Below are 121,896 nucleotides of genomic sequence, written 5' to 3' on the forward strand. Positions count from 1 at the left end.
CAAAAAGAAATCCGCTCAAATTAAGAGGCTTGGTTCTTGATTTAAGCAAAAATCCGATTGAATCGAGAGTATTTTTTCTTGTCGATGTTTTTAAGAGTCTGGACCCTAGATCCAATGTGTGTTTTTTTTTCCAGAGTTAGATTTCTTGGTGGCCTGCCTGCGCCGGGGATAAAAAATTTGAAGCCGGTGAAACATACTTTTTCGGAAGAATGGAAACTATAGCTACCTGTGCGACAGGGCGGGGGGCGGAGGACGATTCAGCGGCGAATGGAGCGAAGCCAGGCCTGTGAAGTTTACCCCAGAGATTTAGCTGTCAGCGTGAATCTGGCTTGGGCAAATAATGGCAATTACTGTCAGTTACCGGAGCCAATCACGACGACGGATCCGCCGATCGGTGGGCCTGGCCGCCTCATTCCGTATTCATGGTTAGGGACGCGCAGTGCCCCCCCCCCCCCCCAAACAAGTGCCTATCACGACGATTTGTAAGCTCACGCCCGGACACTGTTGCCGCTTTGCTTTGTGGAAACATGGAGTTGAAATTGGCCCGCGTTAAACAGAAAGGAACCAAGCCACATCAGCTGTTGCCAACATCAATTCGGCAATTTAATTGTTTACACGAAAACGGTAGTGCAGATTTTCGTGCAAAGAGCGACGCCAAAAACGACCGTTTTTTGGCACAATTTGGGCCAGAAGGGATTTTTCTGAAACCGGGCCCAAACGATACCTTATGATACCCTAAAACTCTGGTAAAAATTTTAGCTCGAGTATACGCACCGTTTTTGAGAAATGGGGGGGGGGGGGGGCAAAGTTGCCAAATCGCCATCATTCTGGACAGCATTTTTACAGCAAAAAGACGGGAAAAATGGACGAAAAAGTTACACTATTGATGGGTTTGGGCTGTAAATGTTCTTAATGAGCCCCCGTGCATGTAACTGTGTTCAGTTTCAAAAATTTTGGACGTACAGTGGTCCAAAATGGGGAGAAATCGTGGACAGATAAGGATTCTTTGTAAAACTTTTTAAAAATGGAAGTAAAATTGTTGGTCTCCTGCAGAGATCATGTGGAACAATGTTCTTATCGGTCTTCAATGCATTCAATTGAGTTCAGTTTATCAAATTTTCATCGCACAAAGGTCCAAAATGGGAAATCAGTGGACAAATTAAGATCTTCTGCCTAACTTTTTAAAAATGATGTACGACTATTGGTCCCCTGCAGAGATCATGGGGAACAGTGTTCTTATCAATGCATTCAATTGGGTTCAGTTTATTAAATTTTCATCGCACAATGGTCCAAAATGGAAAATTAGTGGACAAATTAAGATCTTCTGTTGAAATCTAACCTAACCTAACCTAACCTTTCCTAAATCCTTAGAAAGGATTTATTGTAAAGTATTATTCTAACTACAATCATTCTCTGACAACTAACTAGGATAAAAACCACCCAGTTAGCCGGATTTTAAGGATCCAAGAGCTAAGTTCCTCCTGAATTACCGTTTCCAGACCTCATTTGTTCAGTTCAAAACAGTGAAAATGGATAGCTTTTATTGGCTACGAACTTATTTTGAATTTACACCTTTCGAATCTAGTGAAAAACCTCATAGTTTCATGTTATTTTTCAAAAATTTCAACAGAAGATCTTAATTTGTCCACTAATTTCCCATTTTGGACCATTGTGCGATGAAAATTTAATAAACTGAACCCAATTGAATGCATTGATAAGAACATTGTTCCCCATGATCTCTGCAGGGGACCAATAGTCGTACATCATTTTTAAAAAGTTAGGCAGAAGATCTTAATTTGTCCACTGATTTCCCATTTTGGACCTTTGTGCGATGAAAATTTGATAAACTGAACTCAATTGAATGCATTGAAGACCGATAAGAACATTGTTCCACATGATCTCTGCAGGAGACCAACAATTTTACTTCCATTTTTAAAAAGTTTTACAAAGAATCCTTATCTGTCCACGATTTCTCCCCATTTTGGACCACTGTACGTCCAAAATTTTTGAAACTGAACACAGTTACATGCACGGGGGCTCATTAAGAACATTTACAGCCCAAACCCATCAATAGTGTAACTTTTTCGTCCATTTTTCCCGTCTTTTTGCTGTAAAAATGCTGTCCAGAATGATGGCGATTTGGCAACTTTGCCCCCCCCCCCCATTTCTCAAAAACGGTGCGTATACTCAAGCTAAAATTTTTACCAGAGTTTTAGGGTATCATAAGGTATCGTTTGGGCCCGGTTTCAGAAACATGCCTTCTGGCCCAAATTGTGCCATTCTTGGCGTCGCTCTTTCGGTGAATTCTTTCCATAGTACCAAGCTAATTCCTTAAAATTTTCAAAGAAATCCACACAAACTTCCTCTCGTAAAAAATTAAATTGCCCGATTAAAATTTGGCAATGGCAGATTTGGCTTGGTTCCTCTCTGTTGGACGCGGTCCGATTAGAACGCGTCCGACCCAAATTTTAAATTTCAACGTTGCGCGTAAATTCAGGCTCGGGAATTTTTCGTGGTTGAGCTGGTCCGTGTTCGAGGACTGAAGTCTTTCGATGCTCAGATCCCGGCCACCACCATGTAGGGCTCAGGTTTTTCATCGTTCTTTTTTTTAAAACATTTTTTATTGTTTCCGACTGAAAATGACTCAGTTGAAACGTCTGGGGTTTTATTAGTTGTGTATTTTCAACCTTGTATCCCGTTTTTCCTCCTTGTTTTTTTCCACTGTTTCGATGCAAAGTCGATGCTGTGCTTGTTGGAGATGCTGCTATTGTCTCTGGATCAGTCTGAAAGGAATGATCTTGCCGAAAATAATCTTCCAAATGCTTGAGAATAAGGGTGTTTACGCTTGAGGAGGAAAGAGGCGTAAAAAGTTGAAGAATTCCAGAAGCCATCACCTCGATCACCGATTCATCTGAGGTTTTCGCACAACTTTCGATCTTCCCGTCTTCATAATTTGAATTCGAATTTGATCTCCCTATCCATATCATTTTCCGTGAGTATTTCAATTTTCCCCCTTTTAACATCTTTATTGAGGCTGTATGTGTTTCTTTTATGAACTGTTTGTGTGTGTTAGCTTCAATCAGGTAATTCTAAGACCTCGGTTACATATGAGCAATGAAGTGAAGATGGTGAAATCTCGGTTATAGTTTTTGAGTCACTCTCCCTCCGTTTCCCTGCAAATGTGTGCAATTTGTACTTTGTTTTTATTAATTATGTCGATGAATTCTACTCCTTCAAGAATGAGCAGAACATAAGTATTTTTTGTCACGTGTCAACCATTGGAGCTCACGCACTGTCAAAGGTACCTCCTACTCTTATCATATTTGCCATCATACTGTCAAAGACGAAAAAAAAAAAAGAATAAATAAGCGTAGGATTCCTGGTACTTACTGTCCTGCTAGAATGATTGTCAAGACAGACCAAGATGGTAAATGTGATGTAAAATACATTAAAGATCACAGCCATGAAATTAATGCTGCATTTTCCGGTACAATCGTTACTCAAAAGATATGTTAGATTGTGTTACATGTGATAATTGAAGGTGTTAGTCCGCGCAAGATTAAATTGGAGGTAACAAAATGATACTAAAAAGGGGAATGTCCTATAAAAAATAGCCTTTTAGATTTGCGAGGGATCAGAAGTTCGTCATTTTCCATTATCCCCGTTGGAATTGAAATCATCCGACTGTATTCAGAATAAGTTCCTCTAGGCTCCTAAATTAACAGAGAGAGGAAAAAAAAACTACAAACAAACAAGCGCTAGAAACCAACTGAGATGTCTCTTTAAAGGAGAAACTCGGCATTGGAATAATCCAAAACGGTGAAAGAAAAGTCTAACTTGGGTTCGAACCCAACATATACAACTATTTTAACTCCGCGGTAGGCCCGGTTGCATACGTTCGATTTTGCGGGCGAAAATTGAGTTCCCTTTGCCTACGGCTTTCGTGATAGGGCTCGGGTGCAATTAGTAATTCCCTCGAAAGAGAGACGTCTAGTTCGGTCCACTACTCGGACGCTCCTGTAGAACAGATTTGTAACACAACTAACTGAGATACTTTCCGAAAACGAATTAGTCATTTGAATAATACACTAAGTGTGAAATAGAACAATGGAAGAAAACATGTGCGAAGGTTAATCTATACAACATACAGCTTGAATTTCCTGGTGGGCCGACGAGCATACGCTGGAGAAAAACACTGATCGCACTTGTGCCCATGACATAAAGCAAATGCCAACTTGCAATTCGAATGAGGGATACAAATGAAATATATGAATACTGTAGATTAAGATTCACTGTCTTATTTTGAACGTTATATAACTTAAATAAATCCAATTTAATGTAAGGGAAGAGAGTTAGAGGCAAGAGAGAAAGACGAATTGCCATCAATACTGCCCATGGAAATTTTGTCTGTGATGCAGCTTCTTACGCTCAATTATCCTCCATTTAAGAGAGTAGGCATTATGCGCTCTCAAGAGTTTGAATAGTGGTATTAAAACTTCGGTCTTGTTTATAAGTGTTACCAGTGTTTTTACCCTTCCTCTTGCAGTAAGTATACAGAAGAGGATGTACTAGAGAAATTTCCTATGCGTTTTGGGCCCTTTTATTCTTTCTCTTCTTCTTTATATTCAATTCATTTTATTCCTTTCTTTACTCTCTTCTTACTCCTCTACTTTTCATCTTCCTTCATTCCTTATTTCGTCTGCATTTAAAGTGTTGAGAGTGCATTACGCCAAACCTTGGGATCCCCCATAATCTGTTTATGGTTACGAATTCAAAGCCGAAGTCGTCATATTTAAACCAGGGATCTAGACCCCTGACCAGGCTGAGAAGTCAGCGAGACGTGACTCGAGCGTCAAAGTGGGAAGCATACATAACACACATTTGACGCAACGTCCGCATCTAGTCCCGTCCGGTCGAGGCTAGAGATGAACTCTACGGCTGAGAAATAGAAGCCGCTCCGGGGCGACTAATTAGAATCGCATCCGCGTAAAATATGGTTCTATTAATTAACTGCACTGTGACGAGATGAGATGAGCACCTATCGAGCGGCATTTGATCGTTCGTTGACCAACGTTGCCGCACTGAAAAAAAATACATTGGATCTAGAGTCCAGACTCTTAAAAACATCGACAAGAAAAAATACTCTTGATTCAATCAGATTTAAGCTAAATCAAGAACCAAGCCTCTTAATTTGAGCGGATTTCCTATTGATTTAAGCTTAAATCTGATTGAATTAAGAGTCATTTTCTTGTCAATGTTTTCAAGAGTCTGGGCTCTAAATCCTATGTGTTTTTTTATTTCCAGTGCGCCTGAGCACGGACTCACGTGTTTAAGTCGATGGAGAACACAAACACTTTAACTGTGCGGTGCAATTATTATTTATCTTTAGATACACTTTCTACTCATCTTTTGGTAAAGGCAAAAGCAATGTCTGAAGTTCTATTTTCACTGATTCGGAGATCACGGGAACACCCAAAGATGCAAAATGAAATTTCATGAAATATATTTTAAGAAATTTCAATTTGCTGATATATTTTATGAAATTTTCTTTTACAAGGTTTCATTAAATTTTGCATCTCTGCGTATCTGACGCTGATTAAAAAAGCAAGCTCTTCTCTAAGTTTCTCGCAGAAAAGATCGGATAGATCCTCTAAAAACTTCTCATCTCATTCCGTTTTATCTCACCCAATCACTGATTTTTCAAAGGAGACAACCCCTCAAAATAATGAGCTTCTATTCACTTTTCTTTTAAAAGTTATTTTATTAATTTTTTACTTTGAGAGACCGGTAACTGTTAGACTTTTTCCAATCATTTAAGTAATACATGGTAATCATTACTTCTCAAGTGCAAGCTAGGTACTTATTTGGGGATGGATTTGTAACCGGAAAAGCCGAGTTTTTTGATTCATCTCAAGTTTTATAATACGGACAAACTTGGCAACACAGCTCCATTGGAATGAGAAGGAAATAATTATCAACAAACAGAGGATTAAAGCAGGCGAGAAGAGAAAGTAAAGCTGTAAACAGCTCAGATTTCAAACCGATATAGTAGCATTAGAATAATATTCTCATTCTCATAGTATATATTCAGGGTTTAAAGATATGAAAATCAGGACAAAAGATGTGACTGAGCTTGGGCGGCTGGGCGCAATACACATGACACCACAGAACTTCTGGTCATGACAACACTACTCCTGATCACAACGGATAATTATAATTGAAACAAAATATAGACGTTAAAGATCACGGATTGCACTGTAAATGGGGTTTGAATTAAAAAATGCCTAGTCTACTCAATCTAGCTCTAAAACTAAATGATCTGAAAAAGCCAATTTATAAAAGTAAACTGTTTCTATGCTAAAAAATTTTGCAGTGGACAGCAAGCAACAATCAAACAACAAAATATCAAAAGCACACCGAAATCGCATGTCTGCAACGATTGCCATCTTGAAAAAACGGAACCGGAGGGAGGACGAGGGGAAAATAGCCAATCGGCAACAGATTTTATACATAATTAAACCTAAATAAATGTAATACTACCGGAAAATTGCATTAATACTTTGAAAGAAAAAAAAAAAAAAAAAACCTAACAAAAAGGACTAAATTTTTTATGGATCAAGGTTTTCAACGAGTCAAAGCTACTGCTTTTGAAAAATAAAGAAGGATAAAAGAAATGAACGCCCGGAAACAAATAAAATCACACATTAGAAAAAGTTAGTTACCTAATCGTTCGTTTACTTAGGGTTAGTTCTTTCTTCCTCCTCTGCCTGTGCAAACCTGGTCGGCAGTGACTGAGAAAAACTCCCCACACACGTAGGAAACTTAAAAATATAGCAGGTTACAAACTACGCAGTTTGCGCACTAGGGAGCGAATATCAGACTTTTATGATGTGCTCATCGTAAATTTCGAGCGACTTTACTCTGAATAAGTGTATTCAGTTACCTGTATCTCTTGCGTGCAACAGACCAATTGTTCCAAACTTTTCAGAGCCTGGCATGAATAATGATAACATTTTGAAAATATATACCTGCCTCTCTAATTGGAGTCTTGGAAAATAATTGGGTGATAAGGTGGACTATCAATTAAAAGTTCAGGTAGCTTGAAAAGATACTTTAGTATCCATAATCTTCGCATTGTTTGATTTCCGCTTTTTACAGTTGCTAAGCACCCCATACATTATAAGCCTTCGAGGGAAATTTGAGAGCATTTAAGACACTTTGATTCATTCTGCGAGGCAATTGCTTATCAGAAGAAAGTAACATACCATTTAAACAGTAATTCTTCGATTTTTACACGCTGTAAAACATTTTGCGGCAATGTGCGCACCCCACGAATTTCGGCAGCTGGAGCCGAGAATTGCGATCCAGCTAACAAAATTCGGCAAAAGTGCCGAATACTCGGTAAAAGACGCCGAGCTTTCGGCAATTCTTCCGAATCTTGGCAGCCGGGTCTGCAAATCTCGGCTCCAGCTGCTGAAATTTTCTGGGTGCGGATACTGCCGCAAAATTATCTACCGTGCACGTTTAAGATTCTACTGAAATCAAGAACACCGTATATTTCGGACAAATACTGAGAGGAAGTCAAACTATTCAGGAGACAGGTGTTAGGTATTTGCAGGACTCGCGTGGTTGGGGCAAGATATTCGAGCTGCGCGAAACCACCCCGCGGGACAGCGACGTGGATGGCGGTAATCTGCCGGATGGGGCCACGGGGCCTCAAGGGCGGTGCTGAGGTCAACTTATCCGGCTAATTCTGCCAAACGCTTCCACTTTGCGTCCTCCTGTCATCCAGTCGCGGGCATAAAATGCAAATTAGGCAAATCCTATTACGATACTCAGCGGATGAAACCCTCACCTGGTCCGCCTGCGTGTGTGCTGTCTCGTATTAATTAATGGTCACAGGTAATTACGGCAATAACCGTGATGGCTCCGATCTGAAAGAACAATTCAAGTGACAGCAATCGAGGTCTCCGTTTGTGCCACGTTCTACGAAAAACACGGATTCTTTAAAGTCGATGCAGGTTTAGTTACTCAGATTCGCATCCGGTCTGAGGCTGTTTTTAGCAAATGATCAACTGTGTCGGTGTGTCCGTAAAATTTAAAACTCTGGTATTCTTTGTGCTCTGGCTGCGAAAGAATTTATGAACACCCTAACTGCGAAAAAAATTGCTACGAAAGCTAAGGAGAGTGCGATTCGAATCCTTCTTAATATTCGTAGAGGAAATTTGTTGTTGCCGAAGGAAGAGGAACAAAATGTAAATTTCAACAGACCATTTTTAGAAGGGCTTTTTCCTGTGATAAACCCCAAAGCCAAACTCTGTTCGTCTTAAGGAATTCCTCACGAGCCTAATATCAAAGTGCAGGACTTTAAACTCTTAAAACGTAAATTACGTAAATTATCCTAACTGCTTCACTTCCATAAAAATTCCTCTGGGAGCAAAGAGAGTTCAGTAGTTCAGCAGAAATCAGTATCAGGAAGTATTTTGTACGAAATGTATCGTTACCAAAGGAAAAGAGCAAATGCCACTTGGATTGCATTTTGCAAAAAGGAACCACTAGCATTGCAATGTTGCTACGATTGTGCAACTTCTTTTGTCTTGGCGGAAAAACCCGATTATCCATTAATAGTCTCCATTTTACTCGCTCAAAACTGTAAATTTAAGACAAAAATTACCATCTAAATTCCATAGTTTTTCACGATTTCCGCAATTTTATTGCAAAAGATGAAGTTGCACAATCTTAGCGTCATTGCAACGCTAGTGGTTCCTTTTTGCAAAATGCAATCCACTTAAGTTTCAGGAACTTGAATGAAAATTGCCTTGGAAAAAATTGATTGATCCATAGACTTACACAAGCATCTAAAAATTTAAAAAAAATTCAACATCCTCTATCAACACAGATCATTCATTACATTGTTCAGTAAAAGCTAGGTATTGTTACAATATTTCCGTGGACGGCCCGCCGCAGCGCGACGGCAACGATGCGTGAGTGCGGTAAAATAGAGGAAGCAGCGCATAATTAGGCGGATGGGGTAATTAGCCAAATCCATAACGGCGATGTCGCATTGCCACGGGTTCGATCTCAGTGCGTTTAAAACGCGCAAGCGTATGCGCATTCACGTCAAATATTCAATTACACGGAGCATCGTGACAAAATAATTGTCGCTTGATGAAGACGGTCTGTCACTCACAAGTCCCCAACCCGCCCCGGCTACGCGAGCTCACCTTGCACGCCAACCTGCGGTCGCGCTTTTTCGAAAATTAGCTCGGTTCATCCGAGCTTGCGTTGACGAATATCCTCCCCGCTTGGTCGAGGAAAATAAAAAAGCCAGCGGAAAGTACAAGCAATGCGATTCCGAAAAAAAATATAGAATTTTGATCTTTGCTCTCGACGAAGTTGAAGCCAATTAGCAGTGTCATGCTCTTCAAGGCTTTCAACTATTTTTAATACTCTAACTTTTATAACTATTTTAAAACTCTTTGCAGTAAACTACATGTGAATTCACATGGATCTGAGTTGAACTCGAGTCAAGTACCTCATGTTGTCTTTCCCTGAAGTAGGCCAGAGCAATACGTCCGTCGCACCAAAGCTCGACATGATGTCCGAGTCAAGACCAGATGTCTTATATTGCCTTCAATTTGGATGATACTTCAAGCACATCCATAAAGCACGAATAGTGGTATCATAGGGCCGTGCGAGTTCTCAAGCCTTGTTCCGATGACACCTCAACGGTATTTTTTCGGAAGTGTCTTGGATCAATGGTGTCATAGGATACTTGGCTTTCTAAGCGGATTCGACGGCCATTTTGAAATCCTAGAATAGGCGTTTGGCTTTTTACGTATTTCTGAAATCTTGCGGGATTGCGTGTTTTGACGTTGTAATTTTTGTTCTATTGGTTGATCTGGACTTGATTAATTTATATCGAGTATATTAGTTTATATTTTCGTCTATAAAATGTACATTTCACATTTATAACTCATCGCTGGTTGGATCGAAGTTAAATTATTGTATGTCGTTACTTGGAGAAGCAAATGGAAAAGAGATTAGGGCGTTTCGAAAAGGGCAAAACTCAGCCATGAGGTATATATTAGGATGTGAAAGGGACATAATATTTTGAAAATGTATATTAATGGTTTCAAGAAAATGGTGGTTATGGAGATCGTTAGGTTTCAGGAAGCTACTTGGGGTAATGAGGAGTTGTTGCCCAAGTGGTATAGGTGGAAGGAATTTGGATTGAAAAATAGGTTAGGGCAAATAAGGAAGGTAGGCTGGAATTGAATGGGATTAGCCCTTGAGAGCTATTTGAAGTGTCCAAAAAAAAAAGAAGAAAAAAAGTGATTGAGAAAAACTTGGATCAAGTCTGTTCAAAAGTCGGGGATATCTGTTTCGGTTTGTTCGGAAAAAACCGTTCTTAAGCGCACCAATAAGTCTGAGTCGAGACCAGATGTCTCATTCCGCCTTCAATTTTGATGATACTTTAACCACATCCATTATCCATTATACAAGTATCCGATTTTTTCAGTAAGAGAATGCAAGCGCTCTGCCCTCTTTTTCAAGCAATGGCGTCTTGAGACCTAGCCAGAAGTCACAACTACAAATGTTAACAGGTGACGTCTTCGATATAAATGACGGCTTTTACGACGCTCTTATTTACGAAGGAGCGGCCCTTAATCACAATGTGCCACCAATTCTCCGACAAATTTTAAGGATTATTGTAGTGTCTTGTATGTATTGAAATGTTGTATTGTATGTATTGAAATGTTGTATTATATGTATTGAAATGTTGTTTTGTATGCATGAAAATTTGAATTAACTACACGCATTAAGAACGATATGGAAGGATTCAAGCCTCTAAGAATTCACTTTTCCTGGGATCCCTTTGCGGAAAATAGTTTGAAGAAGTTCGTTAGAGTTCAACAAGGCTCTGGTTTGCGACGCAAAGTGAGCGGAAAGAATCCATTATCTAAAAATTGGCATGGGTTCCTTAAATGCAATGAAAACAAAAGCGAACTTTTCAGATTTTTAGGAAACTATTTACTTAAAAACTTCAGTTCCTTAGTTTATGTTGTCACCGAAATTGATGGAGTAGGAGTAATTCATTACTCGCATAAAGATAAAAGCTCTATTCATGGGATCAAATGCCGCATCGAAGAGGCCGATGGCAGAATTTTTATACATGTGAAGGACAGCATTGATAAACTTCAGTTCCTCAGTTCATGTTGTTACCGAAATTGATGGAGTAACTCATTCCTCGCATAAAGATAAAAGCTATATTCATGGGATCAAATGCCGCATCGAAGAGGCCGATGGCAGAATATTTTAACATGTGAAGGACAGCATTGAACATAGCCTAAATAGTTCCTCTTTACACTACTGACTGAAGTCGACTGCTCCTTGTAGTGTTCAATGCCAGGTTCCTCCTCATGGAACTGCTACCTCTATTATTAAATTATTATTACAACAAGGGCAAGGAACTTGTGGCTCGGAGCCTATATTGGCAAGGCAAATGGACAAGGTACCATATCCTTCTCTAGAGTATCAAGACAAATAGTTTCAGCACTAAAAAGCGGTTTTTTGGTGGGACACTCCCTTTCTACATCAGGAGAGTTTGTACTATCAGACACTGATCGTCTTATAACTGTTAATCTAGCATCCGAGTCTGAGTTTGGTGCAGTGCTAGAAGTAGAGAAGGGTGCAAGAAATCAAGTCATTCGAGAGAAAAAATCGATTTTCCCGCGTCCTTAAAACTTATTTCAACTCAAAAATTGCCCAGAACAATTAGAAATCTTTTTTCCAAAAATTAAAAAAATATGCGACAAATGTAGATATTTCTGACAAGAGCACAATCTTGATTGTCATAGCTTTCAAATGAAACCAAAACCATGAAAATCGGACGAGCAGTTTCTGAGATATGGCTTGCTAAAAAAGCGTCTAGCCGCCATCTTAGTTCCTGCACGGACTCTAAAGTGCTTCCCCTTCTAAAAAGCCTTCTGTATGACCATGAGAGTGATCGCTGAAAGCGCCAATTTCCAATCAGTGCAAAAAGTGCACGGTTTTGGCCAATGTTCAATCGTACCCCGTCAACTATTTGCAGCTGGAAGATGACAGGGAGAATAGATTAACTTTGGGAAAACTCGAATGTTACGATATTTCAACGACTACGACAACAGTATTCAATCGGGAATGAAGATAAAACGTCGCGTATTAGCAGTAGCAACCAAGCGACCCAGCCATATCGTAGGCTAAAAAGCGACATCACGTATCTCTATTTCGGTGTTTCAAAATCTCTGCTTCTACCTTATTTTTCGAAGAGGAGCAGGTCAGCCCCATAGCTTGACATTTATAGAAGTAGATTATTATTATCTACACAATTATTATATTTGGGATTATTCTAATGATGACAAAGGAGTACAAGTTTTCGACAAATTACGTTGATTAGTTTTCCGCGGGAAAAATAGAGTATGTCCGGAAGTCTACAACGTCGCAAACGAAGATACGTGGTCTCCCACTTTGGCCATCGATATACGTCGTTGTTTTCTACAGGGAATGGCGGGCGGTCGACCCTCGATAAACCATAAAGTCCATGGAGAGAAATGTCCAGCGGGGTAGCTCGTGGATACGCAGAGCGGAAATAGCCGAAAAACGCGATTAGCCAGGAAACCGAGGAAACGATCAAGTTAACGGTCGAACGAGACTGTGATTCCCAGCTCTCGGCACGCAATCCCCCTGCTCTGCCCCTCGTCCCGAACTGCACGCAGCAGTGTGCGCATGCGTGGGACAGAGACAGAGCCGAGGAAAGCACAAACACACAAAGCCCTAATTATACGACAATTAACGCAGTTAGATCAACTGCCGAGTTACGATTTAGCGCAGCCCTGCCGAGTGGCCATTAAAAACATCGTTTTACATGGGAGAGTGATTCCACGAAACGTGAGGGCCGACAACGTCGGTCGAATGTGATATAATGTAGCATTAGCCAACCACACACACTGAGAAAAAACTATGGTTTATAAACCTATTAGAGGTAAATATGGAACACCTATAATAGTCGTAAATAAACTAATGATTCTCGGTCTGTGAACCATACTAAGGTCTCTGTACCTAATTAAGGTACCCCGTACCATAACTAAGGTATATGTGCTATTATTATATATAGAGGTACTACTATTAGTGGTGTTCCATATTTACCTCTAATAGGTTTATAAGCCATAGTTTTTTCTCAGTGCAGGCAAAACCACCAGGCTGTGGAAAAACGTTCCATGGGCCTTCGAGCGTTTGCAAGTTACCTTTGAAAAAATCCGACTTTCGGAAGAAACTTTTGAATATTTTTCTTTCGCCACTTACCACACATTCGTTCACAACTTTATCGAAAATATCTGAAAATTCCGATTAAAACGATTGGCAGCTTCCCGCGAAACTGACTTGTTTATCGGGGGAATTTTGGGGACCCTTGAATGTTCATACGGCGGTTTTCTTTAGTGCAGCAGGATTGCAGTGCCGGATTAAGAGGGTGGCCACATGGGCCGCGACCCATGGCGGCAAATCTAGGAGGCGGCAAATTTTGCAAATTTTTTAAATTTAGGTATACAAAAAAAAATCGGATTTAGAAAAAAAAAAATTACAAACGAGAGGAGGCTACAAAATCTCTCATTTCCTGAGAGTAAAGTAATTTCTAATTTTGTCGTCTTTCAGTGATACAAGAGACAGAACCTTTAATTAGTCGAGTTAAGAGAGAAACCGAACACACAATTTGACTTGGAACTGCGCGACTTAGAGAGAAATAATGACGAGGACTTGAGATGAAAAGGAGAAGCCCTCGGCGCAGCAATCCGCATGTAACACATATTAGCGCCTACAAGACTGCACGAATACTTCACGCATTGCATCAAACACAGTGCGGTTATTATGGTCAGCGCGAAACGGATAGCGCCTACAAGAATGCATGAATACTTCACGCATTGCGCCAAACACAGTGCGGTCAGCGTGAAACGCATAGCGCCTACAAGACTGCGTGAATACTTCACGCATTGCGCTAGACACGGTGCGATCGGCGCGGCGGCGGAAGTTAAAATCATTAAATCAAATTTTGTGTTCGTTCTTTCATAATTTTCCCGTTCATTTCTTGTGAATGGAAGGCTTTGTCCATTAGAGATAGGTTTACGAAACTTGACTTTCGCGCAAAGTTCCGTGACCTTTTGCTAGTAGTGTTGACAGGGCTTTCCCAACTTGTGTAGAACAGACCCCTCACAGTTCAATTTACACCATGGTTAGCGATTAGGTGGGTGAGAGGTCTCCAGGATATCTCTCCTCTGTGCGCCCCGCACAGGTTGAGGATGTCCGGCAGTTAAGGCCGAAATGTCATTTAAACGCACCAAAGTGCAGTCCTAATTGCAGCCGTTATTACGATCAGATGCGATTGCTATCGCGCTTTTTTGTCGACAGGCGGCGCTGCTGCAGTTGCTCCGATCGGGAGTCGAGTGGCTGTTGGTGGTAGCTATTTTCACACGCCTCGCGCATCTGATAAGCACCGCTAATTACCGGCCTGTGCTCGCTGTTGCCGAAATTAGAAAATTACGATCGACCTGAAATGCATGGCTCCGTTTAAAACGATAAAGGTGGAACAATTCTGCCGTGCTAAGGAAAAACGCCGTATGAACCTTCAGGCGTTGCCACCTTTCTTTCAGTAAATCCCGAAATTTCGGGAAAATTTGTAAACATTTTTCTTCCAATTTATCGGATGATTTTGTTCGCAATTTCGCCTAAAGTTCTTGCAATTCTCACGGAATAATGTCCATAGCTTTTCTCACACAAAAACATTTTATCGAAGGCAATTTTGCATCTCTCGAATGTTCATACGGCGTTTTTCCTATGTACGGCAGAATTATTCCGCCGCCAGTCATTTCGGGGTGTAAAGCAAATAATAGCTCTGCATATTGTAAAGGGTTGAAAGGAATGCATGAGTAGGTTCCCCAGGAAAGTACTTCAATATGAAGGAGAAGCCATAATAGCGAAGCGAATACACAAAGGTGGACGCATTTGTACTCTCTTCTGCCACGATAGCGAAGAGAACCATAAGTTCAAAAATGAAGTTTCGAGAAAAAAAATGGGCGCAGTAGCGTCTGAGCGTAAAATTTCATTGAGAAGCCTCTAGTCTTTGTCAAATTGCCACCAATCAGGACCTTCAGGATAGAATCGTTTGGATACTCAAAAATCGACAAATAATTTCAACTATATAAGAAAGGTATTTTAAATTGTCATGTTAAACTAGACAGCCGTAAGTGCTATCCTTTGATTCATTTTGTGGTTACACTTTGGGCACACTAAACTAATTTTCAGGTAAGAAATTATTAGAAAAAGGCACAATTTTGCTCAAAATACTGTTCTCGTTAGCTCTCTGGTGGAATCATACTCATGAAGGCTGTTTCGTCTAAAACAACGTCAATTTTTACGTACATGATGTGCCTTCTTTATCTGTTTCGTTTTCAAAGGTACAAAACGAATTGTGCTGTTTTGGCTATTTCAGTGATATCGCACCTGGAAGAGATTAGACGCATTTTGAAAGATTCTCAATTTCTAAAATTTGACAGTTACAGCTCTTTTCGGTGACACGCCGCAGTCTTTACGTCACATGGCATTAGACACATGGGAAAAACTGTAAATTGAAATCGCTTTGTAAAGCCTGTACCCTCTACTCATCACACCAAATTCGTTAACTGTAATTAGTAATCAATTTCAGTCAGGTAAGAGTAAAAACTGTGATACAGGCATTGGAAAAGATAAAATTTTTGAGGAAGAAAGAACTTTGGAACTTAACAATTTGTCCGGCAGTTCTTTTAGGAGTATTTCACTACTCCTGAGGAAGAGCACACTGCACTTTGTCGTTCCTTGGGCGTAACGTAACTTCATTCCAAGGTTGCAAAATTGGTTCAAACAGTTCAATTTTTTTTACAAACATGTACATACGCGATTTGGTCCAAAATTGTTCTGATTTTTGTGTAAGGTTAAAGAGAAAAATCTGTGAAATTTTTGGTTCGAAATGCCCAAGATCTTCCGGGTAAAGATGAAATATGCGAGGGGAAATTTGGCAACATTGAAAAGTAGTTACGTTCATTCGCGAGGGGAAAGACGACTTGTGCACCCTGGAGAGCTCGCCCCGCCCCCGCGCGTCGAAGCTTTGACTTGGAATACTTGTGGCTTGTTGTCTCCTCGAAAACACATAGTGAATAACAGGGATGCATTACCGTCGAGACCACAAGGTAAATCCATTAATGTCGTCTCTTTAAATAATTCAGCTCTTTTAACTACCCCAGCGCGACGCCTTCTAGCGGGCGAAAGTAATTGCGCCCGATTACGGGTTTCAAAAACTAGAGAATCGTTTCTTGTAAGTATCAATGAATGAATGGGCGTTTTCGGCAGAGGTTAATGAAGCACCGAAAAAAGGTCTTCAAAGCCCCCGAGCCACAAAAATACGCGATCGGATCAACAGAGTTGCCAATTCAACAAGAACCATGCAGTTCAGAAATGCGGGGATTAAGAAATCGAGAATGATGGCATGGTGGTTACCAGTGATTAATTTAGTTTGGGAATGATATTTTTGTCTGTTAATGAAGAAACTTAAATGATATTTTTTCCGTAAGACATAGTAAGTTGGAATTTTACAGGTAACGTGGGTTAAAAATCCAGAAAACTGGAAGTCAATACAGAGGGAAAAGCTCATATGAGCACAATTTTCCCTCGAAGAGATACGCTGTTTGGCACAACACTAGTTACGACCAGTTTGCACCAAGCAGCGTATCTCTTCGAGGGAAAATTGTGCTCATATGAGCTTTTCGCTCTGTATACAGAGGGAAAAACTCAATATATTAAGTGTCAACATATTGAGACTTCAAGTTTTCTGGATTTTCAACGCACGTGGACTAACAAATTTCAACTTACTGTCGTACGACCCGTGTGTCCACCGCAATCAGTTAGTATATCCCCCCCCCCCCCCCAATTTTTTGTAAGATAGAGTTGGAAATGCATTCAAATTAACTCATGAACTCTCAACCGAAAGAAGTCATCTAGTTTTCTGTTAAATGAAAAAAAAAAAAGAAACACAATTTCAATTTACCATAGAAGTATCAACAAGTGACATAAAAATCAAAAATAAAAAAATATAGAAGTACACACCCGTGCGTAAAACAGAAAGAGAGCAGGGGATGAGTTGAATCGCCGCTCTTATTACACAAAGTAAACGTATAAACTAAAATAAAAATCGAGATATGCCCAGGGAGAAGAACGAAAAATTTCAAATTAAACTTTTCAGGGACGAGGCAAATTGTGTGGATGATCTTGAAGCAGATATCTATAAATTTTTTTATGTTGTATTTTCGTATCAATTCAAATCGGAAGTAATGACTTCCTAGAAAATTGTTGTGAGCAGGTACTATGGGGGATGTACCGAGTACAAAGGTCTGATGCAGTGCAAGAAATGTCTCTCATGAGTATGAAACATTTTCTGATCATTTGCAAACTGATTACTGAAATGATTTCAATATAATACTGTGTGAATGCCACATCGAAAGATCTCTGTTCGATGATCTCTGCTTGAGTTAATCATGAAATGATAGACAAAAGTGGTTTGGCAACCTCAACTATCACGACCCATATTATCCTTCAGTGATCCTGAATGGGCCTGTAAGTCAAAATAGCACCTTAGCCGCTCTGAATTAATTTCGGGGCGCATTTTGGACATTATTTTTTGTTTTGTGAATGAAATCGTGTGCCACACGTCTCATTATTTTGAGATATAACCGTCCCTTCTCCGGCTTGGCCTGTAATTTCGAGCGGCCTGACCTGATCGAATCTCGGGTTGCTTTTAATTTGCTAGGAGTACGTGGGTCATCTTCTTTCGGCACACGAGGCAGTGTTGGGCAGAGTCATGTCACCCGAGCCAGAATGCATTTTCCCAGTTTCCTCGACGACCTAATTGTTGGCTTCTACTTCAAATGTTCGTCTTGGGGGATTTGGTAGCAAGACCGCAACAACCCTTTTTCTTAGGAGGGTATTAAGACTAGCTCAACCCATCCAGACAGAAGGTATTCGTATTTAATGACGACTGTCGCAGTACATAAGTGAGCGGTTCAGCGTACTAAGGACCACGGCCATGTTACCACTCATAATGCATATTTTACAAACCACAAAATGACATTTAGAGCTCGGGAGAAAACGTGGCTTGAGACTATTGAGCTTGCGAGTGTCGTACGTTGTTCAATTATTTTTTGTCAAACATTTGAATCCTTAACTAACCGATATGTTTTAGATCGTCGAATTTTAGAATCTGTTGGACTATCATGACGTTTATTCTATTAATATTTTTAGCCTTTCCTTTAATTCAATTTCTCTGATTCGAGTAAGATAGCGAACGCGTCCGATAAATTCTCATGATTGATTAGTAATTACGTGTTTATTTCCTCTTCTAACCTAACGACGAATGAATAAAACTCGGAACGGCAATAGTTCATTAGAAAAATCAACAATTATACAGAAACATGGGTAAAAGGGAGTTTTCTTGACACAGCAGTAAAACGAGTGCCGATGACGTGAAAAAAAAAAAAAAAAAAAAAAAAAAAATCAAGAACATTTGTTTTGTTGGAATGACCTTTTTAAAACTGACCACCGCAACTGCTGAAAATTGCAATCATGAAATTTTTGATACGTACAAAGCACGATGTCGACTTATGAGCTAACGAAAAGTGCTCTCAGTTGAAGCAAGAAAAGGCAAAACGAATTATTCAGTAGTTAAAGTTGTGCACACGTAATTGTTTGTGTTGAATGTAGAAAAAAGTTGAGAGACAGAAAAACAAAGATAAACTTGAATGTAGTTTATGATTAGAAATTTACTGTTTCCATTCTGATTCTGAAATAAATACGTTTCAATTATAAAGTTTGTTGTTTTTCTTTGTTGTTACTTGTGGTTTTAAATTGGATTACAGACCATATGGATCAGCTATCCATATTACTACGGCCCTGAAGGGTGTAATTAATTGCATGTCTGCAGCAAATGACAATCTTGGTGCTTTGCAAGCAGCAGCTGCACTCCTCACTTCAAATCACACTGAAAAAAACACATTGGATCTAGAGTCCAAATCTTGAACACATTGACAAGAAAAAGGACTCTTGATTCAATCAGATTTAAGCTTAAATCAAAAGGAAATCCGCTCAAAGTAAGAGGCTTGGTTCTTGATTTAAGCTTGAATCTGATTGAATCAAGAGTATTTTTTCTTGTCGATGTTTTCAAGAGTCTGGACTCTAGATGCAATGTGTTTTTTTTTCCAGTGCATCATGCTTCACTTGCTACATTCGGCTATTCTGTCATTTCATTCATACTGTCACTAAAAAGGTCATCTAATTAAACAGAAAATACTAGAAAATGTACAGTAGGGAAGAGCTAAGCGGGGGAAGTGAGTAAAAAAATTTTGTTTAAAAAGAGGCTGCATATCCGACACAATGGCCGTAAGTGGTCGAAAGTTTGTCGTAAGTGGGTGTCTTATTTTCGTTTTTTTTTTTTTTTTTTTCCCTTCCATTTCATTAGACTTCCTGAATATTTGAACTGAAACGAAAATTAGGTGAGTTGGAACACATTGCTTCGATGGAACTGTGTTTATGTAGCCTCTGCATGTGATGTAAACGCCTTAATGCAATGATGAAATAACTTACACGTCTTCAGCACCGTTCATTTTCTTCAATCCTGTGAAATAAATCAGGTTAAGAAAATGCCGAATGGACAGGTCATTCTGCTGGTCTTACGGTCCGGGAAAAGGGGCAGCTGGGCCTTTGACGAGAACTGCATGGTAGAGCGAAGCACGGCCGCGCTCGGTTATCCGACATCACTGTCTGGCGAGTCGGGTCCCGTCAACAGCCTCCTACACCCCCTGTTATTACCTGCGGTAATGACGAAAACACTCTTTTAAGTAACTTACACAAGGTATTCCACATGGACATCCACATCCACCTTTACGATTGTTAATCTAATCACAATCATTACAATGGCGTATTAGCCGGAACGCGGATGGCCGGCTACTCCTTCGGTCTTTATCATTTTTATATCATTTCATTTCACTTCAGTCCGTTTCGTCTCCAGCTGTTATTGGTCGTAATTACGCTTAATGCCATATATTTCAGCCGCCGCACCGTCGCAGCCGCGGCTACACCTATGCTTCGCCGAGGCGGATCGGGGACGAATGCAGATCCCGATCCCAGCTGCCAGATTGTCTCACGAAAAAGGGGAAACCTATAGACCGAATAAGAGATCTAAGAGCTTTACACTAGTATGAAAATTAACAATGAAGTTCGGTCGAGATGGAGGAAAATGGGAAAATAGTGCTGAGTCCGCACCATTTTGCAGGGAAAACAAGGCCAGAAAGCTCTAAAATTTCAATTGGAGACACAAATTTTGGACCATAATGGGTGCCGTGCAAGACTGAGGGAGGGGAGTGTTCAGCTTTAGCGGCCCCCCTCAGTCTATTATACTGCACTGGAAAAAAAACACATTAGATTTAGAGTCCAGACTCTTAAAAACATCGACAAGAAAAAATACTCTTGATTCAATCGGATTTTTGCTTAAATCAAGAACCAACCCTCATAATTTGAGCGGATTTCCTTTTGATTTAAGCAAAAATCTGATCGAATCAAGAGTATTTTTTCTTGTCAATGTTTTCAAGAGTCTGGACTCTAGATCTAATGTGTTTTTTTTTTTTTTTTCCAGTGTGGTACTCATTATAGCTCAACATATTTGAACTTTCAGGCTTTGTTTTTCCGCAAAATGGTGTGGACCCAGCATCATTTTACCACCTTGTTACGTCCAGTTCGAGCCGCGTTTCTTGGCGTTTTTTGAACTCGTCCAAGGAAAAAGAGATTCGAAGTTACCCAAGCGTTCGGTCGATCCTGAAGTTTCACGTTTTTCAATTGGTTTATGTTCTGAATTCATCGGAACCCTCTCGGACCATTCTCTCCCCCCCCCCCACCCTCGTACCCCCTCGGCTGACGGTATGACCTTTATGGGTACTCCCAGCACGTCTGTTTCATCTCCGTCTAATACTTAATTTTAAGGTTAATATAGTAATCTTTGTCTCTTGTTTGTAAGAGAAGTTAGACCACTTTGCCTTTTCTTAATCTTTTTGTCCTTGTGTTTAAATCGTACATCGTGATGCTATTATCTTTCATATCTTATAGTCAGGACTCAAATGAATGATAAGAAAAAACAAATCAGGGAAACTGAACCGAAATCAGTTTAGATTGGTTTGCCTTTTGCTTCCTATATCCACCGAAAGTAACACAAGAGCACAGACATTTGTCTGGGTGTGCCAAAGGACAAAATCTCGCGGTTAAATGGGCGATAATACCTTCAGGCGAGGGACCAAAACGAGATTCACTGCGAGTGATGTCTCTCATTGCCTACAGCATGTATCATACTCCTGAATTTAGAATTCACAAAATCCTATAGGCTGAAGTAAAAAAGAATTTTCACCTATCAAGTTGTATATAAATGCTTGCTGCGGATTTACGGATCAGAGGTAACCATGCATCGCTGCAGTCTCCCACTCACCTTTTTGGGGCGTTAATAACCAAGGGAGCCAGCTGTTCAGAATTCTTTAAATTTTGGGTTGTATGTAGGGATAACTGCACAAAGTTGTCCCTCGCCCAAAATTCGCACCATAAGTAATGCTTGTCCTATCAACTTTTTAACTAACACTACTATCATTACATGAGCTAAGTATGTAATTTTGTGTAATAATCAAGGAATTTTGAAAAAAAAACGGTGGCTGTGAAATGTGAATGATGACAGCGGATGGACAAGATTCCTAGATAAATAAGCACAACTTGACAACCGTCATCCCAAGTCGTGTCCGTGTGCTATGAATTGCCGAGTTCATAACCAACTATTTGCTGCACAGCGAGATTTCTCCGTGACGCTTGCGCCAGGGACGCAAAAGTCTTCGAGAAAATAAATTGTTCAAAAGCGAAGATAACATCAACAGTATTGCTACAACCGCTTCTTAAAATTGTACCAGTTTCATGAGCGTCTTGAATGACTGACCGTGTGAATTCCTCATTCTATGTTAGTAAGATATCAAAGACAACAATAAATTAAGACAACGTTCGCGAACGAGTCGTCAACCACCACCCCCCCCCTCCCAATAAAAAAAAGGCATTTAAATAACACATTTTAATACTCTTATGGATCCATGAATACTTTGGCACACCAGAAAATAAAATGAAAATGCGGACTGAACACCATCTTCCTAACGGATCTAACGGTGGAATTTGATATTCTAAACTGATCCGACTTAGTAAAAATCGTAAGCTCGTCACTGCTGCCCCTTTCTTACGGCGTCTTGCAGGCGAGAGGATGCGGCTTATCATTGCGGGCAAGGAAAATCAGTCCGCCTTAATCTTTACGAATATGCAACATGGACGTCCCGCGAACACTAATAGTTGCATCTACAGGATTTAATCTATCATCTGTCGACTTCGCGTCGCATTCGACGTCGGCTTCGCGCACCAACTACTCGGTTGAGCTTCAAACCGCACTGGATAAAACGGATGGTATTTTATAGTTTCCTCAATCAAACTATCTATTCTTTCGGGAAGAGGGATGATTTCGTGGAAATATTACTCCTTCATGGTGCTTGAATGGACCCAAGAAATGGTGAACATCAGGATATTCTATTCAGCTGCGCCAAAGATAGCAAAGTAAAAATCATGAAGATTCTTGTTGAGGGTGGTGTCGACGTGCAAACTTACTGCGCTGGCAAAACATACTTTGGTTTTTGATTTTAACGTGGAGTATAGGGAGAGTTCACTTATAAAGCAGGAAAAAAATAATCGACGAACAACGAATCACATCAAGTTGGAGTCGTGTTAACGGTTCAGCAAACTCGTGGGCTAGAAGCGATGATTCTGTGGTCCACGGCCGGCGATCGAAGCATAAAACCAATCAAATCGGAAATCACCTATGAACACTATGCACATGTAGCGAAGGCATGATTCCGCGTTGCAGCAAACTGCATTTTCTCCTTATGGCCTCCGTAACGGGTGCCTTAGAAAGTTCGTTCCGTTTCCTGAGAATCCAATGATTCTTTTGGCAATCGTAAGCAACAATATCAAGATCAAGCATAACATGATCAATTTTTTTTAGATCCATTGAGGGGCTTGAAAGACAAGGCGCGTATGTGCAACGTTAGCTACTTCGAGAAAAACGTGTCCGCGGTTTCGAAATTACACGGATTCTGTGGCGGAAAAAAGTTCGAACGGACTTTTGGATGCTTCAAAATTGGTCGAGTTAGAGAGCGAATTTTTCACAGAATTTGCATTAAGATTAGTTACATACTTTGAATAATTAATACATACATTTTTTCAAAAACTGCAATCAAGCCCCTCAAATAAGTATAAATACACCCACAGTAATGGACATTATGGATGTGTGAGGAATTTGCGATTTGACTATTGATTCTTATGTAAAAGTTCGCGAGAAACAAGATGGTGCCACTGGTTTTCTCTGAAATCGACTCCATACTTTAAAAGTCGGTTGGAGGTCCATACTTTAAAGGTCGGGGTTTGTGTCAAAAATGTGAAATTTGTTCGTCGGTAGCAGAAAGTATGGAAAATTTTAACTTATTATATCGACACTATGAAATCCAAAATCGATCCATCCGCGTCCGAAATACTGACCTCTAAAGGCAGTTGATCGAGCCTTTTTTCAAAACATGCAAGTTCGCAAAATTGAAGAGGAAGCCCAGAAAAAAGAAAAAAAAAAAAAAATCGTGGGTATTCAACCCCAAGGAATCCGAATTTGACGGGTTTTTTCGTCCCTAGAGGCTCCTCTGATGAGATACAGGATAGACCCTGAACTTGTAAATTCAATCAGAGTGGGATGATGCCCTCTGCACCCCAGTGGAGAAGCCTCTGGAGACGATATAATCCTAAAATTCGGATTTCTTGGGCTCGATCACCTACAAAAATATCGGCGGAAAGAATGGAGCATTTCCAAAGTAAAATGTAGGATACATTTCTGGGCACCCGATAGCAAGAGCTCCATCGATGAACCATTACTGTAATCTTAGCGCTTCGATCGGCGTTCGCTAATCAGCACTGACGACTGATTTGTGTAAGTATGGGCAGCTTGTTTTCTCGGGCTCCAAAGCGCAGCGCTTTACGTACGTGATCCCTGGATGATTATAATCGCGGGCGCTGGCCGCTGTCCGAGCCGTGATTGGTCCGTTCTGTCGGTGATCGTGCACCGGCCACCATTGGGAACCCACGCCGAGGCTCCTATTACCCTGTGTTGTCAGACGCCCGGGAATAAAACAATAATTACTCGTAGGGGGAACCTAAACCTTGGCATAAACCCGCATCGTCGGATACTTATTAAAATTATCGAAGGTACATAAAGAGATGATGACATTTTTCAAAAAATCTTTCGGGTATGCCAAATTTCTTTTACTTCGGAACAACGGGGGTCATCTTAAATTTTCCCTCGAGCAATGATTTGCAACGTAGATAGAATCGTTGTTGAAATAAAAAATATCATCCCTTGTGCAGAATTTGTCATATTGAAGTAGATCATTGATTGCGGTCGTAAACATTGCCCTCGATAGATCCTCACTTCTGTGAGGTACATTTGCACCATGAGATGGATCTTCGTAATCGGTCCCGAAAATCAAGTAAAACCAAGAGCTCCGAGCTCCCTCCTCTGTGGTTCTATGATACGCCCAATTTTCAGGGTTCAACTTTTCATCCAACTTTTTCTCCAACCCTACGAAATAGAATTGTTTCCTTTTTGAATTACATAGTAAACATTGTCATCCAATGAAATTGGAAGAAAAGTTGATCCGTGTGTCTGGGCGTTTCAGTGTAGGACGAAGTTTCCCCTAAGAGCTAGCCGCCTATGGACTTAACCCTTAGGCCTGGGGGCCTTAGGCTTAAACTCAAGCGAGGGTCAATTCATGTTGGCAGACTTGATGGGCGAAATAAAGGGAGATTATAAACCTGATTTAAGAACTGTGAAAAATGAGTTGATGAAAAATTATGGAGGTGACACTATTACATCAAAATCTTGGAAATGGTCCCCTGTAGTTTCTTTCAGAAATACTGGTTTTCAAGTCCTTTCGAACACATTTTTCTCAAATAAATCTAGCGATGAACACGAGGAACGAAAGCTATTTGTACAGTCGAAGCCATCTATGTCCGTGAAGTTCTTCTGATAAAAACAATTGAATATCAACCCCCCATCCATCCCTGTCGAAATACCGCGGTGCGTCAATCCGGTTTTCCTCCATATTGCCTGAGCTTTTTCTTTATTATGTTACCATCTTCTTGCTGTTTACATGTACTAATTTTAATTGTTTTCTTTTCGACTATGATATTGTTTAATGTATTCAACCTATCAGTTGTATCAGTTGCATTGAGCATTCCTAGTGAATTTCTTTCTCGTAAATTTCATATGGTCTTTTGAGGAAATGAATAATAATTTTAAAAAAAATAATTACTCAAGATATTCGCTCCAAAATCTACGAAAAATCGACATCCCATCCATAATTTCCTAATGAATGTTCGATCGGAAGTCCTTGAAAGTCTTCAAACATTTTTGAAGACTGTCATTGTGAAACACAAAAAAGGAGATAAGGTTCTAGGAGGGAAAAATTTTAAGTTTCGCTCATTGCATCATATCGACGGCACGGCCGAAATCATTTATATCTGCCATTAAACTTGGGGTTCTCTCATTTATTTTTTAAAAAATTTAGTTCTCGCGATGATTGACACGCTTGAGTCACTAGGAATATGCGCGTCGTATCAAAGGACGGTGAGTTTGAAGAGACTAATGGATCCATCTCTTGCAATACAAGCAAATTCTTTTTCGCAGAATTGAAAAGAAAGAAAACTACTCTCTAGGTTACATATTATGTTCTCGCAGCTATAGCGCTTGCAATAAGGTGAGAAGGTTGGGAGTTTTTCTGGAAGTTCATTGGTTTATATTCTTGGAACCTTTCTTCACTTAGGGAAAGAAAAGCTGCAGTAGCACGATTTGTTTTGATTCTTTAAAATGCATTGCAGAATATTGCGGACAGACGGAATATTTTTAAATTTAACCCGTAGGTGATTGAACAGTGTCTGCATTCTTGTCAATTCAACCTTGCTCCAGCTGTCGAAGGAACCAGTCTGCTCAAGTCTCATCATGATCTGGTTTTCAATTAATTAATTTAGTGCGTTTGTTTACTGAAGAATTTCCTTTGAATGCTGAATTTTTCTTGATGTGCGAGAATTTGTGAGCGGTAGAGGTGTAACTTTGCCGAGCAAGATACAGTTACTTTATCGGACAAATAAAGATTGTTTTTTTGAAATATTGGACACTGAGTGTTTTGAATACTTGTGAGTCCACAGGGACCTAAATTGCACATTGGTGAGCTCCGCTTTATTTGTAGCATTAGTGGATCAATACTCCACTTACACTATTTCTCACTGGTTCAAACCAGTTCGCCTTCAATATTTCGATAGGCAATATGAGCGGCTTGGGAGCAGTAATAGTTGCTCGAAGCATTTCGGCCGCACTCAAATGGTTTATTCATAGCTGCAGCGGCTTAATACTTCACTCACTTTTTTTCTAACTTGTTCCGACGCAAAAAATAAAGTGATCGAAAAATTTAAATCGGCGAGGAATAAATTACAGATGGAAACGTATTTTATTTATCGTCGTACTGATATTGCACACAAACATAAATGGAAACGAACAAATATTTCATGGAAAACACGACCAAATACCCGTCCAGCATACAATTTTCAAACTATCATACCTATGCTGCCGTTTTTTTTTTTTTTTTTCCTATTTTTGAGTCCCAAATACTCAGGCTGATATACAATTTGACACACATTTGCAGAATTCTGCAAGAGGAAAGAATTAAAGCAAATGATAAAAGTAATGGTGACAACGTGCGGAACATTTGGTCATAAAAAGTTACAAAAGTTAGTAAGCTCCAACAAGACACATAATGACTATGATACAGCAAATCGTCATTGGGACCGTTTCAAAAGGAATTTTTCACTCTCATTTCAACTAATTTCGCAAGAATACAAACATGTTAACAACCTAAATGTTAAAGCTTTTCTCCGAGTAATTATCCAGGTATTGAGTTCAGTACATCAACGCATATAAATGATTAAAACATTATGAAAAAAACGAGGCTGGTCATCTGCAGAAAAAAGAAAGAAAAAGAGGGAGTACCAGTGAAAATGCGCGGAAAAAATGTATTTTCTTTTTTCCGGATAACATTCCTTTACATACACTTCAAAAGCAGTCTTGAAATTAACATTGGGAAGGAATTCGTGGATTGGTATTCCTGAGAGAGAATCAACTTGGACGGAGATTTACACTATTGCAGTTCGAAATTATGTTTCAGAAGTATCTCAGTCGAGATATGCGGGATTGAAAGGGTTGATATTGCCGACCATCCTTTGGAAAAAATAAAATTTGCAATATCGGAAATTCGGATACGCGTTTCTCAAATAACAGGATCAAAATGCACATGCAGGCTGGAAATGGGGATATTTTATAGTAAAACCAGCCCTTGAAACGATATTGCATTGACGGTCCATTCGCGAAGCAACACGACCGTGGCAAGAGCGAGGGGAGAAAAAAAGGTGTAAAAATGTTAAAACAGTTAAGAGCGCACTTGAACCAAACCAACAGCCAATCAAGAGGAGGGAGAGGGGGTGAGAACAAGTTCAAAATGAGTTTAGAGCCGGGAGATAAAGTAAATACAAAGTGGCCGGGTTTGATTCTGATCGGGCTTAAAGAGGGACGAGAAAGGAATCGCTTAACAATCGGGGCCGAGTGTGATTGGCCTGGGCCGACGGATTCGGCGCTCGGATTGGTCCCCGGGGCGGGGGGCGGGCCGCGGCCATGGCGGGAGGTGCGTTTTTTGCGGGCGCTTCCCGCGCGCTCCGCCGCGACCGGGGCCCCTCAGTCAGTGCGACGCTATTGTTGGTCCTCGACACAGCCGGCTACTCTACCCATCGGTTACTCCAATTGATTTCTTTTCTTCTCAGCAACACGTTCGCATTGTGCCGTCGCTTTTCCGGCTTTTCAGATTTTCGATCTCGTTTTAAAGTGGTCACCGACTTTTCCGCTTTGAGTTCCTCGGTTCTGTGTCATTTGTGTGATAGAATAAAATAAAAAAAATTATAAGAAACTAAGTTTTATAAAAAGCCTTTCTCCGGGTCTTCACGTTCGCGAATTGTTTTTTTTTAAACTGTGTTGGTGTGCTTAATAGTCATCCGCAACAGCCGAAAAGTTGCAAGCTAATTGGATATCAGTGAATGGAAGTGAAACTGTGATAAACGAACAGGAGGAAGACAAACAGAGAAAAACGTAAAGGATAATGAATGATTACTCGTGAATAAAGCCTACTTCAGTGATTTCAGCCGCCGAGGGATTATTCAGTGTTGATGTGGCCTGCGCTTAACTGATCGCGACTGGTGAAAACTGCAGAATTCTGACTCTGATTTGTAGTGATACTCGTTGAAATCGAAGAATTGACAAATTATTTGCATTACCTAAAAAATTTAACCCAATTAAAAGTTGCGTGAATTTGTTGTACTTAATTTCAAATGGTTAACTCGGAAACAAGGATTAATATCCGAAAACTGGTGGTAGCAACCGTGCATCAATTATACACCTCGCAGCGGACTGTTTCGTAAGTTTCAAGTGCGTCGCGGAGAATCTTTAAGCCACCTAATTCCGCGATTTTTTTAAAGAAATACGTATATAAAAATAAGGTAGAAACCTGAGAAGGTGACAGTGAACAATTACTGTAAGACTTGAAAGTTTCTCGAAGGGTCTAAGCTCGCCTTCAAAATTTTAGTCGAGCGCGTGGAGAGTTTTCCGCGTGAACTTTCGTGGAGCCTTCTGGTCGGCGAGCCGCCGAAAATTGTGGCCAAACTAGCCGGTGCTGTGGGGGCGGTGGGCCCGGACGAGCGGGGTCTCATGACGGTGCACGCGATTTCGGGGGGCACGGGGCCCGGAACGGGGACCCCCGGCGGGATGCCCCGGTCGCAATCCCTGGCGCACCGCTCGCGCTTCATGATCACCGATATCCTGGCCAACCCGCCCTCCCCCTCGCCCACCTCGGATGGGCCCAGGGACCTGTCCCTCCACTGCCGCACCGACTCCGAGCTCAGCGACGACCACGAATCCGGCACGGATTCCGGACTCCCCGGCGAAACCTCCTCTGTCTGCTCCAACGGTGAGTCCATAATCAAATATTCTTGAGGTCTCGATAGACGATCAAATTCCCGAACCAATTACCATCAAAGTGTCGGGAGTCATCAGTCTTTATCTCATTAATTTGCTTAGTTATAAAATGAAAACTTGGCAGAAATGTTTCCTGAGGCAGCAAATGATGAATGGTGGCACTCCATTCTGATCTTACTTTGAACAAAATAGTGCGGCCCGTCGAAATTTGATGGTAGATTGTGACCATCAGTCATCGGCATGTCTACTTTGATCGGCATTGCTTCGGAAATTTGATCGTCTATCCGGGGCTTTAGAGCTTTCCACATTTCCGGATTTACAGAAAAACTGGGAGCACTGGAAAAAAAAAAACTTATTGGATCTACAGTCCAGACTCTTAAAAAAAAAACGATAAGAAAAAGTACTCTTGATTCAATCAGATTTAAGCTTAAATCAAGAACCAAGCCTCCTAATTTGAGCGGATTTCCTTTTGATTTAAGCTTAAATCTGATCGAATCAAGAGTCCTTTTTTTATCAATGTTTCCAAGAGTCTGGACTCTAGATCCAATGTGTGTTTTTTTTTCCAGTGAGGAATTCGTTACCTTCCGGCCAAAGTATCACAAGCGCCATGCGACGTTTCAATATCTCCGCCGCCATTCTATTTTGATACAGAGAAATTGTTGGTTGAACCTGATTGAAAATTCCACTGAATTTTATCAGCAACACGGAGAAAATTCAATGAAATTTTCGGACAGCTCAATTGAACGATTTCTCTGCAAAAAATTAATTATACGCGGAAATTTTGAAACGTTGCAACGCGCTTGTGATAATTTGGCCAGATGGTGACAAATTGTCCTGAACAATTTCCTTGGCTCGAGTATGATGATTATTAGACTGGACGCGAAGATTTTTCGTTCTCGATCTTAATTTAAGGTGAATATTTGCAGAATCAAGGCAGAATGCTTCGGCTGGGCAAAAAAGTAGATTAAAATAAGTAGGATCATACTCGATTCCAGAAAATATATTCCTTCGCGATGAATCCAAGAAGTTTTCTCTTCTGTGCTCAAGAGGGCGGGATTGTCGAAATTTGGACAGAAATAATTGAAAATCCATCTCTTGAAGGAATAATATTGAAATGTTGCACTAGAGAAAAAGTAACGTGATTTAAGCAGTAATATAACGAAGTAGGAGGATTATATTACAGCGTTGATTGCTATAAAAAATTGAAACTATTTTTTAAAAATGTACTTGAATTTGATGCCGAAAATGAATTATCGTGAATCCAGCAGAAAAGATGCAGATGCTTTTATGAAAATTATCTTACATCCAGCAGACATGAGCACGACTCAAGAAAATTCGTTTTTGGTTCAAGAGGAAATATTCGCAAGGGCGATTTCATGTAAATATTGTTCCTGAAGTGAAGAATCAATCCCTTTTGAGGGTTTGTTTGCCGCAAATGAAAGCACTAAAAAAAAAAAAAAAAAAAAAAAAAAAAAAACCTGGTTTTCGGGTACACCGGATAAAAGAGGATACTTCATTTCTGAGAAAAAGTGATCGAATCAACCTAAAATTTCGACGTATTTAGTTGGCATTAAGATTAAATATAGGGTGGTTTTATCAGTATTTCTTTTAATTCAAGTGGAATGTATCCCTGCGGAAGCTATTTGTTATTTAATGTCTTTCTCATTTAGCATTATCATATCCTCTATCTAACGGTAGAAAAAACTCAGACGATTACACAGGGAATAATATTATTGGAAGAGGGGGAAAAAATCATAGGGAATCTTTCTTAAAACGCGAAAATCGCCCTATGAGTGTCAGACTACTAAAAAAAACCGCGAAAAAAAAAACATAAAACAAATACTGTAATACAATACTAACAGAAAACAACTCATTCACGTCAAGGATAGGTTGCATTTACGGAAACACTGCTCATTTGCAATACAAACTCTATATTGATGCACTTATTCATCATTGATCTTTCGATCTGATCATTTCATTGAAAGGGACAACCATTATTCAAAACCAACTATTCCATTCAGAGTCAAAAGAAGAAAGAATAATTAAATAAAAAGTTGAGAAATCTATATTTAGAAAAATAGGGCTTTAAAAAGTTATGGGCACATTATTTTAACGTGATCTTTGTGAGGTAAGAAAAACTACGTTATTTGCGATCATAATCAATGAAAAAAACCAGACCGGAATGGGAGATGAATGAAGGTAACTTTAAAACCGACAGGATAAAAATAAAACTATTGTGAAACGGGAGAAAACTTCATGCTAAAGTAATAATTTAATGATATACATTAGAAATTATAATTTGTAATTAAATAATACATAAATACATATTATAATATCATCAATTAATGCAATAGACTGATTGTTATAACTCTTTATTATTTCAATGATTTTGTTACGGTAAAGAGCTTTACTTTAACATTTTTGCAGATTTATTTATCTGCCCTGTAGATTTTTAAATACTTATGGATTTTTCTGCCTGGAAAAATTTTGTTCCTCGTTATTTCTATTCTTGTTGTATTAGCCGAAAAAAGACCGAACCATGATTTCTCGATTGATAGTCATTTAGTCTTTTATCATTTTTGCAAAAATAAAAAAATAAGTACTATAAAAAATAAATAAACCATTAAATGGTACTTTCTGAGGTAAAGCGTAAATGGGTGAAGGAAATACAGTTTGTGCACCCTGCGAGGTTCGAATAGAAATAAAGGGAGGTAATCGCCCTTTTAATGCTCATAATCGGCCACGAAAGGCGAATCTAAAACATAACCTTTAAGGATGCAAAAAGCTTAACGACACGGGGGTTAATTACTCACGTTAAACGGGCAGTTAAATAAAAATAAGGCAAAACGGGAGAATTATTGATCCAAGGTTGTTGCCAGACGAACCTCTCTAACAATTCAACTGCGAAGCAGAAAGCGTCGACGTGCGATCTATTTCAAGGAGATAATAATTGAGGTCGCAGACACACAAGCAATTACGTGAGAGACACAAGAAAACTTTTTAAACGGGACATTTTTCCTAGAAACCAGCGGTAATCGGCGTGCGAATTTTTTTACGCTATTCAAAACTTGCTCATTTCGCAGAAAAAGGCGAGACTAAATTGGTCCAGTGCGACAGGTTTGCGAAGTTAAACGGTTTTTTCATTCCAACCTTTGTACACTATTTTCCCTGTGATTTTAAATCTGCTACTGCAATTCTAAAACGTACAGCTACTCTTCCGAGAAATACGCTAGCTGTGTGCTAGAAACCAATTTTAACCGTAATGGAGAGAAAACCTTGAACCTACATGACCATTTATAGATCCAAAATTATGTGCGAGATTACATTTTACATTGTGAGTTTTTTTTTGTTTTTTTTTGCTGAAAAGAAAAAAAATCGAATGAGATTCGAGATGGAGAGATAGGCTCTGCTTTAGAGGACGGGAGAAAATGAGTAAAAGAGAATCAGTTATTTATTTCACGTACGCCAAAATGTTCCTTGAAGAAGACCAAAAATTCATCTCTCTTATAGGTGATGAAATATAAATGGGCTTCAATCAAATTGATTCATTCATAATAATTTTGCTAAAAATTCACCCTAAAATTTGATCGACAAACGATCTTCATCGATGCGATGAGATTTTTATCTTCATTTTGAATCTGAAACATCAAGAGAGCTTAAATGCGGCATGAGCTGAGAGAAGAATGAAATACAAGCTTCGCCATTTCTCCAAATCTAATGACGATAGAACTAGAATTTCATGTCAGTTGCGCGAAAGAATTTCGTAATCGAAAAATAAAAAAGTTCCTTTTGCGCCCTGATGAGAGGAATTGTAAAATGTTTAGTTAAGTTATCAACGATCATTTAAAACCAACGCCGGATCAAAAATGGACAGTATTTTAGGATATTAATGTTTTTATATTTTAAATAAATAAATAATAAATACAATTTAATAAGAACACATTAAAAACAAATAATTTAGGGACATTGACCTACTGCGGTAAGAGGAGCGATTCTATCTTAATTTCCAAGAGAATACGAAAATAATGACAATGAGTGTCTAGCGGCGGACAGTATTTATTACAATAGAGGAGCTTTCCCGAAAAAGGGCACATAGCAAAATATAGTGTTTGAGAAAAATGCATGTTAAGGTTCCATCATTAATTCTGGCCACTGATGGTACCTTTCATCGCAGCTTGGACTACCGATTTCGAACGCGAGTCACTGTTAGCGGCCATAGAGTAATGATCAAAACTTCAAATTCATTTTTTTCAAACGCAATTTTTTTGCTATGTGCCCTTTTTCCGGAAAGCTCCTCAATTGCTGTTAAGAGCATGTTAGAGTGCACAGCGAGTCGCGCGCTGAGATCAGTACAATGAGCGTCGTAGTATGAACACTCAAAACTCTTCTTACCGGAGAACACAGGCTCTAAAATTCTAGATGCGAGATACAGCTCGGCCATGCGAGGATGCAAAATAACAAAACGATTGAAAATCCAGCTTCCATTTGACCAGCAACGATGATGGTCTCTCCACCAAGCTGACTTGTATCCGTTTTTCAAGCTTAGTAAAAAGTTCCTGAATCATTCGCAGGATGACAGAAAAATCTAGATAGGCTATTTGCGAGATTTTACTCCTGCCGAGGCGAAATTTACATCGACGACCAGAAGGTAATTTTGATGCGTGACGAGGAAAAACCTGCGGAATTTCAGAGCCTATCCCCGAAGTAAAAACGATGTAAAGCGGGAGGGGGGAAGGGCTGGAAAAAATCTAAATGGGATAAAAAGCTAACGACCGACTGCGGAAACAATAGTTATGGCTCGTGATAAAAATTTCCATTAGTCAAACAGTCACAGTTGAACAGATATTCTTCCAGTTCCTACATATTTTTCCGCTTTAAAGTGCGTCAATTTCAGGCTTTTAGGGTTAAAAATCTAGGGAAAAAAGCTTCAACTGACGGGAATTTCGATCGTCATTTCGTTCAGTGATGGTTGAAAATTCTCTCTGAAAGCTGAAAAGTTCCGTGTCACGAAGCAAAATGAGGTATCACGCATATTTGAGATTGAAATCGTACTTCCAATCTCGAAAACAGTGAATCACTCGAAAAATATGATCACTAAATCATGATCATATCAAGTTATTAATGAGATCAAAATGATATATTTACTGACGTAAAATATCAAGATAGAAAAACACTTTGATTTCACTTCCCATTAGAAATGTCGGGATACCTTAGGTAAATCGTGAACTTCTCAAAATAGTTTAATAAAAAGAATAAACAATAACACATGAAGTAAAACAATATACCTAGATTTTCTACGCAATTTATAGAGATTAAACATTCCCTGGTGTGATATATTCATAGGCATACATCATTTTAGAGAAAATTATCAAAGACCTTTCTCGTTGTTTAAATACACTTCCTTTTCAGTCTTTGGTCCTGATAAACTAACCATGAATCCATTCAACTTTCTCATTTGCTTAAAAAATCATCAAATTATAGGTTCAGCATTAAAATACTTTCAGAATCTTGAAAATAGATCGGTTTCAGGAAAAGAAATATCACGCTGACTAATTATGGAACTAAGAAACGCGGCTTATAAGTTGGAGAGATGCAGGCAAAATAAATATGAAATCTTTCAGACTTAAAACATTATCCATAACAGCTGCCTGATTATTGAAATAGATAGACAAAGAAGACATAGGAAGAGCGATCCTATTGGTTAAAATAAGTGGTTCGTTTAGACTAAGGGGTTAAATGATGGATTAAACTGTACGGTTTATTGTGGGTTGCATTAGTCAGTCTATTAACCACCTCCTATGTCCACTGCAATCACCCGCTTCCACCTTAGTGTCGTGCTAAGGAAAAACGCCGTATGAGCCTTCAGGCGTTGCCAAATTTCTCCTAGCCAATCACTAATTTTCAAGAAATTTGCTTAATATTTGTCTATCAATTTCTCAGACAATTTTGCACGCAATTTGATCTGAACCCTCTGAAAATTTCAAGGAAGAACAATCATAATTTTCCTCAAAAATAAACATTTTATCGGAGGAAATTTGGCAACTCTCGAATGTTTATACGGCGTTCTTCCATAGCACGGCAGAATAGGATCCCTCCATATCCTTTTTGTCTATAGCTTTGCCTATCGATTTCAACGACGGAGAAAACTGGGATTTCCTCCCCATGCCCGGCAACAATGCAAAGGACCTGAGCAGCGTTTGCGTGCGCGCGACGGCCAGAGCGAAATGCGGGGTCCACTAATAAAGACTCTGAGCTGGGCAGCAAAAGGTGCAGCTTATAATTCCACTAGGAAACAATTCATCACTGATAAGGGAGCAAAGTACACATGAAAGCCTAGATTCAAGTGTATTATGTTAAAGCCGCGACGGCTCGCTGCAGGACCCCGCCAGGACTCCACCGTCGCCACCACCGTCGGCCGACTGGGTAATTAGCCGCCGGAAATTTCATTTAGAGCCGTTTACACCTGCACAAAAACATGCTCCGGGCATTTTTTCCCCTCCAGCTCGGCCTGTTTGTTTTCGTTTGTCCGGACTTAATTGGTCGGGGAAATCCGGGCTCTTCTTAGGCTTGAGGTCGTTCCATGAGTCATGCAAGTATTACCTACTGTCTCAAACACAAACAAAAAAAAAAAAAAAAAAAAAAAAAAAAAAAAAAAAAAAAAATAAGAAAACTGTTGCAACTAATTTTACGCTTGAAAAAATCTGTCCCTTCACAGAGAGAAATTTCTCCACTAAAGTTTGGTTACCACGGGAAGTTAAACACAAAATAACCCTAGCCTTTAATTGACAATTTAAAGAGAAAATGCCAGCTAGTTTTCATGAAGAACTTTCATAAATGGACGTATTTCTGCCAAACGGAACTATGTGCATTTAGACATGAGCCCTCAGACGCCATAATAATATGTGCATAACAGGGCTCACATCATAATGCAGATAGTTCCGTTTGATAGAAATACGTCCGAATAACGAGTGGTGAATATATCAACGTCGGAATCGGAGGAAAGCGTTTTTCCAGTAACTAAATTGTTTTCTGCGCTAAATTCACCGCAAACTGCACCAAAATCAACACAAAATTGCGTTGGTTTGTGTTTCACTTCCCATATTAACCAAAAGTAACACAAGAACACAAATATTTTCATCAGGGTTGGCTAGCATGTCGTGTGTTTCATTCCGTTTGACTACATTAAACCAGAGTTTAATCCTTGGGATTTCATCGGTGATCGGGATTTCCTCTTAGTTCGGATATCAGGAACTTTATAGTTAAAAAAAGTGACCTAAGTTCTCAACGAAACAAATATCATCTGCCGTAAGAGTTTGTAATCCCTGCGACTACGATAGTTTTATTTATCATGGCGTTCTATGAATTTTACTGTAAACAAAGTATTATGTGTATTTTCGTTAGTTTAACGTAGTGGGTTTTCAAACGAAGTCTTCGACCTGTGAGGAACGGTGAAGTTCAAATTCTCAATATCTTATTGAATTCTAACAGAAATGTTTATTTACAACAGGATAGCGACGACATTTATCACGATGGATTTCTCACTTTTCAAAAGTAATTTTTCGTAATAGCTAATTCATTGTTTGACCATCACACAGCAGCAGGATATACTAGCACGGCAGAAAGAGGTCGACCGCGGAATTAGATTGTTTTTTCTTGGAAGAGAGAATAAAGTTATCCCACATAAAAACACCAAATTTTCAATTTTAAGGCACACTGGTGTAAAGTGTGCTGTGTATTTTCGCAGAACTCCGATGGTCGGGCGATAATCGTGCTTGAAAAACGCGCGATTATCATTACGATCGGGCCCGAATAATCTGAGTTCGTATCTCATAATTCATAATCCGTTGTTTCGCAAAAATGACCACCGCTCTCCTCACGGGAGCCCAGCGGGGCCGGGCGCGGCAGGGGGGAGAAAATTCTCCTCGGTCTGGCAGGCTAAAACTGCGGGCATGAACCGATTTCCTCTTTCACGGTGCGCGGAGCTACAGTTAGCGTGCAGGGTTGGGTGTTCGAAGTGTAATGTGTATTACGGCTAAGTATATGTAACTGCGCTCGAATCGTTTAAGGAAATACATGCGATAATTAAACGGGCATAATCGTTGCATATTCAACACCGATTATTCCGCCCCTCTCCCCGGAGCCCCGCTGCGTCTCGTTTTCGCGGTATTCAACACTGAGGTGCCGAGTTCAGCGTGGAAACTGGGATTTAGAACTATGATACTTGACCACAAAGAAAAAATTCAAAAATCATGATTTATATCAAGCAGTGCTAGGGAAAATTTCTAGCTCTAGTAAGGGGCACTTTTCCATTTGCTCATTATACCGTATTTCTTCATATTTCTTCTTGCCTGAATTCGGCGATGCCAACTAAAATTTGGTTATCCCGAAATAAAAAAAAGACTTTTGAAGAGGGCCCTGAGAATTCTCTTCACCGGTGTCAGAGACTTTCCACGGTATGTCTAGTTTTTATCATCTGCTCTAAGATTGGACCCCTTTCTATACACCCTCATCTTTTCAGTTTCAATTTAGATTTGAGGGAAGGTTTTTCTCGTTTCTATCACAAGTTTCACTTCACTGCATTGAACAAAATTGATTCCGATCCCAGAAAGAATAATACCGCTGGAAAAGCTTCTCCGTACGAAGAAGAAAAAAAACAACCAAGGCATCGATTTAGTATACCTAAATGCTCTTGAATAAGACGGAGGAAACACAGGTATACCATACCTGGCAACGTTAAATGCAGGACGATCTCAGCTGAATAATTATGTACTAAATGGAAATTTATGTAGTTATGTAACTCGACTCTGAGCCAGTTGCAAGCGTGGCAGGGGTAACACATCTGTCGACCGTTTTCCGCAAGTTTTGAGCCCTTAATTACCCCTGGTCGTCGTATTTGCATTCGGTAATGATTAGTCCCACCGGTGCCACATTGTTATTCATGACACCGATGAGGCGTCCATCCGCGACTCAGTGTCTGGCGATCTGCGTTAGTTTATAGAAAAAAACGACGGAAAAAAACCAGATTAGCCATTATTACTCTTAATCATGAAAAAAAATTGTCAATGAGTTAACGCCCCGAAATTCTGAAAGGGTAATGCGTCCATTTTTGAAGGGTTTAGACCTCTATTGTGAATTCTTTGACTACCACCACATAGGAACCCAACTTGTCTGTGACTTTTAAACAAGTGTTTTTTGTCATTAAAGGCATTATTGGAACCTGTTCTATACCAATCTATTAGAGAACTAGAGGCCCCCGCGAAGTCCTAAGTCAGACTAAAACCGTTTCCAAATTAATTGATGAGTTTGGAGGTGTTAAGCTCATGAGCTAATACTTATCATCTAAAGTGAATCGTAAAAATTAACTTCATAACAATAGACTTCACGAGATTCTTTGCGTTCCTCACCTATCTTTTAAAGCTAGGGTTACAAAGTCAAAATTGAATGCACTTTAACTGTTGCTGAGAGTGGATCGAAAATATGCATACGAGTGGTTTGCGAGTCATGCCAACACATGAACTGACCCCCACTCATCCAAGACGCGGAAGTTCAAAGTTGTAAACATGGATGCGGCCAAGTTTGAGGTCGAAAAGAGAGTCATGTGGGAGGAACATATTTGATATTCATCATTCGACAAAAGATGCTTTATTGCGTGAAGGGAGCCTGGTTGCCTCCAGCTAATGGTCTGCGCTCCCAAGTCCATTATTCAAATGTATACACTCGGCGCCTGACCGCGGGCGCGGGGTCTATCACAAATGGTGCAATTTAATTCGCTACTCCATCTACTCCACCGATTTATTGGGTTATGCATTCAGCGCCACGCCGCCCCCCCCCCCCTCCCGCTCCGGTGAACCAGACATGGAATTTACAACGGTTTAAGTGCGAGATTTGGCGATAGCTGATATAACTCGGTCCGAATACAATCACAGGTCTCCGAAATCAGTGGACCGAGCATCAAAGCAAATAGATCAAATGGATGCGTCACAAAATTCAACATCCGGCGCGAGCCTCTTATATATAGGGTGATCCAGGGTTAAACGGCCAGACTGCGGAAGCCGAAACACCCCCGAATCCCTCTTTAAATTGAGATTTCGATTTTTTTAGATCGTTGATGAATTTACGGCATAAAATTACAGGGTGAAACAAATTTCCATGAGATTTAGTTCACAACCGTTGCCAAAATTTAGGAGAAACTATCTGCTTTCCGAAATAATTTTTTTGGAGGGGGCGGGGGGGGCATAGCTCCGACTGGGGAAACTTTTGGAGGAAACTTTATGCAGCAAAAAAAAAAAATCTTATTTCGGCCCATAGAATGCGCTCCTGCAGTCTGACCGTTTAATGCTGGATCACCTTATATAGGTACCTGTGAAAAGTGCGATATCTTCCGCTGTGTTATGAGGTCCGCACCAACAAAGAATGGGAAAGTTAAAGCAACTGATGAACATCAGCCAGACCTTCTCTAAGATGAAAATGTATTTTAATGTATCGTAGGCATAATATCTCCAGGTTTTGGTCAATGGGCCTGTTGCAAACTTTTGCTAGAGCAAAACTAAGAGTTGTTTCCTACAGATAATGCCTCAAAAATCACGATGAGCGCATCGGCAAAGTCTGAAATGCACTCATAACTTCACAATCTGCGTAAGAAATTTGCGGTTTTTTGAGCTTCCCGCTTCGAAAACGATACTACGGTACAGGTGAACATTTTGTTAGAGGAGTCGTTCCATTGACGACAATACTCATCATGGCCGACGCCAGTCCGCCAAAACACGTGTGATGGGACGAGATAACACTTGAACAGGATTAAACCATATAACAATCGGCGTGTTTACGTTCATATTTTCCTCGCCCGCCTTAATTGACCTTGAACTCTCCTCGAATTACGCGAGGAACTGCGCAAGCGTCGGCCATGATGAATATTGCCGACGATGGAGCGACTCCTCTAACAAAATGTTCACCTGTGCAGTAGTATCGTTTTTGAAGCGGGAAGCTCAAAATAACGCAGATTTCTTACGCAGATTGTGAAGTTATGAGTGCATTTCAGACTTTGCCGATGCGCTCATCGTGATTTTTGAGGCATTATCTATAGGAAACAACTCTTCATTCTGCTCCAGCAAAAGTTTGCAACAGGCCCATTTTGATCTCTCACTGACCCTCGGGTTCGCCAAGGAAATGACTTGAGGGGAGTTAGAGGTAAGCCCTTCCGGGCAAGGGGTTTCTTATGCGTCAATATTATGGATTAGCCTTCGTCATTCGAGCGTGTAGTAAACATTCCTACCTCTGTCAAGACTATTCTCTCACACTTGACACTTCGTCAACGAAGATTTTCGACTCTGCTTTCAAGGGTCCGTGAATACAAAATGTTTTGAATTGGCGATATAGATTGTCAAATTAAAACGTCAACCACTGCGTGACTGATTCTAATCTTCTCGTCATAATAATATGACTTTTGTTAACGGTCTGAGACCATCGGGTTTACTACGAGCGTTACGATAGAGCATTTGATAATGGGCTTGTTCCAGAACTTTGTATCACTATATGTATACATTTAAAATACAAATCGCTGGGTAAAGGCTTTTTTCTGAAAACATGGTCTGCTAGAAATCTTAGAAACGGTGGGAAATGTAGCTAAGTAAGGAAATCAGATCAACCTAGCCTTGAACGATAAACTTTGTCATTTCCCGGACGAAGGCACGTAACTCCATTTCAAGGTTTCAGAATTAACTCAATCAATTCAATTTTTTAAAATATACGTGTACCATTTTCGTCGAAAATTTTTGTGAATTTTTTATAGAAGCAGAGGAAAAATCAGTGAGATAATCAGTTAAAAAGGCCCAAGATTCTCCTGATAAAAACGAAATTTGCGAAGGGAAATTAGGGAACATTGAAATTTAGTTACGTTTTTTTGTAAGGGAAACAACAACTTGTCCAGTACCGTTTCCGCTTGAGCTAGATAAGAGGGTTATACAAAATCGGCGATTTTACCCCCCTCTTGGATTTTGCCCGGAGTTGGATATGTTGTTCCCTATCACAAGACACGCCTTTTTCCGGCATTGGCAAGTTCACCCGAAATTTTTCCCGCGCGCTACAGCGTTGCCAAGTTGAAAACAGGCAAATTCCGTAAGTGGCGTTAAAATTGAGCTATGAAGTTGCGGTTTTAACGAAAATTCTCTAAAAATTGCGCACTTTTAGGAAATTACCATCAATTTAATGTCGCATTAATTTTAACATGCATTGTTGCCAATTTTTCGATTTTTTAATTCGACTAATTTTACAAATCCGCAAATACCCAAAAAAGCTATCTTCAAATTTGAATAAAAAGTTGTCTAATCGATAGTTCGTTTGATTTCGCATCCATCGATATATTATAGCTCGCTGGGAAACTTTTGGTTTGCGAGATATCATCATTTTTGTAAACAGCTTTATGGAGCGACGACGCTTTTTGAGTCCGGGCGGATAGAAATTTTAGCCTCCAAAAACACAGGTCAGCATTAATTCCATGGATTCCTATGTAATTTTGGACGCTGAATCCGAATTTGACCATTTCATAACAAAATTGTCACCAAAAAGTTGCCAAATTTGGCAAAAATTGCCTAAAATCGGCCTTTTTGGCGGATTATGGCCAGTGACTTGTCAGGAGTTGATCAGACGACAAAATTGGTTATTTCCACAGTTAAAACTCGTTAAACTTTCTACAGGCTGAGTCAAATTCTTTTTGCTCACGGCAAAATTAAACGCGCGACAAGCAGCAAACTGAAAAAAGACACCAAAATCGGCGCTTTTTGCGGTTTTTGTCCCAAGTTTCTTGTTTCCAGATTAAGAGAATGTTTCTTGACTAAACTAATGAACAACATGAGCAGAATTCAATAAAAATGAACAATAAAATAAAATCGAACATAATCCGATGTTGCCAAGCTTAAACAAAATACTTGAATTTTCGCTGGTTTTTTCGATATTTGTCCTATATTCTTCGTTCACTTCTTATTATTAAATTATTTAATAGTATCTCTCGTGAAAAATAATACACTTTTGTAGAATAATTTAATTTTCAACTTAGATATAAACTAATTACTAGGGTATTTATTCCAGAGAGGAAAAATTCATAAAACAGTGAGTTTTGTCGAATCGTGTCAGTAAATCACATTTTGAGACAGTAATGGAAAACTTTCTGCTAAAAATTAATGGACAAAATGTACTCCTCAGACTGACTTCATTAAAAGAAGACGAGACGCATTGCAAGATTGCCAAAATTACGTACAATCGTTGAATTTTGGCGGTATTTGACCGTTATTATTCATCGCCCTATATTCAGTATACAATTTTATTTTATAATCCTGAGAAAATGGGGTTTAATAGAAAAAAGTAACAATACCAAAGTGAAGAAGCCGCCCAGGAAAGGGCAATAAGGGGCTCAAAAAGGAACAAAGGCGCTCCAAATTACTGAGGACCTGTGGGAGGACAAGGAACTATGGCGGTTAGGCGTTGCGGGGCGCGAGAGACCACTGTTAAAGCAGCTCCTATCTATGTATGTAACAATACAATAGTTTGTCGTTACACTCTGTGTAATTCAGATTTTACTAAGAAATTTTCATTCAGTCGGAAAACAAGAAACTTGGGACAAAAACCGCAAAAAGCGCCGATTTTGGTGTCTTTTTTCAGTTTGCTGCTTGTCGCGCGTTTAATTTTGCCGTGAGCAAAAAGAATTTGACTCAGCCTGTAGAAAGTTTAACGAGTTTTAACTGTGGAAATAACCAATTTTGTCGTCTGATCAACTCCTGACAAGTCACTGGCCATAATCCGCCAAAAAGGCCGATTTTAGGCAATTTTTGCCAAATTTGGCAACTTTTTGGTGACAATTTTGTTATGAAATGGTCAAATTCGGATTCAGCGTCCAAAATTACATAGGAATCCATGGAATTAATGCTGACCTGTGTTTTTGGAGGCTAAAATTTCTATCCGCCCGGACTCAAAAAGCGTCGTCGCTCCATAAAGCTGTTTACAAAAATGATGATATCTCGCAAACCAAAAGTTTCCCAGCGAGCTATAATATATCGATGGATGCGGAATCAAACGAACTATCGATTAGACAACTTTTTATTCAAATTTGAAGATAGCTTTTTTGGGTATTTGCGGATTTGTAAAATTAGTCGAATTAAAAAATCGAAAAATTGGCAACAATGCATGTTAAAATTAACGCGACATTAAATTGATGGTAATTTCCTAAAAGTGCGCAATTTTTAGAGAATTTTCGTTAAAACCGCAACTTCATAGCTCAATTTTAACGCCACTTACGGAATTTGCCTGTTTTCAACTTGGCAACGCTGTAGCGCGCGGGAAAAATTTCGGGTGAACTTGCCAATGCCGGAAAAAGGCGTGTCTTGTGATAGGGAACAACATATCCAACTCCGGGCAAAATCCAAGAGGGGGGTAAAATCGCCGATTTTGTATAACCCTCTTTGAATGTTTATCAGTTCTGAAATAAGCCTTTGATAGAGCTTTGATATCGGCTTTAGGCATGGTTTAAAAGCGCATTATTGTAGTTGTTGCGATGATGGCACTGTTCTAGTAAAATGCCTAATCCAAGAGGCCATTATGAGGGGTACTTGCATTTAATGAGATTCACAGTTGAAAATTATTAGAGGAGTCAAAGAGCATCCAAGTAAAGCCTTTGTCAAAAGCTATGTTCTGTGGAGGTATGCAGCAAACGTGATTCCAAAAAATGATCATTGAAAAATGTCTACTTTTTATGGGATGTACGACGAAATTCGCTGATGACGCTCGGATCTTTTGTCTCTCTAAAGAACTGTAACGTGAAATTTTTAGCGGTCTGAAGGAAAAGTTTAAAAAAAAAATTGCTGTCTGCTGCGTAACCTTTTATCTTTTTTTCATCTTTTTCCTTTCGAAGCCTGGTATTAAATCTAGCTCTTTTTATCGAGAGCTATGAAAATGAATTAAACTAAAATTTTTAAAAAGAACTCTCGCGGAAAAAAGAACTCATATTTTGAAATTTCGATCGCAATGAGCAGGAAAATCGTTCGAATCATTCAGAAGTTTCCGTGCTTCTCAGAAAGTACACAGAATGATAATGCGCCAGCAGTTTGTCAATTTTTTTCTCTCTCTGAAACCAGTGCCTCCATCATAAAAACACTTAATTCTGTTTGTCACCATCGCTTTAAATAGGAGTAAATTTCCACTTTGACGCACAAAACTCAAGCCGAAGACGACAGGGAAATTTCCACGCACGTGAATAGCATCCTGATCCTCTCCCCCTCTCCCGAGGAAAAATCACAAGCGTGTTGGTTTCAGCGATGTGTTTTTAAAAACGGGTAATTATCATCACCCTAGCGGTGCGTTAGACCGATCGTGCACGAGGAAAAGTATGGCACAATCTCAAATCCGATGTAAAAGCTTGACAAATGCCAAAAGAAAGACAAAAAAATCCGAGCTGTATAGCTACATCAAAATGTGGTCACATGTCACGGAGCTGATTCAGCTTCGTGGAACGCAGTTACGTTAATGACGAAAGGTCACGTTTGACACCCCTGAGCTTCGTGCATACGTGCAAAAATCAGTGGAGTTTGTGCACGGCTATTCCGTCGATTGAGTTGGTCAGAGGAAGAAAGAGTTCGTCGCTTCAGCGGAGGGTTTAGAGAGAATATGTAGACCAGTGGCGTGGCACGAATAATCGATTATCGATATCTCGCCATTTGAAGCTATGGTAAAGAATCGATTACTAAGGTGTTCGCTGCGAACACCCTGATAATCGATCTTTTTCCATAGGTTTAAATGGCATAACAATCGATATATCGTCACCTTCCAGGCAAAGTATCACAAGCGCCATGCGACGTTTAAAAATTTCCGCCGCCATTTTATTTTTTTACAGAGAAATTGTTCAACGAAGCTGTCCGAAAATTTCACTGAATTTTCTTTGTGCTGCCGATAAAATTTAGTGAAATTTCCAAACAGATTCAACCAACAATTTCTCAGCAAAGAAATAAAATGGCGGCGGAAATTTTTAAACGTCGCATGGCGCTTGTGATACTTTGCCTGGAAGGTGACGATATCGCAATTCACGCCACGCCACTGATGTAGACACACAATAAATTTGGAGGAGAGACCGGTGTTTGGATCGATTTCACACTGTTAAAGATCAAGGAGTTTAATTCGTATTGTATTTAGACTTGAGATGGCTTATTTTGTTCCCAAAAAACTAGAGTCATTCATACGACTCTAAACAAAGAAATTGAACGTAATAAAGGCGTGGTTTTTTTCGAGAAAAAATATAGCATTCTATACCGATATCGAAACTGCACTCGAATGCGATATTCGTCCTCTAAAAAAACAACGACTTTCTTCCGTTGAATTGGTACATGAATTCTTTAGTCTCATGACAACAGAGGTGCGATCTCAAAATTAAAAAAAAAATGACAAGTAGCTGAAATTGTGGAACGAACCAATGGGATATGTCGCGCGTCGCTCCGACACAAAGAATGGCGTCTTTCGAATCATCTTAAATTTCGTGAAAGTAAACATTTTAAAAATCTTAGCACATGTAATAAACGCAACTTAACGCTATTAATCAGCGCAGATACTTGAACCGGTCGATTGGAAGCGAGCGCTGTGAGAAAAATGCAGATCTAACGACGTGGACGATTAGAAGTATTACGTTGTCACCACCCTCACACCTGAGAAAGTATCAATGGGACGTATTTCTGTCAAACAGAACTATGTGCATTAATACATGAGCCCTGAGACTCATGAGACTATATGCATAACAGGGCTCACGTCATAATGCACATAGTTCCGTTTGACAGAAATACGTTCAATGGGCGTCCGAACACAGGCCACTTAGTGCCACAAATCGAGTTAATCTCCGATAATCTGCGCCTCGTCTTCCTCGCGTCTTCCCCAGGACGGATTTCCTGGGCTCTAGTGAGGTATCAATTCGGTGTTTTGATCCCATCTCAATCCCCGACTTAAGAGCTGAAAAGGTTCCGCGGTGTTTGTTTAGCGGGTGACGAAAGAAGTTACTCACGACTTTCTCTCGACGCGCCGCACAGTGGCTCAGTTCGGACTGGAAAAAAAAAAAAAATGCTTGACTCGAGTATGATGATTCTTGATTTGGCCGTCAAGATTTTTTATCCATCCTGATTTAACCTGAAACTCTCTGGGCACGAGATAAAATTGCTTGAGTTACGCAAGAGAGATATATATTAATTTGAACGGCATCATTCTTCATTCAAGAAAAAAAATTCTTGGCAGCAGATTTTAGATTTTTTTCCCCTCAGTCTTTTCTCCAATTCGGAACCTTTTCAAGTTTGGTGAGAGAAAAAACAACCAGAGCTAAGAATCAAAGGATTGCTCAGTCATTTCGGAGCATTAGAAAAAATGGTACTTGCGTAGTCTCGAATCCTTTTAGCGTAATGATTTGTGACTCTCGTTACTGCGGATCGTTGCACAAGCCACTGACTGAAACTTTTTTTTCGGTTCATTTTTTTCTCCTCAGTGAAACCCTTCTCAATTTTTTTATTCGGCAAAAATTCAATACACCAAAATAGAAATCGTGAAACATACTCCGGGCCACTGATGTCGGTATGCGGAGTTTGCCCTCACAACGGACGAGGTGTGATTTTACAGACTACACCACATTTGAAATATTACACATGTTACATGCAATTGCAATTCAATTGGGAAAATGATGCTTGAAAAATAACATTTCAAAATCAACTCCTACCTTAAATAGAATAGATTGCGATTAGCTGTTGAAGAAAGGGTGAAAATCTAATGACAAAGCATTTACCACCGTTTGTACGATGTTAATTGCAATCGCTCATTTATCACTTTTCCACGCTTTTTGTGGAGCTCATCATTTTCTACGTAAAGTTATGGGGAACACGCAACATGATAAAACTAGTTATTAATACGCAAAATGTTATTTCTTGGTGATAATTGTCATTACGTTCCATTATTTTCAAAACTCGATAGTTCCAAAATGGATGTATACTTTGAGAAATCAGTGTCATATTTTGTGCCCGTCAGATTTGCGTATATCCGATAATAATGGCATCTTACATGCGAATTTTATGGTGGGTTTAAGGGCCACCAAAGTGAGGCGATTTCTTTTTTACTTATCAAAGATGTCATTTAATGGAACAAATTGAAGAGAATAAAATTTAAACTAAAACTCTGAAGTAAAAACTCGAGGAAATCTCGATAGAAATTCGTCTAATACGATGAAAAGGTTGAAACATTTGACGAAATGTATTCTTTATATTAGGGCGTTTTCGTTAGACATTTTGAAACCATCTAGTGCGACGAAAACTCAATCAAAGAATAAAGATTATTGAAAATTAAAATTAATTTTCATCAAACTTCTCCTTCGACTAACGACTGATAGACTGATTGGTCTGCAAGTTAGAACAAGCCGAGGATTTGAAATTACATTCGAATTAACTTCTGATTTACTTGCGGCTCTCTTAGAGCCTATGAGTTACAATTAATTACGATGCCATGTGAAAGCTCGGATGGAGAGTTATATAGGTGGTAAGACTTGATCTTAGTAACATTCGGTAGAATACACTCATTCCTGGTGAGCTTTCACCGGGCTCACTGTGCGTAAAGTGGCTCCTTATTGAGGGGCAGTGACTGGCAGAAACCCCAAAGCCGGGGCCCATTCAGAGGCCGCTTGCTTTTTGATGTCTTTATCCCACCGCGTCTCCCCTTCATCGCCCCCAACCCTCGAGAGGAGCCGAGATTAGCTCCTTCTCTTCACCCTTGAACTTATCATCCGTTCAAACTCCTCCTGTAAATCGTGTTGACTCTGCCTCCACGCGTAACAGCCTTTAAACTGGTTATGAAAGCAGGCGGAAATTCGTTTTACACCCTTTACAATTCATCCCGTTTAGCTGCAGATGCCTTTCCAAACGATCTTATGAGCCCTCTGGAGAGAATTAAACTCCACTCCAGATTTGTAACAAGTTAAAGCGGAAAACATTTACACACAGACGGAAAAACAAACAAAGCATACTGATGCATGAATTGTTTTGTGTGAATGATATTTGTGCATTGCGTTACGGAAGAGGGGAGTCTCTAATTAATTGTTACATGATGAAAAACAAATAGGGATTAATTGCTCTGATTTTATCGACTTATCAATAGCTGGATTAAGGGTTTTGTACTCACTTTTTCTTCCCGATGGAGAGAGTACAAAGTGAGTACAAAACCCTTATCAATCAAGCCCGATAAAATGACCAACCAAAATTTCAAATAGCTGGATTGATTGTGCGTAATCTTTTTCTTGAACGTCCCTTGGTAGCTTTCGTTCCTAAAAAAGATCACCTTTATGAGGCAACATACAATTTTGGCTGAGCCAAAAGAAAGGAAGAAAAAAGGAATTTCATATTTCAGATGTACCCATTCTTCCCTTCCGGTTTCTTATTCTCAAAAAAATAAAGACGCGAAAAGGACCCTATTATGGTGGTTCGGTTTCCTAAAATGTATTCCAATTTGTTACGTGAAGTTTTTGTTGATTTTCGACCGGTATCTGTTTGTCCACGTGTTTCCTTAGAAATTATGCAGGTGTCTTGAGCGGTATCTATTATCAAAAATAAATTTTAGGGTATCAGGCAGTTTTTTGGGTCTCATGATACAGATTAACTGACAGTTAATGAAGGTTCCGAATTTAATGTATATCAAATCGGGACCTTAAGAAAGAGTGCATTTATCTGTAACTTGAGAACCACAAATTTCATTGCACGAGAATAAAGGCGCAGATAAATGATTCCTCGCACGTAAAACCATTCTGAGAACTTACTTTTTGGCACACCATTAGCAATAATGGTGTTTAACACCATAACCAAATAAGTAACATCAGCAATGATGAGTTCTTGTTACTCCAGAGGGAACGTCTTTTGTATAAGTCAAGCTATGTTGTACCATTAGAATACAAACAATGAAATATTTAAGGGAGATCGTTTGCAAATTTGAACTAAATCGACTATTGTAGCCAGTCAAAAACCCTGACCTTAGATTGGAGGAAAAAACAAAGGTTTGGTACCATCTGTAAAACATAAGTTTTTCACTCAGTTTTATCATCGAACAAAAATGAGCATTCGAAGGGTGAAAATATTTCAAACGACACTTTACAAGAGCAAAAAGATCTATTTAACCGGAGTTGGTCTTATAGTTGCTTGTGGATGGAAACCAAAAGAACCATGACATCGCTTTCAAAAGGTGTCACGGAATTTTACTCAAAAATTCGTCCTGACGCAAATAAAATTTGACGAAAAAATGTTCGCCAGAAATAATCGCACTCAAGGGCGTTCAATGATAGGCCGATAATTTAGGCCTTAAAAATGCCATTATTAAAAGGCACGTAATCCTTCAAACCATGCGCCAAGAACGTGATCCTCACATTAAAAGTACTCTGTGACGTCTCAAAACAGAAAAAATGCGCTGAGGAAAAAACGAACAGCTGAAAGGAAAAGCTATAAAAACAGATCACGCGTAAATAAAAAAATTTAAAGAAAAAATAAAGTAAGAAAAAAAGAGAGAAATAAAAAGCTAAACGGTTTAATGGGGAATCCTCCGTGACGTAGACGAAATGCTGTGTGAGTGATGTGCTTTTCATCCGTAATCCCGTTTGGAAAGGATGAAAAAAAGTTCCAAAAAATTGCGCAAAAACAGCCTCGGGATTATAATGTAGACCCGGCACGACATTGCAAATAGATTTTTTTGGTTCCTGTTGCTAACAGCTTGTTTAATAGAGAAAATTCAGAGAACGCACTTAGTGCTGTTGCCAACTAATGCATAAACATTAAAAAGACTCTTTCAATTAGGCGACAACTTGTCATTAATGGGCATCGTTCAATATTAAAGGTTTCACGAGAATTTCCTCGATCTGATTAAAAATACTAGGAAAATAACTGGAACTTGGAAAAAACTAAACACCCATATTTTTCCGTGTGGAATTTTCTCCGAAAGGACAGCTCGTACATGAAACGTCGATCACTGCACAAGTATAATATCGGTATAGATATCGAAAATACTAGCAACTTTGATTGGCACACAATGTTTAAAAAAAAAAAAAAAAAAAAAAAACTAGACAAAAAACCCGCTTCCACGTGGTGCTGGGAATGATCTTTGAACAATCGACGATGATCATCACACACTCAATAACTAATTGAATAGACAAGAGCTAATGCATTGGTGGATCATATTTAATGGTCGATGTGTCGAACTATATACAACATACGGATATAGTTGGATGGTTAGACAAGAAAAACCAAGAATTTGGCCCGAAATGAATTAGTTTAGACACCTTGTTAAATCGTTAGTTCTTATCGTTCAGAGACATAAAAAACAAGCCAGATTCCGTATAAAAACACTGAAAAAAATGAGTTAGCGTCAGATGACTAAAAATGGTTTCTATACACTAACTCAAATTGTGTGATTTGGACACACATGATTTTTGGTTTCTGTACACTAACCACTATTAGTGCTGGAAACTAATTCCGCTACTCTAATTCGCATTCGGTAGGGTTGGGTCAACCTAACCTCAAAACTGAGAGAGGAGAAAACGGCTTAGCGAATGATAACTGGACAATACTTTCAGGAAAATAAGATTTCTTAAAAGATGAGAGGTAAAAATAAACTGACCGGTTCCAGATGAACGACAGAGGAAAGGAATATCCCATAGGTACGTGCAAGTAGACAGAATTGTCCTTTAGAGAGACACACACTCACACATGAAACGGTAGCGAATGTTCACACTGAATAAACATATCTCGTCCGAACACTTGAGATATTCTTTTGAAATTACGGGAGAACGCGAACTATAGAAGTAAGCAGTAAGTTCACAGATTTTTGTAAAATATAAACTGAACGCGGAACGCTTTAATCGCAATTTAATACAGAAGATTGACGACTCCAACGAATATCATGCTTGTTTACTTTTTGAATCGAACAGACGATTTCTAACCTTAACAGGTTTATTTATGTTGCTTTCGAGCGTTTTCAAGAAAGAGAGGACACTATAAATCATACCGGGAGTATTTACATTGTCAAACGAGCCCGAAATTTCACATTTTAATTGATTTTCACGAGCTGACGCGATTGAGGCTGTTGTACCGACGCCACTTTTTCGAAACTAAATAAATGTAACGGACAATGTGGCAGTTAGCGTTGAGGGCGAATTAGTTTGACCCGAAGGTGAATTTGTCTTACCACAGCGCTAATTTTACAGCTAGTGCTGTTTTCCAATTCTGGTTCGCGCTCTAGTAAAGTGAAGTCAGCGTATGAAGCGAATTGATTGGTGCTTCAGTACAATAAATTAGTTCTGAAGCCTAATTTTGATTCTACTTGGCGAGAACTTACCAAATTAGTGCTCAACGCTAACTACTTTTTTTTCAGTGAATGTTTTAGACATCTCATACAGCAAAAATATGAAATTTAAATACGGCGAGTTTAACTTCAGCTCTTTTACTCTACATATATTTATACATATTTACGTTGAAAAGAAAGCAAGAAAGTGCCGATTGATAATCAAGGCGCCTTAGGATATTCTCTGGTGCTAGCCACACTTTGACATAATATGAACTGATGTATCTGGAGGTTTACAGGCTTTTTGAATGGATTTTATCTTCTATCACCTTTCCATGTTATAAAGTCATTTCACGATGCAATTAGCTATTACTCTGGGTGAAAAAGAAGAAAAAGAAAAAAATCATTGTAAATTCTCTAAAGCCAAAACGCGAACCATCTGATTTCCAGATGGCATACTTACAATTTAAAAGCTTCTTTGTTTTGAGTCTGTTAAAGTGGGAGCCAAATCAGGAAGAGAAAAATTATCTTAAACACTAAAGAAATGAGCTGGTTTATTTGGATGTATACCTTCGCAGGTTCGAACAAAGAGCGAGAAAAAAACCCATTTCTTTTGAAAGAAAAGGAGGCGTTCCCACTTTGCCGAAAAAGAGAGAAACTAAAGACGCGATGGACCATTCAGGCGGAAAACAGTTGAGCGGCGCGGCGGTCGGGCCCTTTTTCATGCTAGAAACAATTAAGTAAACAATCGAAGTGATGCTGTTCTCATCGCTTTGTGGTCAAGACAGTGGTAATTTTGAGTGGCATCATTAATATTCTCGATGAAAACTTAAAGAGACCCTGGCGTCAGCCGCCAACAGGACTCTGGGAATTTGGCAATTCGATCGATCGAAAAAATCGACTCCCTCATTGATCCACGTAGAAGGTGTGAGTGATCAGAAAAAAGTTTAATAGATAATAAGTGAAAACGGTACAGTGCGACAGATATAAATGCAAAACATGCAACGATAATTTAAAAAAACCGAGTTGCCATACCCTGTAAACAGATCAACTTTTTTTATTAATTTATTGATACTTTAACTTGAAGGAATGAAAAGAGCTAAAACGATTTTTACAAGTGGGTTTAAAGGATTGTTTTCAGCCTGGCTTGCCCATTTCATTGTGTTTTCTTTGTTCGTTAAATTATTCGGGCTATAATAATTGTGCATTTCTTTCATAACTGAGAGTCTACCTGATTTTATAGCCAGGTTGACTTTTGAGTGAAGATAATAAAAATTCTGAAATTATTTACCATATGACAAATATAATCGAAGCTCAATCGAAGGTAAGCTTAAAGCTTACCTTCACCCTTAAGCTTACCAAGCGTGTAGATTTGAAGAAACTTGAGAAAAATAAACTTTTAATTCTACGTGGCCGGTTCAAAGTGTCAGCTACTATTGATTTACACAAAATTTCAGGGAATAGAAATAAGTAATTTCATCTACTTGGACTGTAATAGCAAGATAGAAGACAAAAATGTTTGTTGCAGACGAAAATGGTAAATGATCTAAGTGCAGAGGAGGTATCATTTAATTCTATTTTTTAAGAAAAAGAGGGCAATTTGAGGAACTTTAACCCCTTAAAACAACCTTAGAGGATATCTCAAATTTTGAGAAGAAGAAGTACACAGCAAAAGTAGACCTGACGGGTCTTTGATCTTTTTAACTATGGATGGTGAGGATGGTTATCTCACCTAGAATCGACTATTTTACGAACAGTTAAATGAAGAAATAACGATGTTGCCAACTCGCGCAGATCCCCATCATCGAGACGTAGGGTGACGGTGTGAGTGACACGGCTCTCCCTCCCACATCTTATGTTCTCTAGGTCAAAACACGAATTTCGTCTCGGAAAACGTTTGTCGGTTTTTTTTTCTTAAATCATTGGAGCATCCGCCGTCTAATTGATCGACCGGGATCGCAGGTTATTGATCATTTATCACGGCGACTAAACTAACCGATGCTTCTCTACCTGCTCCTTTGCGTGAGTCACCTTACCAGTTTAGTTACCACCCGCAGCACTTGACCTCTTCCACTGCCGAACTCTCTCGTTCGGGGGCTGATGTTTAGCGATAAACGCCTTTCTGAAATCCGCAGTCGTTGACGCAACACTGGAAAAAAAACACATTGAATCTAGAGTCCGGACTCTTGAACATTGACAAGAAAAAATACTCTTGATTCCATCGGATTTTTGTTCGAATCAAAATGGAATCCGCTTAAATTAAGAGGCGTGGTTCTTGATTTAAGCTAGATTATGATTGAATCAAGAGTACTTTTTCTAGTCGATGTTTTCAAGAGTCTGGACTCTAGATCAAATGTGCTTTTTTTTCCAGTGGATAACATGGAGGGGGGAGAAGCTTATAGAATAATGCTGTGTGCGTTCCGACGTCTTATATTTATCTCTAAAATCAAATGACGAATTTACCGCCACGTTGTTTAAAATATTTTCACCCTAAACTAATCGATTTTTTATCTACATTCATGAGGCTGATTAACACTTGTGTGGGCGCAATTCTACGCTCATGTTTTACCTCTTGTTCAAGAATTCAAGTTCTTTTTGAGCAAATAGAAAGTACATATTTTGGAGATAGACCGTCGATTTCGAAAATCTGTAATTCCGGTATTATAGTCGAACATCTAAAATCCGGGCGCGCTTCACAAAACTAGAAAAAGTACATTGGAATGATTTCAATACCACCCTTTGGCGACTGACTTTTAGTAATTATCGACTGGCAGAAAGTCCTAAACCTTTGCGTTTTCTCTATCGCAGTATATCAAGAACCACTTAAAATAAAAGCAAAAAAAAAAAACTGTTCGGGATTAGGGGGAAATTTCAAATCAACTTCAACGAGTTTGACTAGTTGAACACGCAGTTTAGGCCACGCACTTCGTAACTTGTGGAATTTTCTATTTAAAAAGTTTCCACTGCGAATTTCCCCGTTCTGCATGCAGGTATTTTTAGGAAAGCGAAGAAAAAAGAAAAAAAGCAATTGCGGAAGGTTAGCGAACATACGTTGGTGGTTTAAAGTTTAATGGAGCACGAATGACGGGCGTCAGTGCGTTGGTGCGTGCGCAAGCAACTCTTTCCCCTGTTGCCGGAAAAGATCATTCCAAAAGAGCACTTTACACTGACAGTTGTTTGTCAATTGATAAAAGCTCATCCGCTGCTCGTTAGCGACGAGGAAAAGAAGCGGGGGAATAGTTCACTCGCATCAGCAAAGCCATAGCTTTAATAGCCATGATATTGCTCCCGGTGACGGTTGAATTTTTGGCTAAAACTGTCGGGAATACTTCGGAATCCTGATCAAATGTGCGGGATCCACTCACACTTAATGGAGATCACAAAATTTGGGTATCGTGACGCCGGAAATGATGGAAAATGCGACAGCCCTCGAATTTGAGTTAATTCGCGACTTACCGGACCATTTGACACTGCGTCATTCTCATTCGCTTAAAAGCTTTCCGTGCGCAATTCGAACGTGGTAGATTCGTTTGAAAAAACTATGGCGGTGGCATTCAATGGAAAGCGCGGAGGGGTCGTGCTGTACTTCTCGTAATGGTCGACCTCGGAGAGAGAAAGTACTTGTCAATTAGACTTGATTTTTTTACTGGTGAGCACCGGTGCAAAGGCCTGAGAGAAGCTTTGCGCAAAAGAGTGGATAGCCCATGAAAATGGTGACTTACAATTGTTTTGATAAGAAACTACATTGACTCAAATTAATTCAGCATAAATAAGTTAGCGCAATTCGTCATTTGAACAAATACAATAACTGCGAAGAAATTTTTGATGTCGTTGCAGGGTGGCGTTGGGCTGGTTCAATTGTGCTCCGACGATTAATTTAAATATTTTTAAAAGTATTTTAAATCCTGCTGAACTTTTGTGCTGCTGCGACTGGAGAGAGAATTTTCCATTAACCTTTTCTACGGGTCCGGATATTTCCTTGAGATTTTATGACCATCTTGTGCAAAACGAACCAAAAGAAAGAAAGAAAGAGAAAAAGGCAACAGTTCAAAACCATTTGGCAGCGAAATAAAAAATTGCCCTAAAACTGTTCGTGACTTGGGTTTTTTTTGACTCGAAAAACTTTAATTTTTTGTACCCTACAGCTACAACGAATGCTCATATTTTAGGACATGAGATTGATTTTTCCCGCAGGCTCATGCAGAAAAACTGCGACATTATATTTTCACTATAAATTTCCACTAAATTGACACTCGTAGCACGCACGTGTTTCCAAGCTTTTTCCCTCTATTTATAGGATGTTATTATTTCCGATCCACAATACACCAATCAAAAACCGTATGAAAAAACTGTATGAAAAAACTGTAAGGTACAACAAAGAATTCATTACCATCCTATTCAAATTTGATCAATTTTGTAGGCGTAGTAGTTGATAATCGTGATAAGCATCACCATTTCTCTGCCGCTTTCGAGGAAACACACGACATTAGGTCGAAACCCCGAAATCAATATCAAGAACACTTGGGCACTCAGTACACGTGCTGTTGCCGAGTGTAATGAGTGATCGAGTGTTCAAGTCAATTTTGGCTTCGCTTCGAAACTTGCTTGAGCGAAATTACAACGTTTCAATTCAACACTATCCTAATAAATCTCTCAGTTTGATCACAACAAAGTATTACGATACACCTGCTTGACCTGAACAGTTCTGAAGCCAGAATCACACACTGAATTTGGGGAGCTGAATGAGGGGGTCATCGGTCCATTGTTCAGTGGTGCCCTGAATTTTGCGAATTCAGGGCAACAAAGAGGATCGGGACTCAGGATTTGTCAGTTTTCTGAACTATTTGAATAAGTTTAGTACAATTAATTTGCATGAAAAAATACGTAAAATTACGAAAATTCGACTGCTGAGCAACGGAATTCAGCTCATGTGATTCCGGCTTGTCTTACACTGAGACTCATCGGAGTTAATTTTTCAAATCTAACGTATTTACGGATTTCTTGTTTGCACAGAATAGCATAAACGCATCACGTATCAGTTACACTTGTCATAGAATCGTGTTTTGATGCTTGATTCTTGTAGATAAGAAAGTTAGAAATAAAAATATGAGTCCAAATAACAACTTTCAACGTTCAATATTAACCGAGAAATCGCCTTTGGAAAAATCGTGTTTTTGACGTCATCCGCCGCAGGAGTGTGACACCTTTGGTTTTTATCCTAGTTCCACGTTGAGTAACCAGTGCAAATGCACGTCACTCTGACTGATGAGAGCAAAGTGGAGGAAACCGAGGGTGTCACAACTGCAGTGGATGACGTCAAAGACCGAATTTTCCAAAGCGCGATACCTCACAATTACTATCGGACGTTGAAAGACAAATCTTAGTATGCTTTGCTAGTCCGAATCAAGCATCAAAGCACGATTTTGTGCGACCAGTGCAACCGACCAATTAGGCGAAAAAGCCTGGTGCGGGTACCCGAAAGTAACTTGGAGCCGACAATGTGTGTTTTCATCTGTATCCCCGAAAAAAGCGCTGCCGTGCTGAGGAGAAACGCCTTATGAACATTCGAGAGTCGCGAATTTCCTCTCAGAAAATAGCTAATTTGGAAGAAAGTTATGAATATTTTTCCTTGTAATTTTCAGAAACTTTAGGCGAAATTGCGAACAAAATTATCTGAAAAATTGGAGGAAAAATATTTACAAATTTTTCCGAAAATTTGTGATTTACCAAATGAAATTTAGCAAAGCCTGAAAGTTCATACGGCGTTGACAGAGCGAACAGGAAGGGCCAAAAGCGACAACGGAGCCGAGATGGCGGAATCAGGTTGAACCCGCGACCGCGGTAATCGAGCAGTGAGCGCCGGGTGACAATTCGTCTCTCGCGTCGTCGGTTACGGGATAACACTCAGCAGCCGCGCAGCACAATGCGGACCCAAAACGATCAATAGATCACCGCATTCACGACCGCCGCCGGTGACGAATTTAGTGGCAAACACTTCATTTGAAAGTGTTGGGGGGGGGGGGGGAGGGGCGCGCCCACAATGCCGCCCCGTTCAGCGCTGCTATCACCCTATTAACGAAACAAAAACACGCTCTGCCTGTTCGGAGCCGCTGGAACACGCATACTGTCATTCTCACTTCCGCGTACCTCCGCGCTAAGGGCCGCAGGAACGCAACTGCTCCTCGTCATTGAAGTTTTCAGAGCTTTATCCGGCCGACGGCATTTGTTAGTGTAAATTAGTGGTGATGTCACATTTTAATGCTACTTAATATGCAATTTTAACGGTGCAGGCAAAAATGCAATCGTACGGAAAAAAAGAAAAATTTCTTAATTTGGTTGTCGGTGACGTACTAAAGTAAGTGATTAAAGCAATATCTTCTTTGCTAGCAGATTTTTATTTTTTTTTTATTTTTTATTTTTTTTTTATTTTTTTTTATTTTTTATTTTTTTTTTATTTTTTTTTATTTTTTATTTTTTTTTTATTTTTTATTTTTTATTTTTTTTTTATTTTTTATTTTTTTTTATTTTTTTTTTTATTTTTATTTTTTTTTTATTTTTTATTTTTTTTTTATTTTTTATTTTTTTTTTTATTTTTATTTTTTTTTTTAAATATTTGGAGCAAACCTATTCGTACATTGCCACGAAACGTTTTTCATCCATTCACACTTTGTTCTTGAGAACATTACGCATACATAAAATGCTGGTCTATGAGTTCAAAATGTTTGTGCATTCTGCATACAGGGTGTCCCAAAAGTCCCTTCCACCCCCTCTAAAATTTTACCTAATTAATATTTTGAAACGAAACTTTGGGGATGTTCATCGATCAATGTTAGCTACTTTTGGGGGGCCCCAAAAGTAGCTACCATTGATCGATGAACATCCCCAAAGTTTCGTTTCAAAATATTAATTAGGTAAAATTTTAGAGGGGGTGGAAGGGACTTTTGGGACACCCTGTATGACTCCAGTATGCCTCCAGTATGGAAGCTAGTCGGTGACACTAGTGAATGACGCGCTGCACGCTTGGTCATCCTCATGAACACGGATTGACAAGTACTTCTTCCTATTCTGCCGTGCTAAGGAGGAACGCCGTACGAACATTCCAAAGTTGCCAAATCTCCTTCAATAAAATGTTTATTTTCGAGGAAAATTGTGATTATTTCCCCTTGAAATTTTCAGACTCTTTAGATAAAATTACAAACAAAATTATCTGAGAAAGTGGCAGAAAAATATTCAAAAATTTTCCTGAAAATGAGTGTTTTACCAGAGGGAATTTGGTAACGCATGAAGGTTCACACGGCGTTTTTCCTTAGCATGTCAGTATGACCCCACAGTGTCCAGGCGACGCATTCACGAACATAATTCCGATAGTGAGTGAATGAGCGCGCGGGTTGCGTCGACTTCCGTGCCGGCGAATCGGGCATATCTCACGGTCTAACAGCCCCGAATTAAACGTTCAATTAACGCCGGTCTCGGGAGCATCCGGAGGTCGAGACGCCCAGGCATCGCGGCCTCCGCGAAAAAAAGACGAAAAAAAAAACCATAATTGTAAACATAGGCGTCGGATGCATGACGCGGCAGAAACCGAGCGGCGCAGCAAGGGGTTCACACATGCGACGGCGGCGGTGTGGCCAGGCTGGAGCGTGGAACAATGGCCCGTAAGAAGTGGCATGAAATGCCCGTGAGCAGTGTCAATTATGCCGCATTTTCCGCTACAAAACACCTCGTTCCTCAGAGCGGACTGCCGTTTTCTGATCCGCCGCTCGCGCCGACGCCAATTTTTGCAACCTTGTTTTACTTTAGCTACACTAAGAACTTCTAGCTAACAAGTTCTAGCGAAGTAAGAAAAAAACACTAAGTAATGACCTGGATACTGTATGTAACAAGGTGGAGAAATGGTGCTAGGTCCACACCATTTTGCGGGGAAAACAAAGCCAAGAAGTTCCAAAAATTGTGATTAGAATCACAAATAAATTTTTTAACTCTGATGAGTACAAGTACAAACACTGGTAAAAAAAACCTCTTGGACCAATGCCGCGGTGCATCGACTTAAGAGTGCAGTTTCTTGTCGCCGGATTTAAGAGTCTTGAACTCTTGTTTCAAGCGGATTTTGCATTGAAACAAGAGTCCATACTCTTAAATCCGGCGACAAGAAACTGCACTCTTGAACCAAGAGGTTTTTTTTACCAGTGAAACTCGGTCCCCACCATTTCTTGACCATATTATTCTTAAAACGATGATCAAAAAATTAGTTTCGTGCTTGATAAAAGAGAGTTCCTTTCTTGGCACATGTGCCTCTTTTTTTCTGGATGGCAAAATCAAGAATGCTTAGGTCAAATCGACTTTTTTCCAGTGTTCTCGTGGGTTGTTAAATTTTATCAACTTTAGAGTTGAGATGTCGAAAGTTCTGTAGTGCATACATGGTGTACTATGTATGTGTGTTCTGTGGTACTAATTGTATTTTTCTGTTGGAAAATCTTTCCCCACCTGAGGTAATAAATTACATCGCAGGTGGATTTTGTAACCTATTCCACTCTAAGTTTTTGAATGTTCCGAATACAAATGGACAAGGAGAAAAGCCCAATTATTTAGCTACCACCCCTCGTGTTTCGAATCGAATTGGCTGAATGAAGCCACAGCTGGCAACGAAGACTGGTCGGTGGTCATTCGGCCGCGTTAATTAATTCCCGCGCCCAACGCATGCTGCACCGCGTGAGTGTGGGCGCTAACACCGGTGGAGGTTGCCACGCTGCTCGCCAGAAATCGAAAGTCCTCAGATAAGATCTTAGTGAAGTATAATCCGGAAAATTTGGCACCTCCTCAGTCGGTGTGGTCAGTTGGTAGCTTCTCGCTCCCTCCTGAGCCACCGTCTACGAAAGTTCCCATCGTTCAATGGATCGAGTGATGCGGCGTTCAATAGGGCGGAGGAGCCTAAATTAGGGTGCTGAATCCAGAACAAAGGTGTTAATTAAAATTATCATTCTCTGTGACCTGGAGACATCGCTGACGTGCTTACTTAATACCTCGATCAGAAGAATAATAGATTGAAATGAAAAACAGCTGGGAACATTAAAAAAATCGTAGGAAGGAACCTTTCCCAAATCCAATATCGTGCAATGGGCGAAAGCAAACATGCACATTTTGGGAAACAATGCATCGGATGCTATTTGAAAGCTGGATCAGCCATACATTTTTTCCGTTAAAATGTCTAGTAGTGGTTAAAAATATTCTAAAAGGAAAAGAAAGGCGTCGAACTCCATCTAAAATATAGAATCTTGTGAAAGATAACTTCGAATTTCTTTTTCCTGGGTTTATCCTGGTGGCAGTGGCGTTACATCGATTGATCTGCCATTAAAACCTATGGAAAAGGATCGCTGAACAGGGTGTTCGCAACGAGCACCTGAATAATCAATTCTTCACCACAACTTTAAATGGGGGAAAATTGATTATCGATCACTCGGGCCTCGCAATTGCTTGACAAGACTTGGTTTCCTTCTATCGAACTCGGTCCAAATGGCCGTCTATGACAGCGTCTTAGGGGTGAGAGAATCTAATGACACGGGATGGATTTTTACATTCTTCGCGAAGACGGGTTTTTTCCTGAAATCCTTGCTTAGGGACTCTTCGGTCGCGATCAAAAAATAACATTAATGCGCGGTGATATTGAGAAAATTCGATCCCGAATAATGGGAAGTTTGACTGAACAGACAGTCTCCGGCGCTTTGACCCCCAAAACTGCTCCTCGAGGATGACTTAGAATAATTTTTTCCCAGAATGAAAGTGAGACAGGGTCAAGATTGCTCCGAGAGGCGCGAGCGCGTTAATTAACACTACTGATGATAATAATTATGTGTTGGGAACATAATAGAATCAGTTTGCCCGTGCGCGGGTCTGTTCCGGTCCATTCCACTCGAGTTTTCGACGCAGCCACATCCGCATGGCTCTTGTCGGTCGTCGCACGCTCTTAGCTCCGCAGTATAGGCTTCAGCCGGGCCGAATCATTATTTTAAATGATACGCCAGTTTCGGCATTATCGTCGTTCCCCTCTGATCCAGACCGGCTTTGGCGTCTCCCCCCCCCCCCCCCTTCCTCCCTTTAGCCGCCATAATTGGGTACCTATCGCTCAACGGCAATAGTTGCATGACCCCAAACGGTAGCTGAAATCGGTGTCATTCTGTTGAGTATCAAGTAATGTATTGCCGTGCTAAGGAAGAACGCCGTATGAGAATTCGGGAGTTTCCAAATTTCCTCTCAGAAAACAGCCATTTTTGAAGAAAGTTATGAATATTTTTCCTCGAAATTTTCAGGAACTTTAGGTGAAATTGAGACCAAAATTATCGCAACATTGGAGGAAAAATCTTTACAAATTTCCCCAAAAGTTGGTGATTTACGGAAGGAAATTAGGCAACGTCTGAAGGCTCATACGGCGTTTTTCCGTAGCACGGCAGTATAGTAGTGCCTTCCGACGAAAAGTAAGCATGAATACAAATACTCTTGCATTAGGAACATACGTACACACTGAGAAAAAACTATGGTTACAATTACCAAGCCAGTGGTGTTCACTGTTCAATATGCACTCTTAATTATTAAAGGCCATAACCAATAGGTAGTAGTGCTATTTTTACTTAAGCAATCGTAATTTTACAAGTGTGCGGTAATAAAATTACCATTTAACGGTAGAAATATCTCTATTATTGGTTATGGCAACTACTAATTAAGAGTTCATATTAAACACCATTAATATGGTAATTACATACATATGTATAACCATAATTTTTTCTCGGTGCATAGTTGGCATATACGCACCGAGGACAGACGACGTTGATGCCGCGAACACGAAGAGCATAACGGATCGATATTTGCGCTTTCATGAAATTGAATTTGTTGGTTTTCAGGAAAGTCATAAATTACTTAAATAAAATCAATCAATCACAATCAAAATCGAATTACATTAGACACCAAATTTTCACGCCTTGTATGAACGGAGATATCGTCCTTTGGAAAACGAGGAAGTGGCGATTTTTCAAGTTGGCAACTTTGTTTTCCTTTAATTTAAATCAATATATATGGACTTCGTCGACTTTAAAGACTCCTGGAGGCTTGAAGCTTTCACTTTGGAGGCAAGTTCAGAAGTTATGGCTTTTGGACACAAATTAGTTTTGAAAAGTTTTTTTTTATTCTTCCTCTTTCCTTCATTATTTATAAAAATAAAAGAAAATCACTTCTGTATTACAAAAAATTGACTGCGGGAGGAATTCAATTTTGTTATAATACTTTCAAATATGTACACTGGAAAAAAACACATTGGATCTAGAGTCCAGACTCTTAAAAACATCGACAATAAAAAATACTCTTGATTCAATCGGATTTTTGCTTAAATCAAGAACCAAGCCTCTTAATTCGAGCGGATTTCCTTTTGATTTAAGCAAAAATCCGATTGAATCAAGAGTATTTTTTCTTGTCCATGTTATTAAGAGTCTGGACTCGAGATCCTGCGTTTTTTTTTCCAGTGTAAGATGCCTACTTAAAAAAAAATTCATATTTAGACCCGCTCAGGTAAAAATATACGACAGAGCTACTATTTCTCCTTGAGCGTTGCGACATTTTCAGTACCATAGTGAAATAAGTAAGAGCACGCATGAAAGTACAGACACCTCGCATTGAAAAGGTTGGGCGAATCGGGAGTAGGAAACGGGTTTAAAACGATGGCTAAATGGTCGCCTGAGCGCGCGCACCTCGCTTCAGGGGTACGAACGCAGAGCCAATCGGGGGCCTTGAATGTCTTGTGTTTCAGTGGCGCCGGGCGAATGGCATCATTGTCTCTCGTAGGTTGGGCTAATGCCCGCCGTTCGACGCCTCTCCGCACAAATGAAGCGGCACGCTTGGATACGGACTCGTCGCTCCCCACACAACACATGCTCCGATCTTCCCCATCCAATGTTTCGCAACTATCTCTCATTATAGCACAACACTGATCGTCCGACTCTTCATCTCTTGTCTTCATACTTGTAATTATTATTTTACAATATTAACTAATAAATACTAAAACTACCTTTATAATAATGATTAGTATTTTACTTGTATAAATTATTTGAGCCCCGGTCACCATTCACTGGTAAAAAAGTAACTTGGATCACGAGTCCAGACTCTTAAAAACATTGACAAGAAAAAATACTCTCGATTCAATCGGATTTTTCCTTGAATCGAAGAGCCAAGCCTCTTGATTTAAGCGGATTTCCATTTGAATCAAGAGTATTTTTTTTTCTTGTCTATGGTTTTAAGAGTCTGGACTCGTGACCCAAGCTATTTTTTTTACCAGTGTAAGAAAGCATAAATTTAATGTCCCGATCAAAGCTGAGCGCGGGACAGCGTTTCCGATTCTTCAATAACCAATTATTTATGTGATTATGTTTTATTCATTTAAAAAAAAAAAAAAAAAAATTGAAAACTGGAGCCGGAATCATTCAACTGGTTTGGCTGATAAAAGAGTCTAATTCTATAAGGATGAATTCGCAGGTAAATAATGCATGCTTATTTCAGACACGTGCAGATTAATTTGATGCACAACGTGGGCTACATTCCTGAGAAGGTTGACAAAATTACGGGAAAAATTCACCCTTCTCGCCCTCTTAGATGTACACTGTTAAAAATTATTCTGGCCTGAGTGGCCTGAGTGAAATATCATGGAGCTATCCTGCCTGGAGCATCGAGTGAAAAAATTTTGCGGTGAGTTAGATAGCTCGCTCTGGCATGGGAAGCTCCTTGTAGCATGTGTCACTCCAGGAAAGACAGCTATATGCTCGGGAGAGATACTTTCCACTCAGATTTAAGATACTTAAGAGGAGACAGAGCTATAATTTTCTGCGCATCATCAACGCGCATTGACCGTTACAATCTTATTCTGGAATTCACGACTGCGACGGCGTCAGTCTCCAGCCAGTGGCTTTTGCGTGAACAGTGATTAGTTGCGACTCGTGAAGGTGTACAGCAAATTAAATTTTGTTTGAAGGCTTTCCAGGATAATACCCAATGGATCCCATACCAAAGTGTTCGCTGAGTTCCTAACACGACGGAAAATAAAAATTCGTCCTAGTAGAATAGCCTACCTCCAGGAATTTTGAAAACGCCGGTAAGGGCAGCAGTTTTATGAAACTAGGTTTAAGAGGAAAAATACATATTTCGTACCATTATACTGCAAAATTGTATCTCTTTCTCTTTTATCGCTTCATTCCTTATCGCTTGTTGATTTGCATGTGCATGGTAGTTTATTTAGATTATTCCCTACAGTGGCGTGGCGTGAATTGCGATAAATCGATTGTTATGCCATTTATACCTATGGTAAAGAATCGATTGATAAGATGTTCGCTGCGAACACCCTGTTCATCGATCCTTTTCCATAGGTTTAAATGGCATAACAATCGATATATCGCAAAGCACGCCACGCCACTGATTCCCTATTTAAAACCATCATGTTGCTCCCGTTAATGGATTATTTGCTTTTAGTTGTACTTCCTTGTCAAGTATCTGTAGTTTCCTTGGTGAAGGTTCGTTATGCGTCTGGAGATGGCACTGTATGCCGAAAAACCTCAGGTGTATTGAATAAAATTTTGCAGTATAATTCTACGAAATTGTCATTTATTCTTTTTAGCTCGTATGATACTTTGGGGCATCAAAGCCTGATTATATGGGTAAGGCGTGGCGTCCAGTAAAGTTAGAATTCTGTTATCGTGTATATTTATTTTTTAAGCTTACACTGAATTTATGTTCACAAAATACTTAATATCTATAAAACTTTTCTTTGTCTAAAAGCGTTTTCGAAATTACTGGAGACAGCTGTTCAGCTATGACAAATATTGATTTTCCGTCGCGTGTTTGCAACTCAAAAAACACTTTGGCTCCGAATTTGTGGGATATTGGCCCGAAAGTTCCTCAAACATGATTTGATTTGCAGTACAACTTCACATCTTTTCAAAAAAAAAGAACATACATTGCAGTTACAGGTGGAAGGGAAAGGCAGAAGAGGGAGGGAGGAGAGGGAGGGAGGAGAGGAGAGGGAGGGGAGGAGAGGGGGGAAACGGATCGGGGTATGAGACGGATGCCAGGGGTAAGGGGAGGGCAGTCGCCAGCGACGCAGCCCGTCCTTATGCCTGAGTTACTTTAGCTCAGCATTTCCATACTTACGTCGGAGATTTTCAACTCCGTGGAAATTGGCCCTGAGCGATGAGTGACTTCCGAGCGACTTCCTTATATAGGTCGTGCTCTGAGCTAATTTTTTTTAACAGTGTACTTCTATTATTAAGGGGGACAAAATAACGAGGGAAACTCTACAGCTAAAAATTTTAGAGATTCGGTTATTCAGCAATAGATTCCATATCAGAAAAATTTCATTGGTACTTATTACTGAAAATAGTGAAGTGAACTTCGTAAGAAAACTTAGTCATTAGTTGCGAGTTACTACATCATGTTTATTGACTAAACGGCTGGGATTTAGTTAAAAACTAGGTTTTCACGAGCACGGTTCACTCTTAAATATTGAGGCAAAAAGAGGTAAAACGAGGATAAACTGCGACAAGCGACGCTTCATTCATTAAAGGGAAAAAACCATAAAAAGCAGGAGAAAAAACCCGATAAAAAATTAAATTACCTAATTGGAAAAAATATGCTTAAAAAATTCACAACAGAGGAAATAGTCACACAGTAACAGCTTTATTGCTGGCAGGCACTTCAAATCTCTAAGCCTGCAAGAAAAAGAAAAAGCGCGCGGGTGGGGCTGGGGCTTATCGACTCCGAAAACGGCGATTCAATCTTTCGTAAAGGTATCAAGCTTTCGGCACGTAACTTCGGTTCCAAGGCTTGGTTCCTGATCCTATACTAAATGAGCTCATTTGGTGTAAATTCCAGAAGAGGACGCACCAAAGCGCGTAAAACATTTCCAGGGCGTCTGGAATCAGGTCCACTGTGCTGGGAACGGTGAGTCGTGTTGTATGAATATTGTTTAAATAGAAGCGCGCCAATGATAATGGAAGCAGCGCCGCCTCCCGCCAATGCAATTATCGGGAGAGCAGAGATACAGCGACAGACACACCCTCCCCCACCACCCCGGACGCCCTCGACAGCCGCAATTGCAGGGCACATGCACGCACCGCACCGTCACCATAGATCCTTGCTCTACTCCCATGGATGGATTGAAAAGCCCCGTCAATACTGCCGCACTAAGGAAGAACGCCGTATGGAAATTCGAGAGTTGCCAAATTTCCTTCAATAAAACGTTTATTTTGAGAGATGTTATTGATATTTTTCCTTGAAATTTTCAGGAACTTTAAGTGAAATAGCGAACAAAATTGTCTGAAAAAGTGAAGGGAAAATATTCATATAAGTTTATCAGGGAATTCCTGTTTTATCAAAGGAAATTTGGCAACGCCTGAAGGTTCATACGGCGTTCTTCCTTAGCACGGCAGAATAGCGCCCTCGGCTTCTTAGCTCTCAGCAGCCGATGGAGTTTAAGTGGTGATCTGCAGATACTGGGGCAAATCACTAATTAAGAGTAAAGTGCACAGAGCGAGAGAATTTATAAAGTACGACAGTTTAATCTTGGGGATACTGAGGCATAAAATAGGTACTTAATTATCCAGTGATATTATGTTAATTTGTAGCATTTACTTTGCGACGAAAGGAGATCAGCTTTAGCTCCGTGGGAAATACACCGCATGAGCTTTCCGCAGTTACAAGCTGGGTCACAAACTAAAAGCTTGGCAAGATGACGAAAAAGGAACCGCGATCCCTTTGAAATTCCGAAGACACAAACTCTCTCACCTCATTTTACATCCGATCCTTTCTCATCTGTATTTCGATCTTACTCTTTTCTTTTTACTGCCGATCTTTTTTACGGCGACTACTGAAATGATAGTTGAGTTTGCAGCCGACGACACGAGGCATATGTTGCATCAAAACTACGGGGTGTTTGTCAAATATTTGGCACTATAACTTACAGTAAAACTAAACACTGAAAAAAAGGTGCTTGGCTCAAGCATGAAGATTCTTGAATTTGCCGCCAATAATTTTTTTCATCTTGATTTAAGCTAAATTTTTCTTGATGCAAGGAAAATAGGGCTTTGTTTATGCAAAAAAGTACTTTATATTCAGCAGCAAAATTCTTGACTTAAGAAAAAATACTTCTTGGCGGCAAATTTAAGATTCTTTGTTTTTTCAGTAAAGTAAAAAACTTGGATCTACCCTTGGCTTCAAGCCATTAAAAGTCGCGTGCTCGTATAGAGGAGTGCAAAACGGCCAGTTAAACGCACATCTGGTGCCCACCGTGATACCCCGATTGGAGGCGGACTTGGGAAAAGGGCGGGGGTGAGCGGTGGGGGTTAAACGAGCGCGTTTCAGACTAATTGATATACATACTTAGCCCGTTAATGGAGGACCGGGAAACCGGGGAAACGGGAGGTGGAAATCAATACGGGAGCCTAATTACTAATTCCTGCGGGAATGTTTGCGCCGTGTAAACCACGACTGCTCAGCTTTCGGCCGCGTTGCCAGCCAGCCTGCCGTCTGAAATTGGAGGGACGGGGGGGTACAGGAAATGCAGCCCTTAATTTCGGCACATGGTGGGTCCGAATAGTTCAAAAGCTTCAGTGACGAAGATTCGCCGGTGAAGTGAGCATTGCAGTTATTTCGTGTTGCTCGGAGTTGATCTGACTGATTTGACTACGCATTGAAAAAATAGAACTTCAGGAATACATTTTTTGGCCACGTTTGACGAGGCATTGCTAAACGAACACTCGTTAACCTTACTGAGGATTTCCAATAGGCAGCGCTGAAAAAACACAGTTATTAAAAAAATGAAAACAACACAGTCTGATTCATGCTGTAAGTATTCATTGTTATCAAGGCTTAGCCGCGGAGAGATGCTTCAAAATAATATGAGTTGAAAAAAGGTAGGAAAATATTTGCTGCGAAAAACTTTATCCAAAAAATCTAATGCTAGGTGAATTCATTGTTATCATGACTTAGTCGCAGAAAGATAATTTAAAAGAAAACGCGTCGAGAAAATATTTGCCACGGAAAACTGTATCCAAAATATCTCGACGCAAATCCAACTGCTATGTCTTGGAGGATTTTTTTTGGTTTATGAAACTGAAAATGAAGGATTTCTTTTTCTCATCAACTATAGCGTATACATTCCTCATAAAAATGATTTTTTCCCCGTTTTACTCATGTACCGATTGCTCCACTCTAGATAGGCTATAGAATTAGCTGCGAAGTACCTCAGGCGTACACTCGTGTGACTATCGTCGAAAATGATGAAAAAAACTTTTCAAAATGCAGTTCGATGGTAGACTCCTTAATTTGCAATTAATTTCTGGCACGATGCAGTTAAGAGAGGAGGAAATGGCTCAGTTCGGCAACGAGCTGGCTGGCGCGGGAGGAGGAAAGAAAGTGTGAGCTCATAAATATGCATAAATATTACATAAACACATATTCTAACCGTCGCACGCTATCCAGTCATCCTATTCGCAACTCTTATAGTCTTTCCCTCGACGCTACCCGCGCCCTCTCGCTCACCTATTCCAATTACCGAACAAATTATCAAAACCTCGCATAAACTCAAATGAGAAACAGGGGCGTTTTTTCGGACGGTTAAGCGGTCTGCGCCGGCTTTGATATCCCACGATGTACACTCAGGGCCTCCTTTCGCAAAATCGTAATCACAACCAAGAGATTGCGTCACTCGCCTGAGATGCAGTATTAGCAAATTCGGTCGAAATAGTGGTTATAATTTTTTGGCACCTTTCCAAGGATAATTTTCGTATTAGGTAATACAATGGGAAAGCACGTGAAAATGACTTTCGAAATCAGAACTCGTTTTATGTATTAGCAAATTTGGTCGAAATAATGGCTACTATTTTTTGGCACCTTTCCAACACTGGAAAAAAAAAAAAACACATTGGATCTAGAATCCAGACTCTTGAAAACATTGACAAGAAAAAATACTCTTGATCCAATCAGATTTAAGCTGAAATCAAAAGGCAACCCGCTCAAATTAAGAGGCTTGGTTCTTGACTTAAGCTTAAATAAGATTGAATCAAGAGTATTTTTTCTTGTCGATGTTTTAAGAGTCTGGACTCTAGATCCAATGTGTTTTTTTTTTCAAGTGAAGGATAATTTTCGTATTAGGTAACACAATGGGAAGGCAAGTGAAAATGACTTTCAAAGTCAGAACTTATACTTACCATGTGCGTTAAAATTACACCTGGTTAAGCTTTTCTGTAACTTGCCATTAATACGACTTCACTGAAAAAAAAGTAGTTAGCGTTGAGAACTAATTTGGTAAGTTCTCGCCAAGTAGAATCAAAATTAGGCTTCAGAACTAATTTATTGTACTGAAGCACCAATCAATTCGCTTCATACGCTGACTTCACTTTACTAGAGCGCGAACCAGAATTGGAAAACAGCACTAGCTGTAAAATTAGCGCTGTGGTAAGACAAATTCACCTTCGGGTCAAACTAATTCGCCCTCAACGCTAACTGCCACATTGTCCGTTACATTTATTTAGTTTCGAAAAAGTGGCGTCGGTACAACAGCCTCAATCGCGTCAGCTCGTGAAAATCAATTAAAATATGAAATTTCGGGCTCGTTTGACAATGTAAATACTCCCGGTATGATTTATAGTGTCCTCTCTTTCTTGAAAACGCTCGAAAGCAACATAAATAAACCTGTTAAGGTTAGAAATCGTCTGTTCGATTCAAAAAGTAAACAAGCATGATATTCGTTGGAGTCGTCAATCTTCTGTATTAAATTGCGATTAAAGCGTTCCGCGTTCAGTTTATATTTTACGAAAATCTGTGAACTTACTGCTTACTTCTATAGTTCGCGTTCTCCCGTAGTTTCAAAAGAATATCTCAAGTGTTCGGACGAGATATGTTTATTCAGTGTGAACATTCGCTACCGTTTCATGTGTGAGTGTGTGTCTCTCTAAAGGATAATTCTGTCTACTTGCACGTACCTATGGGATATTCCTTTCCTCTGTCGTTCATTTGGAACCGGTCAGTTTATTTTTACCTCTCATCTTTTAAGAAATCTTATTTTCCTGAAAGTATTGTCCAGTTATCATTCGCTAAGCCGTTTTCTCCTCTCTCAGTTTTGAGGTTAGGTTGACCCAACCCTACCGAATGCGAATTAGAGTAGCGGAATTAGTTTCCAGCACTAATAGTGGTTAGTGTACAGAAACCAAAAATCATGTGTGTCCAAATCACACAATTTGAGTTAGTGTATAGAAACCATTTTTAGTCATCTGACGCTAACTCATTTTTTTCAGTGTTGTACACGGAACGAATGACATTACAATAGGCTGCATTTATATTTCACTCTCTATAGGAAAGGGTCTTCACAGGGGGTAAAAGTGTATTATCGGAAGCTCGCAACGTTGAGGGCAATGAGGCGCAGACTCCGGAGTCATCACTTCTCGTCCGCTTTGCGACTTTCCTTCGAGTTGGCTTGTTTTTATTAAGGGTTAATTTACCCGCCGTCCTGAGGGACTCTCTCGTTACATGTTCAATCTCATGAAAACTTCCTCCGTCTTCCGTCTCTCTCTCGCCGAGGTTTCGCGGCTGCGGCCCTCTCTCTCCTTCGAGGCTCCCGCTGAGCGGATACTCTCGTCCTAACTTCATTTGCTGCTCTTATCTCTTTAATCGAAAAAGAAGGAGGTCGAGGGAAAAAAGTTTGCTCTTCGTTTTCGCCGCCCCCCGCGCCGCTAATGGCCAAGTTTCGACGATTTTCTCCGGGCAAAGGGGCGTTTATCTCGAGGAGGCGCTTCTGATCTCTTTTTATTTATCTCTTTCCGATGGAGAAATAGCTCGGGTACCTTCCGAGGACAGGCTTCGGCTGGTCTCGTTCGCTTTTCGTTTCTGCGCTTCGGCTATTCGATGTCCAGCTCTGGTATAGGATGCAAGGTATTCCAGTATCATCTGAAAGAACTGTGTTGGGAGCACAACAATCCGGACGTTAAAATTAAAAAGGCCAATTTTCTTATTTTCCCTCCTTATGTCAGACCCCAATCCAATCGTTTTCTTTCATTGCCAATTCATGACTGGTACTTCAAGAATGAACACTTAAGAAGATCACACTAATCGAAACGATATTTTTGGCAAACACTGAGCATCATTTGGGTTTGATAACAAATCGGTGAATTTTTCAAACAACCGAGAGTGAGTTTCTAAATTAGAAATGTTTGAAATCATAATTGATTATTCATAGCAGGACACGCACACTGATAAAAATGAGTTAGCGTCAGTTGACTAAAAGTGGTTTCTATACACTAACTCATATTGTGTGATTTGGACACACATGATTTTTGGTTTCTGTACACTAACCACTATTAGTGCTGGGAACTAATTCCGCTACTCTAATTCGCATTCGGTAGGGTTGGGTCAACCTAACCTCAAAACTGAGAGAGGAGAAAACGGCTTAGCGAATGATAACTGGACAATACTTTCAGGAAAAGAAGATTTCTTAAAAGATGAGAGGTAAAAATCAACTGACCGGTTCCAAATGAACGACAGAGGAAAGGAATATCCCATAGGTATGTGCAAGTAGACAGAATTATCCTTTAGAGAGACACACACTCACACATGAAACGGTAGCGAATGTTCACACTGAATAAACATATCTCGTCCGAACACTTGAGATATTCTTTTGAAATTACGGGAGAACACGAACTATAGAAGTAAGCAGTAAGTTCACAGATTTTCGTAAAATATAAACTGAACGCGGAACGCTTTAATCGCAATTTAATATAGAAGATTGACGACTCCAACGAATATCATGCTTGTTTACGTTTTGAATCGAACAGACGATTTCTAACCCTAACAGGTTTATTTATGTTGCTTTCGAACGTTTTCAAGAAAGAGAGGACACTATAAATCATACCGGGAGTATTTACATTGTCAAACGAGCCCGAAATTTCACATTTTAATTGATTTTCACGAGCTGACGCGATTGAGGCTGTTGTACCGACGCCACTTTTTCGAAACTAAATAAATGTAACGGACAATGTGGCAGTTAGTGTTGAGGGCGAATTAGTTTGACCCGAAGGTGAATTTGTCTTACCACAGCGCTAATTTTACAGCTAGTGCTGTTTTCCAATTCTGGTTCGCGCTCTAGTAAAGTCAAGTCAGCGTATGAAGCGAATTGATTGGTGCTTCAGTAGAATAAATTAGTTCTGAAGCCTAATTTTGATTCTACTTGGCGAGAACTTACCAAATTAGTTCTCAACGCTAACTACTTTTTTTTCAGTGCATTATAAGCATTCTATTTGCACAGGTCAAATACTAAATTTTGACATCGCTTCTTTAATCTGGTTTGATCTTAAAACCCTGACCAGATTAACGTCTTCATGAGAATGTATAATGCAAACTTCTTGCTTTCAACATTAAAAAACAGGATAATTTACACGCGGAGAGGTCCTTCTGACTAATTATTTTTTAGTATTTTGATACTGTAGCCCTGTCTCAATGAATGCCCCTTCCTGATTTTGCACACGCTAACTTTCACGCGGCTAGATTCTCATCGATTCTTCTGATTGGTTAGATGAAGGGATCGCCTGAAAATCTAAAATCTTATTGGTGGGTAAATTGTAATTTCTAATCTGTGGTAGCTCCTTCATGTATGAGAAACTGGTCACAGCGTAGAGGCATGCAAAAATATAACGAGTTAGACATAAGCTACATGGGCGTCTGCGCCCGGATCCGCCATCGCAAGCTACAGATTATATTCGAGGAGTTGATTCAACATGGAGGCGAGCAGATCGTGAATAAATTCGAGGGCCAAAGCGACGCCTCTGGGCGCGGGTATAAGCTCGGATAAAAGCGCTGAAGAAAAAACGGTCGACAGATAAATCCGCGACCAGCAGTCAGCAGTGAACCCTTTCAAAAGGCTCGGCTAATTATCTGAATCCTGGCCGCGGCTTAAATAAAACATGGCCGGCGAGTCGCGCCCTATCCTATGTTGCCGCTGTGCTCCACTAAAATTTATCGTCATTCTTTTAAAACAATGATAAAATAATATAAAAAGACATCTGAAACGGATTTTAGCAGTTCGAATAATGTCGAGGTGTTTAAAAAACGCGGAGGATTGACTTATCATTGAAGCTGGATTGGATTACCAAACTCAGGCTACTAGACATGATACGAGTTTAAGCATCAGATTTCATGTTTTCTTTTCGAAATTTTACGTAGGATGCGCGATTTGACGAAGAAAAGTTTAGAGATCAACGCCTCGGAGATTCTAATATGTGCTTCAAATTTTTGAAATAGAAAATCACACAAATCACGAAATTGGTATTATCACCACAGAACTAATGCAATATATGAAACTCACTCATCTTGGCTTTGGAATTGATTTCCGAAATTATTACTGTATTCCACATTAGATTTTAGGGAGAAAAACGATTTGTACCTTGCCTATGCCCGATCGTTAACAAAAATAATTCAATTGAAAATGAAAATGTAGGTTTCATAAATACTGTTATCATTTGTGGATCTTCTTTTGTAAACTTATCATAGTTTACCATATTGTACCATTACGGCACCTTAGGGTTAGATACGCATCGATACAAATGGAGCCCATCATGAAACATGACATGTAAGGGCAATTAAAAAGTGAGGAGAAAAAATACAAAGTAGAGGGAGTTCAGTTGGTGTTGAAGATAACTAGAGGAATCAAAAAACTTCGAATAAAATGCACAAATCGGCATCGAAAACTAATTTTAAAACTTATTGAGAATACTAGGTGCGCTTTTAATCACGTTGGTGCAAACATGTTCAAAGAAACGAGATACTTCAGCAGGGACTCAATTGCGAAATTTTGATTCTATCGTGGAGGGAAAATTTCCTGGATCGGTGAAGAAGTGACAACAGCGCTGAGTAAAAGCGCAAACTAAATCCCGGTCTGTGCGTTAAATAATAAAACGACTCAATCGGGCAAATTAAACGATGCTATCTGCTGCATTTGACTTCATTTGAAATGCTGATGCGCCTTTTTCTGAGTCGCGAATTGCATGCATGCTTAGCCCTCGGCGCGGGTTTAAAATGTCAAGCTGTCAACGTTTTGCGCCCCAACCCCACTCAAACAGCGCTTTAAATTTTAATCCTAGATTCGACCACGCTCACGAAAATAGATTGTTTAGCTCATATGATCAAGGGACCTTTTGAAGGCCACGGGCATGACACTACCCCAACGATTTTGCCAAGCGGGGAACCGCGATTGACGGAATGAAAAATTCAATTTGTTCCTCTAACTTCCCTCGTCGATCACTTCCCGACGTCAGGAAACAGACTTTGAATCTGATAGCTGATTAAACTTCGGCAAGACTTTTTTCCTTACATTTCAGCAACGTTGAATGATATGAGGTCAAGGTCGAAATGTTGGATACTAAAGGACGTTGATGAAAAAGTTAAATATTTGATTCGTCGCAAGTTTTCAATATGTTAAATTTTAGCTGCCTTAATTTAGATTGAAATGGTACAAAAAGATCTGCAAACAATGGATGACCAAAATATTTAAAGAATACAAGGAAAAGTTGGCGGACGCTTATAACAAGTTAAAATTGAACCACGGAGCAACAAAGATAGAAATGTGTACGTCGTATGAATGATATAAAATAATTAGTCGCAAGTGAGTTTCAAAGTAAATTGTAAAATTTTAACTGATTGACGTAGCTTGTACAGATACGTCGCTCCCTTAATTCAAAATTTAAAAAAAAAAAAAAAACTAGGAGGATGCGGTTGGGTAGCTCAAAAGAGCAATCGATCTTTAAAATAATGTTAGGGGCAATCCTTAAACTTACACTGATATAAAGTCGCATTAAGACGGTTCCGGAACCTCCAGTTATTAAATTTAATCAAACTGAACAGAGAATTCGCGAACACAATATGAATAGCAGACGCAGAAAACAGAATTAGTCAAAAACTATGCAAGACACTGAATTTAAACACGTTTGTCTTTGAATTGAACGGAGAGGCAGGCTTTGTTGGACCGCAAATTACGGTTGACCAAGCGGCATCGCTGCACTTGTGAGGAAGGAAAACGAAATTTAAAAGGTTTCCGCGGGTCAGGTCACGTCCCGTCGTCGTGGGTTTGTCTGGAGTCGGCTCCAAAGCTCCATTAAAGCTCCCTCAAAGCTTTTCCCCCGCTTTCGTAACCCAAGTTGAGCTTCGTTTTGATTTCTCCCGAGATTCTCATTGTTTGCTCCTGAAATTGCCCCGCTCTATCCCAACGGTTTTCCACGAACAGGTATTCCTCTGAGCGCTGTTAACATTTTTAACCTGGTTTCATTCAAAAAGGACCAAAAAACTGCTAAAATTATTAAAAAGTAAACGCACAAGAAGGCACTGCATATACTCGGACAAATTTTGAGCTTCGTTTTGATTTCTCCTGAGATTCTCATTGTTTGCTCCTGAAATTGCCCCGCTCTATCTCAACGGTTTTCCACGAACAGGTATTCCTCTGAGCGCTGTTAAAATTTTTAATCTGGTTCCATTCAAAAAGGACCAAAAAACTGCTAAAATTATTAAAAAGTAAACGCACAAGAAGGCACTGCATATACTCGGACAAATGTGGAGCTTCGTTTTGATTTCTCCTGAGTTTCTCATTGTTTGCTCCTGAAATTGCCCCGCTCTATCCCAACGGTTTTCTACGAACAGGTATGCCTCTGAGCACTGTTAAAATTTTTAATCTGGTTTCATTCAAAAAGGACCAAAAAACTGCTAAAATTATTAAAAAGTAAACGCACAAGAAGGCACTGCATACACTCGGACAAATGGAAATGCAGCTATCCGCCGACCCTAGCTTAAGCCATTTCAGGAATAAATATAAAGCACAAATTACTTGCTATCAGAAGCCAGGCGGTGACAAAAAAAAAACAAGAAAAAACAAGAAAAAACAAAAAAAAACAAGAAAACAAAAAAATCCCTCTTCTAGAATAGCTATTTGATACAGTCAATTTTTACAGAAACCATGCTTTTAACTAGAGTCCCTTTATACTGAGAGTCAAGACAATTTGAATCCATTTCTGATTGGTTACCGTATTTTAGGCCTCCACAGTGTCACAAACGGGAATAAAGATTACATTTTTACCATTGCAAAGATTATAGTCTGGAATGGACCAGGGAATTACGGGTTCGGCAAGGAACAAACGGAATGAGAGGAGGAACGGAGAAAGGCATTTGAGAATGGGCCGATCAAAGATTACGAAAAACGTTCAATTTCTGTAATCTTTATTCCCGTTTGTGACATCCATGAGCCGAATTGTCTTGACTCTCAGTATAAAGGGACTCTACTTTTAACGACCATCATCCTCGTCCTCCTCCTAAAAGGCAAGGAAAAGAAACGTCCCACGCGTGCGAAAGAAATTGACGCGACAGAAATGAATAGGAAATCGACAGCATGTCGGTTTTAACGTTTCCACTTATGATAAACTGCAAGTTGATATCCGTGTGGCATTCGGGACGCAATTCAATCCAAATGCAAGTTTTTCTGACGTTCAATGAGTGGCAGCAGTGCGCCACAAGGAAAAGTTATTCAGCGTACATTTTATACATCTTAATATTGTTAGAACTCCTTACCTCTTCGGTTTTGATAAACGATTAAGACACGAGTTCAATTACTGATGAAGTTCTTGAAAACACGAGCTCTAACTCTGATGACGGTCATATTTGTTCGGTCCCACTATGAGAACCAAAAAGCAATTTCTGAATTGATATAGCTTTATTGGTTCTGCAAACAATTCGATCAATTGCGTTTTTTAGTGGAGCTTTTAGAGTTTTGAAAAGACAAGAGCTTGGGAAAAATGTATATCATGGGGCTTATTATAATTTCATGAATAGGCTTATTGTTGTACGTAAGAAAGTAAGTAAGCAAGTATCAGTAACTTTATCAGTCTTCAGCAAACTTTAATGGAGCCGCTTTTGACTTTGTTGGTTATGCAGGACACAAAGATGACGATGGGATCAGGTCAAATCACTCAAGTTCGAGTCTTAGCAAAAAACAACGAAAAGCACGGACCGCTTTCACCGACCACCAGCTACAAACCTTAGAAAAAAGCTTCGAGCGACAAAAATATTTAAGTGTGCAAGATAGAATGGAACTAGCTGCCAAACTGAACTTATCGGATACACAAGTCAAGACGTGGTACCAAAATAGAAGGTAAGTCAATTTTTTCATTTCATTTCTTATTTTATTTTTTGTTCAGTTTGTTACAAAGGGCATTATGTGCGTTTCCAAATCACTACTAGAATTCGAAATGTTTAATCATCGCACGTCCACACAACATTTCCAATATGCAGTGTACATGAAAATCTAAACTTCTTTTCATTTTGGCATTCGTCGTTACTATTGAATGGCATTGTCTACCATCCACACTTGCAGGTTGCGAGGTTTAGCTGTTGCAATAAAGCACAAAAACATTGTCCGAATATACGAATAAGTAAGGAGGGAATTAAAACATGGGTAAACAAGGCTAATACATTAATAACACTAAAAAGCAGGACGTTTTCAGCTGCAAAAAACACCAAAATAAATAAATAAATATAAAATTGGTGTAGGAGCAGGAGTTGCCTTCTCATCTTCCACATTGGTTAGTGTGTAGGCGGCCACTTTCACTAAATGTGCCATTAGGTTCCGAGGGTTCCGCATGTTCAAGAGAAAAGAAGATCCGTAAAAGTTCCACTGATTGTGAGTTGTTTCACTGATGCACAAAGTGCATAAAGTTTGTATCTAAAGTTTGTTCACTATTGCACTAAGTGCGTTTGAGTTCCACCGAAATTTCCAAAAGGAAAGATCAGTAGGTTTGTTCCCCACAGTAGTTTCCAAAAATTTGAGATTCCGAGATTAGGTGATAAAAGACGGACAAAAGTAAAAACAGAGGAAAAGGGGTACCTTCCCGGTGCAGCCCCTCTCGCCCCCCCCCCCCCCGGTAGATATACAAGATATGCTAAAGGTACTTCCCACTCATCCGGATTTCCATGCAAAGCACTAATAAAGCGAAGTATCAGTTCGCGGAAGATCTGACCCTGGAGATCACAGTTCCCGTAGGGAAAGCGGTTTGGGCTTAAAGCACTAGGAAGGACCCTTAACCAAAAAGACAGAGTCCGTCTAACATCACGAGAGTTCCAAAATTCAAAGTTCCAAAGTTCCATTTGAGCCGAGATCAGAGTTCCAGGTTAGCATAAAGTTCCAAGAGTCAGTTGTTCCATTGTTTCACTTTTCCTTTCATAAATGTAAGGAAGAAAAGGGAGAAGGGCAAGGTCGCATTATAAGTGTCACTTTTTGTTCAATTGTTTCATTCGGTGATCTCCTACTCTCACTTCACCGTTCGTTCTTTAATCTAATCGATCAGATTGTCACATTGATATGTTCGTACGCGGGTCTTATCAGAGTTTCTTAATAGTTTCGCGGTGTTGCAATAGCAGAAATTTCGCCGAAAAGTTAGATGAGAGAGTCACAAAATCCTCAATATCTTGAAAGATATCGGGAAAAAACGATTGATATTACCATGAGAAGACCGTCTCCCTAAGCGCAGTCATTTGATATAAGTCACATAAATATTGGGCACGTATTAACAAAGTTGTAGCACTTAATTGCCGGAGCGGTCACGCGAGTGACCGCCCTGCTCCGCGGTTTGAACATGACTCTCCCTAGGCGGCCACTATGTCTGCCTTGGATGTTCGGTACTAACAGAGACAAGCTGAATTCTAGTGGTTAGGTGATAACGGCTGGGGTCAGGTAGTAACTAAATTTTATAATTTTTTTTCTTTGGTATTTTTTGCTGCTGAAAATGAGCTGATAACAGCTCGGAACGTCCTGCGGACTAATTATTGAAATTGATGGACAAAGCTATAGACAAAGAAGACATAGGAAGTATGGAGCGATTCTATCGGTTGATATGGGTGGTTCCTATCGACAAAGGGAGAAAATGATAGACTAACTGTCGCGTTTCTCTTGAGTTGCCGTTAGTTAGTCTATTACCTACCTCCTTTGTCAATTTATTGCAACCACCCGCTTCCACCAATAGAATCTCTCCATACCTCTTTTGTCTCCTTTGTCTATAGCTTTGTCGATCAATTTCAATAATCGGCCCGCTGCCTTTGGGTGTTTCTAATGTTTTAGCCTTGTTTACCCAAGTTTTAATTCACTCTTTATTTAGCTATTGCGAGGTCCAGCTTTTGCAAGTATCATTTCCACGGCAAAAGGGTGGACTTGGCACGGCCGTTAATGGAGAAAACTACAAAAGACAGGTAATAGAATATACGATCAATAAAAACCGAGCGGAAGAAGCGCCAAGCCGAGTGAATAATTCGAGATTTAATTGTATGGAAATGGAGCACCGCCCCCCGGCGCTGCGGCTCCGTTGGATAGAGAAAGACGGAAAGTTCTCGTTGGAGAAGGAGAGCGAGGCTCGGATCTGGTGTGTCCTTTGCTGACCCGTGAGGTCAAAGGGCTGAGGAGAGACGAGACAATGGCACAGATACCCCGAAATTATACGAGTTGATCTCAGATAGGGAACATCATAAACACCGCAATCATTTTCCAGCGATGGTCCCCGGCCGGATAGCAGCAACATTTGCATTCTTTCCGGCCATCCGCTTCCTTCCTCCCTCCGCAGTCCCGGTTATTATTGACCATTTTCTTTTCGGCATCACGCGATTTCGTACAAAATTATACTTTGACTTTTAGCTTTTGCACCTCCCCCTCCCCTTCGGGCGGTAAAATTCGGCATTGTGCAGTGGGACCGTTCTTTTCGTCTCTTGGATCTCCCGGACTTTTACTCCGTGTAACATCAACAACTTTGGAAAAGTTTCGGCTGCTCAGTGCGGATACTGTAAGAGTGAGTTTACACGATTGACACGATGGTTATGGGATGAAATTAATTCAGAACTTAATGTACATTAGTGCCGTAGAGGAGAAACCGTCGATGATGAGTTTCTTACTTGCCTAAAAATAAATAGGATACTCGCGGAGGAATATTCGCAAAGTTCACGTTAGTCTAATTTTCTCTTGGAAGATCGCATTTTCTGGGAGAAAATGTTCCTACCTGCTCTCAATTAAGACAAAAATGGTCTCTATTGCGGTCTTACCACGCAGCACTCCAAAGAAGGATATATTTTGAAAAAAGATAAGAAACGTTGATCAGCGGAAATTTCTTGACGTGTGCTGAAAAGAAAGAGGGAGGAGAAATTCCACAGAATTACAGATTGTTACGCACACTTTGGCTAACAAATTGCCTTAAATTAAAAAAATATTAAACTAATTTTTTTTTATTCACAAATTTTACTTCAAAATAACGTGACAACTAAAAGAATATCTTGTCGCTATCTACATTATTTAAATTAAATTAAATTAATTTCGTTGATAATAAAGAACTTACGAGTGAAAAAAGGGTGATAATACAGAAAATTAAATGAAAAAAAGTAGCCTATTCGATTTAGCAAGAAAATTCAGACTTCCTGATTCTTCCACCTATTGACTGTAAAAGTACTTTCTCTTATTACTTGATAATTTAACTGTTAAATCTTCTTCATAATGATAAAACCAACTCGAAATTTTCTCTCGGCAAGAGTTTCAATTATGAATGTCCAAAAAGACTTGACCCGGGTTCAGTGCGCGGCGGGCTGTATTTGTTCCCGAGAGGAAGCGTTCCGAGTGGATCGTCCATTAAAACACGGGAGCCCGTTGATTTATGCACGGAATTAAACGTAGCCGCCGCGGAAGCCGCTTTTAGATCGGAACGGCTCGTCGAAAAGACGAGGGCTAATTTCCTGCTCGGAGGGGTGGGCCGCGGCAGCGGGCGCCGAAAACGATGCAAATGCAGAAAACGCTTTCGTTTGCTTCAATTTGCTCAAGTGTCGAGTCGGCGGCCCCGCCTTTCCTCGCTTTCAGCCACACCACCTCCCGACGTGACTCTTTGACCTCCGAAAGAGCAAAGTTCACCCGCGGAAGTTGCGTATATGCCTCACCTCCAACTCGGTGCACATCATCCTTTGAGTTTCTCTCAACTTCGGCAAAAAGGGTTTCCTTAAAGGGTGACATGAACGAACACGTTAGAAAGGTGGGACCGGTATCGAACGAGTTAAAAAGTTTATCATAGGTTCAAGACTTCCTTCTCTACGATGAAATCCATCCGGCGGGTCGATTATTGAAATTTTGTGTTTGTCGGACGGATATAGGTTAAGCGGCGGAGCGTGATTGGTCGGCTATGTCTCATCCCTGCTTTGCCGTGCGTTTGTCAGGTGGAATTCACGAAAGGCTAAAAGCGCCTCTTGACTTTCCGACAGTATGTCGTCCATTCTACCTGACGAGGACACGACAAAGCAGCGATAAGACATAGCCAACCAATCACGCTCCACCGTTTACCGTGATGTCCGCCCGCAGAGTTGGTGCCCCCCCCCCCCCTTAAAGCAGGCAAAGATTGTATTGTTAACATGATGGGCGAAAACAAACAGGGTGTCTACTAAAACAGGCTGGCCAAAAATCAGTACTTTTCCAGTACTTTATCAGTACATTCCCAAGAAATTCAGTACCTCCTTAACAGAAGAATTCAGTACTTTTTCAGTATCTCCAATAAATTGACGAAATTCGAAAAATTTAATAAAATTGAATTTTCCTCTCAAATTGCGAAAAAAATGAAAAAATTCCGGACCTTTATGCAGAATTTCCGCACTTGTTCAGTACTTCCGGACCGCTCTTAAAAAATCAGTACTATTTCCGGACTTTCCGGACTTGTATACACCCTGTCAAAGCATGGTTAAAGATGTAAAATTGGTAAATGACATAATGCATGTACGTTGTTCGCACGTTTGATTGGACTTCCACGTAAATCATAACTCAGAGGGACGTTTCCTGAGCGAAAAAACTTTCTAAGTCACGCAAAGTTTTGACAATTCCCTCCGACCATAAATCCGGCAACGGTAACCGGCGCGAAACGGTGAAATTTTGACTCGAGAAACGGCGGAAAATATGCCGGCGAAGATTATTATTGATGCATGCGGAGACGTAATGGTGGGCAATTTCAGCGCTTAATCGGCCGTCATTTTCACGGCTGTGATCACCGATTTCCATCGCTCCTTACCCTCCCTCACCATCCTCCTTTTAAACGATCTTCCGTGTTTACATCTAATTTTGACCCGACGGAATTCGTCTCCAGCCTGTCCTCTTGATTTTTCAATCGTTTACGTGCTGAGTGTCGGCGGCCCTCCGATGCTGCCGGGAAATGTGGATTATTTCATGGCTTAATATTAAAATAATTTCAGTCACTTTGAGACTGTTTAACTTGTCAGTCAAGTTCGATGTTGATAAAATGATTTTCCGACGAAACGTTTCGGAAAATAAAACGCACATGACTAACCTAAAAGGGAAGGTAAAAACAATAACTTGTCTTGAGTTTTGTTTCATTATCTGTTAATTTTCTAGGAAAATATTTCAAACAAATTTGCCTTTGGTGATTTCATCGATATCTTCATTTTTCCTGAGTTTTTCATAAAATTGGGATCTTGAAGCATGAAGACTTTCTTCCTACCAGGGATACACTTGCGAGTTACAAGCGCTTGTTGAAAGTGTAACATTAAGGGGTAGGGAGGATTTTGATCGCTCGATATTGAGCGATCGAAATCCTGGATCCCTATTGGTGTTCCACTTCAACAAGCGCTTGTAACTCGCAGGTCTACCTGCCGCTTTAAGCAATAAACCTGACTCAAAAGTTATAACCGTAATGCTCTTGAGAACTAATAATTTTGCATGTTTAGGAAATATTGCACCCATGGTGCTTCCAAAACTAATTGAAAATAATATATGCAAAGCGGATTAATAAAAATCAGTCTACTATGGCAAATATTCTTAAGCCAGACAGACCGACCGTTGGCCTGTAATTACGCAAGCGCACAACTCGATCTACGAGGAATGTTTCGTTAATATATTCCATTTCTCAGGAGTTTTGGTTCCGTTTCTACGTCTTGTGGTGTAAACTCACAATTTGTTTACAATGTAAACTTCCTCGGACCGGCAACGCCCCGCGATGCGAGGCGACTCGGGTATCGCGCTCACTCTAGCTGCGGAAGTCTAGAATTAATTACAGCGTTTAATATAAAGACGATGATAAATCTCTTTGCACCCAATCGAGGCAGTGGTGTCGCATCGAACTTCAAAACATAGACTTTCTATGAAAATGGATTTACATAAATACGGAGGAAAAGAGCCGAATAGGTAGGGGTTAAGATTTAACTTGGACACTTCCAATTAACTGTGGTAGAGCCGCAATTTATGGTGGCACTGCCTCAACAAATTGAAGTAGTACCCCAATTTAGTGTGGCAGTACCCCGATAAATTGCTTGAGTACCCAAATGTATTGTGAGAGCACCCTGATATATTGCGGCAGTACCCTGATAAATTTCGGAAGTACCCCAATTAGTTGTGGTAGCACCCCGATAAATTTGGTTACTAACCCAAATTTTGCGGTACTTCCCCAACTTGGCAATAAATTGGAAATGCCTATATCATTCAAAAAATTGGAGTAGTACCTCAGTGTTAGGGGATAATCGCGAATTTTTTTTTTTTTTTCGGTGTACTCATTTTCAAAAAAATAAGCTGAGATTACAAATCTGCGCGACGGATATCAAGGCTTATAACGAAACTGTTTGCACTTTTGCAAACAGAGACGATTTTTAACTTCGTAGATGATTTGCCCTCTCCGACTTAGAGCACAATGCGATGAGAGGGGAGGTAGTGCCTATACCCAAAATCTAGGCGATACCAATGAAGAGCCCCGGCATGAAATGTTTCACTCAGTGTAGCATTGATCATTGATTTTGTGGCGTTTGAGGACTTCCTGCGAAATTAATCGTGCAGGCTCAAACGAAGAAAGTTCGCCGTCACGACTGTTGAGCAACGCAACGAGGCTTTTGAGGCAGCGTCTAGGAAGATTCGCGACAAGACGAATCCTTTGACTAAGACGTTCGATTCTTCGACCCTACCCGCGCATTCGATTGACCTGGTCGAATGTGGAGTTCGCAGGATGTCCCGGTTCGACTCTACCGTCGATTTGACCTCCCGGAGTCTGGCTCGCAGATTAGTGCCGACCGCGAGCGGGTAGGATTTCAACCCCCACCGCACCGTCCGCGATCGAACCGTGACGCTGATCCGGTGAACCCGATCACGTAAGACTAAAAGCCTTTTCGCGCCGTTTTGTTCCTTCCCTAGCGCATTCGGTATCTCGAGTTGCAGCCTAGCTAGACCACCTAGAAAGGAGAAATGAGCATCGGAATTATGCCTCCGATTTTTTTCGAAGTTGTACTCAGCGCCGCAATCAAAGGCTACGTCACAGGATCTCCATGGATGAGGAGAGTAAGGTGAAGGTAAACAAAAAACAACTTTAGGAGGAGGAAAGAAAAGAACGCTCGATGAAAACCATTGCATCCGACGGAAAAGAATGCGCATGCGTCACCAAGTCATGACACCGAGTGAAGAAAAAGCATCCAATATGGAAACCGAATTGAAACTCAATACGTGGATCTCAACTATATGGAGATTTCTAGTGGATATAAGAAAATCAGCTTGTCAAATATTGAAAGTGTATCACTAAACAGAATTTTTCTTCTTTTCTTTAAATGACTTTGACTGGATTTTTGTTTAATCAAATTGAAAACAAAGTTGGCGTAGTAGATGTTTGGTGGAAATTGAAGTTGCTGATTCTCCTCTTTCCAGATTTTGGTCGGCTCAAAGCCAATGTATTTGAGACCCTGCACTACTTTCCTCTCTAGAATGAAAGTTCCATTCGGACGTTATCGATACTTCTCGCCGAATATTGGCGGATGACGAACAAACTGAGCATTGGTTCGGCGACCGTCACCGATTTTACATGAACTCGCACATCAGAGAGCTTAAGACAATATTAATATGGCATTACTTAATGAAATACATAATTATGCTCGACAAGTAGCTCATCCATCATAAATTAATAGACATGAAATGACGGTTTTTTATCTAGGCTTGACCAGAGACAAGAGACTCTCCACTGGCCTCTTGGCAACAGATGTAAGCTTTTAATTTCGGGGATTCAACATTTCCTTGTGGACAATTATAAGGGAGCAACGCAGTCATCATTCTTATTATGGCTGTTGGCCTACCTACTAGGTGGACGATGAGCTTAGGATGACGTCACGAGCCGAACAAATTTCCTAATTTGGTTTGTTTGCAAAACGAAACTCCCAACACGTCGTTAACCATTCACCTAGTACGTAGGTCAACAGTTGAATGTTGAAGTCCCGAAAGTAAAAGCTTCCACCATTGGCAATATACAGAGACAAGAGACTCTCCACTGACCTCCTAGCGACAGGTGGAAGCTTTTACTTTCGGGGTTTCAACAATTCCTTATAGACAATTACTAGGGAGCAACAGTCATCACCCTAGTTTCGGCTGTTGACTTACCTACATGGTCGATGATGAGCTTCGGATGACGTCATGAGCCAAACAACTTTCCCAAACGTCGGCCATTTTCGGCTTGTTTTTCAAAACGAAACTGCCAACACGTTGTTGAACATCAACCATATAGGTAAGTCAACAGTAGAATGCTGAAGTCCCGAAAGTAAAAGCTTCCACCATGGCCAAGAAACTAGTGGATGGTCTCTTGTCTCTGGGCCTAACATTCAACGGCTGTTGTCGATGGGGTTACCCGGCATCGACGTGACGTCACCGGGATTACGCGGCGGGAAAAGTATGACGCGCTATCAAGGATACCATCTGTCGGGAACAAGGAAGCGCGGGTGCGAGCTGAGCAAACTTGCGCTGAGAACCGTTTACGTCTTCATTATATTGACAAGCTCCAATTAGCGTGGTAATGGGCCCGGCCACGTAACCGGGCGACGTCGACGCCGACGCCGCTGGAGCAGCTCAAGATGGCCTCTCCGCGGGATGGGATGCTCGCGATTTCGGTTATATCACGACCAGTAGACGCGCGGCGACGCGACGCTCGGTTAGCTAATCGCCGTTTGAGCGCGCCAATGGCTGCCGACTCCGCTTCCACCGCCCAATTAGCATACAACTCCCCGCATCCAGTTAATATGCCGATCCATGCCACTATATGAGCACTCCCGCAGGGGTGCCTAAACCCGCTCCCAAGACCAAATTCATTCAGTTTATCTCAGAGAGGTATATACTCTTTGGTTTATCTCTGGTTCCTTGACCAATAAGCACCACGCACTGGAAAAAAACACATGGGATCTACAGTCCAGGCTCTTGAAAACATTGACAAGAAAAAATACTCTTGATTCAATCGGATTTTTGCTTGAATCAAAACGAAATCCGCTTATATTAAGAGGCTTGATTCTTGATGTAAGCTAGATTCCGATTGAATCAAGAGTACTTTTTCCTGTCGATGTTTTTAAGAGTCTGGACTCTAGATCCAATGTCTTTTTTTCTAGTGCGGCATAATATTGTGCCGTAGAAAGATGAACACCCTCAGTTACACTGCTAAGGGCAGGTCATCATTTGCATTACATATTGCAACGAGGAGCTACCATTTCTGACTCATTTTAGAAACACCAAATTAGCTGCTTGATTCTTCATGCAGACGTAGGCTTTCATGGATGCATCAGATACAGTAGTTCCTTGATGCAAAATAAAGTTCATTTGAGAATCTCGCTTGTCTACAGAATACATGATTTCTCTAAATTTCAGAAGGTAAAGCAAAGAGATGTCAAAACAATGAGTTGGAGATGAAAATCACCCACTTAGTATAAACCTGCAATGATAATGAATGTAACCGGCAGGTCAACAAGTTGACTTAAACCATAGTGATTTCTTAAAATACAGCTGAGGATAGTTGTGTCGTAGCGGCAGATGCATCATTGACGGAAATAAAAGAACCAAAAAGAAATACCTCTCCAAAAAAAAAAAAAAAAAAAAAAAAAAATTACCTCAATGTCTGAAGAATACTCGAAAAAGGACAACCATATTTATTTTAAAAGAATTTTTCTCTCGTGAAAAATGAGAAATACTTCTGTACCTCAATTGCATTCACAATAGGTGATAATATTTACATTTCTTCCGCCTCAAATTCTCACTTGAGGCAGAGGGTTAATCGCTTATTTATTTGGGCCCAGAGTTAGGCGCGTGCGGTATTTAGACTGGACCAAAACCACACGCTGAGCACCACTGGCGGTCGGTATTACTTACACCAGTGAGAGAAATTCCACTTATGCAAATGGCGAGCTCCCCATCATCTATCCATCCATCCATCGCGGAAGAGGCCAGTGAGCGCGATATTAATCCGAGCAGCAATTAAAATCCTTCGCAAACACCTGAACATTGAACAACGCTCCCTGCGGACGGAACATACGTATGTGCCCTCACCGACATTCACTGCCGTGCTATGTGTTAGCGTGCGGCTATTGACAAGATATTGTTACGTGTTGCAACCGAAGATTTTACTGCTGCGAAACCAAGTGCTCCAGTTTCGCACTTCCCACTGGCTCTAAGTCAAAGCTAACAGGCATAAGAATGTTCAGAATGAGAGGGAAACATGCATAATAACTCTCGTTCTCGTTATTTTGTCTATTTTGGTGGCGTTAAGTACCTGCTAAATTCGCCGATGAAGACTGACCCATCTTGCTATGGTGCACAGATGGTGTATATGTCAAAGGACCCCCCTGAGAAGTTCTCTTTCGGCGAGGCTTTCCAAGTTTCCACCTAATACGTGGATTGCAACCAGCAAGGTTGCTTTTGCAAGTTGAAAAGTTGTTCAACTTGTCTCCTGATTTGTATGGAGAGATGCGAGTTGTTTGTGTTTGGGGGGAGGGGGGGGGGGGAGGTGAACTATATGACATCGCGCACATCATTACCTCTTGGCAAATAAGCAATGCGTTAACTGTAGAAATGCCGATTGCGTTAGCGTGAATTTACTATGCGAGAAGGATGATTTTGACTACATTTGACAATTCGGAACTATGAATTCTGGCTCTTCTGGAATAAAACTTATGCACATAGGGAAACTAATGGCACATACGTTGTTTTTAAACCGGGCTAGGATTTTTAGTTCCAAATTGCAAAATGTAGTCCATTTGATCTTTCACATGAGATTTAAATTCATCGAATTGAAAGCTCCGTTCTGGGAAAATGTAGCGTAACATCGGTGAGACAAAATAAGCCGAACACTGAGAAAAAACTATGGTTTATAAACCTATTAGAGGTAAATATGGAACACCTATAATAGTCGTAAATAAACTAATGATTCTCGGTCTGTGAACCATACTAAGGTCTCTGTACCTAATTAAGGTACAGAGACCATAACTAAGGTATATGTGCTATTATTATATGTAGAGGTACTACTATTAGTGGTGTTCCATATTTACCACTAATAGGTTTATAAGCCATAGTTTTTTCTCAGTGAAAAGTAGCATGAAGCTTGGACATCGGTTATGAATAATTTGGAACCAAAAATTGAAACATGCATATTATTATTGACCTGCGGCATTTTAAAATTCTCGGAAGCAGCCCTCGTCAGTTTTCAAGAGTCATAAGAACTATTTTCCACCGAGTCGAGTGAAAGAGGGGCCGATAAACCATCTTATACGACACGACGGAGGCAAGAGTAATCAGTCCTAGCGACCAAATGCTCTTAATACCTTCAACGATTGTAGCATAATCGAAACTCAACGGAGACTTGAGCCTCCATACAGAAGTCGGCAGCCTCTTGATGAGCGAGCTTCTTCGATAACTTCACGGTGTGACTTTCGACAAAGCATGCAATCTACCGATCAAATCTTGAAGATTCGAAGCTTGACTGAGCGTTTGTTCGCGGCCGCGCTCCTCTGATTGCCGCTTTCCTCTTCTTCGGAGCACCCGAAGCGCTTCCTGCCTAATTTTCGGACCCCGAAGAAATAAACGCGTAAGCGTGTAAGATACACACAAAGTAATTAATAATTCCGGAGTCAAGATGCGTACAAACTAATATGTAAATTAAAACCGGGAGATACGCATCAGGCGCGAGGAGGGGAGGGGGGGGGGGAGGGAAGAAGATCATAAATTAAATTCGCTTACGCGTGAATGACTAATTAGAGCCAACACGGAGGTGCCCTCTCCTTAAGGTGTTTATCGAGGGGCCTCGAAAATGACCGGCCAAACCGCGACTACTTTGTTAGCCCCGCGTTCAAGTCTCCGTATAGGTGTATTTAACACTTGAGCAGGTCGCAATAGATTCTCACCCCGAGACGCGTAGCGTGGGGCGGGCACGATAGTCAAGTGGTGCCGGTATCTGCCACGTAGTCGTGTCAAGGAGGTGCGTTTACGGCGAGATTCTGAAACCCTGCTCCCATCGACAGCACTATTAAACGTGGGTAAAGTATCGAAGCGCACCTCAGATCTGATTGCGGGCAGACTCGCCGTTTTCTTCGTGATAAATTAATTTTTTGTTTGACACAATGCTCGCATTTCGCGCTAGTCACACCTCACACCAACAGGGATGCGCGACGTTTAATTTTACGGTTATAAAATTTATTTGCTATTCAAAAGGGCTTTGTCGGGAGCGTGCGAAGTTCGATTCGCGCGAAAACACTTTTGATTGGCACAGTTGCCAAATTTCAAACTTGAAAAATCCACGACTGGAACAAATTCGTAAGCAAGTTGTATCGAAAAACTGTAAGAGTTACGAGAAACAAGAAAGGCTATGGTTAGAGATATATAAACTACGATATCACACAAACTTGCGGCGGTAAATCTGGGACAGCTCAAAAAGGGTTTTCTAGAGTTTAAAAATTTGTTACGGAGTGAAGCCAATATTTCGATTTCTCTACGAGGCAAAATGGGCGTGCTAACTTTAGAAGGAGCTTTACAAAAATGAATTAAATTAAAGGGAGTTACATGCATCATAAGATTTATGTGCTACAAAGTTGCTTATATTTAATTCATTACTGCATAGCATGAGTACATCAAAGCGAGGCTTTCTGCAATGATATTTGAGAATCTAATAAAGGTATGAGTCAAAATCTATTGCATCCAAATTACGTACACTAGAAAGGAAGAAAAATGAAAAAATGAACTTGTCAAGTCTCGAAGTCACAAGTCTGAAATGCGTACTTTAAAATACAAAAAAATTGACGCATCCCGGTTAGGAAAAGGAAAGAAAATTTGAAAATTACGTTACTGCCGCGGCTCAAAATGGTTGTGACGTACAGAAATAACCTTTAAAACTACTATTACAGTATTATTTTACATGAGATCCACACAATCTGATGCAAAGATGAATCAAAAACTCATTATCTTAAATTGGTTTCAAATGAAACCCTCAGCATTTGATTCTCCTACACTTGATTCTACGTTTCTTCGGGAAGCCGTGTAAATCAATCACCAGAGCGTCAGAGAGGAGTAGACTTGAGGAATTCAGCAGTGGCGTGGCGTTAATTGCGATATATCGATTGCTATGCCATTTAAAACCTATGGTAAAGAATCGATAATTAAGGTGTTCGCTGCGAACACCCTGTTTATCGATCCTTTTTCATAGGTTTAAATGGCAGAACAATCGATGCATCGCAAAGTACGCTACGCCACTGGAATTCAGAGGCGAGAGTTGAGCTCTGCAAGGGCTGATCGTATTTCCGTCCAAGAGCAGAATCACCTCTCGCAGTCTCGCTTCTCTCCAGCTCCCGGCAAATCCTTGCCCCTCTGCCCTCGGTGGCACCTTCAACTTGCAGGCTAATCACCACAAAACAAGCCGTGTGTGGCTGTGACTGCGGTTATGAAATTAATGACGAAATCATTACGGCCGGCCCGATTTTAGCAGCTCGTAACTCACGGGTTGTCGAAATTATCGCCGCTTTACTGCGCCGATAACGAGCCATTTCCTTGCTCCTTGAAATCTGCGCGACACCCGGGTCCAGGGCTGGGAATTAATGGTCCTCCAACTGAGTGTTGCCGTTCTTAAGCTTCTGGCATCGATGCGAGGTTCTGTTTCGGGAAAATGACACTCGAAAAATGCTGTGTATGTTGGTAAGTTTGTGGTGACAAGTGTTCATGTTTCACCATTTACCACTTCGTTTAATCTTCGGATTTCCTCCAACGACATACTGATCATGATTCCCGTCCTATCTTAGACAAATTGAGCCATTCTCTGTGGAAACGACTTACTATCATTGCAATGCTTCTCAGATTGTGCGAATTGAAGCTTAGCTTGCAACTGAAAGACATGAGGGTCGAACTGGGTATTTCACCTAAAAATCAGTCATACTTCTCTTCATTTTATATCATAGAAATTATCATTGAGTAAGATTGTTTATATCCTACGAATTTTTACCAAGTCACTGAAACTTACCAGGACTGCCAAGTTAATCTGTTGTGTATTAATCGTTTAGATGTCGAAAATACGAAATAAAGTCTAACAAAGTGTCTTACGTGTCTCTATTATTTTCTGTTATTTGATGCAAAATAGTTTCCTCCGCAAGGTTCTGTGGAACACTAAGTACAATGAGAATAATAACTAAAAAATTCTTTTCTCGAAGATGAACTTCTTACTCGGTGTATTGGCCTTTCATTTGTCGGAATCAACCCAAGTCAGCCGTTTCCTCATATGTTTCACGTCCTTATAATAACTTTAAGCTAACGACCTTGAAATTTGCCGAATTTCAAGGGAAAATCGCTGGAGGTTCCGACATTTTCTGTCGTTTGGTTTTCTCCGAAAAAAGAAAAACTTAAGAGGAAGTTACGAAAGGAGAAATTTGGTTAGGCTCACATAGGTTAAAACATGTTTCAGTGCGTGACATTTCTAACGTGATACGCATAGAGAAAAAGGCGAGGCCGCTGGTAAATCGAAGGAACTTCACTCGAAACGTTTTCGCTTTCCGAGCAAAGCATAACAGAGGCCTGTAATAACCTCAGTTATGCTGTGGCGTAATAATACTCGGCGGTGTTACGCGGCGACCGTGGGGGGAGGGGTGGGAGGGGGCTCGGAGTAATGGACCCGCTATTGTGGTCGTAATCAGTTGGATCAACAATGGAGGCGACTCCGATTAAAGCTCGTCCTCTCTCAATTATAAATAATAAAAGAGGAGCACCAGAGCAGCGGCAGACATATTTTTACGCGCTTATTCTGTAATGAGAATAAAGATTTTCGAGATTTCCTCTACCGGGGAGCGGTGGCGCAGCGGGGGAAATTTAGGGGGCATCGGGGACGGGGGCAATTACCACGTGCGCGCCGAGGCTCCACGCTTATGCCACCGGTGTCGAACCTCGGAGCAAATCGACGAATTAAAGCCATCATCACACTTCGGGAATAAATCTATGGAAGCAAAGACGGGATCGGGCACGAATAAAAGTTATCATTTTTTAACGAAAATAATAGCTTGTTATCAATTGTTACCATTCAATAAAATCTGTTACCTTATTTGAAATTTAAATTATGGCCTTTGTGATATTGATTTTGTGACCCTGACGATGAAGCGTTCGCTTCGAAAAGCTTCGGTATAAATTTGTTAATAAAATGTAAGTTTTTCAAAGAAATTTTAAATTATTTCTAGCACTCGGCTACAGATTCATCAGTAGGTTCATAATACTATTCAGTTATGTAAGCTAAGAGTTACGTTTCCTCTATAATAGAATGCTCCTTTAAAGGAAGTCTAATTAAACTGACTCCTTTAATTAGGTTATCAGAATTGCGTTCGTTCCTAAAATTAAGTGTCCTCTATACTTGGATTTTGATTAATTCTCTAAATACAAGTATATGAATCATTGCTAGCACTCGGCTACAACCCAAACTCCAACATTTTTTAACGTACCGCACATGTTTGAGACAAGCGAACTTGGAATGACAGCGGTTCTACGGCAAGAAAACTATAGTTGGGGGGGGGGGGGAGAGTTCAAGGGATAGAAAATGACACCTTTCTTTAGTAGTTGAATAATTTTCCACCTCCGCCAAGATAGAAAAACTGGCAATAATCATATAATTCGCCATCTTGTATAATGTTGCTTAGTGTGAATTTTTTGTAATATTTGATTCGGTTTTATAAAGACTCAATGAACCTGAAATTTTGTACGACTGATAAGATTGACACCTCCAAGAGGTGTCAAATATGTGTTTTGAATATGTATAATATATAATATGTAATATGTAATATGTGTAATATGTGAATTTGATGACGAAAAAATGAAAAAAGACTACTCCTATTCGCACAACCGCTAAAACCGCTAAAACCGCCTAAAATTACTGAAATGTTAGCCTTCAATTTTCTTTGCGTCCTCAGAGGTCAAGCGAGAATGGAGAGACAGACATTCCTAGATAGTATGGAATGGAACCGGCTGACATTGATTCTTTAAAGGCGCTGAATAGAACTTTTGATGCTTTTTCCCACTTCGACACCTTGCCTCTCTATAAGTGACCCCTACGTCGTTAAGACTGTTTTCTTCCTCATCCGACGACATCTGAAAGTAGTTCTCCTTTATTTAATGCTGATTGAGTGACTTCAAAGGGGTTGTTATCTTCGAAATGTACTTGAGGGAGGAATTACGTGTTACCTTGGAATATTTACTAATATTGTGGCCATGGCGATTTCGAGCAGATCAGTACTGATTTATCTTTGCGTCAGACAACGCTGCTCCACACACGACAGTAACCCCTCTCCGTCCATCTTCGACACCTGCAGAGTTGGAAGCATCTCCGCAAGCTTTTCTCTATTAAAAAGAAGTATCAGCTCCTTTTGAACCCGGGTTAATTTATCTTCAACAGGGTGTCTATAAAATACAAACCAATCCCATCCAGCAGAAAAATATTACACATTCAGCAGCAAAGCTGCAATCTTATGCACTACACAAAACTCAGCAGCGGACGAAAGTAACACGTGATCTAATTTTAATGGGATCTACCACCTTACTTCAATAATAATATTGCAAAATTCGGATTCAGATATGTTAGGAAAACGGACTCTGAGGAGATAAAGCAAGAGAGTTTTAGGCACGGAATCTGGTGTGACAACCTCGCCGTATCAGTAGTTAAATATATGAGAAGACTTAACGATATAACTTACTTGCACGTTAAAAGTAAATTTCGAAAAAATACGGGACCCTTTGCTGACATCGGTCCATCTTAGTGCGAAAACAGATGCGAAATTTTTTTGGTGCGAAATGTGACTTGCAAGTGAGTTGTTTCTCATCTTGCTTGTTAGAAAGGTAGTAAGCTGAGAAAATGTCCCCGTTTTGTCGCTTTACGTGTGTAATAATTGACAGGATTACGCCTTCAACTTGCGTCGTCCATTGCTGAAGCTAAAGAGACAGAAATGTTCTGACCGCTTTCGGAACACCCTGTCTTACGAGATCCCCTCGTCACGTCTCCGCTACCTCCTCCAGCAGAGTCGATCACATTTTTTCCTAATTTCGTTCGTTCTTACGCGGCGGCACTGTTTAGACATAATTAGCTACACTTACCGCCTCGCGAGGTGACAAATTAAGTTCGGATTTTTTCATCTGCCCCATCGCACGCATCTTACGGGCTCTCATTGTCGTGCGTGCTACGTCGTCAGGGCTTTATTCGCCTCTCTCTTTCTCTTCCAGAACAATACGGCCGTGGAAGGAGATGGATAAATCATTTTCCTCCCCGTAACGTTCTTGCGTTTAATTGAAGAGCACTGGAGATGAACGCTTAGCGATTTCATGGATTGAAGACAACAGGAGTCAATATTGACATATGGTTCATAAATGGCTGCACAAGGAAATAAGTTGATACTTACAAAATAATTTTATTAGCGGGCATATGCGGATAAAACATATGCCGCCCTTGCGAATTCGTGTTGGAAAGAAGTATTCAAGAAGCAGCCAAATTATTAGCGATACAAATTGAAACTATTTGTTGAACGGCTCCGGAGCTTGTGATTAAATTCTTCTTCCTTTGGGGTGTGAAATCGTCGTAAAACTACTTGGAGCTAGCAAAGAGCGCACAGAATACATAGCTATAACGCACGATAAGGATGAACTTACGAAGGTAAGCTTCCAGTCAAAGAGAGCGATTCTGCTTCGGCCAATTCGTCTTGAATGAATCTGTTTTCCCCCTTAGTCTGTAAGCTTCTGTAATACAGCTGCTTCTTGAGATTTTCAATGTTCAGATGCAAAGTGCTTGACATAAAGTTATGGAGATATCAGCCTCTGATTCACATTCAATGAATATTAGCAGCATAGAATTCATTGCTGAAAATGAGTGGCCGAGGAGTGGAAAAAATTGCATACCGTTCATAATTAAGAGCGCATGAAAATTAAGAAAATAAAAGGAAAACTCAATTAAGGATTCTTACAGTATGAAATAAAGCATCTTAAGGAGACGTAAAATTATAACTGTAATGATTGACACGTTTCTGTCAATATAGGAAAACCAAAAAATGTAAAACGCCTTCATTGTTAAGACTATGCAACTTCACATTTGACGCTCCCAACAGTTGAGTAACCCAAATAAAATCATTTACTGGATGCAACACACAAATTAATGCGACTTTCTGGTGTCCACTTTGAGGAACGCTTCGGTAAGCAATACCAAAACTAAGAATCGTTAATTCATCTTCATACGGATCATTTTCCAATAGCGTCTGACGAGGTGCGCTTTGCGCCCCGGGCATCGACGCCGCCAGCGCGGCCGCAGAAAGTGCAGCACGAAAACCGTCGGAGGAGGCCCGAAAATCTTTTCAAAAGGCAACCGCCGACAATAAGGAGCTATTCAGTACAAACAATTTAAATGATTGATTAGCCGCACTAGCGCACTCTGGGCCCTCGATCGATGGCTAATGGAGCGGGATGAGCCTGGAAGCTGAGATAATGGCCGAGACAAGGTGGAGCGGCCGGAGGAGGAGGGAGCCAGCCTAGAGACGAAAACAAACACACGGGGACCGAAATTATAATTCGGCGTGAAATAAGACTTGGCGTCCCTTTTGTTGCGGCAGCCGTGTAACCTTGGACCCCGCGTCGAGCCCCGGAGTCGGCACCACCAGCTACTTTAGATTAAAAAATTAAACGGGTATTGTTCTCCCTCGGATGAAAAACCGACCGTCCGAACGATGCTTCGTCTTGCTTTTGCGCTACCGCAAGAGGATCATTTCGCAACGGATAGATTTCCAAATGATCTCTGGATCCGACTGTCCGTCTGGGCTACTGCGGGTCGGATGCCTTTAATTCATTCGTCGATGACGGAACTATATTAGGAGAGCGGAGTCAGCTGCTAAGTCAGCACTCGACGAGTCAACGGATGAAGAATCTTTGGTAGTAATCTTAGCTGGCAGCAATGATTTTTCTTGCAGCAACACTATAGATAATATAAAATCTGGTCTCAATTTAGCACCGCTTCTTCAAAAAACCAGCTGCTTATCTGTGAAATTGTTCCCAGACATGACATTAAAACGGTTCGCCCTCTCAGTACTCCCGTTATTCTTTTTCTTAGAAATCAGCTAGGACATAAGCCCAATGCTCATTTCTTAAAATCTATTAGTGCCTTGCAACGGAAAACTCACTTTACTACTCATGGGCAACATCTCAATGACTCTGGAAGGCAAGTGTTTGCTAATCTTCTTGCTGATAGTATAAATAAAATCTTCGATACCTCTTGAGTTATACTTGATATACTTCGAAAGTTAAGACACCCGGAATCTGTTTCTTACTATTTTTCGTGTTCGAAAGTTCAAGTGGTGCGAACAATTGGCAGACTATACCTGCGAGGGTTACAAAGCTAGTGAAGAAAGGCTGGAGCGAGGGAATGTGGAGGCTGACAGGAATAGAATAGGACAGATCTGTTTGCATTTTAGCGCGATCAAAAACAACAGAAAAATGTTTCAAATAAGAGTATTGAAGTATTATCTCACGAAAGATTACGGGGACAAAGCTCAATACTATCGCGCTAAGGAAAATGCCGTATGAACTTTTGAAAGTTGCCAAATTTCCCCGGATTGTACTTGCATTGTTGAAGAGAGTTATGCATTCACATCCTTAAAATTTTCAGAATCGTGAAAATTTAAAGAACAATGCTCACAATTTTCCCAGTGAATTCAATTTTTTATTGAAGGGCGTATGGCAGCGCCTATAGGCTCATACGGCGTTCTTCTTCAGCATGGCAAAATACGACTTAGAATTGTGCGTGGAGGGATTTTAGAGTATAAGAAGTTATCACGGTACCAACTAAAATCATTCTTGACGATTACTTTCAGAGGATTTTTGAAAATATAGTGGAAATTGGACGCTCCGATGGGCCTTCCTTGGCACTTATGCTTCGTACATTTTTCGACTCATGTGCCCGCACTGGATGATGTAAATTTTTCCGGAAATTTATTTCTATTGTTTTGACATTGCACGACGATGAAATTAATTTCCCTGAGGGTGGAAGTTTCTCTAATTTTAAGCTATACATCATCGAAGGATCCGAAACATTACATAAAATGGGTTGTATTTAAGTTCTTTCTCGTGATCCCAAAGTAAACAAAGATGAATTTTTAAAGTTGATTCATCAAGACAAAAATAATTAATTAAAAAGAACTCAAAAATGAAACCCGATCAAGAAAAGCCCAACCTCAAAAAATGTGTGACTGCGTAAAATATACGTTCGACGCTGATCAAGACAGTATAGACTAAAGTCATTTGCGTTGGTTCAAGCAATTATGTCCAACGCTCTGGCAATGACCGAAGTGAATTGGTCAGTCCCGCTGTATCGATGACATTCTTTTTTTCTCTCAGAACCGTACTGCTGTACGCATTTTCCCACTTACTCACTTAATCTTCCGAATCTTGGCGAGCAAGTCAGCCAATCGCGAAATGACTTTCAGGTCGAAGATTCAATTTGCATTACGGCACGAACTCGGTAAGTATCCGAATTTCGAGGTCAAAACGCTCACAGGAAAAAAACTGTCACCTCATGCTCTTATTAGTTTTCAGCGCGAGGATCGTACCGCTATTTCCCGCGAGAGAGACCATTTCCCTTCGATCAAGAGACAAGAAAGAATATCAAGGAACTCGAGGTTCATGCTCAGTGCTTATTCTAGAAATCAGCATTGTTACACACGCGTCAAAACGGAGATATCAATTTTTGAGCATTGAGCTTTGAGTTTTAGAACGGAATAGGAAGTACGATACGTCAGTTCTGAGGGGGGAAAGGCACGTTTTGAAGAAAAGAAAATGAGCTATACCTTTACAGTCTTTCTGTGATATTCCATTTGTTTTTGGTACTGTTTTGGCAAACGTGTCCTGCATCGGTATCATGTAAAGAAATTGTTTGTGGTTTGTTGTTGCGGGTTGTTCTCACTGAAAATATAATGAAACATAAACATAAGTCAATCAAACATCTTCAGAACAGTTAAAAGCTTTTGCTTTCTTCAGTTACTATTACTATCCACATTTAGTAACTTTGATCATCAGAGAAAAAAGAAGTGATGCCAAAACCTAATTTTACAAATAGTGGAAAATCCACAATAATGTTCGAAGATGCCAAATGAGTTGTTTGATGATGATCAAGCTACGACAAGCAAAATAAAATCACTCTTAGAGCGTAATGTGCTTACGAAAATACACTTGCTTGCGGCCATTTTTTTCTAATTTTTACTGAGAAGTTTCCTCAAATTTGAGGAGGATATCATCGATTTTAGTGTTTGGAATTTAACAGTTTTGTGGCTGTAAAATCTTTGACTTTCTTTGGAAAATCAGTCAACGTTGTTTCTCGAGAATCATCTCAATTTTTCCTGTTAGTCGGCAAAATATTCCGTGTATATTTCAAGCTATAAAATTGGCTTTCTTCCTCTTGTAAAAAGTATAGTAGGAGCGAGAACTTTAAATCACCGCAATGGAGATACGTGGTTCCGCTCTTTAGCCATCGATATTTGAAGGCACGCCATAAAGTAGCAGTGGAGATGTTGCATGTGTAAGGAATTTGCAATTTGACCATTGATACTTATGTAAAAGTTCGCAAGAAGCACGATGATGCCACTGGTTTTCTCTGAAATCACCTCCCAAGCTCAAAAAACGCTCACAAATCGAGGCCAAAATGGAGGGGATAATCCCGCACTATCCTGAGAGTCCACCTCTACATCAAGACGTACTCTCCATGCAAAAGATAGGGAGCAAATATACATTAGCAAGGATGCTGTGTTTTCAGTTTTAGAGTCCCCGAATAGAGTGGCAGCCGTGGACTCTCAGGATAGCGTGGGGTATCCCTTCCATTTTGGCCTCGACTTGAGAGCTTTTCTTGAGCTTGGGAGTTGATTTCAGAGAAAACCAGTTGCACCATCGTGTTCCTCGTGAACTTTTACATAAGAATCAATAGTCAAATCGCAAATTCCTCACACATGCAACATCTCCATTTTACTCCCCGAAGGCGGTTATTACACTGTAAAAGTCATGGAGAGGGGAGTCGCACAAACAACGTCTGTGCGGCAACGTGGTGCGGTTTTGCCCAATGACAGCGGGTTATGAGCGCGAGACTCCGGCTTATGGATGCACTCGACGTCCAGTCCAGTCGGCGCGCATGCGCACTTCATTAGGCGGCCATTACGCGGCACAAACTGAGACAATATTGAACTTAAAATCGAATCAGTTTTTTCCTCGTTTCCCCGCCCTAAGAGATGACTCGCCGTTCGCCGTCATTGACCGGAGCCGCTTCTTCCTCCGGCGCCATGTTGCCACATTCCTTAATGACACATTCCTGCATTTTGCTGTGTTTTGAGTAAACTCGGAGATACGTATGATGGTCTACAGGGGAAAAGTTTCATTTGTTTCTCATTTGTTAAATATAAATTGTTTACCCTAACCCCCCTTTACATCTGGGATTGCCTGAAATTTGCCAACACCAGTCCTCTTATTTTGTCTTTTGACCTCCTGCCCAATCATCATTATACCAGTAGGCATAAGAACAACCCTAATAAAATGATTCGATTGAGCCGGACTGAGCAGGATGTCAAATTTTCGGCAAAACAGATGTTCAACGTACTGCCCTGAAGAGTGAAGCTACACATTCGCAATGCTGACCTAACGTCGTTCTTTATGGGATTGCGTGCTTTCTTACTCGAAAAAGCATTCTATAACCTTCAGGAACTTGTATAGGCTACTATAATTATACACTTGTACCACATGTATATCACTGTATATAAATGTTCACCATGTACCGAATAAATGACGATAGCCTCGGCCAGAGGCTCGATTGTACAAATTATAAAATAAAACAATAAATAAAAATTATGCGACGACCGAACGCCTGCAAATTAATACCAATCTTCGGTTTCCGGCCGCAGGGGCAGGGTCGCCGGTCGGTACTTATGCTAACGGCAGTGTTGAAATGTATCGTAACTGGTCAATGGAACAACCGATGGGTCACTTAAAAAAATTAAAAAATCAAGTTCCAATCGTCTGGGATCCCATGCGTATTGCAGAGAATTTAAAAGACTCATATTTGATTTGAGCGCTTCCAAGTACTGAAGTTAACCACCGACAACTCTGCCTCGGAGCTCGGTTAAAAAATTATGAGCGCTTAAGCAGGACAATACTGTTGTTTGGCGCTACAAAAAATAAATGAGATGAGACGGTGGAATATTCACAGCATAGCCGCCGCGACGTCACGTGCCACGCCGGGTCAGTGTGAACAGGCCTCCACGCTCGAATTACTTCTTCTACAGCTGACGGACCAACAAAATGTCACTCAATTAAGGGGTCATTTTGACAGAGAAGACATTCCCTTGAAACTTTCAGGCACAGAATGATTCTAAAGCTTTTGTATGGACAGTTATTGTTAAGGTTGAAATTTGAAAGGCCACATGTGTTTTACGGGGTGGCTTCTTGGTTCACAGTAATGAGGAATTTGATACCTAGTTTCATCAAGAAATAAAATAAGCAAAAGCGCAGTTTTTTTAATGGAAAGAAGGAATTTTATATTCAGATCGGGAAAGTATGACTTCTTAGGATCACCGACAGAAGACACAGGGGTCAATAAGTCAATCTGTTAAAGCGTAAACCCATTCATGATGGGGTGTGGCCCAAGGGCCGATGACGTTTTTCCCTATAAAATAAAAATGAAAGGAACAACACACATTAGCAAAATAGAGTTTTTAATCGTTACATATTCGTGTTTATCGACTCAGGAGTAATGTTACTGTGTGTTAAAATCTCTGCAGAAAGAGCAGTTATCGGTAGTTTCCCAAAACACTTTGATTATTGAGGGTAGTCTGTATGAAGGATTGTTACGTTGGAGCACACTGGGGGAAAAAACAAATTGGATCTGGAGTCCAGACTCTTGAAAACATTGACAAGAAAACGGACTCTTGATTCAATCAGAATTAAGCTTAAATCAAAAGGAAATCCGCTCAAATTAAGAGGCTTGGTTCTTGATTTAAGCAAAAATCTGATTGAAGCGAGAGTACTTTTTCTTGTCGATGTTATTAAGAGTCTGGACTCTAGATCCAATGTGTTTTTTTCCGGTGTACGTTGGAGCATATGAATTCAGTGGGGTTTTCAGATTACCAAGATTTGAGAGTTAGGTGAATTCGAGCGAACAACTTTTTTTTTTTTTGGATTTTTTTTTAAAAAAAATAAATTCTTTCTTGGACAGAGCAGTTTGGCAACGACAAAGCTCTTAAACGTCCGCTGATATTCTCCAGTGAATGTCTTTTTAATATCGCGGTTGGGACTATCATCGAAGGGTTATTACTTGGCATTAGCTCTAAACGAAAACGTTGAGGCTGATGCGCGGATTAAGCGTGATTAGCCAGGGGTTCCCAATCCACGACCCGCGAAAGTTCGCCCGCGGCTCAGCGGATTTCTCTTCGACGGAACGGCTTATAAGCCGTTTTGCTATCGATTTAACTCGGCCCTCGTTCAGCTGAGATGTGCTTTGAGGAGCTTTAATCAGCGCGCCGCTCCAACTCTCAGGCTTTCAAAAGTCGAGACTTAATGGGAGTGATGATTGCAAATTTGTCGCTTCATGATTTCAAATTAACGTCGTTTACTCTGAGAGGAGCTAAGAGAGGTTAAGGGGTATTCAAAAGGAGCCGCCTTTACGCTTCGGCGGTATTATTTCTTTCAAGCTATGTGCACTCTTAACTAAGTTGTACTCGCGGATACGGATGATGAAAAGTTACGGCAATCCGTGAACTCTACCTTTGAGGTGTCATGGATAAAATAATTGTAGGTTATAATATAAATAATTAATTATAATAATAAATAATACGTTATGAAGATATCTAATATATATTATAATAGTAAATAATAGAATAATAATCACATAAATTTAGTGATTTAATGTACCCAAATTTTTTTTCAACGTGAAAAAGTGGCGACAATTACGACCGACCCGGCGAAAGTAGAAAATCAGAGAGGAAAAACTGCAAAGTCAGATAATTTTCCCGAAGTATATGAGTTTTCTCTTCGTGGAGAAGAAAAGCAGAAACCTGTTACGCTAGTTGATAGATTATTATTTGTAGCAAGGCCATGTCGTGTTTTAGTTGTTATGTATCAGGAGTCTGCTTTCATTTGGAGGGCGAAAAAGTCGTTTGAAATTTGCTTAATCAAAAGTTCGAGAAAAAGGATTAGTGCCAAAATTAGTTGGGATTTCTTTTTTCTTTTTTGCTACAGAGAGACGAGGGGAAGCGAGAAAAAAAGGCAGGAAAAAAATTCAATGAATTTTGATATCGATGGCTGAGGAACAATACCGATTACCTTCAGAATGACGATTTTACAGGCCGAAAAAAAGCTGGTCATTTTTGTGTTTTTGAGGTTCAGTGGTATTGTTCCTTAGCTATCGATAACTGAATTCAGTGACCATCCTTCATGAATTTGGAGAAAAAAACATCCGACGAAGCTCTTGAATTGCTAAAAACTTTTAAAAAAGCACAGACACACAAGTGCACATCAATTGTTAAATCTCCCGGAAGCGTTTCACTCGTTCACGCCTGGCATCATCACCGACGCTCACAACGCGTTCGGAAATTTTAACAATTATTGACGTTTACGTGAGTGTCTGTACTTCTTTAAAAAGTTTTTTAAAAGCTTTTAGCAGAGGTTCGGGTGCGGGCTCCTGATAGTTTATTTTATTCTTGAATTGCTGCCTTCTCTACTGATGCAGTAAGCTGTGACGTGGGATCGTCTTCAGCTTTGCAATGTTTACCTGAATATTCCACGGGAAAAAATGACTTGATTTCGTTCTGACGTGTGCTGTTTGGTGTGTTGCAGGACGAAGTGGAAGCGTCAAACAGCGGTAGGATTGGAGCTCCTGGCCGAGGCGGGCAACTACGCGGCGTTCCAACGGCTGTACGGAGGCCCGCCCTACGGGTGCTGGCCCTACCCGGGTGTGGGCGGCGTAGGAGCCGTCGGGGGCACCGGAGCCGCCCCCACCGCCGCCGATCTCTACTACCGCCAGGCGGCTGTCGCTGCTACCGCCGCCGCCACCGCTGCCGCCGTCACCACCCTCCAGAAACCCCTCGCCTACAGGTAAATCTTCAATCCCTTGGCTCATCACTAAAATGTTTAAGACAGTGTGAAAGAACGCATTAAGCAACTGTTTTATGACAGTCAGATGTAAATTCGTCATCACGGCCCAGGTCGACGAGTTTGAATGAGACGAAAATTTGAAACAGGAATTCAAGCCACTTTACAAGTAACGTTAAAATTGATAAAACATTTGAAAACTTGAAACCACTCACTTGCATAAATCGTAGAAAAATTAAGTATTTAACAATTTATGCCAGTGAGTGGTTTCATGTTTTTAAAGTTGTTACCATTTTTCACAAATTTAATCTTGTCCTTTTTCACAGTGCCCTGGCTAGAAAATAAAACATTCTACATTCGGTGACGGATCCGTAATCGAATAAAACTCAACTTAAATAATTGAAATATTGGTTTCAATTCCTGATCCGATAATAAATTTAGCCCAGCACGTCGCAGAAACATCATCACTCCGCATCAGGGGCCGTTCAAGTATTACGTAACGCACTCAGGGGGAAGGGGGTTTGAGCCAGCGTTACGGTGCGTTACAAGCGAAAGGGGTGAAGCCCAGCGTTAAGTTACAAAAAAAAAAAAAAAAAAAAAAAAAAAAAAAAAAAAAAAAAATTTAGAAATAAACGATTCTGGGTAAGACCGTCCTTGTGATTCCTGAATAAGCTTGTAAAGTTGTTCGGTGATGTTTCCTGAAGCATAACTAACGGCTCGTATCCTCTGTTTCAGGCTGTACCCAGGTATGGCAGGTCCGAGCTCGGCGCACCATCTGCCGCCTCCACCGGGGCTCTCGGCGAGCTCGTCACTCTCCTCGCTCTCCTCCTACTACCAAAGCATGCACGGTCTAGCGCCGCCTCCGCCGCACTCGCCGCCCTCCCCGGAGTCTCCGCACAGCCCCAGGAGCCCCCTCCGGAGCCGCAGCCACACGCCCGAGTCCGTCGACGTCGAGGAGGGCTCCCAGTCGCCTCACGTCAACGTCTGATCCTCGCGCCTCAGCGCCCCTCCTTGTTGAAACTAGTCTCCGACCGTAGCGCCTCTCTTTCGATCTCAAGTCTCCGATATTGAAACTGCACGAAATACTCTTGTTGCCGTAACGACTCGCTCATTAATGTGATCAATTTATCTTGGAGAGATTTTAACGACCCCTGTGAGTTCAGCGAGCTTCTGTTGATGACGCACAGTTTTCATCATTACACTGAAAAAAAAAGTAGCTTGGATCAAGCATGATAATTCTTGAATTTGCCGCCAAGAATTGTCTTTATCTTGCTTTAAGCTGACTTTTTCTTGATTCAAGAAAAATAATGCTTGAGATAAGCAAAAAAGTAGCTTATATTAACCAGCAAAATTCTTGATTTAAGAAGAAATACTTCTTGGCGGCAAATTTAAGATTCTTTTTTTTTTCCAGTGTAGGATATTAATCGATAATATCATGAAAGATGTGGGATTCATGACTGCTTGCACCATTCTAAAGGGGTGAATTCTCATAATTTCACAAATTCTGTTGCCATCTACGAGAAGAAAAAAAAGAGGCTTTGCTCTAACAATGATGTAAATCGATTCCAAGTTTTACTTACTCTTCCAGTCGGAATGACGATGTTACTAGTGTGGTAACAGTTGCTTTGGTCCTAATGGCATTGTCGTCCCGGTCAGCATCGAACCTGAACTCATTCTTGTACACCTCAAAAGCAGTGGCGTGGCGTGAATTGCGATCTATCGATTGTTATGCCATTTAAACCTATGGTAAAGATTCGATTATTAAGGTGTTCGCTGCGAACACCCTACATACATATCGATCCTTTTCCGTAGGTTTAAATGGCAGATCAATCGATGTATCGCAAAGCACGCCACGCCACTGCTCAAAAGTAACTTGAAGGTAGAACCTGGAATCTACTTTGAGTTTGGAAATGATCAAGGTTCTTTTTTCTCTAAATTGGCTGTTATTGAGTACGCTCCTTGAGTTCCCATGAAACCGAATAACAAGGAAGATAGTATTAGTCTGTGTGTTGTAATGAAATACTACCTTACGAGGGTTTAAAATCTCTTTAATGATGATTTATCATAAGATACGAAGTGATTAAAACACATTTAATCTTGTAGATTGACCGTATAGCTAGAAGCGTACTGGAATTATAATACGAAAAAAATCGTTATGCGTAACATCTATGATTTGCTCATTGAGTACAAACACTTCCTGTAAATGTAATTGAATTTTATCGACATAAGCGTGTCACTCTCGGTGTCTTTTTCCTTGGATTCGTCAGTCCGTCCGATCAAATAATGTGAAAAAGTAGAAACCACTTCAAGATTAAAAAACTGATCAAGAGATCTTTGGAAAAAATTTAGGTCACATTAGGAGTGGAAACACGCGAATACATTCGCTTCGGCTGCAGTTGACGAATGACTTCATCTGTTATACGTCAGATGAATACAAAATGAACATATTAATGATAGTTTGGGTTAGCTCCCAATTATCTGAGCCCTTTTTTGTAACAGTTTTCACGAGTCTTGATAAAATGCTTGCATTCGAACAAAAGATGCGCGCACGGTTTCTGTTAATAATTGATGTGCACTTATATAAATATAGATAAACGCATTGTTTTAATTTCTTTGTTTGTAAATACATGCCTATTTTGTAAGTATAAATAATGTTCATAAGTGTAAACAGTTGTTTAGATGTGGGTGAACTTGTCTATTTTCAGTACTGAAGTACTCCTTAAAATTACAACTTGTTTCTGATGGATGCGCGGATATCAAAACGACACTCCAGTTACATTAGTATATGTCTCGTTTGGATGTTCGGGGCGGTTTTTTTGGGCCGTCGTCAGAAAAATGAAAATGTTGACGCACAGTCACGGTTCGGTTAAACCTTCGTAAGCCTCAACTAAAACAGGAAACACAATAATGTGAACCTTGTGATATCAAGCAGTAAATTCTGAACTGAATCAACTGCCTTTTCCTGACCGAAACTTTAAAATGTTGAACTCCAGGGACATATTAACACAAACTGAGTGTTTACGCCATGTTTTAAGAGTGACCACTCCTTCGATATTTGTTATGCGTAAGGTGGAAACCAGTGGCTTATAATTATCTCTGACGGGGAAAAGTAAATTCTGGCATGAATTTAATAAATTTTACTTTAAACATTTACATTTGTATTCTGTCAGGTAAAATTCAGCTCACTTCTCAAAATGAGTATATACCGCTCAGCATTTGTATCAATGTTTGACAGCTGGAAAAATTCTGTAGTTAAATAAACTCCAGATTACATTTTCAGATTTTCAAAAGTAATAGGACCTGTAATTAAGTTTCCTTACCGACGAGAATCAAGATAAGCAAAGAGCTTAAATAGACAAAAATGTAAAATTGCGTCTGTTTCCGTTGAAAATTATTCTTTTCTACCTATTCCTTTCGCAAATTGTGAGAACATAATTGTGATAATCACACGAAATTCGTCTTTAGTGCGACTTTAAAGCGAAAGTATGAGGCTTTATACTCGTCCATGAAGGTATGGATCGACAAGGTCCCTAGCCTTTATATTGGAGATCAAAAATACGTAAACCCAGTATAGTTTTGAAATCTGGATAATTGTAAAATATGTAACATAAAATCTGTAAAAAGGTTCGTAAACACTAAAGACACTGTGCAATTTATTGTAAAATGTTATTATTTAACTGACAGTTAAGTTAGCCAATGAAATTGTTACGCATTGTACATTCCATTTAAATGCTTGCAGACTTTGTAAAAAAAAAATAAATAGCATCTTCGTAAATGTATGGATTTAATTATTTACCATTCATTTCTGTTCGGAACTGGAATTTAGACGTCTTTGCAGAAGGGGTCTTGTTTGCATATCGTTTCTTAAATTGGCGAAAATGATCACTCCTAAGATGCAACCACTAGTCGTCTGATGGGTTTTAAGTTTGGGTCAACAAATTCACTCCGAGCATTAGTACCTCTTCTAGGGGGAACCTCCTACAATGTCCCGTCATTATTACTTGGACTTTCGATAACGACATGTTGAAGTAGAAAGTACTTGCACACGTACAATTTTTGGTGCGGTGGCGTTTGCGGACGTGGCGTTTGCGGATTCTAAGAATCGGGTGGCGTTTGCGGATTCTCATATTTTGACGGTGGCGATTGCGGACAGGCGGAACAGGGCCGGTGGACTTTGCGGACCAGAGAATTTCGGCGGTGGCGATTGCGGACGGAGGGGTAGGCACCTACATATGCTGCCCCCCACCCCTGCGCTGTATATTAAAGAGAAAAATTACCGGAGAGGCTCTGGATTCCTTTTCGTGGATGTAGAAAACATTAGTATTATATTAGTATAAAAACATATGAGAATTGAACGTACAGTAAATTTTTAAGAAAAGGCATATCAGAAATCGCAAGAAACTGAAAAATCGTCAGTTTCAGTCCATTTTTAGGATGAAAAACATGTTGTAAATTCTAATCCAAAATTACTGAAAGCTAAAAAATTACATACGAAAAATGGAAACATATTTTAATTTTTTGACTTTCAGTAATTTTGGACTAGAATTTACAACATGTTTTTCATCCTAAAAATGGACTGAAATTGACGATTTTTCAGTTTCTTGCGATTTCTGATATGCCTTTTTTTAAAAATGTACTGTATGTTCACTGCTCATATGTTTTTATACTAATATAATACTAATGTTTAATACTAATATTTTTTTTCATTCTACATCCACGAAAAGGAATCCAGAGCCTCCCCAGTAATTTTTCTCTTTAATATACAGTGCAGGGGTGGGGGGCAGCATATGTAGGTGCCTACCCCTCCGTCCGCAATCGCCACCGCCGAAATTCTCTGGTCCGAAAAGGCCACCGGCCCTGTTCCGCCTGTCCGCAATCGCCACCGTCAAAATATGAGAATCCGCAAACGCCACCCGATTCTTAGAATCCGCAAACGCCACGTCCGCAAACGCCACCGCACCACAATTTTTTGTACTTCTTTTTTTGCGATCGCCCTGCTCTAGGTTTTAATGGCCCAGCTTTGATAAAGCACCTCTCAATAAATTGATAAATTAACTTATTTAAGATTAACAAAATAAATGATGCAGAATCAAGGTTCCATCATTTATCTTGTTAAACTAATGTATAGATGCTTAAGCCAAAAAATCATGTTTCATTAACAACATGTTTGTTAAAACACCTATAACTAAATGTAAAAAAAAAAAAAAAAAATAACAACGTAACAAGAAACACAATAAAACAGTGGGAAACACGGCAAAAATTACAAAAGCAACCGCAGGTCGTTCCAGCTGGCGACCCAAGCCATTATCAACTGCTTCAAAAAACATTAAATTAAAAGTAAGGCTAAAAAAAACACTCACATTTGAAAAACCCCTGTGACCAGCTTCAACGAACATTAGGACTGGTCCTAGTTTCAGTCCTAATTTTCGGGGCTGGCCACACGGGTGTTTCATTAGAAATGGCATTTTAAGCCTTACCTTTGATTTAATATTTTTTGAAGCAACAGCATGGCTTAGGTCGCCAGCCGAAACGCCCTGCGGTTGTTTTTGGAATTTTAGCCTTGTTACCCACTGTTTTATTGTGTCTATGTTATCATATGTATACATACATGAGAGCCGATTCCATAGAAAGTAATTCAAGTGACACAATATTTGTCAGAATGAGCTTAACGCACATGGATACCAGTCATCTGGAGTCTCTTCTCGGGCTGGTCCCGTGTCTAAAAAGAGAGGCACGTAACGCCCTGGGATTGTGGCGCTTATAAAAATAAAAAAAAATTCACACCACTGATAACACCCGATAATAAGATTCCTGATAAGCCTATACGGTTCGATTACTGAAACTATATCGGCACGACAAGTTAAGACTACCTTAACCGTGAAAAAGTGCAGCTTTTCAATGTCTCTTGGGCTGCTTTACCCTTTCAATAACAGGACCGCAGATCGAGTTTGCTTGTAAATCAACAACAACGAACGACAAAAATTGAGCATTCTGAGCGCTGACGTATGAACTATCAACCACTTCGGTATCCGCATTTTAACGAGCGAATTTTAAAGCAGCCGATAATTACCGTCACTGATTACCGATAAACTTTTCCTGCCTGGCATTACTGGTCATAAACTCAATTTAACCTTGAACAATAAAAGCTAATTAGAGGTTAAACCGAGCACTTTTATCGGTCCTACATAAATCAGCAATAAAGGACCGAGGAGAGCAGATAATCCGCAGCTGCAGTGCGAGGATGTCAGAATTTTTTTCCAATTTAATACCTTGAAAATATGGCGAATTTTCTGCATTGATCGACGACGCTGTAGGTATCTGGTGACGAAGAGTTCTTATTCATCTATGTTTGCGACGAGATGGATCCGATTTGACGTCAGTGCGAAGAGATCGTTAAAATCATATTATCGTCGATTCGCAGCACAAGTTGTATTTTGAGTCACAGACATACTTTTTCGACGAGTTGTTACTGATGGAAAGAGCACGCAAAAAAAAATTAAAAAAAAAAAAAAAAAAAAAAAACCGCATTTCCCGTGGAATAGGAGTGCGTTTCTGAAATTCCATTGAAATTTTTAGTGAAAAAGTCGAGTGCCCAGATATGCCACCGAATTTGTATAATACGACACAATTCGAAATCGAATACATGCGAATTTTGTGCATTCTCTTTTTGAGTTTCTAAACTTTCATTTTGGGAAATGTTAGTTAGACTGTCTTTGCTTGGAGTCCTATCAGTTTCCGTAAAACGGTAATTATATCAAGATATATCTTGATTGATGGCCTTTAGTGACGTATGAAAGTGCTTGCGCTGTGATTACCCTTCTCTGGCGGCAGCGGAGAGTATCACAGTTATTCTCGATGACTTGGAATTTGTTAGTGGTTTCTGAATCACTGACTGCAGCAGATCCTTTTGAGGGACGCGGAAATCTGTAGCAGTAGTTATCTCCAGTTATTAGTAGTAGGATCGACATCAATGAGACACTTTAAGCTAGTTCTTTTTCTCTCCCCCCCCCCCCCCTACTCGTGAAAGTATTTAACAGCTTGCAATCAATTAAAAAAACTAAAGTTCCGAAGAATGTGTAGTCGAATCGTTGACAGTTTGACTATCTATGTTTCCTTGATGGTGACCTCCCGTCAGAAAAAAACTTGTGAAAAAGCTCCCAAAACTATATTTGAACCAGTCGAACCCTCCAAACCAGAGAATTGATTGGAAACATTTGTTTTCTCCTCCGTGAAGAAAAAGCCGATGCTGAAAAAGTATAGCATTGAAGTTTGCTCTTTTTCTTTCTCTTGTACTCGAGAAAGTATTAATCAATTATTAAGTGTCAATTAAGAAAACTTAAGTTCCGAAGAATATTTAGTCTAATCGTTGACAGTTTATAACTATCTCTATTTTCTTGATGGTGACCTCCGCGCTAGTAAAGAGACCGGCCGGTCACTGAAAAATAAAAGCTGAAACACTGAAAAATATAAACATGTAACAATGAGTCGAATGAGCAACCATGTAGTTTCTGAGAGCAAACTAGCAACATCCTATGGAGGAAGAGTAATGGTTTTCAACGATGAAATAAACAGCTAATAGAGAGTGTAACTCAATTTTAAATATATGTGAGCAGGAGGAGAGGGGCCGGGTGTTTGGTTGGTTGGTGTGTGACCAATGGGTAATCACCGGTCTCACCTTGAACTGGCCACTGTCAAGGCTCTCTGTCACTGCTAACCAACTACTTCTTACCGAGCTATAACAGTTTCCCAATCCAAGTGAGAAATATCAGGCAACACTAACCCAATAACCGAACTTAGTACATTTCACAAAAACCTAAAATACTTAGTAAGATTTTCTTAAATTTCCTGCAATCATTGAGTTTGGATTGACGAATCCACTGTTAGTTTGGCTATGCTCAATGGCTGGAGACACATGGCCCACTTCTGTTCGGTCAAAAAGTTTTTTGGTGAATGACATTAATTTATCCTTTGCAACCATTACGTTAATTTTCGTCACTCACTTTGAATTGTTACTGTTTGACAATGCAATGAATGAAGTGAGTGAGTGAACTGCGTTGTTAAACCTAACATTTCCAGGTTAAATGTTGATGAGGTCTCCAGTAAATTTGCAAGAAAGAAGATGCAAGAGACAAGCTATTTAGGAGCGTCTTTTCATGACTGAAAGTCTCCACATTTAAGTATCGTTTTACTGGTCCATTGACTGTAGATTAGCCTGAATAATCGATCGTTAATTTTACGTCGCAGATTAATCGATCATTATAGGAGTCTAAAATGAATCACGTTTCGATCGATTGATCTTCATTTGTTTTCCTGTTGTAAGTGTTTTCTAATTGATAGGATCAAGTGGATGCGTATAACGACATCGGTTATAACAACTTATCGGTCGTAGCGATGCAATATCTGTGGTCCCGACCGAAACTACATTAGATCAATGTATTTAGGCATCGGATATAACGACGACGCTTTTGCGATATATCAGTCAAAGCGATGGAGTTTTCACCGAATTTTGGGTCCTGCTTTCGGTTACAGCGACCGAGGACCCGCTAGGTGGCTTTGTTTTGGTATTGCTTCATTGATAAACGCACAGCAAAAGGATTTTTGAAAACATGGTAAAGAGGGAGTTAGCTTATATTTAAAGAACTGGAATAATTGGAACGACTCGGCACTTTAAAATTCTTTTTTGGTCTATTAATCGGTGCAAATGGTGTACATATACATACTGTTAAACAGCAGAAAGTTACGGGTTATTTTTCATATTAACTCGTTTTTGGTTATATCATTGGATCTTTTTTTGAAAAAAATTTTACGTTTAAAGTGTGTCGAGTTTTTTTAGTAAAAATATAAAAGGTTTAAAACAAAATTGGTACAAAATATGGTTTAAATAAATGACTTAATTAATTGGAATTTTGTGTATCTAAGTTTTTTCGAAGTTTTTCTTATGCAAGATAACGGTAAAACTTAAACTTACATGATTATTTTGGATCAAAAATTCAAAAGAAGACACAAAATAGATTGAAAAAAATGTTACTGCAGTGCAAATATTAAGAGCCTTGTTTCAATGGTGGATCACTATTCTCCATCTCCTCAACTTACAGCGTCAGTGCAGCCTTTATTCTCCACCTTCAAACTGAGGTGAGTGCGTAAAAGTTCAACCATCGGTAATTACGACTATGAGATATAACAAATGAATTAGATCGTGCTCTTTCAAGCTTGTTTAATGCAATATCCACTGAGCTATAGTTTTTAATTAAACTGCTTTCGCAGAGCGAGTATTTGATAGATTTCATACGACCCGATTGTAAAAAAAAAATATCTCAGTCATGCAGCATCATGCAGATCATGCAGTGAAAATTATGTGGCGGTTTCTTACAAAGAATTGCTAAGCAGTCTATGATGTATCTCATGCTGAGAACTACCGATCTTTGCTATGCAGTAAAAACCGCCTCTGTTATAAAATATTCTGACTGCAGCTTGTTCCCGGTTTTAACAGAGGAGTTTAATGACATGACTAAAACCATATTCTCTAATAGAGGAGGAAACCAATAATGATTGTGACAGTGGGGTTATAACATGTGTTCGGCTGACTTTATAAATAGCGCAAAAAAACCTTGGAAAAGTTCGGTATTCGATCAACGATGTCGGTTTCGGAGAAAAAAAAATACAGGGTGAACACAATATCGCGGCAAAGCGATCGTGATAGACGGAAACTAGGACGTAATCATTTGGTGTACCAAAATCTGCGAACGCACTTGCTGAACAAAATGGAAAATTTCAGCATTTTTTAGTCATGAATGCGCGAGTGGGAAACATTAAAGAAAATGGCGTAAGCACTTTAAAAAGCTGCTTTCACGTAAATTTTCCGTTGTTGATCACTTTAGTAACGAACGCAACTTGAATTCACGCGCAATTTCACATCACATCTCTGTCTTTATATTCAATTTGTCCTCATGACTCATCTCTCGCCGGAAAGAGGGCATGAGACACAAGCACTTTAGGTATCTGCATCCTCCTCAATACTTTAAAGGAAAATACATAGAAAAAAATGAAGTATGACTATCTTCCACCACATGCAGGTTGAATTAATTTATGTTGCCATTTTCCATTTGGATTTTTATGTTTGAGCAGTGCCTTTCAATCAGTTTCATACCTAGAAAATTATTGTTTAGTATGATACTTGATAGAGGAGTTTTTATCTCATTGTCAATCATATTCAAGCAGAGAAAAATTATCGTAATCATAAGGGCACAGTTTCCTTGGCGCCGATTTTCTTTGCTCCAGGTAAGATTTTCGTTGTCACAACGAGAATGTGTCGTTGCGACGACGAAATCATATACTTGCCATGACAAAAGTTTCTCGTTGGGATGATTCTTCTTGTCACAGCAAAACATTTCATTATCACAAGGAGACGATTTTGCTGCAGCAAGAAGAACGTAGTAACAAAAAATTACCGTTGTCACAACGAAAAATTATCGTTACGACAGCAAAAAATTAAGGTCATCATGACTAAAAAAACTGTCAGCACTATGAATCATAACGACGCTAGAATATTATATGAATTTTTATTCTGCGCGCACAATTTGCAGTAAACCGACATAGATAATTTATGAGAATTGATGGTGAATTAAAGTTGTGTACTCGGCGTGATTCGGAGTACCCCCCCCCCCCCTCTCCCGCAATGCATTTAAAACGTGTACAGTCAAATAGAAGTGCCAGTCTTCCACTTGAAGAAATAGAATAAAATTTGGTGGCTTACACTTTATATAAACCCAAGTAAATTTCTCTAGAATAAAGGGCTAGTAAAAAGGGAAAAAACAAAAGCTTGAATAAAGCAGACAACAAATCTACATGACTGAACTAAAGCAGTGCCAGCACAGCAGTGTGTACATGCCGCTGTTACTGCAGAGCGACGTTGGTGACTTGAATAACATCTTGATAAATATGGATGAAAATAAGCTGAGCGATTTTTGGTCAAAAACTCTACCACACTTGCTGGATATTTTTGAGTAGCCTCGCTCGCGGCCTCTTCACAGCTCCTGTGCCACGGGATGAGTGGCTCTATCAAGATTGTGGGATGAAAAAAGCTAGCATCTTTGTAGGTTGTGAAAAATTGGAAATTTTGCCCTTCTACGAGACGATGGAACACCTCCTGTGCCTCGGAATGTGCGGTTCTATCAAGATTGTGAGATTTGGTTCTTGATTTAAGCTTAAATCTGATTGAATCAAGAATATTTTTTCTTGTCGATGTTTTTAAGAGTCTGGACTCTATATCCAATGTGTTTTTTTTTCCAGTGCATGACATTCGCTACCCCTGGAAAGTATGTGGTTGGTCCACGAAAGAGCCAACAAAAAATTTCAGCGGCCTACAATGATCGTGACCACTGCCACTATTCGGTCAAAACTTCGGATTTTCGACGAAAAATCGCTAAAAACGCAACCCACAACACATTCCACGGGGGTTGTTTCGGGGGGCTTGGGAGGTAAATTTAAACATTTTCAGATACATTCGGCACTATATTGCAAGTAATTTCAGCATTAAAATGTCCTTACGCTGACTAAAATAAGGGAACTTATCTGAAAATGCCGTATTAAAATCATATTATTTTCAGCAAATCTGTGTTCTCGAGCTCTTCGTTTATTTCATTTAAAGTAATGATGTTTCTGATTTTGATCACTCTTGTACAGAGTATACAACGAGGAGATATCGGCTTAGCAAAATAACCCCCCTCCCCCTACACACACCCAACCTTACGTGGGGACAGTCTTAAGTCTTATCAACAACATTGATGGAGCCTCCAATCTGGCAGAAGTCCATGGGGTTCCTGGTAAGGGCATGCACTTGGATCAGGCTCGGACTGCTTATATGCCAATTTCCCATTGGTAGATATACGCCCCCTTGGCGCGCCCCTCTGAGAGATAGCAAAATAAGAAGAGAAAAATAATTACGACCAAAAATATATGCTGAAAATTTCGTAAATGAACGGAAGAAGAGAAAGTTAGGAGTAAAGAAAGGTACTTTTACGCATGCACTGGAAAAAAAAAACACATTGGATCTAGAATCCAGACTCTTGAAAACATTGACAAGAAAAAGGACTCTTGATTCAAGCAGATTTAAGCTTAAATCAAAAGGAAATCCGCTCAAATTAAGAGGCTTGGTTCTTGATTTAAGCTTAAATCTGATTGAATCATGAGTATTTTTTCTTGTCGATATTTTTAAGAGTCTGGACTCTGGATCTAATGTGTTTCTTTTTCCAGTGTTATAGTGGTGAGCAGAGCTCCAAGGACTACTTTCTGAAGCGTTAAAACTATTCTGTGAAATTTTCACCTTTTTGTTGACATACAGGCGCTTTATCATCTCCCTCCTTCATTCGCTATGTGTAACTCCCTTGGAAGCGGACGTCGGCTCGATTTTTAGACATACGCACCCATTACAGACCTTTTGAGTGATCTTTAAACATATTTGTTCTTTTACGAAATAATTACTGAATTGGACACACCACAGCATATATCGGGGAAACTTAACCTATTTTTATCTCGAAATTCAAAGATAAGAGACATCTAAAGTGTAAACGCGGTACATAACTATTCACGCAAGATGGATGTCCACATAACATATGAAAAATGTAAGACGCGATGGCGTGAGTCCTGAATTCGCAATGCTCTGCTCTATGCTACTAGTTTGAAGCACCAGTACGAATAAGACGCACGCAAACGAACACAATATGGAAATAAAGCGAAGGAAAGGATGCATGTTAACGACGGCGCAGAGATACAACTATTCGTACTTGAGCTCTCAATGCTCTGCTTATTTGCCGTGAATGAGGTGTCGCTCAGATTCGGGAGAAAAGTCAAAAAAGAGGCCCGAACACATCTCTTCTACCTTCGACTGTGTTACTCACGTAGTGCTTGAGGCACCATTACAAATACAACAAAAGGAAACAAACACAATATGGAAAAAGAGGGAGGGAAAAGATGCGGGTTTACGACGGCGCGGCGCAGAGATACAACTATTCGTACTTGATGAACGTCCGTGCTGCATCTGAAAAATTGAAGGCGCGATGACGCGAACGGAGAGCTCTCAATGCTCTGCTGTATGCTGTCTGTCGCTCAGGTTCGGGAGAAAAGTTAAAAAAAGAGGCGCGAATGCGTCTCTCCTGTCTTCGGCTGTGTTGATACTCGTTCTTTCTTCTATTTTCAGGTTCTTGTCTGATTCTTTTTTCGGATGGATTTGCAGACCTACGTCTTTAGCTCCTTTAGACCGCAGCACTGGCTCGGTTCTTTAGGAAATAATGGTGCTTGGATGCATCTGGTGGCTTGAATTTTTTAATGTTTTCTTTACTTTCAGAAGTCTGTCGGTTACTTCAATACGTTCAATTTTGCAATTTTTACTATGTACGATTAATATACTTTGAACCTGAAAATAGCGTAAACTGGTGCTGCTTTGCCAAAATTTTCTGAACCCCTCTCCGCGTCGAGTTGCCCTACCAGGAAATATCATATTACGCCCCTTTAACCAGCCAAGGATCTACGCCCTCAGATGAGAGCCAGTCCGACCCTGGTTTGGACGCATTACTCTCTTTTTTTATCATGCTGATAAGAAGTAGGAAGTTGCGCGAGTTAAATTGAATGGTAACCTCATGAAGTTTGAAGTGAAATATTATATCTCATCATTTATGAATCAGTGAATTTTACATCACTGCCATGGTTAAGAAGGGGCCAGAGAGAGTTTTGGAGGAGTCCGAGTGGTTTCATGAGTATAATAGACAGTGTTTCAATTTTGGATGGCTTTCCTCTTGCCCCACTCAAAATGGAATTTTAGATAGATCATCGGGCGAATGGCGATTTTTTATCAAATTTTGTTTCTTTCGATTCTCGTTCGTTTTCGCTCATTTAACGATAAGTTGTGCGAATTATTCTGCCGAGATTTAAATGACCAAAATGATCTTCACAAAGCTCAAAATGTGCATCGTCGTTTAATTAAGGAACACAGGAGATTAGGAACAAGGAAGATATCAAATACATGTTCCTAAAAAAGCTACAACAAACGAATGAATAATTAAAAAATGAAAAGCAGTGGGACCTTTCATTACTAATCCACAATTTACGCCAATTGAAGTACCTAACCTAAACGGTCATTGTTCACCAATCCTACCTGAAAGGCTGGCACTCGAACGTATTCAGTTTTGGATAGATTCATAAGTGCGCAAATGCATACTCTTTCAATCTCATGGTTCACTCAATTCCTCGTATCAGGCAGGAAAGTGATCATAATCTTAACAACCATACGAGTTCTTATTGATGTGACTTCTCTCTCTCAGAAAGTGATCATAATCTTAACAACCATAGTAGAAAACTAAGTTCTCATTACCGTGGAAGTTAATTGGACAAATGAGCTGAGGGAATCGTCGAGCAAAATGGGTCTAAATTGTGGCGCGGAGAATTAGGGGTTATATGAATGGGTCTTCTATGAAGACCACGCGTGGTTTTCTGTGACCACAAAACATTTAAGTGCATGAGAAGTGCACTCAGCATAACGATCGATGACAGCATGGCAGCAGGAGTGTGATCGCGGGGTGAATGTAATTCACAACGCTTCATCATTAGGGCATCATCACCTACCTAATCATGATTAACCCTTTATTTCATGATGCGGACGAGACAACACGGCGCTCAAACAATGCCAAAATAATGGAAGTCATTTCCATACTTTAAATTCGAATTTTGCAGCCATATTGAACACACCTACGTCACAATGCAAACAAATTGGAGACTGCCATCTAGCTTTCAAAATGTGTCCTAATAGCCAAGGTGCAAATGTAGGCATTCCAATTTATGTTTTTTCAATGAAATTGCACAAAGAATACAATTCGCAGTACAAAACCGATTAAAATTAACTCTTAACTAAGATATTTAACGTTTTCATTCATAAATTCAAACCTGCCGCCATGAAAAAACTGAAGTCTGTGACTCGCATTCCCGCTCTAAACGTGACTGTAACAGTCCATTGTCAGCATACAGTCATAGGGTTAAAGAAAATCTGGGTTGTTTTTCATTGGAATAGGATGGTTCTAGCGCACGTAGGTAGGTATGGCTTTTTTAAAGACTTTTGCAGTGGTACTACGGGTTGGATGGTCGAATGGCGGCGAAGGTTTTGATAGGTTGACGGTAGTTAACGACAAAAAGGCAGTGTGCACTAAAATCAGGAGGACAGGCGGGAAGATCGGGAGATAGACAAGATGGAGCGAGAAAGAGACAGAGAAATGATACGCAGCGATGACGGTCAGTTCGGTGCACGAAGCATTTAACACGAGAGTAAGAGAACCTCACTTGCAAAATCGCCCGAAAATTTGCCCATTAAATCCGACCGTAAACATTAAATACAGCGAATTCTCTCTTGGTCATATAGGAGGAAAAAAACCTTCCACGCCATAAAATAATCGATGGCAGATAATTCGTTGCTGAAGTAGGTATGTCAAAACACCTAGTTCTTGGTACCTGATCTCGGTCGAAGTAGCAGGCGGCAGAGCATTTCCTTCTGCTTTAGAATATTTGGACTACATTTTTGCAATTTGGAACTATAAATTATAGCCCGGTTTAAAAACAACGTATGTGCCATTAGTTTCCCTATGAACATACGTGTTTTTCCAGAGGAGCCAGAATTTATAGTTCCAAACTGCAAAATGCACTTATTCAAAGCTTGAGCGGCGAGTCCTGCCGTCTTTTTAAAGGAAAATTGCACTGAAAAAAAAAGTAGCTTGGATCAAGCATGATGATTCTTGAATTTGCCGCCAAGAAATTTTTTTTCTTGCTTTAAGCTGACTTTTTCTGGATAAAAGAAAAATAATGCTTGGGTTAAGCAAGGAAGTAGCTTATATTAACCAGAAACATTCTTGATTTAAGAAGAAATACTTCTTGGCGGCAAATTTAAGATTCTTTTTTTTCCAGTGTGGAGAATAAGTTCGGGTCAAGGGATATTATACATGAGAGATTTGATATTTTCGTTAGGGGAAGAAATAAGTCTGAAAAGAAAAGAAAAATAAAGTATTGGGGAGTACACATCATTTGGGAAATGAGATATTTCATAAAAGAACGCAAAAAATTAACATTTCTTCCCAAGTTGCCACTTTGCTTGGAGAAAACGCTCTCAAGCAAGGGATGAAAGTGCATGATGATGCCGAGTCACAAACTCAAAACATACCGGTTAACCTGGTGCATAAATTAATGCGTTTTTGATTCCTACAAACGTCCACAGAATTTATCCATGGGTCTTCTACCTAATTACGAAAAGTTCCATAAATTTGAAATGCAGTAAATGAAGTACAGAGTGCACCATGCAGACCTGGGATGGACCTTCATCATCACCCCCCTGCGCCTCTAGCAGAGGGGAAAGAATACTGGAGGAGGCACTTGCGTAAGTAATGGTTACAATTTTTAACCTTGATATGAGCCCATGACATGTTATACAGGTCTATGATCTTATATGTGTATACTAGGGTGGCCCAAATTTGGCCGAAATTCTTTTCGTCTTACCCCGCAGAACTGAGCCATTTGATCAGAAAACACTCTCTGCCAAGTTTTAGCCAAATCGGATAAAAATAACCCGTGCCGACGGAGCCATTTTATTTGGGGGGGGGGGGGGGGGGTTACATTGAAAAACACTTTTTTCAGAAAAATTCATTTCCCGGAAAATGTGTAATTTCTAGAAAAAATCTGAGGTCATATTCGGCTTCAGAATCACGGCTTCACCGTATCACAAGAAACACCTAAAATTAACTCGTAAAAACTCTTAGAGCGTCAAAAAGTAAAAGTAGATTAAGTTCAATGATTGCAGTGGTGGGACGACGTACAAAACACGGACACACGACGGACAATATACAAGTTATATTTTGTCCGACTTCTCTTACTGACTTTGCGACGTTGGAATGCTCTTGGTTCCTTTTTGCAAAATGCAATCCAACTCGAAGGTCTCCTGCCGCAAATCGTGAAGTTCCACACTAGGAGATGTAGTTTTGAGTGGCGAGTCGCTGCTCAAGGCGCGACAGGTCTCGTTGAAATCGGAGCGAGTAAACGCGGCAATAGGGCCCCGGCGGGAGCGTGATCAGCCCGGAGGATAATAGCCGTTTCCGTTTTCCGGCGGAAGCGGCCGGAGCTTTCGGTCCAAAACACGCTGTTATATGACAAATCGGTAAACAAATAACGCGGGCACTAACCGCACTGCCCGGGTCGGGGCCACGCACTCGATGGAAATTAAAACGAGAGGAGAGCCGCGGCAGCGTAAAAAACCACAATTAAATTAAAGGTAACCGTAATGGTTTGATGGTTTTTAATTGTTCTTTTCCCATGCCCCGTGCGCCCGGGCCCAGGGCTCCGAGTCGGGACCTCTATTGTGGCGCTCGACGGCATATGGGATCCGCCGGCCGCGGCTTCCAGTTTATCTATTAATCGACTCTTAGGGATCCGCCGACCGACGACCGCGCACACCCGGCTCCGTCCTCGCAAATTCATCCACGACTTGCACTGCCGCCCAGAGGAAAAACGCCGTGTGAACCTTCCGTCGTTGCCAAATTTCCTTTGGCAAATCACGAATTTTCTGGAAAATTTGTACATATTTTTCAACCGATTTTTCAGGTAGTTTTGTTCGCAATATCACCTGAAGTTCTTGAAAATTTCAAGGAAAAATATTCATAACTTCCTTCAAACATGACTATTTTCTAAGAGGAAATTTGGCACCCCTCGAATGTTCATACGGCGTTCTTCCTTAGCACGGCAGTGCACCCATCTTACACTGGAAAAAACCACATTGGATCGGCATTCAGCGAGACTCTAGGTGGATTAAGTGAAAAAT

The 121,896-nt window shown here is 40.1% G+C and overlaps 1 protein-coding gene across 1 annotated transcript; it reads left to right on the forward strand.

The window, feature by feature from the left end:
* The first annotated feature begins 25,074 nt into the window (after positions 1–25,074).
* Positions 25,075–107,829, forward strand: LOC109035033 (homeobox protein B-H1). Its single transcript, XM_019048499.2, has 4 exons — positions 25,075–29,279; positions 77,588–77,804; positions 103,800–104,057; positions 104,790–107,829. Exons 1-4 carry the CDS (start codon positions 29,021–29,023, stop codon positions 105,040–105,042), a joined length of 987 nt encoding a protein of 328 aa, XP_018904044.1. The 5' UTR covers positions 25,075–29,020; the 3' UTR covers positions 105,043–107,829.
* Positions 107,830–121,896: the final 14,067 nt, after the last annotated feature.

Source organism: Bemisia tabaci, chromosome 4, assembly GCF_918797505.1.
Source record: "Bemisia tabaci chromosome 4, PGI_BMITA_v3".
Lineage (NCBI taxonomy): Eukaryota > Metazoa > Arthropoda > Insecta > Hemiptera > Aleyrodidae > Bemisia > Bemisia tabaci.

What these genes read in the sequence shown, in the direction of transcription:
- LOC109035033 (XM_019048499.2), top strand. Translation starts at nt 29,021, where the DNA reads ATGACGGTGCACGCGATTTCGGGGGGCACGGGGCCCGGAACGGGGACC. An exon ending in CTCCTCTGTCTGCTCCAACG is followed by an intron (nt 29,280 to 77,587) that starts GTGAGTCCATAA and finishes TTGGTTATGCAG; the next exon opens with GACACAAAGATGACGATGGG. An exon ending in CAGAAACCCCTCGCCTACAG is followed by an intron (nt 104,058 to 104,789) that starts GTAAATCTTCAA and finishes CCTCTGTTTCAG; the next exon opens with GCTGTACCCAGGTATGGCAG.